The sequence below is a fragment of the Gymnoscopelus microlampas genome (genome assembly GCF_963454915.1).
Source record: "Gymnoscopelus microlampas genome assembly, chromosome: 17".
Lineage (NCBI taxonomy): Eukaryota > Metazoa > Chordata > Actinopteri > Myctophiformes > Myctophidae > Gymnoscopelus > Gymnoscopelus microlampas.
Window position 1 is genome coordinate 29,403,815 of NC_139954.1, and position 107,500 is coordinate 29,511,314.

General features: G+C 43.5%; 5 protein-coding genes across 10 annotated transcripts; 3 read left to right on the top strand and 2 right to left on the bottom strand.

Annotated features, from left to right (window-relative positions):
* Positions 1-1,472: 1,472 nt before the first annotated feature.
* Positions 1,473-2,855, bottom strand: LOC311065207 (gap junction alpha-8 protein-like; the record flags this gene model as incomplete). The annotated part of the gene is made up of 1 exon (XM_084085425.1): positions 1,473-2,855. The coding sequence occupies exon 1, from the start codon at positions 2,844-2,846 to the stop codon at positions 1,473-1,475; it is 1,374 nt and encodes a 457-aa protein (XP_083941551.1). The 5' UTR covers positions 2,847-2,855.
* A 17,553-nt stretch (positions 2,856-20,408) lies between these two features.
* LOC311064507 (gap junction alpha-5 protein-like) lies at positions 20,409-43,623 on the top strand. The gene is made up of 2 exons (XM_084084356.1): positions 20,409-20,622; positions 40,844-43,623. Exon 2 carries the CDS (start codon positions 40,892-40,894, stop codon positions 42,038-42,040), a length of 1,149 nt encoding a protein of 382 aa, XP_083940482.1. The 5' UTR covers positions 20,409-20,622; positions 40,844-40,891; the 3' UTR covers positions 42,041-43,623.
* Positions 43,624-47,758: 4,135 nt separating this feature from the next.
* LOC311064200 (lysophosphatidic acid phosphatase type 6-like) lies at positions 47,759-52,611 on the top strand. The gene is made up of 10 exons (XM_084084020.1): positions 47,759-47,984; positions 48,087-48,215; positions 49,398-49,528; positions 49,695-49,774; positions 49,878-49,965; positions 50,264-50,387; positions 51,403-51,503; positions 51,665-51,757; positions 51,984-52,149; positions 52,362-52,611. Exons 1-10 carry the CDS (start codon positions 47,760-47,762, stop codon positions 52,494-52,496), a joined length of 1,272 nt encoding a protein of 423 aa, XP_083940146.1. The 5' UTR covers position 47,759; the 3' UTR covers positions 52,497-52,611.
* A 5,778-nt stretch (positions 52,612-58,389) lies between these two features.
* Positions 58,390-66,042, top strand: LOC311064050 (lysophosphatidic acid phosphatase type 6-like). Of its 5 annotated transcripts, none has more exons than XM_084083781.1 (12): positions 58,400-58,513; positions 58,909-58,973; positions 59,819-60,050; positions 60,154-60,282; positions 61,824-61,954; positions 62,127-62,206; positions 62,313-62,397; positions 62,765-62,897; positions 64,175-64,275; positions 64,437-64,529; positions 64,777-64,942; positions 65,155-66,042. In XM_084083781.1, exons 2-12 carry the CDS (start codon positions 58,969-58,971, stop codon positions 65,287-65,289), a joined length of 1,290 nt encoding a protein of 429 aa, XP_083939907.1. In that variant the 5' UTR covers positions 58,400-58,513; positions 58,909-58,968; the 3' UTR covers positions 65,290-66,042. The 5 variants fall into 5 exon arrangements, with proteins under 5 accessions (XP_083939908.1, XP_083939907.1, XP_083939906.1 ...); XM_084083780.1 differs by having other exon boundaries at positions 58,401-58,513; positions 62,310-62,397; XM_084083783.1 differs by having other exon boundaries at positions 58,401-58,513; positions 59,824-60,050; positions 62,310-62,397.
* A 797-nt stretch (positions 66,043-66,839) lies between these two features.
* bcl9 (BCL9 transcription coactivator) lies at positions 66,840-101,938 on the bottom strand. Of its 2 annotated transcripts, none has more exons than XM_084084949.1 (10): positions 101,789-101,938; positions 99,664-99,825; positions 87,685-88,160; positions 76,357-76,670; positions 75,323-75,430; positions 74,393-74,582; positions 72,837-72,933; positions 70,563-72,741; positions 69,555-69,827; positions 66,840-69,369 (listed from the first exon to the last, which is right to left on the bottom strand). In XM_084084949.1, the coding sequence occupies exons 3-10, from the start codon at positions 87,975-87,977 to the stop codon at positions 68,318-68,320; spliced, it is 4,506 nt and encodes a 1,501-aa protein (XP_083941075.1). In that variant the 5' UTR covers positions 87,978-88,160; positions 99,664-99,825; positions 101,789-101,938; the 3' UTR covers positions 66,840-68,317. The 2 variants fall into 2 exon arrangements, with proteins under 2 accessions (XP_083941075.1, XP_083941074.1); XM_084084948.1 differs by lacking the exon at positions 101,789-101,938 and adding an exon at positions 101,383-101,715.
* Between the last annotated feature and the right edge of the window lie 5,562 nt (positions 101,939-107,500).

Consider the following 107,500-nt stretch of genomic DNA (forward strand, 5'->3'; position numbering starts at 1 on the left):
CAAACTAAAAGCTCACAACACGGATGCACACGACGGGTTGTGAGCTTGTAGATCAGCTATTTTTCTAAATAAGTGAAAAAATGTATAATATTCATTTAAAACTTCCGCCTATAACGTCATGGACAAAATAGGTTGAAAGGGTATAGAAATTGACTGTATGGGGAAATGAGTGTGCACAAAGTACTGATATAGTAAATTAACAACATAATACATAACCTTTTATATAGTTATATATATTGCAATAATAATGTGTCATCACAAAATCCCAAGGAATACCTGAACTTGTCTCACTGCCACACCAGTGTGCCTCGGCACACCGTTTGGGAACCACTGTTATAGGCTACAAAACATAAGCAGTCTAAAATAAGAGATGTAGAATTACATTGAAAAAGAGACATTCAACATGTGGTCTGTTTTTTTATTTTTCTTCACTACTCAGCTTTAGCTGTACTACCCTGTATATAAACATGAAAAGGAGAGAAATGCTCTAAAACCGATGCAGTTCTCCCTTTGCTTGAAAGAATCCTGTGTAAATCGATGCATAGATGAGGTGATATGAGGGTTAAAAAGGCCTTGCACAGAGTTTGAGCCTCTGGATGTGCAAAAGGTATGCTCTTCTCAACCTGAAAATGGACTTCACTTCATGTCAAAGAGCTGTGTACCTGTATCTGTCCTGGCATTTGGTTGTATGATTTGCCTGTGCGAGAGCCCTCTCACCCGCGCCATTTGCAGCAACAGGCTTGCATTTTCAGTAATGCTTAATTTATATTCCGTCGATCGACAGTGTCGCTCCCTAAAAATATCAGATCTACAATCTTGTACATAAGTTATTTTTAGGCAACTCCATCCTACGACAAAGTATAAATCAGGCTTAAGCCGTTGCCTGAATGGGAATGAAAGTCAGTGCCTAACTACAGTGAGATTACTGATTTGTAGACACACAAGAATATTATAACTCTCTTCCCCCTACCTATTTGAACCCCATGTAAAAATTAGTAATTATCCATTGTAAATGGTTAAAACTCTTTCAATAGAAAAAGATGTTTCTAAAAATGGAACATGGATTTTCATCAAGTAAAAACATTTCCCCTCTGCATATTTATGCTTTCCACATTTTTCTTTTTTTTATATAAGAACACGCTTAATAAAAAAATCTATTCCTCCTCTCTTTAACTGCTACTTTTTTATGATATTCACTTTTCTCACAAACACGCATAGATCTTTTGTCGTTTGCAAAATTGTCGCCCATGTGTCAATAGTAATACGCTATTTGAATCTATCCCTGTGGGTTTTCATTTTGTCATTTTCCCTTGCTTTTTGACCCGCCTATTCAAGAGTATGTGTTGTCTTCAGTTAGGTGTGTGCGTGTGTGTGCAGTATGTGTGTGTGTGTGTGTGTGTGTGCGTGTGTGCTCTCCTATGTTTGACATTTGGTGCATGGGTGTGCAGGTGTACATGCGCTCTCTCACAGGTTCATACGGTGAGATCGTCTGACCTGGCCCTGCTGCTGGCTTTGCTCAACCGGCTCAGCGGTCTCGTGTCTTCTATCGTATCCGTCGCCTCCATCCCTGCCTCCGCGGGAGGCCCCCCCTCCCCGTTCACCACCTCCTCTACCTCAGCATCCTCCTCTGCCACCTCCTCCTCCACCACCTCCTCCGCCCTCTCTGCCTCTGCCTCCACCTCCACCTCAAACTCTGCCGGCTGCTGCGCCACCTCCTCTGCCTCCTCCTCCTCCTCCTCCTCCTCGTCCTCCTCGTCCTCCTGCTCGTCCGCCTCCGCCTCGTGTAGTATCACGCTGCCATGCACCGCTGGCATGCACTCGGTGGTTTGGGCGTAGGAGGGCAGAGTCTCATCATACACCTTAGAGATGTCCCCCATGGGTAGCACCTCCTCTACTTTCTCCTCCAGGCACTGGAAAGGCGGGGACAGTCTACCGGCCTCCATGCCCACCTCGGCCAGGGGGTAGAGGTGGGTCACGGGGGGAGCTTTCTCCTCCTCCAGCAGCCTGTAACCTTTAGCCCGCTGCAGGGAGGGCATGGACAACGGGTGCAGGCTCTTTCCTTGGAGTGGCAGGGGGGCCGTGCCCTCGCCTTGTGCCGGCGCTGGGGCCGGCTTACGGAAGACAAAGCGAATCTTCTTCAGGCCCAGGTGGCTGATCTCCACGAAGTTGAGGAACAGCGAGACGCATGCCACGGCGAGCATGAAAATGATGAAGACCGTCTTCTCGGTGGGGCGAGACACGAAGCAGTCCACCGTGTTGGGGCACGGCCAGCGGCTGCACTTGTACAGCGGCAGGATGCGGAAACCATACAAGAAGTACTGGCCCACCACGAAGCCCACTTCGAACAGCGTCTTGAAGATGATGTGGCAGATGTACGTCCTCAACAGGGTTCCCTCCAGACGGAACTTCTTGCTGCCCTTGGTGCTGGTTTCCTTGGTGGTGCGGACGCTCCCCTGGTCGGGCGCCAGGGGCAGGCGCTCCTCGCTCAGCTCCTGCTGGCGGCTGAGCTCCGCCTCCTCACGCTCCTTGCGCTTCTCCTCCATGTGGACGTGGTGAACGGCATGGCCCACGTACACCAGCGATGGCGTGGACACGAAAATGATCTGCAGCACCCACAGGCGGATGTGGGAGATGGGGAAGGCCTCATCATAGCACACGTTCTCACATCCGGGCTGCTGGGTGTTGCAGACGTAGTCGGACTGCTCGTCGCCCCACACAAACTCCGCTGCAGTGCCCAGGATGAGGATACGGAAGATGAAGAGCACCGTGAGCCACACCCGGCCGATCACCGTCGAGTGCTCATTCACTTCCTCTAAAATATTACCCAGAAAGCTCCAGTCACCCATGATCGGTCCGTAGCACTGCAGAATGAAGGGTGGGGTAGGGTGGGATAGGGAGGGATAGGGAGGGATAGGGAGGGACAGGGAGGGTGGGGTAGGCAGGGCAGACAGAGGGAGGGGAAAACAGAGCAGAAAAAAAAGTAAGGAATGTAGAACCGAAAAAGTTAAACTCGTGTAAATTTCTATCTTTAGCCTTATTTGTATGCTACCACGTGTATTTCTTTCACCAACCCATTGCACTGGGATTTTCCAACATTTTAAAAGTTAAACTTAAAAGCCAGCCATGTCCGATGTCCATTCTCGTTACACGTGGACAAAACTACATTCTCTACATAATCTATCAAAAAGTGTGCAAAGGGCATTTTAATGCAGCCCGATGTGATTTTACTATAACACTGCATGTACTCACATTCTTTAAACAGCAAAGTTTCACATTAACAGAGGCATGGTCGGAAAAATAAAAGCCCTCACTCTAGCCATCTAAACCACTGTCTCACCAGCCACCAAATGCTACACGATGCCTCCTGAATAAGAAGCCTCTAATCAGAAATCAATAAATAAAAAGTTAAGTCCCTTCATCTGTAAGGTTAACGTTATCAAATGGGCAACTTGCCACAGCTGCGGTTCCGGCGAAGTTGAGTCCTGTCCCGTTCTCTTGGCACCCGGCGGGGAAAAGTGAACTTTTTTCTGCCCTCTTTCCCACCTAAAGCCCTGTCCTTGTCGCCCCACTGAGCAGATGTGAATGAATCGGCTCTGATGGTTGGTTTTTAGTTTGCTGCAATATTTAAGCTTGGAGCCAGACAGCCTTTATTTGCCGGGCGACGCGTGGTGACGCAGGAGACAATAGGATCAACAGAGGCAGAGCAGGGATGTATGGGAGCAGGCCTGAGGCTCCCACACCAACATGGACGCTGTAGAGTCAGGGCACAGGGTACACACCAACGCAGCATGCAACTTCCACACACGCAATCATACACATGTACACACAGACAGTACTGTAGGAAAAACAACGGCAGCAGCTGACCAACTGCTGGCCACTGCCCTACCAACCTTTAGAGCACAGGGGCTCCATGTCATACTGTCAGCGCACACACATTATATGAAGGGATGTCAGAGATGAATCTCCATAGACATAAACTCTGGTGTTTGGTGCACAGTAGAATCCTCAGGGTTAATTTAGACCTGAGTGTAAAAATCCATGTCATACGAGTCCATTTTGATGGGTCCATTTGGACAAATTAGCATGAGTATTTTACTGTGTGTAGTGTGTATATTCTTATTCTACATTGTTATTATAGCCACACAGTAAAATCATCTGTGTTAATTTAACTCTGAGAATATAGAAATTGAAGAAAGTGGAATCTTATGCGTCCACCCTTATGGGTCCATTTGTATGGGTTAATTTGTGTCTGTTTTTGCACTCAATTAGCATTGAGGATTTTACTGTGTAGACATTCATAGTATAGCTGACGGTGGGGGGCAGTTCTTAACCACTTAATCCCTATATGCTTAGTTGACCAGGGTCTCCCAGGGGACCATACTTGGTCCCCTCCATTTTTCCCTCTAAATCTCTTTTCCAAAAATAGCTCACAATGCGACGTGTTGTTGTGAGCTTGTAGATCTGCCTGTTTGCTTATGTTTGCCGAATGTTCACTTATGATGACAAACCCGAAATAGGGATGCTAGGTTTCATGTGGTTAACTGACTTTTGTACCAAGTGACGTCTGCCGTGACATTATTGTGACGTTTATCTATCTATTAATTCACAGATTTTTAATTGAAAAGTAAGGTTTCACATTTACACATCTTACAGATTTTATGTACTAAATAATGCAGAAATAACCACCTTCACAAATATAAATACTTGTGTCATTCACTGTCAACGGGATACAGGATGCATCTTCATTTTAATTTAGCATGTAAACCCTTTTCATTAAATGGACAATGGTGTTGTCAAAATAGGCTCACAGTGTCTGTAGAGCCAACAAGGTCTATGAATGTGTGTGCGTGAGTTCGTGTATCATCATATGTGTGTCACCATAGCTGGAATGTGAAGAATTTCAGCTACTGAGTGAAAGGACACACAGGGATGACTCTAATATGGAAGCCAGTCTAACTTTCCAGGCACATGGAAGAGTAAACGTTGTGGTATAAATCTTTTGATCTCTGTATCGTTTCACAGTTGGTTCAACAGAGAGAAAGGCTGACGATGAACTGTGCCTGTGTCCATGACAAACATATAGAATATTACTTACACCAGTGGTTCTCAAAGTGGGGTCCGGGGACCCCCAAAGGTCCTTGAGGGGTGTCCAGGGGGTGTCCAGCTAAATTAGTTAATACAGCATCAAAATCAAAATGCATAGGCTATTTGAAAATAGCCGATCTACAGGCTCACAACGCGCCACGATGCGTTTGTAAGCTTGTAGATCTGCTGTTTTCAAACAATCTCAGCTGGCACAAATTGTTTTCAGATGGAGGTCCAGGGCCAAATACATATTCATTCGGGGTTGACATGAACAGGTTTGAGAACCACTGACTTATACAGTGCTGCAAGGCTGCATTGTACACATTGCACATACACATTAAAAACATACGCATTTAAAAAAAGGGAATGAAACCCTCAGCTGATTTTGTATTTTGTTTTCCTGTAAAAACTACAGAAGGGTAAACACATGTACCAGCTGTGTTGTAAGCAACACAGCTGCAGCTAATACAATTAATAATGGGTGTGTTAGATTTTGGTGTCAGTGTGCAAGCATTGACAACACGCACGCACGCACGCTCGCTCGCTCACTCACTCACTCACTCACTCACTCACTCACTCACACAAACAAACAGACAGAGAGAGAGATACTAACCTGTATACTCATAGAGTGTAGCTGCATAGAGTCTACACAACTACACTGTAAAATACTGAGTCTTAGCCAAATGGACCTTTACAAGCCCTGGAAAGGGAGGGACAGAGTGCCAGCCTCCATGAGAAAGGGCTGGGAACGAGGCTAGCCAGCCTCCATGCCCACCTCGGCTGTATGGGGGATAGAGCAACAGGTCCATTTAACCGCTTAAACCCTTGCATCCCTAGTGTTCACAACACACAGCTTGTGAGCATGTAGATCGGCTAAGTACAGAGCCAACTCAGGTCCAGTAGCAAGTCTAGTAGCAAATCTCAACCTGTGGGCCACGAGGGTATTGTAAGTGGGCCCCCAAATAATTGGCAAATTGATAATATACGTAACTAATATAAAAACAAATATGATACAAAAATGACATGATATTTTTTCTTTAAAACCTTGAAAACTGTATTTTCCCTGTAATACTGATAAATATTAATTTAAATTATACTATGTTGGTTACATCGAGCCAAGCCAGAACACAATTGATCGATTGATTATTGAAATAAAAGACATGCGACCCACCCATCTGACCACTTAACACGTCAGCCGATAGAACCACTGGTCTAGAGGGTTCAAGTGGTTAAAATGACAGAGATGAGAAATATGTGACTGTGAAATAGCATATGCCCACAGAAATGTATCTCTGCCTAGGGGTCAAACTCAACTGGGAAAACAGCTCCACTTCATCCTTATTGTGTCTGTTGTTAGCATTGACCAATTGCAGGGATGCCATCCCTTAAAGGTGCAGTAAGTGATTATTATTTAATGTTTTGGTATTACTAAAATAAGTGTTAAATAGCTCTATATTCCGCCGGAATATTCATTGATAGAGTGTTTAGAGTGTTTTTTTTTGTTTTGTTTTTCACTAACAGGGTCCGTCTTTCTGTCTGTTCCTGTCTCTCCAACTCTTCAGTAAACACTAAACAGAAAATGCATTTTCAGGTTGGGATACCAATTTTATCCAATCAGAAGAGAGGATACATATGGATACAGGATAAACAAGTGAAATTGGAAGTGAGCAGACAACATTTAAACTGGAACTCTATAAAAAAATAAAAATTGGCAACCCACTTGAAAATGTATTCTGTTTACTGCTGGAGATATGGGGAAACCCCTGTTGCTGAACAAACACTACTATAGCAATGATTACTATCAGATATAGAGCTTTAAACTTTTAACCAAAAACATTTAGTTAAACTTTTATTTACCAAAACATATCAGTTACACTACCATTTGAAGTTTATGTACCGGTATGTATGTATGTATGTATGTATGTATGTATGTATGTATGTATGTATGTATGTATGCATGCATGCATGCATGCATGCATGCATGCATGTATGCATGTATGTATGTATGTATTTGCTTATTTATTATTTAGCAACTACTTATTAATAGTAGCTAAATCATCTTACAAATGATTTTGACACGTGTTGTAAGGTGGAGGGAGATGGTGGCTATTACTGTAGCTTTCCTTTGCTGATTGTTGTGTCTCGGTCATATTCAAGGAAACAGGAACTGGAAGCAACAAATGAAAATGAGCTTCCAAGTCATTCGGACACATGATGGCAATGAGTTAAAGATTTATTTGGACTGTTTGTGTCAAAAAAAGGTCAGCAATATTTTTTGACATATGCACATTTTGAAGTGTCATTCATTTAAAGCTTAGACTTTTGACTATATGTTAGTCTTTCCAAATGCATTCTTACAAATACAATATAAGGGAAATGGGATCAGGATGTTGGTAGCAAAATCATGTATGAATTAACAATAATCTTAGGGCTACATAAATTATGTAATGTTAATGTTATGAAAATAACCTTACTGTATGTCTGAAGGGTTATTTCCCTGAACCAACACTTGTGCCTCTAGACATAAACCACTCTGACTGAGGAATGGTTTATTTGAAGAAAGGTTTTTGTTTGTCGGTTATCTAAACTGTTGAAATATTGTGCTCAGAGGAAGCAGGCAATGCAGCGATTTGAAGGAAGGAACAACACAGCACGCAAGTGCAAGGCTGTTTTATGTAACAGAGACAGACAGTATATTTGCAGTTACAGAATTAATTTCCTGTTGTATCATTTTACTGCCGTGGTCCAGAATAACCCCTGTTCTCAAGACAAAGTGATAGTGGGCATAATTGGAAATTAAAACAGATATTTTAAGGAGCTTGTATCAAGATTAATCATATTTCCTTGACATTTTTGATCAATACTATTACGTAATTGAATGTCTACGACAATACTTTGAATGTATTGAAATTAAGGTAACAATTGCCCAACAAACAAAACAATATAACAACATAAAATGTTAAAGTATGTCTCAAACTACATAAGAATGGCCAGAAATACACACACACACACACACACACACACACACACACACACACACACACACACACACACACACACACACACACACACACACACACACACACACACACACACACGCAGGCTCCAAAATATATTTGATAAATTCTCATTTATTTTTTATTTTCCCTTTTAAGATTTTGAAACATACAATGAAGCATATTTTTGCAGTATGGGCAGTGAAAGTCATCCCTACTTTCATGGAGGGTAATAATAACAAATGTGCCCATTAGGTATGCGTTATGGTGGTTAGGTAAGGCCATTTTAGCCATGGCTTTGGTGTGGTTAAATTAATTAATTTTAGTTATGTTCAGCCACAGTTAGTAGGGTTAGGTTTATGCAATGGGTTGGTGAGGTTGAATGAATAAAATGTAGTTATGGTGAGGGTTAAGTTTAGCCATGGGTTTGATGAGGTTAAAGTTAGGGTAATGATCTGGGGAGGGCCTTCATGCATGACCAGCAGGTGCATTCCTTTCATGGAGTACCGCCACTCTGCCCATCTCACTATGCCCCGCCCTTATTGCTGCTCATCCAATAGCATTCCCTCTCCTAAGTGACATCACTGAGCTGGTGAAATAGAAAGCACACCACTTGATCTTTGGTCTCTGATTAGTCTGATGCTGGGTGGGTTGGCCTTGAGACAGGGCACCGATGATCCCACATGTTTTGACAAGTAGATAATAGTCTCATAGCAAAAACCAATGTAAAGCACTACGCCATGTCATATGTCCCCCGATCATTTACTAGTCTCTCTTGATATGGCATCCGGAACAACAGTTTAACTTGCAGCTTAGCTGGCTGATAAGCTATAACTAGCCTCCATATATCCAGGACCAGAAATATCTTCTCATTTGCATATTCTATGAAAAATCCCCAACAAAAAGAACATATATTCCCTTGACTCCAGGCTCTGGAGAATACATGGCTTCAGTCAGTTGTGTTGGAGGATGGAAGCCATGTTCAGATAGGGTTCTGTGGTAGCATCAGGGGTGTATCCACTGAGTTGGGGGACTGGGGGACTCCCTTTAAAGAGCTGTGTGTTGGTATAGCGGACGCTCGCATGCTAAGCCCTACGGTGGGCCCATGAATGGCACCGGGATTTCACACAAAGACATGATGTCATGATGGAGGGTGCGGACTCTATTGAGCACGTGCAGTGAGGCGTGAGGCCAGATTAGAACCCCGAAGCAGGGCACTAACCAGCCGTTAATCAGAACGCTAACACGCTAACAAACATATCGTACGGCGATCTGCCTACGGCGCGATGGCGCCACGCGCTTCCTGCTCGCATGGTCATTGAAAGAGAAAGAGAAGGTGAGAGAGTGATCAAATTTATTATCTCTATGAAGACCTTTAAAGTATAACATAAAAGCTTACAGGAGAATTTGGATGTTTATTTCAACGAATGGACTATTTAACATGACTGACACATGTTCATCTATTTAAGTCCTGTAGCCTAATGTCCTCCTGCTCCCAACTGCCTCAATTGATGGCCCTCACCACTGCTGAGACACCCTTCAGGTTCCAATGCTGATACACGTCTTAAATCCTGCTGCTCTACAGTCAGCATAAATGGCCTGTGTTCACAGTTCAAGAGCTTACATAATAAAATATAATCATCTGTATACATGAATGACTTTAAGCATGGTTTGAATAATTTTATTCATGTCAATGCAAAAAGCTTTTTGCCACAACTCAAAGATGTGAAGTTGTATAAGACAACCTTTATCCCAATGCCACATTTAAGCCTAATAAATGCAAAGCAATTGGTTCAATCCTTTTGCTTAAATGCAAAATGAGATTCAGTATTAGTTTGGCCTAAGCACAAGATGAAAAGGCAGACCATTTAATTTGGGCACTGAAGTCAGAATGATTCCTCGCCCACAGTGCTGACTGTTTCCTTCTCCCAGAAGTCTTGAAAGAATAGACCTACCGTATATGGTATCAACAAACTACAGTGCATGGTTAGGAAAGAAGTACTATCATTTTACTATAAAGTTCTGTTCTGCATTTGAAACAAATATCCTATTTCTTTAATCAGCTGTATTAATTTAGCATCACATCAGTTAACAGTTAACATGGCTTTAAATATAAATTTAGACTGTAAAGATATGACAAAGTTTTAGCATGACTGGTTTATATATACAGTATAAACTGTATATATATATTTTTTTCTTTACTTTTACTTTTTTACTTTACTTTTTATTATTACACTTACCTTCAGGAAGACAAGAAAGACACGGGCAGAGAGAGGATAGACATACAGTATGAGGCAATATGGGGGTCCGACTCGAACCTGTGTCCTCATACTTTATCTTAAATCAGTCAATAAATAAAAGCATTTGCTGACTGTAATCTAATGCAATGTAATATGTCTCACTAAATATTAGTGAGACATATTATAATAATAGTTTTGTCATCATTTTAAACTAAATCCAAGAGACGTCTTTCTCTGGGGTCTGTTTAAAACTGGTAGACCAGTCCACATTATGTAGTTTAAATTAAACTGCAGCACCTACCCTTCTACCTTAACATATCAAAAGCTAAATAAATCAAAGACTGAATGAGGGTAATTAAAATCAAGACTACTAAAAAGATGGGATAAGAAGCTAAATCAAATATTTCATAAATCAGTCGACAACAAAAAATACATTTGTTGAATATGGACTTGTTTTCTCCATCCCTCCCTCACACACATACACACACATACACGCACGCACGCACACACGCACGCACGCACACGCACGCACACACACACGCATGCATGCATGCACACAAATACACACATAACGCACACATAACGCACACAAACACATCACATGATCATCATACCTGAATTGTCATTCTCATACATAGCACTTTTCACATAACACATTTCACATGCACAAAAAGGGGTCAGTTGCAGTGTTTAAAGAGATGGTATCAGCGATGCCCTTCATAGATAGAACATGACCTGAGTACAAAGACACAGACACCTCCATAGCATAAGGCTTATGGTTAAAGACATATATAGCAGTCTTGTTTGTTTGGCGTCTCCATGCCTGTGTACGTGTATATGCCTAGACTGAGCCTGAGTAACAAAGCCTTGTGTTTTCTCTCCCAATGTTTTCTCTTTTTAATGCATGAGTCATCCGTTTTGAGCAACTTTTCTTTCTTTTTCTTTTTTTTCCTCCTTTTTTTAATGGAGTAACAGGTCAATTAGGCCTGTCACAATTATTACATAATCGTCTAATCGCATTTATTTGAAACGAATTGCAACACATTCTCATAATCGTCATAATCGTTTCCATGTTGAAAAAGGTTCAGACATTTTCAAATATTTTCAAAGAATATCGGAAATAGCCGATCCACAAGTTTGTAGGTTCCACTATTTCTTATTTACATCATGTTATTAAATATGTCAGTAATTTCTTTGTATATCTAAATTATTTGTCATATATGCCCTATAGAATTGTTTTTGCCATTAGAAATGTCGTTTTTATTTATACGTCCCAATTTTCGATGCCAAAAACACAATTCAATCATTAACCACAATTCTTTGTATGATATTTAATCATCAAGTGAAATGACATTATCGTGACAGCCCTAACGTCCAGTTGCCACCGGCGCACCAGCAGCCTTCCTTTGTGTATGCAGTCGTGGCTGCACAAGCACTTCCCTCAAGCTGAAGTGTGAACGGTCTCCCGAAGTCATTTCATATTTCCTCTGAGAACCCAAGTGCTTGTATCTTTCCAACGATTGTTAGAGAGATTAAGCTCAATACACAACGAGATCCAACAATCGCTGGGTAAACAACAGTGGTTTGTACACTCTCACCCCCAGCTTCGTTATTAGCCAAGGAAAACGGGTGATAAGAGTTTCAGTCTAGGAGCTTGACTTGGTATTCGAAAGATATGTCTTAAACAAACCAAATTCTATGCCAGCGGAGCAATATTAGCACGTACTGTACACTTACACACACACACACACACACACGCACACACGCACACACGCACACACACACACACACACACACACACACACACTCCGTAAGTGTGTAAAGGCCTCATACTTCACATCTGGTCTTGGGCCATAACATTGTGTTTTGGAGGGCAGAGTTCTTGTCGCCCAGCTGGACTTGGACTCTACCATTGTATTTGGGAGGTCAGCTTTGTTGAATTTGGACCAGCCCTTACAACCATCCTGTGTTGTGCTGGACGCAGATGACAGCCTCATGGGAGCAGGAAGCTTTAAGGCTTGGTAAAGGCACAACCAGGACGACTAATCCCACCTCACCACACCTGCCCCACACGTATACCCCAATGTACCTGGAGTTACTGTACATTACATGTAGACGGCAGATGTGAAACACAGCCACATGTATGTGAGGCATCATTCACTGTCTCACATGCACTCACTCAACACTGAGTCAGTAAGAAGGAAAGGTAGCGATTAAAAATGCAACTGTAATTGTAAATATTTTCACCGGCTATTGTAAGTCCGTTTGTGAGAGAGTTACACACTGTTCGATTGCTGGTTAGATTAGGAAATATTGCGTCATGTTTAAATGGTGAGAGCAGGACTAGACTGTTTAGCCTCACTGCTACCTGCATTTGTGCTCAAGGCTTCCCCTTCCATGTCCTGTTACAACAACCAGCACACACTACCCATGTCTGTGAAAGCAGTAGACACACAGAGATACCCCTAATAGTCTAAGTCCTACAGTATATCTGTGTGTGTGTGTGCGTGCGTGCGTGCGTGCGTGTGTGTCACTTTGACTATGCAAGCACCTCATGGTACCATAGCAACGCTAAGGCATTAAAAACAAGGCTTCAGACATCCCAAAACAAACTGGTCAGGTTACTACTTGGCCTCACACCTACAACTCATCTAACCCCTGCTCATTTTGCTAGGGTGGGATCGCTCAGGGTAGAGGACAGAGTACAGCAACTTGCAACAGGCCTGGTCTTCAAGATACGCAATACTACAGAGACACCCAAGTGCCTGTCAAACTAGTTCAATAATGTTAAAGACACACACAAGCACAACACCAGAGGGAGCTCCACTGATCTCGTTCAACCCAGATTCGGCACAAACAAGGGGTTAAATTCGTTCTACTGCTATGCCACCAAAATGTGGAATGCTACCAACAGTCATCAAAAAGTGTGATTCCTTACCCTCCTTCAAAACCGCTATAAAAGAGCACCTATATCTGCAACGTGTAACTGGTCCCTGTAAAAAAAAAGTCTAAGCTTAACTAAGCTAAAGACTAAGTTTAACACCAGAAATGTGCTTAACACCCTCCACCCCCAACTGCTTACGGTACATATCTTTCTCTTTTTTTCTATTATAGATGATGTTTTGCATAATATTGTATATTATTGTTTGTCTTTAAATGTCTTGTTGAATTGAATACATAGGACCACAATGGAAATAAGCCCTCAGGGCTTTTTGTGTTACCCTTTTAGCACCATTTGTATAATCGTAACTGTAACTTTCTTGCAAACTGTTAATAAAGTATTCAATCAATCAATCAATCAATCAATCAATCAATCAATCAATCAATCAAACAAACAAACCTATCTATGTGTTGCATTTTATAAAGCACGTGCCTTTCTCCAAAGTGCTTTACAATGCGCACCCATTCACACATCGAAGGCAGAAGAAACCATGCTCTTTAGAAGCAATTAGGGGTTCAGGGTCTTGCTCAAGGACATTCATTACTCATCCAGGGAGATCAAACTGGGAACCTTCCAATTCCCAAGCAGTAGCTTTACCTCTTGAGCCACTATGTATCGATCTATCGATCTATCCGTCCGTCTATGTGTGCGTGTGTGATAAGACTGTTGCCAGTGACTGCTAATGTGTTATGATGACTACCTCCATAGTGAAAGAATAGACAGACAGACAGACAGACAGACAGACAGACAGACAGACAGACAGACAGACAGACAGACAGACAGACAGACAGACAGACAGACAGACAGACAGACAGACAGACACACACACACACACACACACACACACACACACACACACACACACACACACACACACACACACACACACACACACACACACACAGTATAGACTACAATGTTTCCTAATTACAGTACACGCACCTACGCACACCACAGTGAAGGCTGGAGCCAGGATGGAGGAGTGACTCACCATGAGTCTGAAATTCTTCAAGGCACTTTTCTCTACAGACTCACAGGACCAAGCCCTGCTTCAACCAGGAAACCATCTAACATGATCACAGCCACACTTGGTCTGGGCCTGAGGGGCAGAAAGGAAAGCAAGTTGGGGGTTGTTCTCAGTCATTACTTGAGGAGGAAGTGGAAGGGCAGTTTCCTCTCTGCGTGGCGCTGGGCAGAATGGGAGGGAGAGAGGAATCGACATGGAATACAATGAGAGGGGGGTAATGGATCGCTGTGAGGGGATGTGGGGTTGAGTGTGACTGTACACAAGAGGCTAGATGACAGAGTTGAAGAGGCAAAGGTTCATAATAAGAGCTTCATCGTCGATAGGAGGAACGGAGACATGAAATTGAGACTCGACACTCCGGTCTGGGAGCCAGCCAGGAGCTGCTATAGTGAACTCATAACCTCGTGAGAAGAAAACAAAACAAAAGCAGGATGAAAGAAATGAGGGATGTTAGATATGGCCGTATTGGGGCGAGCAACGTTGCTGGGAAATGCAGACGGGGGAAGGCTGTGGGTGTGAGTGTCGCACAGAGCAGGGAGAGACAATTGACTGAAGGTAGATGTTTGGAGGAGGGTAACACCCTGTGTGTCCTATCAGAGGAACACATGGCCCACCGCGGGGTGATGTCATCCATCCAGGTCCCCTCAGCCAGCCAGCAGCCCAACACAATGTTATCTGCGGATAGGAGTGTCGAAACACACGGTCAGCCAGCCACCGCCGGTCACACTCAAAAGTTTTCTCACACACTTTCACATGGCGGGTAATAGAAATGATTTATGATTTATTATGCCGGTTCCTGAAATGCGGCTGTCGCTTGAACAATGACCGAGATGAACAGGAAGCAATAAAACATTTCCTAAGAAGATGTGTAAAGGACAGAAAACATACACATGCTCCAAAAACTATTAATCTAGCGCAGGGGTCGGGAACCTTTTTGACATGAAGTGCCAAGTTTTAATTTAGTTGATAGTCAGTGTGCCATAGTTTAATTACGACACCGAATCAAAATGTAATATTTCCATCTGATTTAGATATGTTTTTCTTCTTCCTTAGAAATATTTTCTTTCACATCAGGATGTAATGATTATTAGCAATAACCCACCAGACTCCCTCCACAGTCAGAGTTAGGAGTTTGAATGAATGTAGAATTATGTGCAGGATGTAATTTGTATATAGGTGTGAGGGGACTTAATTTAACTGAAACAAAACTTTTTTTGAATATTTAATTTGAAAAGAAGAAACCTCTCTCTTACACTTATGCCAGTGTGCCAGTGATCACCCTCCTCTGTGCCAATGTGGGCACCGTGCCTAGGTTGCCTAGCCCTGTACCAACCACCTTTTATCCTGTATTCTAAGTTTTGTTTGTCTGTTTGAAAAAGCTGACCACTACGCTAACACAATAACATACATTTTATCTATATGGAAATTATTTAAAACATTTTTTAAAACAAACATCTTAGCCTTTGAAGACCTAAAAAAGGGAGGAGTGTTTGGTTTTGAGCAACTTTTAATGAGCGTTCTGTTGCTTTAGGCTTGTGATTGCGTGTAGCATGATATTTGTCCACCGCACCCGATGAACAATGCCATCTTTCATTCCTAGTTTATTTTTTTAGGGATGTATGGCAGGCAGGCACACATACACACACCTTGTCTGTCGTCAGTCATCATAAGAAAATGAAACACAGAGGAAAGTCTGTGTGTTCACAGAAACACAGACACAAACACAGACACTGACACACAAACACACACACACACACACACACACACACACACACACACACACACACACACACACACACACACACACACACACACACACACACACACACACACACACACACACACACACACACACACACACACACACACACACACACACACACACACACACACACACACACACACTGCATACTGCATACTGCCGAAATTCAGGGTTCCCGGGCTGACCGCAGAGAAAATATAACACTAGAGTCCAAATTTCCTCCTGCTCCCTCTCTATCTTGATAGCCTTGTTCTGAGTAGGGCGGGGAAGGAACCCACAAGGGCCACAGCGCTGCTCTGTTTGTTTTCATTTGACCACACCACTGGTCACTCATCACATAAAACTCAAGAAAACTTATAGAAACTGGTTGAATATAAACACTGGTAGAATAGATTCTCAACAATGACTCATTGTATGAACGAAATGTATAGGGCAGGTTTCCGATCAATAACAAAGCACATTCCTTATCAGTGAAAACTCTTGATATTGAAATGCTAATAAAAATTTGATGCTGACAGCTTTCAAAAATGTCATTCTAAAGCTCAAGCTCAGGCACACAGACATGCATACGCACCCACAAATCAAAACATTCACACACACATACAGTGTAGGCTCACAACCACACTCGGACTGTAGTGAATGTAAGTCCTCGTGCTTTTTACGTCTGAAGGGGAAATGGGGCAAACAAGAGTGCAGACCATCAACCTTGACAGTGATCACAGTATAATACAGACATATACAGTATATGACCAAAATATCATCCATAACATCCATCAGTGTCGCTGCTCCAGGATAACACATTATTTTGATTACTGGGGTCAAAAGTTTAATAATCAAGAATAGCACAGATTTTAAAACAAAATCTGTAGATAGACGCAGCCATCTGATGCGTAATGTATACCGATGCGATGCGTTTCATGACACCGTCATACAACAAAGTATAAGTCAGGCTTAAGGCAACAGATGGAGTGGATTGACAGGACAACTGATTGCATGTCTGAATGTGTGACACACATATGCTCAGTTATGCTTCCAGTAACCCCCCTCACCTGTTCCCTCCTTAAGCTATGTTGGCAATAATGAGCAAACAGCGCATGTAATTGTTTACCGCTCTCATTTAAGGGTTAACAGAAGGCAAATTAATTCCAGAATAACCTCATTCTCTTGCCATTAGGATGTCATTGTGCTTTGAGAAACCTTACATATATTATGCAGTCATATACTGTAACCTTTCAGCAGTTGAAAATCAGGTTGATTTTCTAATGGTATAGCCTAAAGAGAGAAAAATTATTCAGGATCATTTACAATGCAAGTATGGGGAATAATGTACATCCATCTCTGCCTTTGCGATTTCTGTTGTTTCAGTGAGTGCATGTGTGTGCACTTTGCATTTAAAATGCAAAATGGCCTCACTTGCTCATGTCGTTTCACCTTTCAGAGTCTGGCGTGGCATGCTGTAATTCGTTCCAAAACACACATGATCTGACCTGGCCTTCAGTGGATTACTGCGATGAGCTGTGTGTGTGTGTGTGTGTGTGTGTGTGTGTGTGTGTGTGTGTGTGTGTGTGTGTGTGTCCATCAAGCCTGGCTTCCCTCGGACACGACTGAGGCAGGGCTAAAATCGGGTACTGTCACAAGCTGAGTAGTGGGCTAGGTTGGAGGTGGAGGGGGAGGGATTGGGGGGTTTACATTGATGCATTCTGGCAGCGTGGGCTTTTTCTGTCAACTGTTCACGCACGCGTCGCTCTCACACACACACACACACACACACACACACACACACACACACACACACACACACACACACACACACACACACACACACACACACACACACACACACACACACACACACACACACACAGTCCTTTCTCTCTTTCTCTCTCTGTGTCACACACAAAAAATACATCCAGACTTCATCCTGGAACAGTTGTGAGGCTTTAAATGACGAGATTAAGTGAAATTGCAGAACATCACGCCTTCGTTCGTTACCTCCTGGTGTTGTGCACTCCCGAACGTTGTTCCACGTCTAATCCAGTCTGATGTGTAGCACAGTGGAAATGACAGAGTTGACATAACGCTGAGGAAGCCTTGGTAATTAGGAATTAGCTACAGCTTCTCCTTTCCATGTAGCATTCCTTTTAAAACCTGTCATTTGGCAAAAGGAGGCCGGAGAAGATGTTAGAAGTTGTAACATAATTCATAGACTCTTCATGCTGAAATCACTTTCAGGAGATGACTATGAAATAACGAAGGCAGTTTATTTACTGCTTTTGGCAACTGACTTGCATAGAATGTTTGTAAAATGTAGACGTGAAAGACCAGGCAGAATTAATAGGGAAAGCATGTTTGTCACACTGCTCAAAAAGATGAGTTAAGAGAGATCCAGGGGCATTTGGAATACCAGTGGCTGATGGGTGATGTTTACAATACTGTTGTCACATAACATTGACCACACATGGTAGAAGCTCTCAAGGAGGGCCATAGAGAGAGAGAGACACACAGAGAGAGAGGGGGGGGGATCAAAGAGCATGCAGCAGAATGAATTAAAGACAAATGGATAAAGAGATAAGATATAAAGTTCAGGGGACTGCACAGCTGTGATTAGGTTTCAGGGTCACAAGATTTGCCCTTGGCTGGGGGCCTCACAGGGCTTGCTTGAGATCCATATCGTGAACTAGTTTTGCAGCTATTTATATGCACGAAAGCATTCTCCTCACCCTGTTGTCAAAAGCACAGTTGCAGGGGAGAACTGTGCCGTTCAGATTGCAGATTAGGCCATGACATCGGTAAGATATGGCGCATTAACTGATGTACTGCAGTTTATCAATAGAGGCAGCAAAGTGGAAGGCATAAATGACATGCCTAGCAATAATATTTAGACTTTTTACTATTCCATTGAATTAGCTATTCGCTGATGATAAACAGAGTTGGTCCTAACCTAACAATGAATGGAAATGACTGAGGTAAACCTGACCCCGGGAAAAAGTGTTAGTGGGAAAATTGCTGTAAACTTGACCTGTTAAGCCTTTAGGGGATGGAGAATGTGGCATTAGCATTGGTTGGTGTGATGGAAGGAGATGATTGTAAGGAGGACATGGTCAGTTATCCATTTTAAGATCTGTCCATTTCTCTGAGTGTGAAAGTCCTGGTGTCTTTCTCATTTGAGAAAATGTTGAGAAGTTCTCACAAGTTGAGCAGATGCAGAGTCACAAACTGTCATTTCATTGGCATGGTGTGCGTGCGCGTGTGTGTGCGTGCGTGCGTGCGTGCGTCCGTGCGTGCATGTGTGTGTGTGCACAAATTGCACATGTGCACGTGTGTGCCCCCACTACATAATTACAGTTGTTTGAATAACCGCCTTTGCACAACGTTCGCCCCTCAGCAAGGAGGAACCGAACCTGCAAAGCTTACCATTACATAATGCTGTCATGTTATCTACAGGCGTGTGGATGGGAAGCAGGGATCCAGACACTGCATATGGCATAGGAGGAACCAGAGGAAGGGAGAGAGAATGGAGGGGTGGGAGACTCAATAGGTCTTTGAGTTCTTACTCCAGAGACTGTGTGGCATCACAAACCTCACCAGCCAGAGAGGGGCAAGCGTGTGCGAGGTAGGTAGTTCAATCACAACCAAACTACCTCTTGGTCCTGGGACAAGTTGCATTTGTCAGCGTGCTGATTAGATGAAATATTCTTTAACCCATTCAATCCGGGAACGCATCTGTGTGATTTTAGATTTTAGCTATAACCATTATTTAAGCTATTCAAAAATAGCAGATATACAAGTGCCGCGCTACGAGCTTGTAGATCTGCTATTTAAAAAAAAAAAAACATTTGTGCAAATCTTTGAAAACTTAAAAAAAAAAAATTAACTCAAATATTTGCTTCTGGGGGTCCCTGGAACAACATATTTTGATGGGTAAAACCATCATACCCAAAATTACATGCATTTGGCCGCTGACCAAACATAAAAACATATAAATCTACAATAACAGTACTAGCAGCTGACATTAATAACAAAGCTTTCCCACCATAAAGTCCACTCTGCCTACACTGTCACAGTACGAACTGTAGATAGTGTAGACACTGTAGCTGTAGATAGTAAAGACGTGGAACAAGGAGTAAATAAAAGCACTCTGGAAAGTTTACTCAGAGCGGAATTGCCATTGATCCCTGAAAACAATTCCACTTCCCTTCTTGTTGCTGAAGAATTCTTCCCAGAGAAAATAGAGTGCCAGGGATGTAAGGAGAGGGGAGGGGGGAGGAGAGAGGAGAAAGTGAGGGTGGGGGGGGGGGGGGGGGGTAGCTCTCTCGTGATGCCCCCGCTTTTCTTCTCATGCCCCATGTACAGAACAACACTTGGTCCTGGGACGAGACTAAGCTCAGATGCAGGGCAACTGTTGAGATCTCTCTGAAGAGCTCCATCACCATCTGACACTACACAAGGTCTATTGGTCTTTAGAGTGGCTCAACTACATTATCACCACTCAACTGTCCATTGACGTGAGGGAAGGAACAATGCTTTGATCGACCAGACCAGTCTTCTTGGGTATACATCTCCCAGAACAGGTAATCAGACAAATACTCCTCTAGGGGGACACCTCAAATCTGTCAGGTTGTTACCATTTTTAAAGGCAAGAATACTGTGTTGACATATTTAATTAAAAGTCTTGTCGTTCCACCACAGATACATTTCTTGAAATTATGTTATACACTAAAACAAAATTACAATTCAATTTTTTCCAGTGTGACTTTTATTCTAATGTCTCTTGCTAGTTTAATTGCAGGTAACTAGGCAAATGTAATAACTTGTACTTGTGCTGTGGGCATGCAAAAAGCCTCAGCAGCAGCAGATATACGGTGACAGTGAAAAGTGTTGCAGTGTAGTGCAATGAAGTCTGTGTGAGAAAGATGATGTCTCTTTGGAGCTTGAGCAGATTGATTATAGGAGGCCTGGTGTGTGTCAGTGTCTCCTTTGTCCCATAGCAGGTACAGCTGTCACCACATTCTCCCCGTTCTCTCTCTCTCTTCCTTCTCTTTCTCTTTACCTGTTTCATAAACTAATGGCAGAACTAGAGTGTATTATCAACCACTTTAACCCAGTGTCCCTATTCTGAGCCTATCATAATGGGCGAAGAATTGAGGAAAATAGCGAAAAGAGCAGATAAGGTCACAACGCGTTGCAACGTGACACGTTGTCCATCTGCTATATTTTCTATTTGACGCACAGCAAGGTATATAGGGTTTAGGTTTAGGGTTTAGGTTTAGGTTTAGGTTTAGGTTTTAGGTTTAGGTTTAGGTTTAGGTTTAGGTTTTAGGTTTAGGTTTAGGTTTAGGGTTTAGGTTTGAATTAAGCACTGTGTTTTTAAGGTTGAAATAAGAATGAATGCTGATAACATGAACCCGGGATTGCATGGACTCAATTACCAATGTATGCCATCACACTGTAGATCTCCTCATTTTCCCATGTCTGTCCAAATATCACCCAAATAATAATAATTATTATTATAATAACAATAATAATAATTATGTATTGAAGAAGGTTCTCTTTCAGTTACAGTTTCAGACAAAGTTCAAATGAATGTAAATGTGAGAAAACTGAAATTAAGGCAGCCATGATGTGATTTAATGATTGTAATGCATGATGTATGTCATCAGCAAAAAAATAAAAATAAAAAAGAGACTCAATTGTCCAACATTTTTAGTAAACACACCGAGTTATTCAAATGTGAATGAATGCGAATCTGTGTTAGTGCGTTTCTATTTTAGTGTATTCTAGTTTTGCCTGAAGCGACACTTTATTTTAAAAATAGGATATCGAGTTTTGTGTAAATTATTTCATTAATTTCATTGTTCTGAACTCATATCCTTTCATATTTCCAAGGTATGTAGGCCTATTTATGTACATATATAGTTGTGTGAATTTCTCACTTATCATGACAAAAACTCATAGAGCCTTTTTAAATGTATAATAACAAAGTTGACATGTGAAAAATGCTTAGGCCAAGATAATAACACGAATACGATCCAGTTTCCACCCCGGAAATAGCAACGAATCAAGGATTGCAATCTGAAATGTATTTGACAGAAATGTTCCCTCTGTGGTGAACACACCTGGCAGTTGCCTGGCTGCAGGGCTCCAGTTAAATGCCATGCAGTTAAACAATAGCTCATAACAGGACTGTGGGTCTGTGTACAATAGTGGGCAGATGAACATCCAGACAGCCATGTAAGGTAGCAGGCAGCAGATCAGTTCGCTCGCTCCAGCCGGTGTGAGTGATGTATGCCAGCCCGGATCCACCATTGGGCTATAAGTGGTGCCCTGGTGGTCGGGTGACAGGTGACCCCGGTCTTTGTGTGTTTGGGAAGTATATTCGCCACCATCCGACGACAGCCCTGCCCAGAGATGTTGCTATCCTGAGTTTACCCCTGGGCCCCCTACCCCCCTTATAACAGCTATACTTAATCCTGCTCATCCTTGATCTCAGTGCCTAGCACCCATGGGGGTAATGATACTAGAGTCCCTCATATTGCCCTGACATCTGAACAGTTGCTGCATGTGCACGTTTAAAAATACTGGTAACTTCAAGCAGCATATGCCTTGGATTTGCGAAAAGTTATCTGAGGAAAATCTTTCCTTTAATCGCTACATTTCAGCAAGTACAACTCCTAATTTATACTTTCCTGTATGACCGTGTCCCAAGTCAAGGATAACTGAAAAAACGTGATGTGATGCGTAACATTTTTTGATGAAAATCAATAATTCTTCAATTGGAAATCAGTTATTTTTCAGTAGAAAATCAGTTATTTTCAGCGTGAGTGACATACAAAAGTATAAATTGCCTTTTTGGTTTGCGAGGGTAAGTGTGTGTGTGTGTGTGTGTGTGTGTGTGTGTGTGTGTGTGTGTGTGTGTGTGTGTGTGTGTGTGTGTGTGTGCTTGGGCATTGAGGGACAAAAAGTAACATTATTAATTAATCATTATTTTTAGGAATCTGTGTGAGAAAGAGTCTTAGCGTTGACTGTTCATGTGTCCCTTTCCACTACAGTTTAGAATGCGGTGTGGTGGAAAACTGGTTCTGCTGGTGCTTCCACCTCAGCCCTCAGGAGGCTGTCCCAAAATCACTAATCTAAGATATTTAACTACACTGCAGTAATCCAAATTTAGGAGCTCTAATCAGCCTGGAACAATTCAGAGGGTCAGAAAACACCATTTTTGGTGGCCTGCCTTCAGAATCCTGTAAGGCCCACATGACAACTTTGCCCCTTTGTGGTATTCTTTTTTAATCAAATGCAGGGAAACACAAACATGGGGCCTGCAGTCCAAATTTGGCCATCCATGATTTGTCAAGTAGATAGACACTCCGCTAAATGATGGGTGACTCAATGTTTCCCGTACATCCCAGAGAAATGTAATGACATGCTCTACCGATGTGTTGTGCAGATAATGCTTGCAAGGTAAAATACTGTGACCTCAATCTGAGACTACTGGAATATCTGCCTCACTTGCCAGATTGTTTAGCCCTAACTCAACAAAGCCTCTCAGAGATACATAATGATTTGGCACTACTAACAGCACAATGTCATGTATACACTTCTTGATCTGTGGGTGTTTAGTCTAAACATGGCTCCATCAGAGGGGGCCTATAGCAAAGATGTATGCACACCAGGCACCACATAAGTGAACATCTGTTTGCAGGCAGTACATCGTAGCCCTCTATGGGGATAGGGACGGTGCAGTATGTCAAACATGGCTGAGTGCTGAGATGAGTGTATATCAAGGAGAGACTGTGGATGTTTAATTCAACTCTGCCCCCTGTTGTCCCTGCTAAGGGGCTAAGCTGATAGTACAGTATAGGTGATGGTCGTAAATTGACAATGTCTGGTAAGATAACCACCATTCATTCATCATGGTTGTTTGTATTGTATTATTAACTGTGATTAACTTCAATAGAAAAGTCCTCACTATACTGTGTTGTTATGATGAACTAAGTTTGCACATTGTGACGCCTACACGTGTGAAGTATGTTTGGTTAAGAACCTAGAAATACAGCTTTGCAGTTGTGTGCCTCCACCAAGCAGTTGCAGTTTACATCAGTGTCTGCCCAAACTGTATATTTGGTGAAGACTTTGAAGGAATTTAATGAACATGTGAGGTCACTGTAACCTTGACCTTTGACCACCTTCTTCTAAACAGTTCAGCATTCAGTCCAAGTGGACACAATGCCTTCAGCCACGGCTGTCTGCCGCAGAGACCAAAGAATCGTCCAAGATTAACCCAGAGATATCGTGTTCACAAGGTTGGGACGGATAGATGGACGGATGGGCTGACAGATAGACTGACGGACAGACAACCCAAAAACAATTAATCTCTATCCAGGTACGCTGTCCTATCTAAGGCACTCCCGGTAGTGAGTACAGCCATGCAGGCATGGCATCAGATTGTTGTTTTGCTGCCCAGAGAGAACACACAGTATTCGTTCTCGTAGCTCCGCTCCGGGGCAAATCACTAGATACCAGTCATAGAGTAGGAACACTGGAATGCTGTTTAGTTGCCATATTGTCTGCCTGTCTTGAGTGTCTTCACCCTAATGTGTCTGTGGTCTGGCTTCTATTCAGACCAGGACATATCAATGTCTGTGCATGCAGATTCGGTTGAAGTCCATTCCCAGTAATGACTGTCAACAGACGCACAGGGTTTAGTATGGCACTCACAGCAAAGACGTCAGTTCCTCTCTTCAATTCGTCTCTCAGCTCAACTCAACCCCCCATAAACCTAGTAAGCCTACTCTTTCTCTCCAGGGTACCATAAAAACACTCCAATACTTCATCAAGCCTAACATGAAGCAACACACGCACCATTCCTGTACTGTGATCAATGTCACAGGGAAATAATTTGGTGGTGTGCAATGCCCTATTTGTGCAGCCCTCAGTTCTGATTCGTCTCATAATCAGGTTGTCCATTACTTTGCCACAGATATTATAAACAAATGTGACAGCCATGATGGTGCACAGGCAAACCAGAGAGCTCAGTGTGGGGTACAGAGTATCACAGTAAATCCCTGGTTATTACCCATCTTCCAGAGAACCACTAGGAGCACCAGGTAACATAGACAACTATGGTATAATGTGCAGTTACGGCAGTTAAGGCCAGTACGCTCCTTCCAATGTCAAAAAAACGTCTGGTTCGGACATGGCTTTCCGAACTATAGTTCGAAGAGTCAGGACATCTGGGGGTGCACGCGTTCTGATGAAACGTTCTGAGACCGGCCATCAGAAGTTCAGAATGACGTAAATTTGTAGTTATATCACCTCCCTTTCTGAACAATGTTTGGACGTTGGAAGAAGCATATACAGTATAGGCCTTTACACTTCACTGGAACTCCTCCACTGTGGAATGGGTCTCTCTCTCTCTCTCTCTCTCTCTCTCTCTCTCTCTCTCTCTCTCTCTCTCTCTCTCTCTCTCTCTCTCTCTCTCTCTCTCTCTCTCTCTCTCTCTCTCTCTCTCTCTCTCTCTCTCTCTCTCTCTCTCTCTCTCTCTCTCTCTCTCTCTCTCTCTCTCTCTCTCTCTCTCTCTCCCCCCTCAAATAAAATCTTCCCATATTATTCAGCTGTACAACAATGCACTTTTGTTATGTCACTTTGATTTCTAGCTCAGAGCTCAGAGCATGAGCCTGCAGTTCTATAAAGGCAGAGTTCCTTTTAATACAGCTGTTCCCTCTTGTCCTTCGGAAATCATATTGTTTGAAATTGCTTCCTCTGAGAGCAGGAAAAGGGAAGTTGAAGAAGGAGACAGAGACTGCAGGTTCTCCAAGTTCACCCCAACCGGTTCAGATTCCATTCTGTCTGCCTCTCTAGGACTACAAAAGATTCCCACCATTGCCACTGTGTGTGTGTGTGTGTGTGTGTGTGTGTGTGTGTGTGTGTGTGTGTGTGTGTGTGCGCGTGCGTGCGTGCGTGCGTGCGTGCGTGCGTGTACTACTGTACTTTACTTACAGGTACATGCAACACAGTATATGTATGTATGTATGTATGTATGTATGTATGTATGTATAGTATGTATGTATGTATGTATGTATGTATGTATGTATATTTATTTATATATCCTTTTTATCCTATTAAAATCTGCTAATGGGCCAGCAGACGACCATGGCCCGTCACTATGTCACAGACGTAACCCATCCACTATGATTCAGACATAACCATGCCCATATATGGGCATATACTGATGACATCAGGGATCTCCATATATGGGCATATCGGTCGGATCGGCGGTGCAGCGTAGGTAGGGCCGTGAAGCAGCCCGAACCTCTAGTTTATGTATATTACAGGAGTTGAAAAAGTCTCCTTTGAGATATATACACACAGTATATATTATGGAACTTTAGCCACAACATGGGATATTGTACTTTGCTGGGTCAGGCTGGACATAAACAGGTGAGGAAAGCCTGTTGTCAGTATTCACTGATAAGAGCAAGGCTGTTTCAGTCATGTTCACCTCCTGCTATTGTGATAACCTTACTCCCTTCCTTTGCCCTGGCCCTAAGCCTGCCTTTCATGGTGAAGGCTGTGGAGTTGCCTGAGTCGGTACTGTACATAGGGTGCCTTCCATGGACAGCCCAATGGCACAATCATGAACTAATGATATAAACAGGCTAGCTCTTAAACTCACTAGTAGATGGAACAAAGAGCGTTGTTTCAAAAACCTTCCTGTGTTAAGTGTCAGTGTGGCACGGCATGAACAGAGGTTGAACATTTCCTTTCTCATGGGTTCTCATGGTGTTTTTTTTCTTTCGCCACAGTTAGAATAAAGTCTTTAAATAGTGTCATACATAGTCTAGATGGAAAGTGGGGTCCAGGCACATAGGGTGGTCTTTCTTCATCCTGAAGTGTGTATTTTAAGATTCTGCCAGGTAACAGGCTGAACTAATGTCCCATGGGCTTCATTTTTAACCCTATGTTAACACTTATCCTACCCAAACCCAAAAAGGGAAAGATAGCAAATATTTGGAAGCATACAATATAAAAATTAACACAATTTCCGTACAATTTGGACTCATGGAATGTGTTAAAATTTGCACAGGCAAACCAGAGAGCTCAGTGTGGGGTACAGAGTATCACTGTAAATCCCTGGTTATTACCCATCTTCTAGAGAACCACTAGGAGCACCAGGCAACATAGACAACTATGGTATAATGTGCAGTTACGGCAGTTAAGGCCAGGACATGCTCCTTCCAACGTCAAAAAAACGTCTGGTTAGGACATGGCTTTCCGAACTATAGTTCGAAGAGTCAGGACATCTGGGGGTGCACGAGTTCTGATAAACCCAAACCCAAAAAGGGAAAGATAGCAAATATTTGGAAGCATACAACATATAAATTAACACAATTTCTGTACAATTTGGACTCATGGAATTCGTTAAAATTGGTATCATTAAGATTCAACCATATCTTGACTCTATTAGGCTACAGGACAAAAAACAGCACCACAAAAACTGAGCTGAAAATGTTCATATGATATATTTCTGTTTTTACCAAATTTTACCAACTGCATGCCATGTACCAGACTGAAATAGTGTCCCACAGGGTTCATTTTTAAGTAACCCTATGTTACACCCAAAAAGGGAAATATAGCAAATGTCTGGAAGTATACAACATACAAACAAACACATATTCCATACAATTTGGACTCGAGGAATTCATTATAATTGGTATTATTAAGTCATATCTTGACTCCATTTTAGGGCAAAAATGAAAAAAACTGAGCTAACGATGTTCAGATTACATCTCATCTACATTTGTCTTTTTACTAAATACTTGTTGATAGTTTTCTTGGCGACAATTTTCTCATAATCCTTGCTCGGGGACATTTTGACACATAGAGAGAGCCCGCCTGGGAAGCCTAAGGTTCTAAATGTCCCTGAGCAAGACACCCCTAACTTAACCACTAACAGTTAGGGCCTAACTGCTCCTCCCTCCACGTTCCCCCGCGAGATGAAAAAAGGTCAAAAACAAAAAGGTATGGAATGCCTCTGTGGAAATGTTTAAGAACCACTTACAAACATTACTGTTTAAACACACATTTGTGGAATGTCTTAGATTTTTTGTGTTTTTGTTGTTTTTAAGCCGGTGGAGGCGGAAATGCCGTTCCACAGGTCTTGAGGGTGTATTAAAGGACACAAAGCCTAGGGTCCCTCACAGAGAGAGAGAGAGAGAGAGAGAGAGAGAGAGAGAGAGAGAGAAACATGTACTTCCAAGTCATAATCATGGCCATTTCACAGTGGGGGGTGACGAGAGGCAGATAAGAACCAGAGTCATCATCAGCCAGGCATTGCCAAGCACTATACTGCAGAATATATAGAAGAAAATGACTTCCGCAGGGAAACGACAATGACAACTGATAAAGCACAGCAGCTCGTGGATTACACTCAGATGTGGGATGGTAAGATAATATAACATGTATATGTACACTGTAAAGTCCTGAGAGTTTAACTGTATGCGTTTGTACAGTATATATGTATGTATGTGTGACAGGGTCAAAGCAGGGGGGTGAAACCAAATTGTAACATTTTTTATTGATGATGAAAAACCTGTATTACGCACTTAAAAACATCATTCTCTTAACTATATTTCTGCACTGCATGTTTTATGGTTGACAATGTATTTCCCCCCGGTCCCCGAGCCACTTGACATTGGACTCCCCTATAGGCTGTGTGACATTGGCCTTGTGACAGCGGACGGCCAATGTCCCCAGGTCACGCTGGTGGCAGAGCGAATGAGGGCGGAGTAGGGTGTGGCCCACCTTATTCAAAAGTGAGCGCGAGCCACTTGGACAGCAGAGAGACAGGCATACAGGGCAGTGTGGAAGTGACAGCCAGAAGGGACGGTTGTGCACAGGAGGAGCAGACATACCACGGAGCAGAGGTGGGGAATACAGTGATCGCGGCACGTACCAAGCCACCAGCAGCGGACGGTGAGCAGACGGCGCAGTAGCAGCAGAGACGGGGAGGACAGACAGACGAACCAAGGAACGGAGGAGAGGTCCAGTGGCGATAACGTTGCGCGCTTCACACCCTCAAAGCCAGACGTACAGTCTGGCGGGCGAGTAAGTGTCCTTCTATGCAACGTTACCTTTATAAACCCACGGTCCTAAACCTCATATGTGAAATATACCTGAACAGATGAACTGGTTCTAGTTTCTATGATTGCAGGCAATACGCACGAAGACAAGAAGAGACAGTGATTCCTGGCCTAAACCCCCGCTCCAGTTAAACCCCATATAAGGACATTCCCACCTTTTGCATTGAACCGTGATGAGTATATGACATATAGCAATTGAATTGGCACTTGGCACTTTACTGCTTCAGTAATAGTTGGCACTTTAACGCTAAATTCATTATTTATTTGCTATAGTTTGCACAAGCCCTGTCTGTTTTTAGTGTTTGGTGATTGTCTGTATTCCTGTATTTTAGTTAGTTAGTGGGCGCATTAGGAGGTTGAGGTTTTAGAATTAGTGTTATATTTTGTTTATGCTTTTCAATATTTTATGGCTTATAGACGCCACTGTATTAGCTTAATAAAATAGATTACCTTTTTATACAAACCTGTTTCCGTCCAGCTTTCTCCAAGGGATATGTGTTGAAGTGTTGTTCTCATTTAAAAGTATTGTACTTACCTGGGTAAACTCGAACCTGTGAATAGCCTAAGAAAGAGTGTTACAGAGGACCCTACCTCTTAAATAAAAAGGTGGCGTAGTCTTGCAGTACCTAACAAACAGTATTATTCTCACAGTAATTACGCACCCCGCACTTTACCGTGCAACTGATATTTTATTGTTGTGAGTTTAATGTGTATTGTTATTTATTTATTATTGAGACAAAGTAAAGAGTGTCAGCATTTCTAAAAAGAAGTGGCAAGTTACATGTGACAACCTGGCCACCGTCACATATTTGGCGTAGCGCGGCAGGACTGGGTAGAGAACAACACAAAATCCCTAAGAGAAACTGTATTGAAATTTTGCTGTTTTGCTGCTTTTTGTTTTGTTTTGTTTGGTTGAATCAAGAAAGTAATGATGATGATGCCAGTGTATCCAGGGGCACCGTGGCTACCTAAGTTTTCGGGCATAGAAGGTGAGGAGAAATACAGGGAATGGAGAGAACAGATTAAAGGATTATTGGGCACTCAGGATTTAACAGAGGAGAAAAAAGTTGCTTTTGTAGTACAGACCCTTACTGAGGAAGCTAAGCGACAAATTAGTGTAATTGACAAGGAAGATCGCAATACAGTGGCCAAAGTCTTTAAATGTTTAGACACGTTGTATAAAACATCTGTTTCTGCTTCCCAAGCTCGTGCCTTGTTCTATGGCTGTGCGCAACGCGCAGGCGAAAGTGTGCAGGCTTATATTTTGAGGCTTAGAGAGTTGTTCTGCGGGCTGCGGCGGCTCGACCCAGACACCGCTCCCTCCGATGCCATTCTGCGAGAGCAGTTACTTGTAGGACTGTCTGAAGGCCCTCTGGGTCAAGCCTTAAGAATATATGCCCGTCGAAACCCCACAGAAGACTTCGCCGCCCTAAAAAATGAGGCCTTCCTACTAGACACTGAACATAGAAGAGAAGGGACTGCTGAAATCTTGTGCCATGCTGTTAAACCTGTCTCTATCCCAACACCCTCACAGGAATCTGAATGGAGAGAGAAACTGAAACAGGAGATTATGGAAGACGTCAAATCGCAAATGCAGGGGTTTACGCAGGAGCTCATGAAAGAGATCAGACCGCTCCTTCGACCCAACACCACCGATACACGACCTCGCGGTTCGCCTCCATCTGAACGACGCCGGGAGCCGTACCAACGCAACGAGTGGGATGAGGGAGGTAGGCCGATCTGTAGGAGCTGTAGGCAGTCTGGGCACATTGCTCGCTTTTGTAAATCTGACCCCAATCATTTAAACTAGTACGCCCTGTCGCCGAGGTCCGGGAGACAGGGGTGCAGCGCGCACTCGCCAGATCAAGGGCTAATGAAGTGTTTATTGGGGACTGTCCGACTATTGGGATCACTATGGGAGGAGTCCACTTAAGGGGGTTACTGGATACTGGGTCACAAGTCACATTAATGCAGCAAAGCTTATTTGAGGAAAAATTCTCACACCTAACGTTGGGAAATGGGCCCCTTGTTTTTAAATTACGCGCCGCTTATGGTCTTGACTTACCGTACACTGGCTATGCCATATTGGACCTAGAGCTGGAGGGAATGAAGATCCCAGGGAGAGGAGTTGTAATCGTGAAAGATGAACATTGTACTCAACCGCTGATTATTGGGATGAATGTCGTGAACGCTGTATGGCATGCCCTCTTTAAATGGCCTGGGAGGCCTGTGTTTCCATGTCAGCAGGGAAGGACGCTGTGGAAGGACGCATTCGCCACCTGTAGGAGGGTGGAGGCAGTGACGAACGAAGATGGGTCCATCGGTTATGTGTGGCCGGTCGGCCGGCGGAAGATTCGAATCCCCGCGCAGAGTGAAGTGATGATCTGGGGCCGCGCTTGGAGAGGACCAAATGGAGCGGACTACGAGGCCTTGATGGAAGCCTTGCCGGATGGAAAAGATTTGGGAGTGGCCCGTGCCCTCGTCACGGTGCGCCACGGACGTGTTCCCATACGAGTGTGCAACCCACACGCATATAGTCTGGTCCTGGACCGCCACCAGAAGCTGGGGAGGCTGTACCCGGTGGAAGAAGCGGATGTCCGAGGCGGCAGGGACCTGAGCCTGTCCCTGGGGACCGACGGAGAGGTGGAAGTGGCCGTAATCAGTGTGGAAGATGATGGACCACTGAAGACCCTGCCCGAAGAGATGGAAGTGTTGACGGAGCGTGATGACCTGCCGGAGGCGCAGAAGAGAGAGTTACACGAGATGTTGTGTCGGTGGAAGAAGGTGTTCGCCATCCATGACGAGGATTTCGGACGGACGGACGTCGTGCAACACCAGATACCGACCGGAGACGCGGCACCCATACGAGAGCGACACCGGCCGTTGCCGCCCTCCATGTACCGGGAGATGAAGACCCTCCTGAATGAGATGCTGGAGAAGGGAGTCATCAAGGAGAGTTGCAGTCCGTGGGCGGCACCTATCGTACTGGTCAAGAAGAAAGATGGCAGCTGGAGGTTCTGCGTCGACTACAGGAAACTTAACGCCGTGACGCACAAGGACGCCTTCCCCCTACCCAGGATAGAAGAGACGCTCACCAGCCTGACGAAGGCGCAATGGTTCTCCACGTTAGACCTGGCCAGCGGGTATTGGCAAGTAGGAATGGATCCCCGGGACCGGGAGAAGACCGCCTTTACGACCCCGCTGGGCCTGTTCGAGTTTCAACGCATGCCGTTCGGGCTTTGTAATGCGCCCGCGACGTTCCAGAGGCTGATGCAGCAGTGTCTGAGTGGTCAGGTGACAGAATCCTTGCTGGTATATCTTGATGACATTATAGTATATTCACCTGACTTCTCCTCTCATCTACAGCACCTCGAGCTCGTCTTCCAACGCCTGTGGAGACATGGACTGAAGCTGCGGTTAGACAAATGCAAACTTCTGCGGAGGGAAGTGCAATTTCTGGGCCATGTCGTGGACAAAGAGGGAGTGCGGCCCGATCCGGAGAAAGTGGTGGCAGTGCGGGACTGGACACCACCCTCAACGGTCCGCGAGGTCCGCGCGTTTCTAGGTCTAGCGGGTTACTATAGGCGTTTCGTGTCCTCTTTTGCTGCTATAGCACGACCCTTAAACAACTTATTGATAGGAATCCCAAATGACGTAAAATCCCACCAGTGTAAAGTCGAGTGGACTTCGGAGTGCCAGCGGGCGTTTGATGCGTTAAAGAGTGCCCTCACACAAGCCCCGGTGTTAGCGTATGCGGATTATACACAGCCTTTTGTGGTTTACACTGATGCGAGTGGCCGTGGGTTGGGAGCGGTTCTAGCCCAGGTCCAAGACGGTCACGAACGTGTAATAGCTTATGCAAGCCGCAGTCTCCACCCGACCGAGCAGAATGACGCAAATTATAGCTCGTTCAAATTGGAGCTTTTGGCCCTTAAATGGGCCGTGACCGAGAAGTTTAAAGATTATCTCACTGGCGCTCGATTCACAATATTCACGGACAATAACCCTGTTGCGCATCTCCAAACGGCTAGATTGGGAGCTGTGGAACAACGGTGGGCTGCTCAACTTGCGTCGTTTACTTTCGACATCAAGTATCGACCGGGCAAAAACAACGCCAACGCTGATGCCCTATCGCGGTTCCCAGTGCAGCCTGTAGATGTGGCGGCTGTACAATCGACGCCAGCAGCCCGGGAGGATGAGTGGAGAGAGACGCAGGATCGGGATCCAGATGTGCAGGTGGTGAAGAGGTGCGTGGAACGGGGGAGAGCCCCTAATATGGTGGAGAGGAAGAATTGGACTCGGGGAGCGCGGCAACTGTTACGCCAGTGGAACAAACTGATTATACGAAATCATGTGTTATATAGGAAGGTGACCGATCCTTATACCAAAGAACAATACTCACAGATCATTTGTCCAGGTTCACGCAGAGAGGAGGTATGGAGAGGAATCCACACAGCCGCGGCGCATGCTGGGTTGGAGAGGACCTTGGCCCAGCTGCGACGTCGGTTCTATTGGCCAGGCATGGAGGGAGCGGTGCGTCAGTTACAACAGGGTTGTGTCGCCTGCAGCCTGCAGAGGAACAGGTCAGAGCCTCGGGCCCCCTTACAACCCTTTGAAGTCTCATATCCACTAGAAGTAATAGCCATTGATTTCCTCACATTAGGTAGGCCTGCTGATGCGTGGCAAAACATTCTGGTAGCTACTGACTTATTCACCCGTTATAGTTGGGCTATTGCCACCCGAGACCAGACTGCGCACACCACTGTCCGTGCGTTATGGACGCATATTATCCAGCCGTTCGGCTGTCCGGCCCGGTTCCACTCAGATCGAGGCCCCAACTTCGAGTCCGAGTTAATGCACCATTTATGTCAGACTTATGGTATTGCAAAAAGTCGCACCACTCCGTACCACCCGGCTGGGAACGGTGGAGTGGAACGATTTAATCAGACATTACTGAACATGTTGCGATCACTAGACACTGATAAACAAGGAAGATGGAATGAGCACTTACCCGAGTTAGTTCATGCTTATAACAACACGATCCATAGTGCTACGGGTTATGCCCCCGCCTACTTAATGTTTGGCCGACATTTGAGGCGCCCTATAGATGTCCAGTTAGGAGTGCAGTCAGCGCAAGAGCGCATGGGAGTGGGTGGCTGGGTACAGGACCACCAACAGAGAATGGCGACAGCTTATAGGACCGCAGGGGAGAGGATGGGAGAAACGGCCAAGAGGAGAAAGCAGGTTTATGACCGTAGGGCCGGTATTACACCCCTATTACCAGGAGAGAGAGTGTGGATTCGAAATAGGAAGAGAGATGGCCAGGGGAAATTGAGTACGTGGTGGGACCCCGAGCCTTACGCAGTGATGGAACAGGTGGGAGCTACGGGGTTGGTGTACCGAGTCAGACCCGAGAAGGGGGGGCGAGAAAAGACCATACATAGAAATGCGTTGAAAGTGTGTGTAGCCCCCAGGTCGCCCCACGAGGACCCCCCAGCTGTAGTGCAGCCCGAGCAGGTAGAAGCAACAACGCCGCAGTATTATGGGTTTCTCTCCGTCCCGAGAGCACCAGATGAGCCACGGCGCTCGGGAAGAGCAAATATAGGCCAGCCACCCCAGAGGTATGGACATGATTAGGGACAGTTGCAGGGACTGGCAACGGAAAAGTGGGGGGGGATGTGACAGGGTCAAAGCAGGGGGGTGAAACCAAATTGTAACATTTTTTATTGATGATGAAAAACCTGTATTACGCACTTAAAAACATCATTCTCTTAACTATATTTCTGCACTGCATGTTTTATGGTTGACAATGTATTTCCCCCCGGTCCCCGAGCCACTTGACATTGGACTCCCCTATAGGCTGTGTGACATTGGCCTTGTGACAGCGGACGGCCAATGTCCCCAGGTCACGCTGGTGGCAGAGCGAATGAGGGCGGAGTAGGGTGTGGCCCACCTTATTCAAAAGTGAGCGCGAGCCACTTGGACAGCAGAGAGACAGGCATACAGGGCAGTGTGGAAGTGACAGCCAGAAGGGACGGTTGTGCACAGGAGGAGCAGACATACCACGGAGCAGAGGTGGGGAATACAGTGATCGCGGCACGTACCAAGCCACCAGCAGCGGACGGTGAGCAGACGGCGCAGTAGCAGCAGAGACGGGGAGGACAGACAGACGAACCAAGGAACGGAGGAGAGGTCCAGTGGCGATAACGTTGCGCGCTTCACACCCTCAAAGCCAGACGTACAGTCTGGCGGGCGAGTAAGTGTCCTTCTATGCAACGTTACCTTTATAAACCCACGGTCCTAAACCTCATATGTGAAATATACCTGAACAGATGAACTGGTTCTAGTTTCTATGATTGCAGGCAATACGCACGAAGACAAGAAGAGACAGTGATTCCTGGCCTAAACCCCCGCTCCAGTTAAACCCCATATAAGGACATTCCCACCTTTTGCATTGAACCGTGATGAGTATATGACATATAGCAATTGAATTGGCACTTGGCACTTTACTGCTTCAGTAATAGTTGGCACTTTAACGCTAAATTCATTATTTATTTGCTATAGTTTGCACAAGCCCTGTCTGTTTTTAGTGTTTGGTGATTGTCTGTATTCCTGTATTTTAGTTAGTTAGTGGGCGCATTAGGAGGTTGAGGTTTTAGAATTAGTGTTATATTTTGTTTATGCTTTTCAATATTTTATGGCTTATAGACGCCACTGTATTAGCTTAATAAAATAGATTACCTTTTTATACAAACCTGTTTCCGTCCAGCTTTCTCCAAGGGATATGTGTTGAAGTGTTGTTCTCATTTAAAAGTATTGTACTTACCTGGGTAAACTCGAACCTGTGAATAGCCTAAGAAAGAGTGTTACAGAGGACCCTACCTCTTAAATAAAAAGGTGGCGTAGTCTTGCAGTACCTAACAAACAGTATTATTCTCACAGTAATTACGCACCCCGCACTTTACCGTGCAACTGATATTTTATTGTTGTGAGTTTAATGTGTATTGTTATTTATTTATTATTGAGACAAAGTAAAGAGTGTCAGCATTTCTAAAAAGAAGTGGCAAGTTACATGTGACAACCTGGCCACCGTCACATATTTATATATGTATGTATGTATGTATGTATGTATGTATGTATGTATGTATGTATGTATGTATGTATGTATGTATGTATGTATGTATGTATGTATGTACTGTATGTATGTATGTATGTATGTCATTACACACACATATTTATATATATATATATATATATATATATATATATATAAATAAATGTGTGTGTGTGTGTGTGTGTGTGTGTGTGTGTGTGTGTGTGTGTGTGTGTGTGTGTGTGTGTGTGTGTGTGTGTGTGCGTCCTACTATAACTACTGCTGTCAATACACATTAGTTCTTGATCTTTGTGCAATGTTTTGCACCCTATAAGTAGGCCTATACACCCTTTTATTGATTTTATTCACACACACACACACACACAGACACACGCACACGCACGCGCACACACACACACACACACACACACACACACACACACACACACACACACACACACACACACACACACACACACACACACACACACACACACACACACACACACACACACACACACACACACACACACACACACACACACACACACACATTCCTGTCCACAAATATTCTCTATACTACTGTAATATATTTCCATATGTTAGAATTAATATAGGACTGCAGGTCTGCTTTGGGCTGCAGACAGAAGAGTGGATTCAGACCATTTGTGGGCTCCAGCTTGGCTGTGTGGGGGTGACAATTAACATGGGCTACTGTTGTTCAAGAGGAAGCCTAGCCTGGCTATAGGTGTGAAGGGGGATTTACATATTCTAAGAGACTTCACTCCCTTCCTCCAGGCACTTGCAAATCAAATCAGCCAATGTTCAAAGGACTTCAAAGCATGATCAACAGGTGGAGGCTTGACCCCCACCCCACATAAACCGTTTGCATTGTAATGAGTGTGAGCGACATTGTACTGTATAAGAGTGACTGTAAGTGACTAGTTAGTTAGTACTGTTGTCCCACGACGTGAGGCTGCAGGGAGCTTCGCCTCCCTGGCTCCTTCTGAAAGCTGTTTGTACTCTGTGCTATGAAATAAACTGGAAGAAGTAACCTCACTGCTGGAGTGATGTCTCATCCATTCTTCACCATCCATTCACATCTCTGGAACATCAAACTATCTTTACAATATGGCGTTGTTGACAACTTCAATAGTGCAGTAAACCTGTGGCTTTAAATATACCACATATGGTTTTGTCGGCAGTCGCGTTGGTTTGGTTATATGGGGACGCCAATCTCCGGAAATACTGAGCCAGGCGTCGAAAGGACATGCGCGGGTGGTGGAAGTCTTTGCCTTGCGGTGGATGGAAGGATCAAGCTATCTTCCTGCGACGTGGGGGGACCACTGCAAGAGGGACATCGGCACGACATGACGACAACTTTTCGAGGATCTACGGGGAGAGGCCCTCATCATGACCAGATCTAGGATGGCTGTTAGCCTACGACTCATCTGGCTGCACAACTTATCTTCTTCGGTCGCTAAAGGAGCGCGCTGCGGTGCTGACGGCAGAGCGGGGAACCTGTGGATCGACGGGGTTCTCTCGTGGCGGGTAATGTTGTGAGGATGGACGGGAGACAGCGGGTGCCAGCAGAACGTAGAACCGGCGACGCTTATTTGTCTTGATTTTCTCGAAGTATTCAGTACAATTGCAAGCCAGTTAATAGTGAATATATTCTAATATATTTGCAAGATATTAAGTACAAGAAATTGACTGAGGATTTACAGGAAAGAAGATACTTAGCCTGGTTATGAGGGGTTCTTCATAGGGAGTGTGTTAACATTTCCTACGGTCGCAAGTAGAGCGTGCTGTTGTAAGATGCAGCTATCTGTTGGACAATCTGGACACTGCACTGGGAAACGCGGATGGGGCAAGAAGATGACATTGAGGGAGACTACAGAGAGACATTATCGAGCGGGACAATGAGCATACGGGACCTGAGGTTATATTTTTGTGATAATGGTGGGTTTAAACTGTGGAGCGAGGGCTGCCATGGAGCGAGTGTTTGTGAGGAAGTTGTTTCACTCTCTGGTCTCTGGGGTTAAATGTGGATTTTTTTATTTTCGTTGAGTGCTGAGAACCGGGCGACTCCCGTGAGGTACATGCGGGCGATTCCCGTGAGATGTGTATGAGGGCGATTCCCTTATGTTTTATGTGTAACATTTTTCCCAGAGTTTGAAGGACTAACAGGGGGATCCTGCACGCTAATTGGAATCAAGGAATGAGTTTTCTGTCTATTTGTAAATCACCTTGTCACTGTACTATGTAATCTTGGTTCTTGTATGTGCATTGTTCTGTATTGGATGTTGTTTGCTATTTAGTATTCCTGAATGGTTTATTTTTGTCCTGGTTGTGTTCCAGGCGGTTGTCATGGGGGGCGGTTCTTTGTGTTTCTTTGGAAATATACGTTTTTGCGGAAGACGTTTTAATGTCTCCCGTGGGGGGTCTGTAATATATTTCCATATGTTAGAATTAATATAGGACTGCAGGTCTGCTTTGGGCTGCAGACAGAAGAGTGGATTCAGACCATTTGTGGGCTCCAGCTTGGCTGTGTGGGGGTGACAATTAACATGGGCTACTGTTGTTCAAGAGGAAGCCTAGCCTGGCTATAGGTGTGAAGGGGGATTTACATATTCTAAGAGACTTCACTCCCTTCCTCCAGGCACTTGCAAATCAAATCAGCCAATGTTCAAAGGACTTCAAAGCATGATCAACAGGTGGAGGCTTGACCCCCACCCCACATAAACCGTTTGCATTGTAATGAGTGTGAGCGACATTGTACTGTATAAGAGTGACTGTAAGTGACTAGTTAGTTAGTACTGTTGTCCCACGACGTGAGGCTGCAGGGAGCTTCGGCTCCCTGGCTCCTTCTGAAAGCTGTTTGTACTCTGTGCTATGAAATAAACTGGAAGAAGTAACCTCACTGCTGGAGTGATGTCTCATCCATTCTTCACCATCCATTCACATCTCTGGAACATCAAACTATCTTTACAATATGGCGTTGTTGACAACTTCAATAGTGCAGTAAACCTGTGGCTTTAAATATACCACACTACATTAACTTAACTGATGGTGTGTAGAATGTGGATAGCTTCCTTTTTTAATATACAAGAAGATTATTTGCTATAACCTTGCCAAGTAGCAGCAATAAATTCAGATGTGTGACGTGCTGGAAAAAGCTGTCAGGCAAAAGACTGTTGTCATCGTCTGTTTTTGGTCACTAATTGCAGAGTAAAAGCTAACAGCAGGTGGACATGTACATGGATGGAGGTCTGTGTCTCATGGTCTCTATTTTGAACTCGGATGGGTTTGTTTAACCCTTCGATGATGGGGTCATTTATGAGCCCCATAAAGCCGTGTGGCCAGCTGCCTTGTAGGGTCATTTGTTGCTGAGACACATCAGGCTGTCATGTTTGGGTGAAACCCAAACTCTCACTAATATCAGGGTCAAAGCATGCATACACACACACACACACACACACACACAGATACACGCACATATATGCACGCACGCACTCTCTCTCACACGTACACACACACACACACACACACACACACGTGTGTGATAGGACTGTTTCTGTTGACTGCTAATGTGTTATGATGACTACCTCCATAGTGAAAGAATGGACACACAGACAGACAGACAGACAGACAGACAGACAGACGCATGCACACGCGCACGCACGCACGCACGCACGCACGCACACACACACACACACACACACACACACACACACACACACACACACACACACACACACACACACACACACACACACACACACACACACACACACACACACACACACACACACACACAGAGCTGATGGTCCTAGACAGAGTCTTTCAAATCGATCCAATCCGAATCATGGGCTGTATGCAGTCAAATCCTGCCTGTCAATTTAACTGAGTGTTTACTATGTATAGGAAGGCAATGTGTGGTAAGAGTGGACGTCATGGCTTTTATCCAATTAGCCACTGCAGTCATGTGCTGTGGGCAAGATGGAGACTGTGCAGTCCTGTCCAGGTCACAGCATCCCATCAAAAGGACAGCATCTCCTAGCCTCGACCTGCCCCATGGCCCATTGCCCTGTCTGTGACTGTCACACATAGTTTGGCATGAAGCTTTCAGGGATATGAATAAATAACATACATTTATACAAACAACCTCGCTATTTACTTTTGCATGAACCCAGAGCTCACTCTCTCTCTCCTCTCTCTCTCTCTCTCTCTCTCTCTCTCTCTATCTTTCTCTCGTGGGAAAAGAGTTGTTCTCATGCCATAGTGTCCATTCCTCAAGCAATTCACAGGGGGAGAAGCTATTTATACACACACACGATGCCACCCACACATAGACACCCACACAAACAGGTCACTGTATCACCACGACAACAGTTGATCAACCGCTGCGACTGTCTATCATGACTCATGTTTCTCTTTTCCGTCTGCTCTCCTCCCCACTTTCTGGATCCCCCTCTCCTCTCGCTCCTTCCTCTTGACAACCCCTCCCCGACCCCCAACCCCCACCTCCTCCCTCCACCTCCTGTCCCGGTGTCTCAGGTGTTCCTGAGTCCAGTGAGCCAAGAGGAAAAAAAGAAAAAAACAGATATGGGCGACTGGAGCCTCCTGGGAAACTTCCTAGAGGAGGTCCAGGAACACTCCACCTCGGTGGGGAAGGTGTGGCTCACCGTCCTCTTCATCTTCCGCATCCTGGTGCTGGGCACCGCCGCAGAGTCCTCCTGGGGCGACGAGCAGAGCGACTTCCTGTGTGACACGCAGCAGCCCGGGTGCACCAACGTGTGCTACGACCGCGCCTTCCCCATCGCCCACATCCGCTACTGGGTGCTGCAGATCGTCTTCGTCTCCACACCCTCGCTCATCTACATGGGCCACGCCATGCACACGGTGCGCGCCGAGGAGAAGCGCAAGAGGAAGGAGAAGGAGGAGAGGGACGCGGAGGAGGAGGAGGAGACGGGGGGATGCGCAAAGGGGGAGAAGGAGTACCTGCAGCAGAAGGAGAGCGGGCACGAGCCAGCATCCGATGCGACCGTCCGCCCTCGCCTGAAGGGGGCGCTGAAACAGACTTATATCCTGAGCATCCTGATCCGCACCGTGATGGAGGTGACATTCATTGTGGTGCAGTACCTGATCTACGGGGTGTTCCTCACTTCGCTGTACCTCTGCAATGCCTGGCCCTGCCCCAACCCCGTCAACTGCTACATGTCACGGCCCACAGAGAAGAACGTCTTCATCGTTTTCATGCTGGTGGTGGCCGGGGTGTCTCTGCTGCTCTCGGTGGTGGAGCTCTACCACCTGGCCTATAGGAGGGCTAGGAAGTGCATACGCAAAAAGGCCATGCAAAAGAACAGCCAGAGGGCTGCGGCCGTGTCCACGGCCCCGGAACCCGACAGCCTGTCCCGGCACACCGCTTCCTGCACCCCCCCTCCGGACTTCAGCCAGTGCCTCAGATCACCATCCTCCATGAACCCCTTGACCATGGCATCTCACCCTTTCAACAACAGGATGGCCCTCCAACAGAACTCCGTTAACCTGGCCACCGAGCGCCACCACAGCCACGACCACATGGAGGATGAGGCAGACTTCCTGAGGATGAGCTACAACCACGTGCCGACGGATGTGCCCAACAGCTGCTCCTCGCCATCCTTGCTGCACTCCGGATTCCTGAAGGACAAGCGACGCTTGAGCAAGACCAGCGGCAGCAGCAGCCGTGTTCGTCCAGATGACCTGGCTTGCTAGAACCCCAACGAGAGAGAGGCTGAGCAGGTGTGAGAAGGAGAGAGTTGAACCTTTGGATCCGAAGAGAGATTAACACTGCAGCTGATGAGGGCGAGCTCTGAATGTTCATTCTGAGTGAAGGGATCAGTCAGTGGGAACAGGCTAACTATGCAAATGTGGGTGCTATGCAAGATTGGTGTGGCATGGAACACAGAACGGCGACCATAGAGGAGAGTCTAAATGTCCTAAAGTGAAACAAACTAGCCCTACGTTTTATGAACAAAACTATACTCAACCTTGAATAAAAGACATGTTCCGTAAACTGTAGATGGAAAAAGAAAAATCAGAACAGGGTAAAAAAAAAGAAAGAAAAAAAGGTCATATTTGACAATTGCACAATATTATGTTTTTGATATGGAAGTCTAGAGAGAGAGAGAGAGAGAGAGAGAGAGAGAGAGAGAGAGAGAGAGAGAGAGAGAGAGAGAGAGAGAGAGAGAGAGAGAGAGAGAGAGAGAGAGAGATGAATAAGGCCACCTTCAACTGTCATGAAGTTTTAGACTGACATTGTGACATGCATCTCTGCAATGCAATAATTATTCAGACTGTGGCTCTAAATGGCACAAGCAACTGTTTTGCCTCCCAGCAAAAGTAACATGGAATAAACTGTGAATCTTGCCATTCCATGAACTGGATGTTTACTGATGTGCAATGAATTATAATAATCAAGTGAACGTGCCTTAAAGAATAGTGTAAAAAAAAACTTTTTTTTATTTTTTACATAGACTGTAAATGTTAAGACAACATGATAACAGTAAATTCACTTCCTTGCACTGTAACTCTCAGGTTGCAGAATATTTAAAACACGGGTGCGGATTGCAGTATATCTATACATGTTGAATACAGGTATATGGGTCAATTGAATAGGCCTACATCTTATTTGTAAGGTGTTAACACTTCCTTACTAAAATGACTGTGGACAAAATATCATCTTCAAAACAATTGATTAAAATGTATGAGTATAATTCTCATTAGTCATCACATGTGTCAGGGGCGTTTGTATGAAAGAATCATCATTTTATTGAATGTATTCTGAAAGTAGTAACCTACCGGGTTGACAAAATTCAAAGGTTTGAGGGTTCTGCCAATGAGCTGGTTGCCACGGGTTTCAGCCACTAGGTGGAGACATTTCATTTCTTCTCCTCGAAAACCTACAGTGTAATGTTAATAGAAATATCAAATACAATGTTTTAGTGGATGTTTTCCATTAATGTTATTAATGCATAGACTTATTTCAAAGTTAGGAGGTTGGGTCATAACTTCACTTTGTGAAAAGCACTTATTTTGTAATGTGTGCATGTGTGTGTGTGTGTGTGTGTGTGTGTGTGTGTGTGTGTGTGTGTGTGTGTGTGTGTGTGTGTGTGTGTGTGTGTGTGTGTGTGTGTGTGTGTGCGTGCGTGCGTGCGTGCGTGCGTGCGTGTGTGTGCATGCGTCCTACAACTACTGCTGTCAATATACATTAGTTCTGGATCTTTGTGCACCCTATAAGTAGGCCTATACACCCTTTGTCATAACACTTATCACAAATCAATAAATTATCAAAAGTTGACTTTTTCTTGTCATTCTTTCTCCAAAGCTGTGTGAATGCCTCAGTAATATTTCAGTCAATTGCCAGTTTGCCTCACTGCCATGCCTTCATTGGCCTTTATTTCACAGGCCTAAATAGTAAAATGTTTAGCTACAGATAGAACACGATCTTGACTCTATACCTCTCGCTTCAGTCCCCTCATTCAAACAGTTACATTTACTAACAGGGACCTTTTCATAAAACATCCATATAAACTATGGTTTGAAGTACGTAAAAAGACTGGAAAGACTGATATATATATATATATATATATATATATATATATATATATATATATATATATATATATATATATATATATATATATATATATATATATATATACTGTATATCAATTTATGATCTTACTCCTTTTCACCCTCTGTTGCCTAAAGCTCTAAGAGATGGAATTACTCAAATATGTTTTAGGAAGGGTATTAAGACATTTGGGGACTTGTACGGGTGAGGTTTTAAAACCATTTGAAGATCTTAAAGCTAAATATGATCTCGATAACAGACACTTCTTCAAATGTATACAAATCAGACACTATATTTCAACAAAACAAGGGGGAAACCTTCAATCTATTTAAAAAAATCACACCCTGTGTGAAGGTAGCGGCGCCTTTGATACATTTTGTCATCGATATGTGTTTATAATGTGTTTATAGCCATGTGTCACGTGAAGCTTGTTGACGCACCTGACCAATCAGAGCGTTGACGGGTCTGACCAATCAGAGCGTTGACGGGTCTGACCAATCAGAGCGTTGACGGGTCTGACCAATCAGAGCGTTGACGGTGAACACGGACAAAGTCAGGTATAGAGCAGGATCCGCTCTATACCTAAAGGTATAGAGCGGCTAGCGCCGCTAAAAACTGTAAATAGTATACTTAGTAACAAAAACGGCATTAAAGGGTTAGTATCACATACATACACTGGCATTAACCACCTCTTGGAAAAGGAGGAGCTTAAGGTAAAGAACAAATAGGAAACTGATCTAGACCACCATTTCGACTCAAGAGGAATGGACTGAACTGTGTGGAAAAAGTACAACACGTCTCTTTTAGCAATAAACACATTCTGACTCAGTTCAACCTCCTACACAGAGTTTATTTCACTCCAGAGAGAATGCATGGAATAGACCACAACAGATCTCAATACTGCCCAAGGTGGGCACCGGAGGGGGGTTCTGGGGGCACTGTTCAGGATAATAAAAACAACTGTCCCACATGAACCTATAGGCTTATTCTCCTAGGCGACACATCATTGTTGCCAGGCTACACAAATAATATAATAAGACTTGTAAAAAATAGCCTTAGCAACAGCCAACAAATGTATAGCCCTCAGGTGGAAGGACGAACTCCCACCACCAACCTCTTTGTGGTTTAGGGAACTAACATCTTGCATTCCTAGTGAAAGAATAATGTATAACCTCAAAGGATTTTGAGGGAATTTGGATGTGGGTAATGTGATTGTTTATGGGTGTATGAATGTGTGAGTGGGTTTAGGTAGGCATATGGCTGTGCGTGTCTGAGTATATATGTTTGTATCCACATTTAAGCACGTGTCGATGTGTGCTTGCAGGTACACATACATGGGCATGTAGGGGTGTGGGTATGCTTAGGGGTATCTGTTGTCACTATTAATTTGCTACTGTATTTATTTTTGTATTTTTAATTATTTATTAATTTAAGAGTTGTGTTGTGTGTGGAATAAGGATCAGGCAGGTGGAAGGAGGTGACACAATGTTTGCACTGCTCCTTTTCCATAACTGAGAGCAGCACAGTATCCAAATAGGAGGATGTTGAAAAACGAGTACAGAACATTTCATAAACTGATTCAATGAGAATAGCTGCAGAAGGCAACTGGGCTTTTGCTATCTAGAAGACAGAGCAAGCCAGGTATAGCCTACTTTTGACTGTATTTATGAACAATTAGTCAAATACTGGATTTTTGTCGTTTTGTGTGTAGCACACTGGTCACTGGTCAATAACAAAAAATGTAAGTAAGTGACTGATTTGACGTATTTATATCATTGTGTTTTTTATTTATTTCAATGTCGATTTCATTTATTTCATGTGGTATTTATTATTGAATCTTTGGACCTATGCACTTCCATAGACGTACGTGTCCAGGTGATTTCTAAATAATAGTGAACTTGATCTCTGATGTGATAAAGCTTCAAGAAGAAGCCTACTATAGTTTCCATGATAAAGTGTGAATGATGGCTGTATTTTCTATTTGTCAATAAGACTGGGGAGCTTTGACATGCTTTGAACATTATTAAAACATGTAAAGCCTAACATTATTTCCAGTGGTGTAAAGTAACTAAGTACTGTGGTATATTCAGGACTAAAAGTAGTTATTAAACATGAGAATATTACTACCAGTTTATTTTGTTATAACACATTAGTTTAATAATAATGAACCAGGTTAAAGAAATTGATGTCTCACTCAAAATCTACTGTGCCAGCAAAGAGGGACTGAGTTTGCCTAACAAAAGACTAATCAGTCCTCACATTTACATTGAAAGGTGTGATGAGTACATCACCTCGTGAAGCTTCAAGGACTGAAACACTTTGATAAGGAAAAAAGATGGTGGTCACCAATGTAAATAGCACAAATCATGTGTTCCTCTCTTTTACTGATTCCCCAGGTAAGCAAGACAGTTGCTGCAAGCCAAAAAGCAAGTTTGTAAGGAACATAGATAAGATAAATAAAGTTGAGTTGCGGTATTTTTCCCTGACTGTGAAAAACCAAAGGTCACCAGGCTTAAGCATTTGGCTAATGTAAATTGGCTAATGTAAATGAGTCTAATCATTTGTTTGCAACTTTTTCTAAGTAGACTCAGGATGAGAAATAGTAAACTTATATGATATTTTGAAATAAAACCCAAAACCTGTTGAATATACATAAGAAACATTGTACCAAGGATTTCTACATTCTAGTATAAATAATTCACGTGGATAAATGTTTATTTACACGAAAGCTCTAAAATGAACCTGTATTTTAAATAAGACTGTATGAGTGTAACTTTGGTTTGCAAATTGCAATGATTTAATTAAATACTTTTTGGTCTTATTTTAATGTGTGTGAAATATTGAATGTGGATAATTGAACAAAGATTTGTTTAACTAATGAAATCAAGTAACAAATGTACTGGTTATGATACATGCTTAAAAACTGAATACTGTTGCGCCTGAATACTAATTTGTCACACATTGGCAGCTGCTTCAGCAGGAAGTCAGAGCTTCTGTGATTGGACGATTGTTCTGTCACTGAAAGGCGGGTGTTAAGACCACGCCCCGGAGACAGTAATGTGTAGAGTATATACGCACTAACAGTAGAAAGAAACAGAGCGAGTACAACATTGACCCTTGTATTTGTTGGCCATTTTGACAATAAAACTGATTGTTGAAACGACTTCTCCGGACTCCTCAAATTTGTGATTATTCCCACCAAGAGGCATCTCTTCTTCCGTCTTTTAAACGGCCTTATACACCACAGAAAAACTTGGCGAGCCAGCTATTCTCTTTGCTGCTAAAGGACACGGGACATTCTAAGAGATTTTGCATTGAAGGTATGTGTAAATAGTGCTTTTAAATTAAAAGCAAAACTTAACATTAAAAGTTTTAATGTTAAGTTTCGTCCGTGTTTAAAGCGGTAAGTTAAAAAGAACCTCAGTGGTTTGGCCTTTTTGGTTCCGGCGGAAGTGAATATTGTCTCCGGGTGGTTTAAAGTAAAAATAGCCTGATCCACATGCTTACAATGTGTCACAAAGTGACGCGTTATAAGCTTGTTATTTAAACTTTAAACTTGCTATTTCTGCTTTTTTATATTTGAAAATGTGTGAACATTTTTCAACATGGAAACGATTATGACGATTATGCAAAAACAATTGCGATTATCTCAAATAATTAGACGATTATGTAATAATTGTGACAGGCCTATGGGGTAAGCACTATAGCTTGGCCAGAAGCATTAATAGTAGTAGTAGTAGTAGTAGTAGTAGTAGTAGTAAGATGATGATGGTGTTGGTATATAAAACATATACCATAGTAAACCACGTTTGTAAATACCAGGCATATAAAAATGTGTCTCTTACTTTCAGCACAGCAATGAGGCATCTTTGGACCAAGGCTAGCGTTTTAGGTTCCCTATCAGCATCCATGGCATTTGGTTCACTACTGTGGACACAGAAGAATCCTGAACAAGATGAGATGGCCTCCGGTGGGTGTCCTGTCCACACAAATGCCTACTCCCCCTATGAACTCAAACTGGTCCAAGTCCTGTTCCGACACGGGGCCAGAACACCGCTGAAATCCATACCCAATGTGATGGAGGTGAGGCTTGCTGGTTGACAAGGAGACCTGTAGCAGTACTAGGATGGCATTAATTCATTAAATCAAACTATATCATTAATTCTCATGTGTCTGTCATCAAAGGCCCAGTGGGTGCCAACCCTCGTGGAGCCTCCAGTGCACACTCAGATCAAGTACGTGGTGACAGACCTGCAAGGAGGCCCCCAGCCACCAGTTCCTGTAAAAGACAGCTACGGCAGCGAAAAACTCACTGTAAGTAGGTGTGGGTTGTGTGAGTATGTATTAAGGCCTGATTATACTTTGCGCATCCGTGTAGCCACGAGAGTCCATGGACACGACGTGGTACTGTGCAAATTACAATTTAGTGTCTGCAGAATCGCATGCATTCAAGGGTAGAACGACACAGGCTGCAAGTCAACAAACACGAGGCATAATCGGACCATAATGACGGCTTCTTCCAGACAACTGGCGTATGGACGTAATGGATTTGTGCCATGTCAAGAGGCCATTCTGAGAAGTGGTCTACTGTCCTAGTTTTACTATATCTTGTGTCAATTACTAATTTGCATTCCTGTTATACTCCGAAGACCTCAGTGCTAATATATTCCTTCAGAAAAGCTTCAAGGAGTCTTTTTTTTCTTCAGGTTTTTATTCTATTCTGCTTGCATACCTTTTAATTAAACCTGCCAATCAACATCACTTAAATTTCAAATCCTTTTCTTGTGACAGAATATAATGCAGCCAGTAGTGACAGAACTCCTCAACCTCTCCTCAAGCAGAGCATCCATTTATCAATTCTAGCACATTCATCGTACTTAAGTTGTCGGCACATAAGTTTATGCGTGGTCACAAAATCCGGGAGGCATGCAGATATCTATGCGGACATGAGCTGGTGACAAAATGTACATCATGCAGACCCTCAAGGCTAAAATGCAGATGTGGAAAGATATGGCCTAATCTTAAAACACAACGTGATACAATCATGCTAAAAGTGAACGTTCCAGCAGATAGTGCACTAAAGCAGACCTGTCTCAAAATATGTAGAGAATTTGAATTTTTTATCAAAACACAATGGGCAAACAATACTATGGTAAATAAACATTTAAATGTCTATTTGTTAATAACTACTCTAGAAATAAATGTGTAAAGCTTGAAGGTAATGATTGCACATTACATAACATAATAGTGCAGAGAGAGAGAGGCTGTGTAGACCTTCCCACAACATGTACTTACTTGTGCTATGTAAGTCTTATGCCTGATTAATACTAATGTTGCACACCGGTGTCGTGTACTGAAAATAGCAGATCTACGTCACGCTGCGACGTGTTGTGAGCTTGTAGATCGGCTATTTTCAATGTGCGACACCAGTGCACAACTAAGCATAAATCTGGCTTTTGCATAACTGATCACTGATCCAAATTGTCATCCTTGCAGGGTGGCGCATTCCCTGGTCAGCTAACTGCAGTGGGCATGCAGCAGCTTTATGATTTGGGGAGAAGGCTGAAGAGGCGATACATTGAGGAAACTCCATTCCTTAGCACCACCTTTAGCTCAGAAGAAGTCTAGTAAGTGTATCATTACATTTAGCAACGTGCAATAACTTTTTCTTCATCATACTACTTTGATACATTGGGATTGTGGGTAAAGTGCAGAAGATATTGTCCTGAATGTGTTCTACTATTCAAGTCAAGTTGGCTGCCTTCCATGACCTACTTTTCTTTCTCCTTCTAGTGTGCGCTCCACTAACGTTTTGAGAACCATTGAATCTGCCAAATGTCTGGTAGCAGGTCTGTTCGAGCAGAAACAGAATGGTAGGATAAAAGTCCATAATGTACATCATACCCTCTACGTGATTGAGGCTCTCGCCTCCTGTCCTGATTTCTAATATTCTTTCTGTTCTCCCTCCACCTGAAGAAGTTGTTCCCATAGTAACAGCAGAGGCAACAGCTGAAATCCTCTACCCTAACTACCATAGATGCAAACTACTCAAACTCCTAGGAGGGTAAGCAGAATTTACTACACACAGAACTACTGCAATCACAGCCAGAATATCCAATGCCCTAACCAAACAAAGATTATGTTGCGCAAAATGTATTAGTGCTGTTAAAATGACTGATGGTTTATCATTGCCTATCCTCTCCAACTGTGTGTGTGTGTGTGTGTGTGTGTGTGTGTGTGTGTGTGTGTGTGTGTGTGTGTGTGTGTGTGTGTGTGTGTGTGTGTGTGTGTGTGTGTGTGTGTGTGTGTGTGTGTGTGTGTGTGTGTGTGTGTACGTCTGTCTGTCTATGTTCTTTGTGCAGTTACCGCCGGGGCACTCTACCGGACATTGCGGCCGACCTGCAGAATATCCAAGGTGCACTGGGCATTGCCCCTCACCAGCGCATCAGCTTCTCTCTCATTAGGGATGACTTGGTCGCTAGAGAGGTGACATGATCTTCTTGATACATTACACTTAACTTAGGCCCGGCCAGATGAAGTAATAATGTGCTAAGAGGTAGGGCTGCACGATTATGGCCAAAATAATAATTCCGATTATTTTGATCAATATTGAGATCTCGAATATTACGCACGATTAATATTATTATTATTATTAAGATATGACACATTTTCCTGTGACAAATTAGTGACACTGATAGTTGAGTGACAAAATATTGTTATTACACATAAACATAAGACTGCTTTCACATTCATGTTGTGCTACTACTTTTTTTTAATCAAAATGAAATGGTTCCTCCTTATTCACCTACTGTAAATTCTGTGCATCTCAGAATGAATACCACACCAAATTAAATTGTGAATGTATACGGAAATCTTCCACATTCTAAGTCCTAAACAGGAATCAATTAAAGAGGCGGTGCCATGGTTTTGCACTTTTTCTGTTTATCATGTGTCTATGAGGTTGATAGAACTTCATTAAGCCCCCTGGTGGTGTTTTTATGGTGTTTTATGTCTTCTCTTTCTGTACACTTTTTTGAATCACAGAAAATCACAGCACCCCGTCTTTAAGTAATCCCCGCAATCGAATCCCCTCCTACCTTCACGGGACGCAAAGGCAGGAACTCAACTTAGGGAGCACTTGACTAGCAGTGAAGTGTTGGGTAGCCGGAACGCTTGCCCCAAAACACACTCGCCCCCATTTTCTATAATGGTCGCGGGATTTGACCAGGGGCGAGCGTGTTTTGGGGCGAGCGTTCTTGTATCCTATTCAAGCGTTCTAAGCACACATTAAAAATGGCTATAATCGTACCATCGTGTTAAATAAATCGTGGGAAGCCAAAATCGTGATCCCGATTAAAATTCGATTAATTGTGCAGCCCTACTAAGAGGTTAATCACTTACGGTCAAGCTCTGCAAGATGTTTCAGATGAACTGTGTGTTTCAAAAGCCAAGTACCGTGTTCAGTCATTTCTGACATTACTGCATCTGACCGCATCAACAGACACATGGCCTGCCTTTACCTCCAGTATTGGATACATGGAGGAACACAGTGGAACAGAGGGCAGTGGACATGATCTGCCACATCTACGAACCCAGCAAGAGGTTAGAGTGTTACAGGCAGGAGAGATGGGGCTCTTCAAATGGGCAGACTCAAGGGTTATCAGTAACCCTAATCCTACAGATCACAATGATAGCCAACCACTTCACCATATTGGATTTCTGCAAAACTGTTTCTCATTCTGTTTGTGTATGGTTAGTTTCAGGGAAAGCTTGCAGCTATGTGTGGGACCACTCCTGCACACAATGATGGGCAACATTGAGGAGACACTACAGGGCACCTCATCAGAGCCAAACAGGTTAGAGAACCAACAAATGAACAGATTATAATGAAAATCAGTCATTGAATTGAGTAATCAGCTTTATGCATAGTCTTTCAAGCCAGACAACTATTCCACAATCTTCAAACCAACTATGAAAATATGTCTACAATTGTTTTAGTTGTCAAAAATGTCAAATAATCATTTCAGCCCTACAGAGAACGCACACTGTGTTAATCAGTTATTTTCCTGTTTCCTCACCTAGGAAATTGTTCTTGTATTCTACACATGATACGACTCTGATGCCCTGTCTAATGGCTATGGGGATTTTTGACAAGAGATGGTCACCATATGGTGCCGATATCACCGTTGAGCTACACCAGCACCGGCAGACAAAAGAGGCCTTCGTCAAAGTGTCCTACATCGGCCAGGTAAGAATGAGATTGCACTTGCAGTCGCAACATACACAGAAATATCCTCTTTGTTAATTTAACTATGAGTACAAATGTAACGGGTCCATTTGGTTACATATGTACACTCTTTTAGTTACAAATGGATAAATTAACAAGAGTATTTAATAGGGTGACATGCCCAATTTTGTCCTTCCTGCAGATAATGGTCTGTACTGTCTTTGTCTCTGTAGGACCAGCTGCTACCAGGTTGTAGTGGAGTCTACTGCCCCCTGCAGGAGTTCAAACAGGCCCTCTCAGCCTACTCCGTGAACTCTGAACTTTACCAGACACTTTGCAACAGCACAGAGGGCCTCACTCAACCCTGATCCCTTCACCTCCAAACACAGCTCTGCGCCATTATAGTTTACGTGCTCTTTCTCTCCATCCAGCAAAATGTGTCAGTGATCATACCTCAATGTCAAAACGCACAAGAGGCCCATTTGAGAGGAATCTGAATTATACTGTTTTTGTTCAATTTAATTACCACCAAGATAGTTGGTGCATTGTTAATCAACCAAATTATACATTGGGTATAGTTGCTTATTCCCAGATATCTTTATAGCAAATCAGTTTGGTTTCATGACAAAGTCCCATGACTACAGCTCAATTCATTATCTGTTCAAAAGGAACATCTTATGTTTCTTTTTCCAATTTAAGAATACTGCCGACCACTGACAGAAATAACCCCATGATTGACAGAGGGGTGGCATCATCATCTACATACATTTAAAATATTGTAACACAAGACAATTCAAATCGTCCCGTCGCACCAGTCATGAGTTAAACTGTACAAAATGTTCATAAACAGAGTACCAAATGTGTAATATACTAGTAAATGTCTTTTCATAATCATTTATAGAACCTTTACAAAGGGAATTTATCTATGCCTTGTGAGTGAACTGTTGGTGCCTTCTTTTGGGGATACAATATAAGCATGCATAGTGTGTGTGGCAAAATATCAGGAGTTTTAGTTTTCAGTGTGTTTTGGATTGGTGAGGAGAAATAAATATTAGTTGTCAATGTTCTATCCCTTTCCCATCTACACACTGCATCACATTGGTGGGCTGCGGAAAGTTTAGAAAGCTGCCTAACAATGACATCGATGGGGATGCCAAGCTAATAGAAACTACTACAGCCTTTCTCTTCCTTTAAAGTTATCATGCTGAACTAAAAGCCATTGTTGTTACATTCATAAAAAAACTTGTTTGAAATGACCAAACCTACCTACCGATGATGTCACTGGTAGGCAGGTTTCTGAACGTCCACAGGCCTCCTCAGACGCTGAATAGACAGAAATAGTGCCATATTATAAAGAGTATTTGTGACTAGTGAGGACCAATTGTATGAAGACAGGTTGAGTATGCTTTCTTTCCATTTGGTTTAGCTCTTTTGTTGAATTCTGGTGAACTTGGGAAATCCTATTCCTGCTGGTACTTGGGAGTTGAATGATGGTAGTAAATGTGTCAGTCTCTGCTATTTTATCCATTTGTAACCGAGTATACAAATAACTATATGGACCCTTGCAACTTCCTATAGTCTAGTCACATTTGTACTCAAGTTAAATCTGACTGTAGCTGGTTTGACATGCAGAACGAAAGACAGCATATGGACTACACAGCTTCAAACATGAAGAGCCAAGAGCCAGAGAGAGAGAGAGAGAGAGATATGAATAAGGCCACCTTCAACTGTCAGTTTTAGACTGACATTGTGACATGCATCTCTGCAATGCAATAATTATTCAGACTGTGGTTCTAAATGGCACAAGCAACTGTTTTTGCCTCCCAGCAAAAGTAACATGGAATAAACTGTGAATCTTGCCATTCCATGGACTGGATGTTTACTGACTATGTGCAATGAATTATAATAATCAAGTGAACGTGCCTTAAAGAATAGTGTAAAAAAAAAACTTCCTTGCACTGTAACTCTCAGGTTGCAGAATATTTAAAACATGGGTGCGGATTGCAGTATATCTATACATGTTGAATACAGGTATATGAGTCAATTGAATAGGCCTACATCTTATTTGTAAGGTGTCAACACTTCCTTACTAAAAATGACTGTGGACAAAATATCATCTTCAAAACAATTGATTAAAATGTATGAGTATAATTCTCATTAGTCATCACATGTGTCAGGGGCGTTTGTATGAAAGAATCATAATTGTATTGAATGTATTCTGAAAGTAGTAACCTACCTGGTTGACAGAATTCAAAGGTTTGAGGGTTCTGAACTTCTGCCAATGAGCTGGTTGCCACGGGTTTCAGCCACCATTTATTCTCCTCGAAAACCTACAGTGTAACGTTAATAGAAATATCAAATACAATGTTTTAGTGGATGTTTTGCATTAATGTTTGCGAACGCGGAAGTGGAGCCTACTATGAAACTCTGCTCGGCTTGTGGCTCTGTCTGTGTGTGTGCAGTATGTGTGCACTGCCTGCACTGCCTGTGTGCAACCGACAGAGTGCGCCAGAGTGCAGCTACAGTCAAAAAACACACACACACACACACACACACACACACACACACACACACACACACACACACACACACACACACACACACAGTCCGTAAATACACAATATTTTCGAGCTGCGTTCGCTTCCAGCGTTCGCGCGTCTTACTTGTATAAATGCATAGACTTATTTCAAAGTTAGGAGCTTGGGTCATAACTTCACTTTGTGAAAAGCACTGCTTTTGTAATGTGTGTGCGTGTGTGTGTGTGTGTGTGTGTGTGTGTGTGTGTGTGTGTGTGTGTGTGTGTGTGTGTGTGTGTGTGTGTGTGTGTGTGTGTGAGTGAGTGTGTGCATGCACCCTATAACTACTGCTGTACATTAGTTCTGGATCTCTGTGCACCCTATAAGTAGGCCTATACACCCTTTGTCATAACACTTATCACAAATCAATACATTATCAAGAGTTGACTTGTTCTTGTCATTCTTTCTCCAAAGCTGTGTGAATGCCTCAAGAATATTTTACTCAATTGCCAGTTTGCCTCACTGCCATGCCTTCATTGGCCTTTATTTCATAGGCCTAATAGTAAAAATGTTTAGCTACAAATAGAACACGATCTTGACTCTATACCTCTCGCTTCAGTCCCCTAGCTCATTCAAACAGATACTAACAGTGAACCTTTTTATAAAACCTACATATAAACTATGGTTTGAAGTATGTAAAAAGACTGGAAAGACATGGAAATAATAATAATAATAATAATAATAATAATAATAATTATATATATATATATATATATATATATATATATACACACATATATATATATACACACACACACACACACACACACACACACACACACACACACACACACACACACACACACACACACACACACACACACACACACACACACACACACACACACACACACACATTGTATATCAATGTATGATCTTACTCCTATTCACCCTCTGTTGCCTAAAGCTCTAAGAGATGGAATTACTCAAATATGTTTTAGGAAGGGTACTAAGACATTTGGGGACTTGTACGGGTGGGCTTTTAAAACCATTTGAAGATCTTAAAGCTAAATATGATCTCGATAACAGACACTTCAAATTTATACAAATCAGACACTATATTTCAACAGAACAAGGGGGAAACCTTCAATCTATTAAAAAAAAAATTAAATAGTATACTGAGTAACAAAAACATTGATACTAACCATTAAAGGGTTAGTATCACATACACACACTGGCATTAACCACCTCTTGGAAAAGGAGGAGCTTAAGGTAAAGAACAAATGGGAAACTGATCTAGACCACCATTCTGATCTAGACCACCATTTCGACTCAGAGGAATGGGCTGAACTGTGTGAAAAAGTACAACACGTCTCTTTTAGCAATAAACACATTCTGACTCAGTTCAACCTCCTACACAGAGTTTATTTCACTCCAGAGAGAATGCATAGAATAATAGACCACAACAGATCTCAATACCGCCCAACACTGGAAGGGGGTTCTGGGGGCACTGTCCAGGATAATAAAAACAACTGTCCCACATGAACCTAGGCTTATTCTCCTAGGCGACACATCATTGTTGCCAGGCTACACAAATAATATAATAAGACTTGTAAAAAATAGCCATAGCAACAGCCAACAAATGTATAGCCCTCAGGTGGAAGGACGAACTCCCACCACCAACCTCTTTGTGGTTTAGGGAACTAACATCTTGCATTCCTAGTGAAAGAATAATGTATAACCTCAAACAGAGGTCTGAGGATTTTGAGGGAATTTGGATGTGGGTAATGTGATTGTTTATGGGTGTATGAATGTGTGAGTGGGTTTAGGCAGGCATATGGCTGTGCGTGTCTGAGTATATATGTTTGTATCCACATTTAAGCATGCACGTGTGGATATGTGTTTGTAGTTACACATACATGGGCATGTACGGGTGTGGGTATGCTTACGGGTATCTGTTGTCACTATTCATTTGCTACTGTATTTATTTTGTATTTTTATTTATTTATAATTTAAAAAATAATAATTATAATTATTAATGTGTTGAAATTATGTTTTCATCTGTCTATCCTGTGCTGCAAAAAGCTCAATAAACATTTACAAAATAAAATGTTTGGTGCAGTGACAGTCAGTAGAGTAGTGTGGATTAAATGTGGGTTATGGTGTTAAGAACCTTCTGGAATAACGATCAGGCAGGTGGAAGGAGGTGACACAATGTTTGCACTGGAAGAGTAAAGGCTACTTTTCCATAACTGAGAGCAGCACAGTATCCAAATAGGAGGATGTTGAAAAACGAGTACAGAACATTTCATAAACTGATTCAATGAGAATAGCTGAAGAAGGCAACTGGGATTTTGCTATCTAGAAGACAGAGCAAGCCAGGTATAGCCTACTTTTTACTACATTTATGAACAATTAATCAAATACTGGATTTTTGTCGTTTTGTGTGTAGCACACTGGTCACTGGTCAATAACAAATAATCGAAGTAAGTGACTGATTTGATGTATTTATATCATTGTGTTTTTTATTTATTTCAATGTCGATTTAATTTATTTCATTGTGGTATTTATTATTGCATTTTTGACCTATGGACTTCCATAGACGTACGTGTCCAGGTGATTTCTAAATATTAGTGAACTTGATCTCTGATGTGTAAAGCTTCAAGAAGAAGCCTACTACAGCTTCAATGATAAAGTGTGAATGATGGCTGTATTTTCTATTTGTCAATAAGACTGGGGAGCTTTAACATGCTTTGAACATAATTAAAACATGTAAAGCCTATAGCATTATTTCCAGTGGTGTAAAGTAACTAAGTACATTTACTCAAGTACTGTACTTGAGTAAGTACAATTTTGAGGTATTTTTTACTTTACTGGGGTATTTCCAATTTTCAGTACTTACTTCTACTCCACTACATTTCAGAGGCAAATTAAATACTTTTACTCCACGAGTAATTTGTAGAGTTTTATTATTATCACAAAACATACATTAACCGCTTAAGTGATATTTTTTGGTTAAAACAAAAAGTATTTTGTTAAAAGGTTTAAATACTATATTCTGATAGTAATCATTGCTATAGAGTGTTTTTTCAGTAACAGATGTCTCCCTGTCTCTCCAGCTCTTTAATAAACAGAAAATACATTTTTCGGTAGGTGTCAAAATCTCAGCCAATCAGGAGAAAGTACCCATTTTTAAGCTTAATTTGAATAGTGTTCCAGTTCCAATTTTGCCTGCTCATTTCTTAGTGTCATCACTTCCAATTTCACTTGTTTAATCTGTATCCTGATTGAGTTCCCTGTCCTGGTTGGATACAATTGGAAATGAAACTGAAACTGAAACGAAAATGCATTTTCTGTTTAATAAAGAGGTGGAGAGACAAGGAGACACCTAATAGGCCTACTGAACAAACACTCTATAGCAATGAGTACTATCAGAATATAGAGCTATTTAACACTTATTTTAACCAAAGTAAATCACTTACCCTACCTTTAAACCTCGGCTATTTTAAAAATATTTTTAATACATTTTGAATACGGGACTTTTACTTGTAACAAAGTATTTCTACATTGCAGTATTTATTGTAGTACTTTTCCACCACTGATTATTATTTCTGACTGTAGTGACTCACGTGCAGTTATGTACACAAGCCTTCGGTCCAGGAAGAGTAGTTGCGCAGGAGGAAACATTGGGAAATGTAGTTTTTGGTGCGCGTTTATTTCCTTCGATTCGACGGAACAGTCTTTTTAAAAACACTACATTCTCCATTAGGCTCTTTGCCATAAGCCGGCGTCTGCTACAGTTGATTGGGAATGTCAAGTTGCATCAACATTTATTAAAAAAGCCATCATCATCGCCCCCTACTCAGAAAGTAAGTATTTATGGCATACTAGAACACTTAATAATAATACTAATAGCTGCTGATCAAACCTTAAAGAAACCAGGTTGAAATACATGTTTACTGTGAGGTGAACTGTAGCTGGTGTTGGGCTAGCAATTCCGGCATGGCTAGCATTAGCTTACGCTGCCCATACATTTACATTAACACCATTCACTCTGTTGTTGCTTATTTATTGGCTAAACGTTGTACAGTGTTAACGTTCTTACATATTAATTAATATGAATACACTGCGTTAACATCACTTCCACACGGTTGTTGTTGTTGTTCCTGAACATCTAGCTCAAAGTTTATATCATTCTCAGCTTTCAGATATAATATTATTAATGTAATAATAATAATTGTAATAATAATAATCATAATCATAGGAATACTAGGAATTGGATCATCTGACGACATAATACGGCAGCAGAGCATGGGATGATGTGATGATGTAAGTTATAAATGGTGGATTATGCAACTGGAGGCTATTAGTGCTTTGCTCAAGGGTATAGGCTACTTGGTTCTAGCACATCTTCACATGTGACAACATGAGCAGTCTGCTTATCAGGTAATCAAGGAGTCACATTAAAAGGGTTCATTTTTTGTTACATTCACACTTTTTCATTTTACTGTGGTGGTTCTACTATAGCTCCAGAAACTATTGCACTCTGTTATTACTATGGGGTAATAGGGCTGTCACCATTACAAATTAAAGTTGACGATTCATTGTCACTCAAATAATTGCGATTAACGATTTAACTGTGTTTGGCATTGAACATTGGAACATATGAATAAATTGTAATTTCTGTTTGCCTTTTAGGCTTCGTAATACAAAATGGCACAGGGCAGATAGGACAAATAACTTAAATATACAAAGAAATGTTCGACATTTAATAATTGTGTACATGTAAAAATAGCAATAGCTGATCCAAGCTTACAACGCGTCATGAAGTGACGCGTTGTAAGCTTGCAGATCTGCTATTTCTGCTTTTTTATTTTTGAAAATGTGTTTTTCAACATGGATTATGCAAAAACTATTGCGATCATCTCAAATAATTAGACGATTATGTAATAATTGTGACAGGCCTATGGGGTAAGCAGTATAGCTTATTGGTACTGTAGATACTTTATTGTTCCTGGAGAAAATTCCAGAAGTATTAATAGTAGTAGTAGTAGTAGTAGTAGTAGTAGTAGTAGTAGTAGTAGTAGTAGTAAGATGATGATGGTGTTGGTAGTCATAGTAAACCACGTTTGTAAATACCACCAGGCATATAAAAATGTGTCTCTTACTTTCAGCACAGCAATGAGGCATCTTTGGACCAAGGCTAGCGTTTTAGGTTCCTTATCAGCATCCATGGCATTTGGTTCACTACTGTGGACACAGAAGAATCCTGAACAAGATGAGATGGCCTCCGGTGGGTGTCCTGTCCACACAAATGCCTACTCCCCCTATGAACTCAAACTGGTCCAAGTCCTGTTCCGACACGGGGCCAGAACACCGCTGAAATCCATACCCGACGTGATGGAGGTGAGGCTCGCTGGTTGACAAGGAGACCTGTAGCAGGACTAGGATGGCATTAATTCATTAAATCAAATGATATCATTCATTCTCATGTGTCTTGTCATCAAAGGCCCAGTGGGTGCCGACCCTCCTGGAGCCTCCAGTACACACTCAGATCAAGTACGTGGTGACAGACCTGCAAGGAGGCCCCCAGCCACCAGCTCCTGTAGAAGACAGCTACCGCAGCAACACACTCACTGTAAGTAGGTGTGGGTTGTGTGAGTAGGTATTAATCCATTAAGACTGGGAACGCATACTGTGTCATTTTCGATGTTTAGCTATAACCATTATTTTATACTTTGGGCTATTCAAAAATAGCAGATATACAAGCCGCGACCCCCATCTCAAAATATTTTGCTCTAGGGACCCCCACCAGAAGCAAAAATTTGAGATACAAATGTTCGCTTTAAATATATATATATATATATATATATATATATATATATATTCAAAAGATTTGCACACATTTTCACGATTTTTCAGAAATAGCAGATCTACAAGCTCATAGCGCGGCACTCGGTGCCGTGCTATGAGCCTGTATATCTGCTATTTTTGAATAGCCAAAGAAATCTAAAATGACACAGATGCTTTCCCCGATTGAATGGGTTAAGGTCTGATTATACTTTGCGCATCCGTGTAGCCGCGAGGGTCCATGGACACGACGTGGTACTGGACAAACTACAATTTGGTGTCTGCAGAATTGCATGCATTCAAGGGTAGAACGACACAGGCTGCAAGTCAATAAACACGAGGCATAATCTGACCATAATGACCAGCTTCTTCCAGACAACTGGCGTATGGACGTAATGGATTTGTGCCATGTCAAGAGGCCATTCTGAGAAGTGGTCTACTGTCCTAGTTTCACTATATCTTGTGTCAATTACTAATTTGCATTCCTGTTATACTCCCAAGACCTCAGTGCTAATATATTCCTTCAGAAAAGCTTCAAGGAGTCTTTTTTTTTTAGCTTTTTATTCTATTCTGCTTGCATACCTTTTAATTAAACCTGCCAATCAACATCACTTGAATGTCAAGTCCTTTTCTCGTCAAAGAATATAATGCAGCCAGTAGTGACAGAACTCCTCAACCTCTCCTCAAGCAGAGCATCCATTCATCGTACTTAAGTTGTCGGCACATACAGTAAGTTTATGCGTGGTCACAACATCCGGGAGGTATGCAGATATCTATGCGGACATGAGCTGGTGACAAAATGTACATCATGCAGACCCTCATGGCTAAAATGCAGACGTGGAAAGACATGGCCTGCTCTTAAAACACACTGTGATGCAATCATGCTAAAAAGCGAACGTTCCGGGCCGGCAGATATTGCGCTAAAGCCTATCTCAAAATATGTAGAGATAGAATTTGTAACATATCAAAACACAGTGGGAAAACACTAGTATGGTAAATAAACATTTAAATGTTCTATTTGTTAAGAACTGCTCTAGAAATAAATGTGTAAAGCTTGAAGGTAATAATTGCACATTACATAACATAATAAATGTGCAGAGAGAGAGGCTGTGTGGACCTTCCCACAACATGTACTTACTTGTGCTATATAAGCCTGATTTATACTAACGTTGCACGCTGGTGTCGCGTACTGAAAAAAGCAGATCTACAGTACATCACGCTGCGATGTGTTGTAGATCGGCTATTTTTAATGCGCGACACCAGTGCACAACTAAGCATAAATCTGGCTTTTGCATAACTGATCACTGATCCAAATTGTCATCCTTGCAGGGTGGCACATTCCCTGGTCAGCTAACTGCAGTGGGCATGCAGCAGCTTTATGATTTGGGGAGAAGGCTGAAGAGGCGATACATTGAGGAAACTCCGTTCCTTAGCCCCACCTTTAGCCCAGAAGAAGTCTAGTAAGAATGCGTGTATCGTAACATTTAGCAACGTGCAATGACTTTTTCTTCATCATACTACTTTGATACATTGGGATTGTGGGTAAAGTGCAGAAGATATCGTCCTGAATGTGTTCTACTATTCAAGTCAAGTTGGCTGCCTTCCATGACCTACTTTTCTTTCTCCTTCTAGTGTGCGCTCCACTAACATTGTGAGAACCATTGAATCTGCCAAATGTCTGGTAGCAGGTCTGTTCGAGCAGAAACAGAATGGTAGGATAAAAGTCCATAATGTACATCATACCCTCTACATGATTGAGGCTCTCTCCTCCTGTCCTGATGTCTGATATTCTCTCTGTTCTCCCTCCACCTGAAGAAGTTGTTCCCATAGTAACAACAGAGGCAACAGCTGAAATCCTCTACCCTAACTACCATGGATGCAAACTACTCAAACTCCTAGGAGGGTAAGCAGAATTTAATACACACAGAACTACTGCAATCACAGCCAGAATATCTAATGCCCTAACCAAACAAAGATGTTGTGCAAAATGTATTAGTGCTGTTAAAATGACTGATGGTTTATCATTGCCTATCCTCTCTAACTCTAAGTGTGTGTGTGTGTGTGTGTGTGTGTGTGTGTGTGTGTGTGTGTGTGTGTGTGTGTGTGTGTGTGTGTGTGTGTGTGTGTGTGTGTGTGTGTGTGTGTGTGTGTGTGTGTGTGTGTGTGTGTGTGTGTGTGTGTGTGTGTGTGTGTGTGTGTGTGTGTGTGTGTGTGTGTGCGCGTGCGTGTGTGTACGTGTACATGTGCGTGTGTATGTGTTCTCTGTGCAGTCACCGCTGGGCAGAATCCTCCACTCTACCGGACATTGCGGCCGACCTGCAGAATATCCAAGGTGCACTGGGCATTGCCCCTCACCAGCGCATCGACTTCATTCTCATTAGGGATGACTTGGTCGCTAGAGAGGTGATATGATCTTCTTGATACATTTCACTTAACTTAGGCCCGGCCAGATGAAGTAATATTGTGCGCTAAGAGGTAGGGCTGCACGATTATGGCCAAAATAATAATTCCGATTATTTTGATCAATATTGAGACCTCGATTATTCCGCACGATTAAGATATGACAAATTTTCCTGTGACAAATTAGTGACAGTGATAGTTGAATGATAGTTGATGTTGTTATTGCACTGTCACATAAACATAAGACTGCTTTCACATTCATTTTGTAGTACTACCTTTTGAATGACTTTTTTTTTTACATTTTTGAATCAAAATTCTTTAGTTCCAGTAGGTGAATAAGGAGTTCCTCCTTATTCACCTACTGTAAATTCTGTGCATCTCAGAATGAATACCACACTAAATTAAATCAACAGAGCACTGCTTTCGCTTTTATATTGTGCCACATTCCTGCTAATTAACACATCTTTGCAGACTTAAATAGGCATACTGTTTGTATTTACATCTCCAAGTGCATCTCCAATAAGCAAAATATAAAGTCTTTCACTCCATTCATTGTACCTTCGTGGTGGGGGTGAATAAAACTATTGAACCTCACTAGTTATGGCGGTGATCCGACCATTTTAACTGATTGTATTCGTTGTATGACGGTGTCGTGCGCCGAAAATAGATGATCTACGAGCTCACAGTGTGTCGCTTGTAGATCTGTTCATTTTGGTGCGCAACACCGCCATTCAATGAAGTTTAAATACATGTAAGCATTAGCCAGAGAGAGACAGCAGAGTGAACGGATGGAAAACAGCACAGCTTCCAGTCAGTCCTTCCGCATTCACGTTGATGAATACTAACACATTACTATGAATGTGTACGGGAATCTTCCACATTCTAAGTCCTAAACATGCGGGAATCAATTAAGTAATCCCCGCAATCGAATCTCCTCCACTTCCAGGAGCTCAACTTAGGGAGCACTTGACTAGCAGTGAAGTGTTGGGTAACCGAAACGCTCGCCCCAGCGTGTTGGCGTTCTTGTAGCCTATTCAAGCGTTCTATGCGCACCGTGAAGCACACATTAAAAATGGCAATAATCGCACCATTGTGTTAAATTAATTGTGGGAAGCCAAAATCGTGATCCCGATTAAAATTCGATTAATTGTGCAGCCCTACTAAGAGGTTAATCACTTACGGTCAAGCTCTGCAAGATGTTTCAGATGAACTGTGTGTTTCAAAAGCCAAGTACCGTGTTCAGTCATTTCTGACATTACTGCATCTGACCGTATCAACAGACACATGGCCTGCCTTTCCCTCCAGTATTGGATACATGGAGGAACACAGTGGAACAGAGGGCAGTGGACATGATCTGCCACATCTACGAACCCAGCAAGAGGTTAGAGTGTTACAGGCAGGGGAGATGGGGCTCTTCAAATGGGCAGACTCAAGGGTTATCAGTAACCCTACTCCTACAGATCACAATGATAGCCAACCGCTTCACCATATTGGATTTCTGCAAAACTGTTTCTCATTCTGTTTGTGTATGGTTTGTTTCAGGGAAAGCTTGCAGCTATGTGTGGGACCACTCCTGCACACAATGATGGGCAACATTGAGGAGACACTACAGGGCACCTCATCAGAGCCAAACAGGTTAGAGAACCAAGTCTCAGAGAGACAACAAATGAACTGATCATAATGAAAATCAGTCATTGAATTGAGTAATCAGCTTTATGCATAGTCTTTCAAGCCAGACAACAATTCCACAATCTTCTATGACTAACTAACTATGAAAATATGTCTACAATTGTTTTAGTTGTCAAAAATGTCAAATAATCATTTCAGCCCTACAGAGAACGCACACTGTGTTAATCAGTTATTTTCCTGTTTCCTCACCCAGGAAACTGTTCTTGTATTCTGCACATGATACGACTCTGATGCCCTGTCTAATGGCTATGGGGATTTTTGACAAGAGATGGCCACCATATGGTGCCGATATCACCGTTGAGCTACACCAGCACCGGCAGACAAAAGAGGCCTTCGTCAAAGTGTCCTACATCGGCCAGGTAAGAATGAGATTGCACTTGCAGTCGCAACATACACAGAAATATCCTCTTTGTTAATTTAACTATGTGTACAAATGTAACGGGTCCATTTGGTTACATATGTACACTCTTTTAGTTACAAATGGATAAATTAACAAGAGTATTTAATAGGGTGACATGCCCAATTTTGTCCTTCCTGCAGATAATGGTCTGTACTGTCTTTGTCTCTGTAGGACCAGCTGCTACCAGGTTGTAGTGGAGTCTACTGCCCCCTGCAGGAGTTCAAACAGGCCCTCTCAGCCTACTCCCTGAACTCTGAACTTTACCAGACACTTTGCAACAGCACAGAGGGCCTCACTCAACCCTGATCCCTTCACCTCCAAACACAGCTCTGCCCATGGCACGCACCGTCTATTATAAGCCGCCATTATAGTTTACGTGCTCTTTCTCTCCATCCAGCAAAATGTGTCAGTGATCATACCTCAATGTCAAAACGCACAAGAGGCCTCTTTCTTGGGCACACAAGTCCTGGAACCCAGTCCATTTGAGAGGAATCTGAATTATACTGTTTTTGTTCAATTTAATCACCACCAAGATAGTTGGTGCATTGTTAATCAACCAAATTATACATTGGGTAGAGTTGGTTTTACCAAGATATCTTCATAGCAAATCAGTTTGGTTTCATGGCCAAGTCCAATGACTACAGCTCAATTCATTATCTGTTCAAAAGGAACATCTTACATGTTTCTTTTTCCAATTTAAGAATGCTGCCGACCACTGACAGAAATAACCCCATGATTTACAGAGGGGTGGCATCATCATCTACATACATTTAAAATATTGTAACACAAGACAATTCAATCGTCCCGTCACACCAGTCATGAGTTAAACTGTACAAAATGTTCATAAACAGAGTACCAAATGTGTAATATACTAGTAAATGTCTTTTCATAATCATTTATAGAACCTTTACAAAGGGAATTTCTCTATGCCTTGTGAGTGAACTGTTGGTGCCTTCTTTTGGGGATTCAATATAAGCATGCATAGTGTGGCAAAATATCAGGAGTTCTAGTTTTCAGTGTGTTTTGGATTGGTGAGGAGAAATAAATATTAGTTGTCAATGTTCTGTCCCTTTCTATTGACAGGTGAAAATCTGTCACCCATTTTTAACCATATCTTTATGTCATTGGTCCTCACTAATGCTCATAAGATGGAGATGGCACAATTTCCATCTACACACTGCATCTCATTGGTGGGCTGCGGAAAGTTTAGGAAGCTGCCCAACAATGACATCGATGGGGATGCCAAGCGAATAGAAACTACTACAGCCTTTCTCTTCCTTGAAAGTTAGCGTGCTGAACTAAAAGCCATTGTTGTTACATTCATTAAAAAAACATGTTTTAAGTCTTGTTTGAAATGACCAAACCTACCTACCGATGATGTCACTGGTAGGCAGTTTTCTGAACGGTCCGCAGGCCTCCTCAGACGCTGAATAGACAGAAATAGTGCCATATTATAAAGAGTATTTGTGACTAGTGAGGACCAATTGTATGAAGACAGGTTGAGTATGCTTTCTTTCCGTTTGGTTTAGCTCTTTTGTTGAATTCTGGTGAACTTGGGAAATCCTATTCCTGCTGGTACTTGGGAGTTGAATGATGGAAGTAAATGTGTCAGTCTCTGCTATTTTTCCATTTGTAACCGAGTATACAAATAACTATATGGACCCTTGCAACTTGCTATAGTCTAACGGGTTCATATGGTCACATTTGTACTCAAGTTAAATTTTACTGTAGCTGGTTTGACATGCAGAACGAAAGACAGCATATGGACCACACAGCTTCAAACATGAATAGCCAAGAGCCACACACACACACACACAGCACTGACAACATGTATATACCAAAACAATATCTTTTATTTGTTGTCCATCACCACAGCCCTGGTAGGCTAAACTGCACCAAAGCCAATGGAGAAACACATGACAAGCTTATACAATAGAGAAAAGAGAGGAAGTCAACTGGATGGTACGCAGTAAATGTTTACATTTCTGTGTCTCACTGTGGACACCTGACCTGCCTTACTAATGTTAACCAGATCTAACTAGCTCTAGCTCTATAATACCAGACATACCTGCTGTGGCATTCAGCCAATCCTGTCCCATTCTGCTGACCACCTTTGGGGGATTATTGCTGTGGGAATGATTATTACCCAGAGTCAACAAGAGAAACAAAAAAAACAGAAACACAACAGGAACAAGAAGCAGAACAACACACATAGCACATACGTATCTGGGTATAGCGGTATATTATTCACGCTGGCAAAAGTTGAGTCCTGACAGCTTCGGAGCACTCGGACAAATCGCACCCACACAGTACAATCCTCAGCGATCATTTAAAGACTTAACTTTTTTTGCCAATTAACACTGAAGGATTTATCTAAAATGAACTTTAAATGATCTTTGTGCTGCAGAGCTTTCAGGAGACTCATGCTTTTAAGTGTTGTTCTCAATGGTAAAATGGAGAAAGAAGACGCTTTCGGCAGACGGTCCATGTTTGTGCTTTTTTAATAATACTATTATCTTAATGAGGTCATAGTTTGGTTTGTTATACACTGGAGTTACAAAGGAAATTAAAATAGACTAAAATTCGAATAGCCCACCAATGGTAAACAGTACAGTATTTTTAGGGGGCATTCCTCCCCCAATGAAAGTTGGGTTAAGAGGAGCTGAGAGGTCACTGATAGAATGCCTATACATACATACATACATACATTCCACACACACAGTCTTTCTGTTACACACGCACACACGCTCACTCACCCACACAGGTATATACTGTACAGAAACAGTCAAAACAATGGAGCGAGAGACAAGATGGAGTTCCACTAAAGTCTTCACAAAGCACAAATTGTCTTTTTATTCCTTTCTCTTGTTCCTTTCATGACAAATTTGATTTTTTTTGTTTTTGTTTTTTGAAAAAAGTAGACATATACTGTAGCATCTCCACGCTGACTTTTAGTTCGGTTGATTCCTCTTTGATGTTGTAGTCATCTTTATAGTCAGATAATCAAAAAAAAACACAAGGAACAGTTTTGCGAAACTGATGCACAACAATCCCATACATTCTGAAGTTTATGAGTCAAAATGAAATGTTCTTGTGGCAAAAGTACTCCACTCTGGGCCTGTCCAAGTCTCCATTGGAATAGATCCCACAGGACATTACTGGGTCACCGGTTTTGCTTTGCACGTTTCATTTCCGGGTACATCCTGTCTCTTATGTTGTACTTCCTTTATTTGAGTCCATTTAAATTGTCGCACAATGTCCACACCGCGTGATCCGCGCCACCCAGCCATGTGTATCGTCATGAGAACATTCTAGATACAAGGTTTGTGTTGGATTAGAACATTCCAGGGCCCGGGCTGAACCCCATGTCCATGTCCATGCCACGTGGCCTCATTTGACCCCCCATCATCATCGTCTGCTGTGGGGGGCCACCCATGCCCTGCAGCGACATCATCATGTTAGGTGAACCTCCGGGGCCGGGGTGGGCCATTTGTCTCCCCTGCATCATCCCTCCCGGCCCCCCAGGTGACATCATCCGGTGCTGGGGTCCCATCATGCCTTGGCCCATGAATCCTGGTGGCCGCATGGAATTGTGCCCGGGGTTTCCCATGGGCATGTCTTGGGGGCCCATTCCCCCACCGGGACCTCCCGGCATTCCCCCCATCCCCTGCATGGGCATACCCATCCTGGGGGGCCCATCGCCCATCATGCCCTGCATGGAGAAACCAGAGGGGTGTGGCGGTTTTCCCCCAGGGTTGTCTCCTCCCCCTCGGGGGAAGTAGGACAGAGTCTGGCTGGGCTTCTCTGATGGGATTATTCTGGAAAGGTCAAACTCAGGAATACCGGATGCTCCAGGCCGCATCACCTCATGTAGGTCTGCGTCACTGAAGCCGCCCTGCATGCTGTTGAACTCCGGCCCACCAGAGGGGTTGGGCTTGCACATGCCCCCATCACCCCCACCGTGGGGCATGTTTCCCATCCGGCCCCCCATGGGCCCTCCTTCTCCCTGGAAGCCCATGGGATGTCCAGGGAAGCCTTGGGGACCGGGACCATTGTGAGGAGAGAAGGGGCCTTGTTGGGGATGGGATGGGGACTGTGTAAGGGGATAGCCCTGGCCTCGGTGAGGATAGCCCATGCGTCCCTGGGACATCATCTGAGGGTTTGCCATCCCCGGGTCTTGGTTGGGGCCGGGCATCATCATGCCATGCGGCATCATGCCTGGACCCATGTTTGGGGCATTAGGAGACGGCATCTGAGGGGGCATGCCGTGGGAGAGGGGCTGTGAACCCATGGGAGTCATGCCCAGTGGGCTGAGGGCAGGCATGGGACCAGCGTTGCCAGGTCCCATCATACGTGGATTGCCTGGGTGGTGGTTCATTCCCATACCTGCAGGTGGGAACACAAAGAAGAAAAAGGTGATTGATATTCACTTCAAAGAACACCACAGTTGGGCTTTGTTTATCTGAATGATGCAAACATGGCTATGAAAAGATCAAAAGGAGAATAGTATGAATACACCCCTAGGTCGCTCCAGATGAAAACATCAACATAGACGCCAATAGCCCACTCACCATTGTTGTTCATGGAAGGCAGGTTGGGGGAGCGTGCTGGGGGCGAGTCATCATCAGAACTGGCCACGGTTTTTATGGCATCATGGTAGAGTGGGGTGGAGCTGGGCATGGCAAACTTGGACATGCGTGACATCATGATGGAGAGGGGGTTCTGGGATAGCGTTGGCTCAGGGGGGATGGTGTACGGGCTGCCGGACGGGACGTTGCCTGGGTGGGACATGTTGCCAGACGGAGCCCCTGATGAGGGAGGGGCAGAGGGAGGGCCGTTGCCACCTGGAGGAGGCAGGACAGAGAAACATGAGCTATGACATCCAACACAAACTCAACATTTCTCTTTTAAATGAAACTCCTTGTCTGAAAGGTCCACATTGTGTGGCAATACTAGAAAAAGGCAGTGTATTTTCACATGCATGCATGGTAGTGAATGGAATCAATTACCGCAGCAAACTACACCACACTGCTTTTGAATTAAACTGCATTACCACAAGGGGGTGCCACTGGTCTACAATGTATTTTTTTCACAGACATGTTCCCCTGAATGAGTGATACATTTGATTAATGAAGGACTTCTCTATAATTTCACAGGGTAAGTCATCATGAGATAGGCTGGGATAATTGATTGTGCCATAACTAACCATTGAGAATGTCACTGAAACATTATTCAACCGTAACCTGGGTCTACACACTGAAACATCAATGGTATAGCATACTATAAACTAAATAGATTTTCTAAAATGCACCAAAATAAAGATAAGAAATTCAAGAAAGTGGGGGCGCCCGCTGGCCTAGTGGTCCAGGCGCATACCACATATAGGCCTCTAATGCCTCTCTAAGCTAATGATCCCGAAGACCTTTGCTGCGTGTCACTCCCCATCTCTCTCCCTGTTTCCTGTCTATGTTCACTGTAATACTATCAATACTATCAATAAAGGCAGAAAAGACCCCAAAAATATCACCAAAAAAATAAAATAAAGAGTAGCAAATAATGTACAGCAACAAAAAGTGTACCTTGCTCCATGTTGCCCATCATATTTGGCGAGGTGATACTGAGGGGTGGCTTACCACCCTGAGGTGGAACACCAGGACTTTGCATGGGTGGTTTTGGAGACGAGGCCCATCCTGGAGAAGGGTTAGGAAGAGAAGGAGACCTCATGTGAACTGGGGAGGCGCCTGCAGAACCCATCATTGAGTGGGGGGACTTCATTGGCCCTGAAGTAGGAGGAGCCGGTTGGGCGTTGGGGCCTGTGGGTCCGGTGAGCATGCCAGCTAGCTGGGAAGGGGTCTGAGGGGACTTGAGATTACCAGAAGGGGAGCCCATCATGGGAGACTGCACCTGCCTCAGAGGTGGTGATTTGAGTGGGTTAACGCTGGGAGAGTTGCCTCCACCTGCCTGGACATTCAGATCTGCTGGTTTGCGGCCTCTCTGTCCTTGTGAAGGGCCAGAAGCAGGGGGGAGGTGGTTAAGACGGCCATTACCTCCTGTGGGAGTAGATCGGTGTTCTGGGCCAAACGCTGGATCCCCATGTGGACCCCTCATTCCTCCAGGGCCCCCAGGGAAGGGCCGTCCAGGACCCATAGGGAAGTCTCCGGGCTGGCCCTGCTCAGGGAAGGGAGGCCCCTGCATAGGCCTGCCCTGGGGCCCCATGCTCTCCATTGGAGGTCCCCCTCCTTGCCTCATTCTCATTATTTCATCTGGACTCATATTCATGGGTCCGTCTCGTAGCTTGGAAGGGTGCATGTGGGGGCCAGGCCCAGGCCCCGGCCCCATGCCAAACTCTGGGCCCATTTCTCTGCCCCCCATTCCCTGCAGCCTGGAGGAAGGGCTCATAGGGCCATCGCCGGGCATCCTGGGAAACATGCCCATGCCGTTTCCAGGTTCCATGCCACCTCTTTGGTGGCCCATCATCCTTTGCATATCCATCATCATTCCAGGAGGGAGGCCCTTCTCGCCACCCATTCCCTGGTGGAACATGGCCTCCTGAACAGACTGAGGGTTCGGGAAGCGTTCACCTCGACCCCCTGGACCTGCAAACATGCCACCTGGTCCCCCAGGAAAGCCTCGGCCATCTCCCATCCTCTGGGGCATGTCATCAGGCCAACCCATTCCGGGCCTAGGGGGTCCCTCCATTTCAGGGTTCATCATGCCAGAGAAGCCAGGCATCCTCTGCATGTGTGGGGGCATGCCTCTGGGGCCAGGGCCCATGGCCATGCGCTCCTGGTAGTGCTCCGGTGGGCCTCCTGGTCCGCCCCACATCTCTCCTGGGCCCATCTGATAAGGAGGAGGGGGCCCTCGCATCATGCCCCGTGGACCATGGGGGTGCATCATCATGTCAGGAGGAAGTGGACGATGTTGCATTTCCTGTTTCCTCTTCTTCTCTTCGTAAAACTCCTGCTGCAGCTTCAGCCATGCCACTTGTTCTGGGGTCATCTGGTCACCTTCTCCACAGCCCCCAGGACCTCCCATATGTGGGCCCATTTCATCCTGTGGGAAGGGGGGCATGTCTCTAGGACCGTGCGGAGGACCGAAGGGCGGCCCTTGAGGTCGTGGACCTCCAGGACCGCCTGGTGGCCCAAGACTCTGAGACTGGGCCATCATTGCCTGGAGGGGCCCTTGCTCAGGCCTGCGGGGTCCACCTTCAGGACCTCCGTCGTGGGGTCCTCCATGGGACTGTGGGGGCCCCGGTACTGGGGCATCGCGGTCGTCAGGGAAGAGCATGCGCTGGATGTCTCGTAGAGTCTGGAGGGAGCGCTGACGATGCTCCAGCTGTTCTTGGGAAAGGCCCTCCGTGTTGGCCTCCATGTTCAATAGCTCCTGGGCCAGCTGCTGCTGCTGCTGCTGCTGGGGCGTCAGTCCTGCCCCTCCAGGGCCCCCACCCTGCCCTGCCTCACCTGCCTGCGGAGGGTTGAGGCCTGCCTCGGGTTGGCTGACAGGTGCCTGGTCACCTGGGGCTGTCGCATTACTGGGGCTACTGCCGGGGAGGTTTTTCGTTTCCATGCCCGCTGAGGAGGACCCTTCTTGGGGGAGGACACCAGACTGGGCCCCTTGGTTGGAAGGCTGGGGCGGGGTGGGCTCGGTCATGCCAGGTAAGGACGGCTTGGATCCAGGCTGGTGGTTCTGATCTTGAGGGTGGGACGGGGTCTGCTGGGAGGGCTTGGAGTCATTTCGGAGGGCCGTCGCTGGATTATTCTATAAGAGGGATAAGAGGATTTTAAGTAACGAGATATCCTATTCTTTTGCAAAAGACTGTGCACAGTAGGTCAGAAGGGCGTGTATGTCTTTACCAGGACGAGGTGTGCCTTGTCCTTGCTGTTGGAGATGTTCTTCATGTGGAAGGTGATGATGTTTTCTGTATGGCCCGTTAGAACTGCATCAGCTGCCCTGAGGACAAGAAGTCAGAATGTCAAATATTAGTCACCAGCAGGACAGTGTGTGTGTGTGTGTGTGTGTGTGTGTGTGTGTGTGTGTGTGTGTGTGTGTGTGTGTGTGTGTGTGTGTGTGTGTGTGTGTATCACAGTGAGCCAGAGAATCAGTAGATGGAGGAAATTCCAAGGTCAACAGACTAAACAAACAGTTTCACACACATGTATCCACACTTGTGTGACACACACACCTACCACTTAACATCCACAGCTTTGATCTCTTATTCCCAACAGAGAGGAGTGTTAATATGAGCCAACTGTATTCTCGCACAGTTAAAAATACACATGCTTGTGCACACAAACACACAATGGATTTATATAACTGGAGAGATTTGGGTAGGTGGAGAGAAGCACACACACACAATCAACAGCAACAAACCAGTATTGAACACAACTGCCATTGACGACAGGGATTCAGAGGTACTTAAAGGCCAATTGTGTGTGTGTGTGTGTGTGTGTGTGTGTGTGTGTGTGTGTGTGTGTGTGTGTGTGTGTGTGTGTGTGTGTGTGTGTGTGTGTGTGTGTGTGTGTGTGTGTGTGTGTGTGTGTGTGTGTGTGTATGCTTTGAGATGGCTGTTTAATTATCCTGTATAAATAAAACTCTAAATAATCGAAGTACTTACAAAATGAGCTTTCCTCCAGAGAGAACGCACACACCACAATAAGCCATGAAGCCTCATTTATACTCTGTAGTACAAGATGCGACGTGTTGTTAGCTTGAAAACTGGTTCTTTTTGGCAAGTGACACCATCGCGCAAAGGAGTTGAAAGTAGGGTTTAAAGTAGGGCCGGGCATGTCACTGGCAAAAACGTATATCAAAATCGATATTTAGAACTAATAACCGACTTCTGATTAACCACATCCTTGTACAATGGCAGCATACAAGAATAGCGGAAATAGCGGATGTAGCTTGTAGTAGGCTTGTAGATGGGCTATATGCACTTATTTTTGACATAATTGTTCATTAATTGTAATCGAGGCAAATTGTTTGTCTTGTGTTTTTTGTTTTCTGTATTTGTTTGTCAGTTTGGTTTTCCTTTATGGCACTATAAAAGTGCCAGTTATAAGTTTTAAAAAAAGATCGCTTTGATGGGTCAATGACTGTATGAATGATTATCTGCAGGAAAAATAAATAAATTGTAATCGAGGCATATGTTTGAGAAAATCTGGATATTGATTTGAAGTCATATCGCCCAGCCCTAAAATTAAGCTCAAGTGTCTACCATATTCCATGACCACGGAGGAGTATGACCATGTCGCAGTGATGGAACACTCAAATTCAGGCTAGCGAGGGCGCTTCTCGCACACAACAGTGTGCGAACAGTACTGTAAAAAGTGCTAATCACAGGCTAACGAACAAATGATATTCCAACCCAAACTCCTTAAGGCACACATTTGCCGTGGCTGAGCATCCTTACTTGTTGGCCATCTCTGTTGTGAAGACATAGACAAGTTTTGAGTTTCTTTCTTTCTGGCCGCCAGAAGGTTCCGTCGCCGAGCCTTGGCCTCCCAGTGCATTGTGGGAAGGTGTAGAAGAGCGACTAAGGCCAGCGTTGGAGGTAGGATGAGAGATGGAGTCCTGGGGCTTCACATCGCTGGAGGTGCAGTCTACAGGGAGACGGAAAGGAAGCCATGGTGTTAGGAGGACCCAACAGAGACTTATTGGTAGTGTATTTCTGAGGCTGTCATCAACTATCACACGTCTATGTTCGTTTACATCTACTTGTGCATGTGCATGCAAACACACACACGTGCTCGCATACATATACACAGTGGTGGAAAAAGTACTTGCATATTTTTAAGATATTCTTTGGGGGCTTTTATGCCTTGATTTGGACAGGACAGTAGGCTGACAGGAAATGGGGAGAGATGGGGGGGGAGACATACAGCAAAGGTCGCCGACTCGCCGGGAACGGGAGTCGAACCCGCGACACGCGCGACACGCTGTCAAGCTGGATTACCAGCATATGTGGTATGCGCCTGGACCGCTAGGCCAGCAGACGCCCCAATACTTGCATATTTTACTTAAGTAAAAGTATCAATACTGCAATGAAGATATACTTTGTTATAAGTAGAAGTCCCGTATTCAAAATGTACAAAAGTATCGGCATCAAAATATACTTACCAAAAATAAAAGTACTCATTGTGCAGAATGTCCCATTTCACAATTATCAAAATGTATACAAAGCCTTTAGTGGAGTAAAAAGTATAATATTTGCCTCTGAGATGTAGTGGAGTAGAAGTAAAAGTACAGACAAATGGAAATACTCCAGTAAAGTAAAAGTACCTCAAAATTGCACTTAAGTACAGTACTGCACACACACACAGTTACACTGAACTGAACTTACTGAAGAATCCTTTGTCATCCTCATCACTCTCTCCTCCAGAGCACCAGTCAGCACCACTGTAGGGCTGCCTCCTCTCCGCCACACACATCCTCTTCACCCTGCTATTGTCTGCACACACACAGCAATACACACAAACATTGATTGGTTTCAATTGTGCCAGTGTTTCCAAAAGACGATGAAGTTTTGTCTTCTGAGAGTGAATTGTGTCTTATTCTGCATTTTTCAGGAAAAACAAAAAAAATTGCCTGTGCATATCAGACAAATCTAGTGCAAAAATAACATGCTTGCCAACGCCCCAAAGTTGAGAATTGTATTCATTCTGACACATCAATCACTTAAATGGGTAATCTATCTTCTTCTACTTTGGCACTGAAATGCATCCTGCACAGCTTCCCACGTGTCCTTCCCCCTCATTCGGTCTAAATAAATATTGAACAACATTCAGTTGCTTAGTTTGCAAGTTCACCAAAGCAGAATTATTTGATTCCCATGTGTGCGGGCCACACATTGCATAGTTCTCAGTTTTTACTGAGAGGAGATTGCACATACTTGCTGGCCCTCAAAAGCCAAAACAGGGTAAGACAGGTACGGCTGTCACGATTACAAATTTAAGTTGACGATTAATTGTCACTCAAAGAATTGCGATTAACGATTTAATTGTGTGCTTGGCATTGAATATTGGAACATTATGAAGCCTTTTAGGCTTCGTAATCAAAAATTTGCACAGGGCAGATATGACAAATAACTGAAATATGCAAAGAAATTTACATATTTAATAATTCTATGCATGTAAGAATTGCAGAAATAGGTGATCTACAAGCTTACGACGCGTGGTAAGCTTGTAGAGCCACTTCAGCTTTTTTAATATTTGAAAATGTGTGACAAAATTTCAACATGGAAACGATTATGACGAGTATGAAAACATAATTGCGATTATCTCAAACAATTGTGATTAGACGAGTATGTAATAACTGTGACAGGCCTAAGCATAGGTGGTAATGGTGAGTACAATATGTGCCAGATAGGACACTCACCTTTCTCGTCACTCGTGGGTGTGCCAGTCTCTGGCTGTTCATACGATTCAACAGAAGTGCTCCTTTCCCGCTTGACTTTGACCTTGGAGCCTGGGCCAGAGGTCAGACCCTGGCCATTCTTCAGCCCCATGCCACCTGACACACCCTGAGCCCCTTTGGCGCCCAGAGTCTTGGGGTCACAGGGCGAGGGCTGCGATTGGCTGCCGGCACTCCCTGGCTTCCCCTGATTGGGCAATTTAGAGTCCATCTGGGCAGCGGTGGAAGGAGACATGACTGGAGGAGAGCGTACCATGACCTCCGTCTTGGGCTTAGGGCTGCCAGGTAGGAGGAAAGAGAACAAAACAAGCACAGTTATATATACTTTCCATTTATGGAATGACAAAATAAATAATGCCTTATTAAAAGAGCGCATACATTTATAGTCTTATTTATAAATATACACTGTTATACTAACCGTAGACTTAATTTAAAAAGTGCCATGGACTCAAAGAAAAGCATAAAAATGCCCCGTTTGTGACAACCCACTGCATCTATAGCCACCCTTACAGCTGGCATTAAAATGTCTTGTATCCAGAGTATATCTAGATGTAATTTAAACATTTATAACTGGTATTAACTGGTGTGTGTAGTATCCAGACTGTATCTAGATTGATCTGATTTCAACGTTTACATCTGGCATTAATATGAATCTCTATTGAATCTAATGAGGCCCAGTCCCAATCCGCAATTTGTGCGTGAGCATGAAAGGAGCCCCCCGCCACACACACACACACACACACACACACACACACACACACACACACACACACACACACACACACACACACACACACACACACACACACACACACACACACACACACACACACACACACACACACACACTCTGTGTCTGTGTCTGTTTCCTAAACAATTAGCACAATATGTAAAATGAGGATTTTTAGGCATTAGTACGTTCTAAACCCATGTTATTACTGCTGTTCTACATACAGGCAATCAGTGACCAGAAATTACAGATTGAGGCTTTAACCTTTGCTTTTGTAAAATATATGAAACCATTAGGCTTTTATGGAAGATGCCTCTGAAAATGTCTTCTATTACTAGTTTGACCAATTCAAATACTCTTTCATCTTAAAATAAAATATCTATTATTAGAGTAGGGCTTGGCTTTACAGCCACATGGTGCAGAGCAGCAGTGTTAAAGATACACGGCAAGAGAAAGACGTGCCTCTATGAAATCCAACGGCCTGAAATCAGTAGTGGCGACTGAGAACATTAATCCATAAGTAACGCGAAAGACCTGACATCGAAGACAATTTATGCTATAACTAGGCTAGGTTTGAACTTAAGAGTGAGTTGGTGCAACCGGCCCCAGGTCACTTGTAACATAACCCGCCCATGAAGACTAACATTATACATTTTTATATGGTATCTATTTAGCCTATTGGAGTTTTATATTTAGCCTACTGTTTGCATGTTGTCAGTCGCACTGCAACAAGCATTACCGCCAACTGATGGATCGATAAGACAGACCCTTATTGATCGTGAGAGAAATTCAGTTGTCATAGCAGCACCGCAGTAGGGATGAAACATACATACATACATACATACATACATACATACATACAGGTAAGTGTAGAACAAGTACAGATTTATGTAGTAAGAGTAATACTAATTCAAATAGGAAAACAATATAAAAAGACGGTATAAAAGATCACTTAACATCCAAGCTGGACCTCTGCACCAACTGTAGGCTGGTCAGGTATGCATAAGCCATCAGTAGATATAAATAGAGGTATAGTAGGTATCGTGTGCATTCTATTACCAATAAAAAGGGCATATAAATAAACCTTAAGACTGACCTGGCTGTCTACTCTGCACGTGGGACTCACCAGGTTAGCACAACATGTAGCTGCATTTACACTTGTGATCATTCACAATGCATCCTGTCTCAGGGTGCATTTACACTAAAAGTGTTCATTGACAATGAAAGGAGAGGAGTTCAATGGGTCCATGTTACATTAGTTAGGTCATTGGTTCTCAAAGTGGGGGTTCAAGGGGGTCCCCAGCAAAAGTAGTTAATATAGCATCACAATCATTTTAACCACTTTATCCATTTATACGATGACTATTCAAAAATAGCAGATCTACAAGCTTGTGCATCTGCTATTTTTTAAACGTATCAAAAATGTTTGGAAACTTTACCTAAATATTCTCTTCTAGGGGTCCCTGGCACAAAACATTTTTAGATGGGGGTCTGTGGCCAAATACATATCAATTTGGGGGTCCTTGACTTGGAAAAAGTTTGAGAACTACCGAGTTCTAGTCTCTGAACGTCTCATGAAGCATGAAGTTGGGAGTGAGAATGTGGATGTGGCGCACAGCGCTTACCACACAAAATTAACAACGTTGTCGGGCAGAAACCTCTTCTCTCCACATTGTAACTTTGCGTGTTTTTTTGTAAATGAATGTCCTACTACAGCGTCACACAAAAGTATCAAAAATAGCAGATCTGCTACTTTTGCCGTTTTCCCGAAAAATTTAATTTCTGAAAAGTTTGACACATGGAGGTGTCCACCCGACAGAGACGATAAGTAAGCTCTGCCTACATAGTTAAATATATATTTATTTTTTTGGGGATATAACGTTTGAAAGATAATTCTTCACAGTTCAAAGCAAAGAAACCAGTCAAAAAACCTGAATGACTTAATTGCTGCTGGATCATGTAACTTCCTTTAATCTCTACTGCATGCCATGGCATGCTGCTTATGTGTCTCTGTAATGGACGGTGGCGACTCGGTGGCCTATTAACACATTCAATCAGGGAACGCATCTGTGTCATTTTAGATCTTAGCTATAACCATTATTTTATACTTTGGCTATTCAAAAATAGCAGATATACACGCTCATTTTGCAAATCTTTGCTTCTGGAGGTCCTTGCCTGGAACAAAATATTTTCTCATAGCGCGATGCCGTGCTATGAGCTTGTATATCTGCTATTTTTGAATAGCCAAATAAATCTAAAATGACAGATCCGTTCCCAGATTGAATGGGTTAACATGAGCATTTGTCGGTGGCACTTGTAGTTCTTATGTTTAATAAAACTACAACAAGTTAACCTCTCGGAGCGTATGTGACATGTGTGTTTTGCATGTATCAGACAGCGCGTGTGAGCGCGCATCAGAGAATGTGTGCACTGGATGCATCAAAGAAAGCGCGCGTCAGAGAGATTAAATTGATTTGATGTCGGGTCTCGGGAAGGGCTCTGGCAAATAAATTGCAGACCCTTGTTGGGTCGGGGCCGGGCTGGGCTCGAACATCACAGGGCCAGGGCCGGGCTGGAGTTTTGGGCCCGTGCAGAGCTCTAATTTACATTTCTATGGCGTCAGATGCCATCCATCCAAACGCTGTCTGATCACCTGAGATGCATATTAATGCCAGGTGTAAAGAGGGCCATATTTGTTGTGACAAACACAAAGCAGAGTTTTGATGGAGCATTTCAGGTAAAGAGGCCAGAGCCTGGGGTTTGGGGGTAGTGAGTGCCCCACCACCGAGGTAGGGGGGAGTGAGTCAGGCAGCTGGCTAACCATAGGCAAGCCCATGCACCCCCCCCCCCCCCCCCCCCCCCGCCCCCCTTCATTACCAGCATTTCTCTACCTCACGCAGCCTTCTTCTACACTATTCTGTAAAAAAAAAAAAACGGTGGGGGGGTGGGGAGAAAATGAAAACCAGAGAAGAATGACTCATGTTCTTCTCTCAATGTCGGCTGTCGCATTCTCTCTCTCCATCCCCCCAGAAACAATGCTCCACTCCCGCCTTGACATCCATCAGTTTGTCTGGATGTCTGTGTACAAGAGGACATGGACACTTGGGACTATGTCGAGTTTTCGAGGAAAACCTCCTCCTGCACAGATTACTAAAAAGCAGCAGACCGACAGCAGTAGACGTGGGGCCACTGACAGTGGACTGCTGTTTACTGGCTATAAAAGCAGTTCAGTTGAGGCAAACAGGACACATCCACAGAACTCCCCAAACCACACCCTAATCTCTCTCTCTTTCTTTGACACACACTTCCTTGTGTATGCACAACTAGAATGAGGTGCATGCCAACATGTCCACAGAGCACAACCACAGCCTAACACATGTGACACGAGCATACAGTATGTGGATGTGCGCTGACATACACACGCACCCACACATTCGTGCGTGCGTGGGTGCGTGCACACAAACACACACACAAATACACACGCGTGCACAACACACACGCACAAGGAAAAGAAGGCAAGACCAGGATTTGGCAGTCCAGGCATTCATTTCCAGAGACTCCAGAGCCATGAGTCAGCAGGGAGAACATCCAAACACCAGTGTACTCCCTGACCCCAGGACAGCCCGGGAACACACAGCAGCACCTTCCAACTGGAAGCGTTAATTGCAGTAGCTGATCTTAGATCTGTGCCCCACCTGACCCAACACTTGCACAGTAAGCAGCGTGGCTGAGGCCAGAGTGACATGGCTCCATGCCCACTATACAGCTCACTGTCTGTATTACATTTCACTACTGGCCGGCCACACACATGCATACGCACGTACACAAACAGAACACTTAACTACAACCCTTGCTGCAGGTAGCATCCACATGCCCAAAGGTAACAGAGTAGGTTCCAACCAGCTAAGCACATGGCCGTTTAGATAGGAACAGAGAATCACATAATTCAATCGTTTATTGCCGTAAAAAAAAATTATATATATATATATATATATATATATATATATATATATATATATATATATATTGTGAAATTGTCCTCCATGGGGGCTATTCGCTTTTGGCAAGTTGCATATCCGGTCTAGAGAAAAACAGCGGACACGGAAACAGTCTGGCATGAGTGTATGGAATTGACCAGATCAAGTTGTGGAGTAGGCAGGCTCTGGCAAGGTTTACATTCTAAATAGAAACCAGGCTTCCAAGGCCGACACACCATTACGACATTATCCTCCACAAACAGTTATATCAGATTTGTAGAAATACTATAGATTCAATACTAAAGGTTTGTGATCCGTCCCCTCAACAATGTGTCCACTACGCTACCAACGCATCAGTTACCATCCAGCCCTATTCGATGAACTCCAGGTAAAATTAACCAACATTAGAATAAGTTAGATCTACTTAGCGTTAACGTAGCAAGTAACAAATGTTGACGTTTATCTAAATGTTCGTTACGTTATGATACTGTGTGTTGGCTGCAGCAATTTTAAGCTTCATCATGGCTAACATGGGTTTCAGAGTCAGTACGATGCGATACGGCGATGCGTTTTTTTTTCCAATCGAACCCAGTTCGATTTGTGCGTCTTTTCGCATGCGGTAAAAACTGATTGACTAATCGCACCCTGTCTGCAAAGGCCTTCACACTCCTAAAATAGCTGATCTACAAGCAACTCATTGTGAGCTTGTAGATCGGCACACAGCTAAGTATAAAACAGGCATTACAACGCCATCAAGGCCTGCCAAAATATATTTTAGTCAACTAAATCAACTGTAGATCAACTGTAGATTAAATACAGAGGCACTACACTATGGGACAAGTACTCTACTGGTATACAACTTTCTTCACTTAATTTATATAAGAACACATCCATTATTACACATTCCCTGATAACTTTTGCTTGGTTTCTTTTTTTCTATTCCCCGTTTGCTTGGTTGCTCTATGGATTTGACATCCTGTAAACTCTGATATGTCAACTATGTTGGCTAATTATTATCAGTAATCTAGTCATGGATAATCAGGTATTTACATTTTGTAGATTTTCATTTCTCATCATGTTATTTGTAAATTATAATTCTAAAAATATTATTTTGTTGTTTACAAATAATGTTCAATTCATGTTTTTATACATACATAGAGTCCTTGTATGAACGCTTTGGGCTTCTTGCCTCCTCCTGGCAATTTTCTTTTATATTTGTATACTGTTTTTGTATTGTTTTGTGCAAAATAAATCAAATCAAAATCAGTTGAATAAAACTACACCAAAAAATATAACTAAAACTAAATTGAATTTTATTCAAAAGCTATGACTAAAGGTACATCAAATTTGCACTAGTTAACATTACATTACAAATCTTTTCCAACATTCTTTAGAGAGATATAATTCATTAGGAATGGCTCAGTGAAAAGAAAATAACACATAAGAGCTGATGATTACAGCTAAACAATAAAAATCTCAGATTGTGATTAGCACCTGGGTGTTGGTTGGCAAGAGTCTGAATCTATCACACAATGTTACAACACTATTAACTATTTGAACACTATAATAATGACAAAGGTTAAAGTTAAGAAGAAGCAACCTTAACTATCATTAGGTTGGAGGCATTGGAATGGTATGCGCAGTGGTTTATGGGACAAGTAGGTCATTCACTCCTTCACACTATGTACACAGTCTTGTACATTCACCTTCTTTCACGTTTTCCAATTATTTACTTGACCCGAATCAAATGTTTTATGGTCATGATTCATAATGTAGCCGATTCATAATGTAGCTGGTTGGCTTTATTCCAGGTAGCCTACTATATAATAAGGAAACCTCTGTCATCAAAACCTGTCTGTTCTGCACAGTTCTCAGTGGCTTAAGAAATTGATCTGAACTTGCACACAGGCATTGGCCATTAGCAAATGCACAACACAATGCCTGTTTTTCACTTTCCCAAAATGTAAGCCGTTTATTAGTGTTTTTGTCTAAACACCGGAGATTCAGAGTTTGGCCTATGGGATCATCTGTCGTCATGGTTACAGTGCTGCAAGCTACGGGATGATCAAACTGCGCATGTGTGGAGTTAGTTACTGCTGCGAGTGCCGACCACGGCCACTGCCACACAGGGAACGCCACAACACACACACTCTGCAAACTTATAAAGGACTTTACAGCCTGTGTCTACACACAAAGCGTTTCATGAGCATAAGGGCGCTTTGGAGATCATCTTCATAGCACTAGCACGCAGATTCACACGTGCAATGTTCAAATCCAGGTCCTCACTAATGCTCATTATATTATGATAACATTTTTGTCTACCCCGTCTGTATCAGGAGGGCTGTGGACAGTTCAGAAACCCGTCTGTCAGTGACATCATCGATGGCAAATCCAAGCTAATGGAAACTGCAGGCTTTCTATTCCTGGAAAGGGTTAGCATGCTTTAATGGAAGCCATTATTCTGCGTTAATAAAAATAAAAGAAATTTAATCTTGTTTGAAAAACAAAAACCTGCCTAATGATGATGGTAGGTGGGTTTCTTTAGTGTCCACAGCCCTCCTATGAAACATACAATTTTTCATGAGCATTAGTGAGGACCAATTATATGAAGATAGATTGAAAATGGGTTAAGTCGTCCTTTAATGGGAAATTCACTTCCAACGATCGGAATAAGTGTTTACATGCCGATATTTCCCCGGTGATCTGAATATCAAAAGGTTTATACCACCCCTCTCAGACAGAAATTCCTTCCCGATCAGACCGGAATATTCTCTTCCAATGTACTTGTTTACATGAGGCATTTTTATTCTGATTGAGCTGTCATTCTGAATATAAGTAGAATAGGGTCCATGTAAACGCAGTCACTGTTGAGCTCCATTAGACTGACTTGACAGAAACCATCCCGTAACGAGGAAGTGACAGTTTGCATTCCTGGGAACAACCAATATAATATCCATGTCTATCAACAGATCCTGTCAAGCTGTCCTTGAGCAAGACACAAGACCCCGACCCACCATAACCTGTAAGCTGCTCTCCGTTAAAATTGACAATTCAAATTAAGCAATAATACAAGAGTGCTATACCGTGAGGTATATTGGCACTGGTGGTGTGCCAAATAATATCAGCACAACAGTGCTACAGCTGCCGGTGGCCGTTGCTAGATTACAGGTATTGGAAACAAGGTGGATGCGTTCAAAGTGATCAGCAGTCATCAGAATTACAGACCTGCCAACATTGGAAAAATATTTTGAGTACCACACTTGTGCGCTTTTGCTGCGTTTCTGCACATGCAATCGCTCGCACCGTTCTACTACCACCATTGAAGTAAACACACATCCATGCTGGATTCCTCTGCGAGAAAGTAGCCAATAGAGAGGAAGCTATCCATCTAGCTATGGGATGGTAGCTCGGCAGTAGCCAATGAATCCAGCACAAGCCGCTATCCGTCCCGCTAATGGAAAGGCATCTATGGATGGCAAACAGCTGCTGCACGTAGGACACAGCACCGTACAGAGCCAGAGATAGCGAGTGATAGAGAGAGATATAAGCACAGTGAACGTCACGTCATCAGCTTGTAATTTTGCGTTACTTAAGAGGGACACATCGGACCCACGTACTTTGATGGAAAATGCGGGCCTGCTACGCAAAGTGCGTACATGTTGGCAGTTCTGGAAATAGTGGTTCACTGATCAATCGGTCGGCTGATTATTCAGACCAGAATCAAGCATTTTGAGATAATATGCATTAACCGTCGATGCCTGCACTCATGAGGCCGATAAACAAAATAATTCTGCAGATACATCTGCAGGCAGCCTCGTCGGTGTGTGGAATGTTAGTGCTCCCCCTTGTGTCAATTTTACCATTCTACAATAACGATACTTCAAAACTGTGAACTTGAACTTAGAATGGGCAGACCTAAGTTGGTGCTGTGGAACAGAACCAACTGTTTTCCTGGAAACATTGGGAAAATGTTTTCAGTACCACATTGGGCGTTTCTGCACATGGCACTTTGCTTGAACACGGTCATTTCTCACTAGCCTCCATATCATGAAGTTATTCAACAATAAAAACAACTTTTTATGATGATCATAAATATTGTAATACCATTATCAATAACGAAATAACGATATGTTATATGCAGCCCTATTGCACATGTATGCCTGTTGCCTACATTTATGTACAAGATAAGTACAGTCAGTACTGTTCACCTACTCAGAACTGACACACACACACACACACACACACACACACACACACACACACACACACACACACACACACACACACACACACACACACACACACACACACACACACACACACACACACACACACACACACACACACACACACACACACACACACACACACACACACACTAAGCTAGTGAGTCATGCCTTGGTAATAAGGGTTTCCATTTGTTATTGTGGCCTGGTATTATTATATAGTATAATATAACATACGCGTCACAGAGGGGTCGGCCTGGCCGTTTTTGACATTTTGAAGTCAACTAACTTTGCTCAGGAAGCTCTCAGAAGGCTCCCCTTTCCTGGCCTTTTCTTAATATTCCATGCAAACATGGAATATTTTCTTTTATCAGAAATATTTCTAAAAACGAAATATGGCACCTCGATACAATGTTGATAATCCTTCTGTGCGGATGTATTGGTAGGGCTTCATTTACTCATTCAACCTAGTGGCTTTGGTGGAACTGTTATCATTTATGTTCAGTGTCTGATGTTAACAGCCACCATAGCAATAAGCCCCCACCTACAGTATTACAACATGTTAACACCTACATGACCACTTATTTGTTATGGACATATCATATAATATATAATACAGCTAGTATTTACATTTTCTTTAATTGGATTCCCTTAAATTGACAAAAACTTATGTCAGTTTGCCAATACATAGACATTGCTCTGAAAATGCATAGCATTTGATGACCGCACAAAGCACATAATTCTTTTGCAGAGGCATGGCCATCTCTCATTATGACTTTCAAGAAGTGCCTTTTGTTTTCAGGTGTGGGGGTCAGTGTTGCTAGAGAAGCAACCGGGTTTATGAAAACAAGCCCAAAAGAAGCGACTAGGCCAAATGAGCACACTATTTGAAAATAGCCGACAAATAATCACATCGCAGACCGTTCCCTCTCCCAAGAAACACACCCATGTCGGATTGTAGGACACACTGCCTTCCGCAAGGAAGTAGCCAATCGAGAGGAAGCTATCCGCCCCGCGTATGGGACAATAGCTTGGAAGTAGTCAATCGAGTACAAGCTATCCATCCCACATATGGGACAGTCACGGCACACAGCAGTGACAGCGGCGCATAGAGGGAAAGCAGAGGGAAGAGTGAGAGGGAACGAGTAAAAGAGAGAGATAAACGCAGTTGGACATTAAGTCATCACCTTTTAATTTGGCACACTTTAGAGGGACAAATCGTACCCGCCTACTTTGATGTGAAAACGCGAGTCTGCTACGCAGAATATGTACATGTTGGCAGGAAACGGTAAGACTTCAATTCCTAGCTTTCAAACCTCAATATATTGAATTGGCCACTCTTAATATCATACAATGTTTACTGTCGGTATAATTAGATTACGTCTTCTGTTAGTGACAAAATGCCAATAACATTAGCTGGGAATTGCAAATCGCTAGAAAGCGAGCTAGCAAGCTAGCAGCTAAACTAGCTTACAGGGCTCAAAAGACTATTTTATGGGCGTCCCCCAGCCCACATACCAACTCCCGACGAGCCGGGGTCATAAAACATTTATCAGATTTGTCATTTGGGATGGCTGTGGGACAGTTAGCAAGTGAGTCTGTGGTCTGCTGTTGTTAAGCACATTACGTGAACATTTTCTTCATCATTGGCAATAACGTGATGCATGATCATGCAAGTGCAAAGTTAGCCAGCAGTAGAATAACATTAACCCATTAAAACCGGGAACGCATCTGTGTAACCATTATTTTATACTTTGGCTATTCAAAAATAGCAGATATACAAGCTCATAGCGCAGCACTCGGTGCCGTGCTATGAGCTTGTAGATCTGCTATTTTTGAAAAAACGTGAAAACTTGTGCAAATCTTTGAATATACATATTTTTAAAGCAAACATTTTTAATTCAAATCTTTGTTTCTGGGGGGTCCCTGGAACAAAATATTTTCAGATGGAGGGGGGGGGTCGGCGCCCAAATACATATCATTTTGGGGGTCCTTTAAAGGTTTGAGAACCACTGATATAGCAACATAAGTTTTCCAGAAAACAAAAGAAGACATTTTGTAGAATCCGAACCTCAGGCCTTAATGGGTTAATAGCCAACTAGCAGAACTATTCTCAAGTGGGCAAAGACAGCAGCACTTGCTGTCAGCTGATGCAGAGGATGAAGACAGGACTGATGATAAAGCTCTCCTCTCATCTGAAGTCAACTATCTGCATTATATACTGTACAGTGTCAGCCATCAGCTGCCCAGTTCTGTACAAATCGACATATTGGTCGACCACCAATTAGAATGCCTCTCGGCCAATCACAACGTGAGGTTGTAATCTGACTGTGGTGGAATAACGTAAAACAAAACTCACCTCTGTGTGTTGGTGGATGGGGAGTTCTTCAGTCTGGTGGAGTGCATTGATGGAGCTCCCAGTACCACAGAGCAGGGTGGAGTGATGAGCTGGTGTGGGCTGCCCGTGTGCGGGAGCGGCGCTTTGGCTCGTACGTTCCTGGAGCCCGCGCCAGTAACGGGGTTCCCGATATTCCCAAGGTTGGCCCGTCCGTCCTTGGCCTCGTCTCGTTCCTTCTTCCCTCGCTCCTTCTTGTTGAAGTGTGTCGCTGCTGTTCCTGCCGCCGCTGGCCTCTCCTCTTGGACCTCCAACATTCTCTCTATGTCCTTGTCTGTGTGTGTGGGTGTGTGTGCAAGTGTGTGTGTGTGTGTGTGAGAGAGAGAGAGAATGTGTAGGTAAGTGAAAAAAATAAGAGCAATAGGAAAGGAGTCTTTTTTGTTTGATCGGTGCGTTATTGGTGAAGCTTCCCCAAGGGGCTTTCAAAGCCCTTGGGCACACTGTTGAGAGGAGAGAAGAGACAGAGAAAAAACATCCGTTAATATAAACAAAGCTCACAAGCCATGTGTCCAAACAGTAGAGTCTGGTCGTGGTGTCCCTCAATGTAAAATACAGAGTGTTCATTTATTGTAACTCTTTGAGGGTGTACAAAACTGAACTGTAAGTGTTAATTTAATGCCTCAAGAGTTAAATAAATACTCTGGATTTTGCAGTGCAGCTGGGTAATTATTTTTAGTATCAAAACTATGTGAAGAAACGTACAAGGAAGCATAGCAATCTTGAACCAAGCTTTGTGTATACAGTATGTGTGTGCACATGCATGTGTGTACAGTGTGCAGTTTAGTTAAAAATTATCAAAACTACATTGAAGAAGCATTAAGAGGAAGTATTGCAATCTTGTGTGTGTGTGTGTGTGTGTGTGTGTGTGTGTGTGTGTGTGTGTGTGTGTGTGTGTGTGTGTGTGTGTGTGTGTGTGTGTGTGTGTGTGTGTGTGTGTGTGTGTGTGTGTGTGTGTGTGTGTGCGCACACACACACAGCATGCTCCCCTGGTAATTGCATGAGAATCCTGTCTGAGAGAGCAGCGCAAGTCAGTCAGATTTATATTGTCATCCTGAAAATATTTAGGAGCGCCTCCAAAACGCTCCAACATTGTAACTGGCTCCAGAGTTCCCCTGGGAGGGGGGGGGTTGCATGGGCTGCTGGGAACCAGACGAATACACACAAACTCTAACTATGATAGCAATGGCAGTAGTGGAGCTCATCTCTCACTGGTCTAGGAGTGTTTCCCAAAGAACGTTTTTCAAAAGAATTTCACAAATTTCCCAAAAGACAATAAGTAAGTGAAAATAGCAAGTTAGTACCTAAAATGGCCAGTGCACAAGCTCAAAACGCATTGCAGTGTGACTTGTGAGCCTGTAGATTGGCTAGTTACTATTATTAAATAGGACTCAAGTGGTTAATTCATAGTGTATTTTGTGTGTTAGTGTATTAAATGCGACTTCTGCATTGTCTTTCATTTCTCTCCTCTCTCTGCCCTTTGTTTCATGTCTCTCTACACTCTCCTATCTGAAATAAAGTTAAAAACTTCCAAAATAATAACTACGAAAAGGTACAGAGCATGTATGAGCATGCTTTGCGGTCCAATTTGCCATTTAAGGGGCGCCCCGGTAGCCCACCTGGTAGAGCACATACCCCATGTTGTCGCTGTCGGGATGAAAACTTGTCATTGGTTAAATATTTATAAAACCCACAGACAGACTTAACCACAACCACATTCAACCAGGTGTCCCTTGTTTTGGGCATGTCATCACAGGTGGAAAAAACTAAATCAATTTTTCAAAAATGTTTCAAAAACAGCAGATGCACAAGCTCCTAAGTCACACTTGAATGCGTTTTGAGCTTGTGCACTGCCACAAACTGCAGTTTAGGTACTTCTGCACAACATTGTCATACAACTATGTTATGAAATATAAACAGGGCATTCATTTACCATTTTAATACTGTTCAGTTACATGCATGTGTCAACGAAATAAATGGAAAACACTGAACATGAACGTGAATAGATTTTTGGGGACAGTTTCAGAGTGTTGCCTTTTGGCTACTCATCCAGATTCAACTGCAGAATAAAGGAAGGAGAACAAAGGGGGAAAGGGGAAGAGATGTGAAAGGTAGAAAAAAATACATCAGGGTGAGGTGCTGGGCTGGATAACTAGTCCTGAAGAGGATCCACTTAAGTCAAAATGATGATACCAGTAAAACAACTGAATAAACTTCTTAGTGAGGAAGCTCTAAAACTAATTTATACTTTGTCGTATGGCTCCCCAAAAAGATGAGATTTTTGCCATTACGCTTTTTTACTCAAGATGGAAGAATACTGGCAAAGACCACCAGAGACCAGACACAACGATGAAGAGGATACACAGATCATGACCAAACACAGATGAAGACCATACAAAATGAAGAAGTACCAAACAGAAATTATTATGCCTACACAATCCCATGTGAAATATACTTGGCTACTAGTTAAAGCAGCTCTCATGTTTCAGTATCAGCTACATAGTCCATTTAGGTCCAAGTTAACTAGCCTTTATGCCCTGAAGGGGTGTCAGCCAAATCTATACCACCCCAGCATATACAAACTCATGTATTTTGTGCATGTGAGCACACATACAAACAGTGGGACCTGTCAATCACCCACTCCCTCCAATCACCCACTAACAAGACACTAATTAGGGAGCTTGCTGACATGGCTGTCACAAAACACACACACACACACACACACACACACACACACACACACACACACACACACACACACACACACACACACACACACACACACACACACACACACACACACACACACACACACACACACACACACACACACACACACACACACACACAGCTAATCACAGAGAGTTCTCCCTCTCTCTCCACCTCCATTAAAAGAACCAGAGCTGTCTATCATAACAAACACTAGGAGCTGTAGCTCGCCCAAGTTAATGGGAAGGCCGCATAATGAGCCGCTAAAAATGAGTATTTTGCCTGTGATATAAATATGGGTCTCCACATGAAACGAGGGCGGAAAATAGTTCAATTCAATTAGATTTGGGTTTTCCGACACGGGTGGTACTGGGAGGGAGCACTTCGCCTCATGCTTATGTAACAGTCATGGCAGCCTGCAGAGAACAGAACCTTCACTGGGTTCTACGTCACCCGAAAGCCTTCTAAAGAGACTCTTATGGGGGAGATGGAGGCTTTAAGCCAGTGGAGTGTCTTAGGAGCCTTTTAGAGGTGTGGGATCATCAGGAGAGAAACCCTGACCTTGCTGCCAAGATACTTTGCTAGCTTGAAACTTCCACCTCCCAATACGACACAACACTGCAAGACAAACCTCGGCTTGACAAAAAAAAAAAAAAACAGATGCCAGCGTACACGCGCACGCACACGCACACACACACACACACACACACACACACTCTCCTCCCTGCTCTTAGCCCTGCTGTTGGCTGTAAAGGGCCTGCTGATGTTTCAGCCTTATTTATGCAAATCCCATTTTGCAGCTCAGCCACAACAGAGTATAGCTCTCCCTCTCTCTCTCACTCGCTCGCTCCCCCGCTCACTCTCCGTCTGCTCGGCCTCCATCTCGAGAAATTCTTTTTAACCCACTATTTGTGTAGCGCAATATCGAAAAACACTATTTTCCATCTCCGCTCTGTGTTTTTCTGCAAGACAATGCCCAGACACACAGCCGGCTGCGAGGCACCGCATGGTCTATGCAACATGGGAGCTCTCACAAACAGAAGGGCCTTTCTATCTCCTTACACAAACACACAAGTTGCATGTACCAATTCAAATCTAATTACGCATATAAAGTCTCTGTCCAACCGCTCAACATTAGGACACAACTGCGCTGGGTGGTCATAGAAACATGTCCTAAAAGTATCTGTTTTGTTTCTAAAAATGACACACTGAAGTATATATTAACATTTACTGTAACCTGAAAAAAGTGCATTTATCATCATAGACCATATATATATACATATAAATTTAATAAAACTAATCAGAACACAATCAAGAGTCAGAAACTGTTCATTGCCAAGTATCTTTTCACATACAAGGAATGGAAGGAATTTGACTGGGTGCAGTTCTCTCTGACACATCAAATTAAAACATAAAAAGTAAATATGTGTGCAGTACAAAGGTAAAAATAGTATATATGGTAGCCTAGGATTACAAAGGTAAAAATATGATATATGGTAGCCTAGGATTGATAAGAACTGACTGATAAATACACAAAAATACAGCTTCATCATTTCATGAGTTGGTCAAATACTTCTGGACAGCAATTTTACAGCAGCATCATGGACTGATGTTATCAGTCGGACTACTATTTTCTAGCCTCATGTTTAATTTATACTTCATTGTGCGAGAATAGCCGATCTACAAACTCAACTAGGTATACATCAGGTGTACATTTAAGGCGCAGTAGTCCCCAAACTTGACCCTTTCCAATATTTTCAATACCTTTGTATTTATTCATTATTAACCAACAATGTATATCTAACTTTATTGTCTTTATACTTACATAATAATGTTCAAGTAACCGATTAAACATTTATCCCTTATTAACCAACAATGTATATAACACTGTCTTTTTACATACTGGGGATATTTGATATTATTTGACTGCACCTCGTTGAGACTGATGAGACAGGGGTTATGACATGGGGTCAAATTAGTTAGGTCTAGAATTGCTGGTCTACCTTAAGTCAGTCCACCTTAAAGACAAGTTAGCTCATTTCATTAGCTTGTTAACTCCGTGACATCTTCTCTGTGAAAATATGTTGGTTTTAACCACAAAACGAGACCATAGATATCACAAAGGCAATTTGGAAGCTTTGCAAGATAAGCACTGGTGAAGGAAACAATAGATGTGCATTTAGTCACTGACAAACGAAACTGTACACCGTCTCCCTTTCTCTCGTTCTCTCTCTCTCTCACACACACACACACACACACACACACACACACACACACACACACACACACACACACACACACACACACACACACACACACACACACACACACACACACACACACACACACACACACACACACACACACACACACACACACACACACACACACACACAGTTCAAAAGAACGGACGGATTTGACTGGGGTTGTTCACACGCACAGTGCGCTGATGACTCGTCATTGATTCTGAATAGACCAAGGTGTTACCCGATTTGAAAAAGGTAGGCTATGATGTCTGTTTGCAACTTCCCAATGCAGCTAGAGCCAGTCATAACAGTGGGAGAGAGGGGCACAAAGCCTAAAATCATTTTCATGAGGCAGGGTGTTGCTCCGCAAACCCCTTGGGGGTCAATTAACTGCACTACCAATTGTGATTAACCTGATCCTCATATCAATGACTCTCGGTCTGAAACTGAGTGCACACAGTATTGGCTGGGGATTGGCTGACGGGGTATGGCACACCTGCATACTCACCTGTTGAAGTTGACTTCCTGAGCGTGGTGGCCAAATATGCCACACCCTGCAGAGAGCTCTCATGACACGCACACTCACTCACACACACACACACAGAACGCCTGGAATGCCAAGTAGTGCTAAAGATAGAGCAGTGACGCCACAGATGAGGCGTTTTGACATATACATCTACCGTAGCAAGAACCAACACACACACACACACACACACACAAACTAGGCTAGTATGACTAGGCTCTCTTGTTCCTCCTGAAAGCGAGCCATGTCAAATATTTACAGTGAACTTTTAAACTGTTCCGCATTCTACAAACTCCTATTACTCCCAGTGTACAACAGCAACATCCCTATCTCACACACACTCACACTTTTTCTCTTGCGGCCCAGCCCAGCTGAGTTTAACAGGTCTTTCGAGCACTGGTCTTTATCCCTCCTCTCTCTCTCACTCTCTCTCTCCCACCACCCCCTCACGTCGCTCACTCCCAGCTTCCTCTCCACTCTTCTCCCGGTCCAGCATTTCCAGTCCTCACCCACCCCCCACCTCCCCCGATTCTTCAGCTCCTCTGTTTGGCAGACGATAGCTTCCATCCCCGGGGAGGTGACATGTGTGTAATGTCACGTTTTGTCACATCATGTCGCGGTGACAGAGCCCCTCTCTGTGTCCGTCATGATGATGGAGGTGGCAATGAAAGCGGGAGAAAGGGACAGGAGTGTGATACCGACATACCCATGGGAGAGAAGGGAAAGAGAGAGAGGAAACCCATTACACAAGTCACTCTCTTCTCACTGTGTGTGTCTGGGTGGGTGGGTGTCTCTGTCATGGACATTTGTGTGTGTGTGTGTGCGTGCCGTGCACACACAAAACACACACGGGCACAAACGTACACATAGCTGACTCACTAGTGACACATCTGCTGGCGTAGCCTGGGCACGGTGCCACGCGTGGCGGCCAGCCCTGGCAGCAGGACTGGCACTCAGCAGTCCGGCTTGCTCTGATCTCTGTCTCACACACGCTGCACCCTTCCATTCTCCAGACCATCTCCCTCTGCCTGCCCTCTGTCCCTGTCTAAGTGGGTGCATCTCGCTAACACGCATTCAATACTCTCGCCTCTACGGCACAAAGAGGCTTTTTTTTTTAGAACCCCCCTAAAAACAAACATACAACAATCTCTCTGCCTAACAGATGCAATAACTGCGGTTTGTCGTGGGCACGCATGTGCATAGACACACACAAAGAGATGGGGCAGATTATGCTTAGAGAATTATAATTCTTTCCACAGCCGGCTGCTACTCAGTAAAATCCTCAGTGTTTATTTATCCCTTCGTAACTCTGAGAGTGTACAAATGTAACCGAATGGACCCGTAAATATCCATTTGGTTACATTTGTACACTCCCAGAGTTAAATGAACAGTGAACACTGAGGATTTTGCCATGTATCATGCAGTGAGCAGTAGATCTGTTGTTCAAGTGACTACTGTTGTAACAGAAACACAGCTCTTCTCAACACACACCCCTCACTCTCCTCCCTTCCCTTCCCTGACCGGGTTCTCTGGTCCGTGACTCCCTCCCTCGATCCCTACGGTCGCTCCCACACTCTGGGCACATTCCTCCCTTGCTCATGCTGTGAGGACGTCTCCCTGTGGCTAAAAGCATTGTGGGAAATCCCAACGGTCGGCCCGTTCAGAGGCTCTGCGGACCATTGAGGTAAAGTGGAAAAGGGGGTGTTTCACTCCTCGCACAAAAAAAACCCATGAACCGATTGCCTCTATTGACACAAAGTACAAAATCTCCTAAAAGACGACAAAATATTTCAGTCAATGAAGCAGTGTTTGAATCGATGGTCTTTACAAAACCATGCTGTGCAAGGCCTCCATCAGAGCACAACAAAATAATTTGCCTCTCGAGTGCTGAGAACACAAACAAAGACAGAAGTCTGACATCTTGAACACAAACCTTTTTCCCCCCATTTCCCCAATTATTTCTTATTCAAAGCACAACTGATGATGAGAGGAACAATTTGCCACAGAGGACCACAGTGAAGACCACTTGACAAACTCATTTGAGTTAGTTAAACTAAAGAGTTAAACTAACACTCAGGATTTTACTGTGTGCTGGCTGTACCGAAACTAAAAGTCACTAAACCAAAATAACATCTTAAATGAAAATACACTTACAAGCACCCGTCTCTTCTCCTCTGCTCTATCGTAGGACCAAAATTAGCACCCTGGAGGAACATGAGCCAGAGTCTGTCCCTGAATTACCCCAGTTTACACTGGTGTGTCATTCCCGTGGAATTTTAAACACACTGGCAACGACCTGCCCAATTAAATATACGGGCAGAAAGAGACGCACGCACATGCAACTACTCGTACCAACACACACATACAAACAAATACCCACATCCACCATTGGTTTAATGGCTGACCAAAGCGCTCGTCTCTCTTCTGGTATAATGTTCTTATAGAACAGTGAATGTTCCACAACAACAACAACACATCATCGCACCCCTGTTATTTCCCCATTGTTCTTATGTTAAGTACCTGGTGTCCATATTTCATGTCATTATATATTGAAAAATATATACATCGAAAAAAAGCTAAAATAGCAGATCTACAAGCTAGCTCACAACAGACAATGTGACACGTTGTGAGCGTGGACTTATTAGTAAGTATATAAAATAGGGCTTAAGTGGTTAAGCATATTGTAGCCTAATTCGATGAAAAGCAATAACATTCATTGACCACATGAGTCAGGTATGTTTAAAACAAGCTTAAAACAACTCAGGATGAATTGGTAGTACATTGGAGAATGAGGCGTGTTTGCCGTCAGGAAGTATTTGGGAGAACTTGTCAGGATAGCAACACAAATTTGATCATTTTGTACAGAAAAAAATCTATTCACTTGTGGGCAATATTACCATGTAATAGCAATAATAATAGAAAGACTGCCTCTGAAGCTTCTGGGGAAATTTTACTTGAAATGTCTATTTTGTAGTTTAGGCCTCAGACTTGCTAATTTTTACAGAAATCCGAATTATAGCTCCATTTTGTCAATCCTGACTAAAGGGCTCCTACGAAACTTCAGGTGAAAAACAAAAGCCTGCAGTCTCACCATAGTTTGCATATGCCCAATACACCATGGATCCTTATTACATCACAAATTCGGAGAACTTATACAAGGCCCCAAAACCTACACATTAGCAACTTACAAATAGCAGGATAACTACTCAACACAATGGCATTAAGATGATGCCTCTGGCTTTCAGAACAAGCCTTTTATCATTTCCACTGTCAAACTTCACACTCTGCAACCAAAGCCTTGGTGAGGTCACACCCCGCCCACACCCACTGAAAGGTATTATTGTTGGAATAAATTCACAACTGTCTTATTTCAAATACAAACCATTTCAAATACAAACCAGGTCTTTTGACTTGAGTTGCATGTGATGTGGTGGTAGAGTAAAGAGCTAAATGTATACGTTTAATGCCATGAATCCCCACCTGTTACTCACTGCCAAGAATTATTTGGCAAAAGAGAAAAACAAAAGAAAAACATTTAACAGACAGTTCATCCCGACACAAGTGAACAAAGCGATGAGCCAAATCAGCTCACTGTACAAAAATTAAAAATAAACTCTTCTAGGACAAGTGTGTATTTCGGCCTGTGACACCTAAAACAAGTCTTTAGGATGCGGTCAACACAGTATAGACCCGTAATGGTCAATTCTTTCACTCTCATGAGTTAAATTATCACTGAGGATTTTACTATGCAAGCTTGAGACATTGTGGCAAAACAGTGCATTATAGTAAGCTAATGGGTAGCTGCTGGTTGGGAAGGTCATGAGCTTGGCTGGTGACTTTAACATGGCCAGTTGAGGTGACTGGGGTCAACGTAGCCAGTGGGTTCCAGAAGGAGAGCAGACCCATTTGAAAGGACCCATTTCGGGCCAGCAGGAGCAGTCCGCCTCTTCCAAAACTGTCAATCATATTGGAGAAACATGAAAGCAGAGTGACAGGTACACTCTAACTCAGCCAGACACATCCCAAAAGGATTGTACTTGTGCACAAGCCCACCCACTCACTGCTCACTCACAAATACAAAACCCTCACACACACACCAAGACATGCCACTAATCTCAAGAACAACGGGATGTTTAACAATGCCCTTTGATTGTGCCTTAATTTTGCAGCCAAACGACGTGGTCTGCAGACTGGCAACAGAATGTCTGAGGTTTTAAGGGGAACCCCAGGCTTTTGTATGATTCATGTGAAAGACAAGAGAGCTGCCCATCTCCACCACTAGAGGTGAAAATATGCAGTATCACTACTCAATAAATCCATAGTGGCAGCTATACGTTGTTTATTCTAGCTCTTGTCTGCCATGACAGCTTCAAACTCATATTCCCTGATAAAGGTGTCGTGGGGTTTAAATTGCATTCTACATAAACTGAGGAATGGTGTTGTCTATTGTCAAGTCTTAGTGCCAATCGGGTCCTAATGAAATGCCTTTTAAATTAGTACATTTTGCGAAAATGATCGATGTTTTATTTACTTTTTAACCTTGTTTTTGAAAGAGTTGTTATAATGTTGCATTCACCAATTCCTTAAATGTATTTTCTGTCTTTCTGCAGGGAATTTGTAATATAACCTTAGAGCATGTTTTGCCTTTTATTTATTTTCAATTGAACACTGTTTGGCAAAACATTGCAGCGAGTTTACAATTTGGGAGGACAATGCTTCTAAATGGCAAACAAGAAATCTGGGAGTAACTAGAAACTTCTCTCTTTGCTTTAGTGGCAGGTTTCTTATCCGCAGTAATTAGTATTTGACCATTCTTGCATATGTTGCACATTTGACAAGATTTAGCCAAGAAGTCATTTAAGAAAGATAACATGTGGTACAGATTCTAGTGTATGCAAACTCATCATTGGGAATATAAGCACTGAAACCAAATGGCCCCCAACTTCCCAACAACCTGCGTGACACTTTGAAGGCTGTACACTTGGCACATAAGGTCTAAATAATTTCACAACAAACATTCAACAATGAATTGCTCTTGACATCGCAACCGAAATGTAGGCGTTGCCTGGATGTTTTAGTAGGAAACATTGTAGGTGGGAATATGAACCAGTCCATCCCCATCTGTAATTATCAAAAGCTTACAAACCTACGCTTTACACTTGAAAAGATAAAGTCACAGAAGGACTACTTTATACTTTGTCAAAACAGCACAAGCAACGTATTTTCAACTGAAGAAATTGTTGACGCAGTTTTGCCATGTGACACTGACATGGTCGTTTGACAAAGTAGAATTGTGCCTTCAGCATCTCTGTCAACTGCAAGATAGACACACATGGTGTCATCTGTGTCTGGGGAGGCGGGTCCCCCCCTGTCGCCCCACATTGAGGCAAAGGGACACACACCACTTCTCAAATTCATCCTACCATGTCACACACAACGTAAGCCCTGCGATTTTAATTAGAAAACCCATGAAGCAAACAAATGCAAGGAAACAAGGGAGGCCAATCCACGGAGAAGAAAATAAATCCCCTGCCGCTTCACATCAATATCCACTTCCCCTCCGTGCTTCACCTCACTGTGGTTTTTGGTTAACACTCTTTGGATTAGATAGCAGACAAATAAACACTGTGGATAGTGTTCCCTGGCAGTTCACCCTGACCGGCCTGATGTCCTCAGCATGTACAAATCTAAGGATGAGACCAAACATGGCCCTGATGGGCCAAAGTAACGCAGTCCAGGGTCCTCGCCATGGGCCGCTTCCATAAGCATCAACTGGGGTCATGTTACAGGGCAACCCCCGTACAATTCAGGGCCTCCCTCTCATAAGAATGCAGCTATATATGTAGGCACCCCTATAGCTAAAAGTCAAAGATATAGAGATAGATTTTAAGTGCGGACAGTGCCTTATTTGTTCCCCTCTGAATTATAGCAGTGTTATCAAGTTGTGGCAAGGCTATGTCTATGAGGCCAGGGCAGAAGTTCTTCCTGCCATGGTCAATATTGTAAAACAAAACAAGTTGGCCATTAGGACAATGACAAACAAAAAATGCTTTAACACAAAATAAGACTATATTGAACATCTTGACAATGACATATAACAGTGTATGGGCATTTTAGACATGTAGGAAGAATAGACAGCACTAAATCTGGAGAAATGCAATAAACATGAACATATTTTGTGCTCGTTGTTGCACTTTACTTTGGGCTAAAAATGACATAGTACTGCAACACTGTAATTACTCCAGCAATTTTTGGCATTTCTACATTGATGCTTGCAGATAAGTAAAGAAAGTGAGTTGCTTTACTTATCTGCAACGAGCAAAGGGGGGGGTGTAGAACTCTCGCTTTCTTTGTTTGTGGTGTGCGCGCGTGTGTGTGTGTGAGTGTGAGAGAGAGAGAGAGAGAAGATGAGAGAGAGGGGTATGCATGAAACAGTGTGAGAAAGTGTAAGACAGTGAGCCGGGTTACCTCAGAAGCCCCCCTGCCCTTTCAGCAGGGCCTCATATGGAGAACCAGGCCTCAGGTCCCCTGGGCACTGATGTCTGCTCTCCTCTCCTCCCAGTCAGCCACGGAGGCTGCGCACTGAACCTGGTCAACTCACGACACCCTACAGCCACAAATCATTCACACCTGGAAGAGAGGGAGAGAGAGAGAGAACTGTGTTCAACCGGTGATTCGCAAACAAGCAGGAGGCAGGGAAAAGCACTCACTGCCTCATGTTGACAAGGCCAGCATGTAGCAAACACATAACCAGCGTATTTAGCCGGTGCAAAGCTCAGATCCTTTGGGGCCGCAGTAACAGCATATAGTCATTTTTTTCCTTTACCCCAACATCGATTTATGCCTCAGTTATCAACACGTGTACACACAAGGGACTATGGGACAGGGTATGATATAATATCTAGGGTTTTCGTGATTCCTCATGTCCTGGACAGCTTGCACCAAACACCAACTTGCTGGCATACAGCAGTAGGGTCAGTAAACAGACATTTTCAGTGCATTTCACAGACTTAACGGTCATTTTAGAATGGAGAGATGAGTGATAACCTAATGTCAAACCCTGAGGAAGACTGTATTGTCAAAACGTTGGTGGTACCTTTTAATACACTTTTGCATTGTGGCTAAGAGCTGTGCGGCCTCATCCTTGTCAACATGATAACCTAATGTCAACACAAACATGTTAAATTACAATATCTTCATAGGTCTATGTCCATTAAGTTAACGAACCCCAAGCTACTTCAAATGCATAGAGGGGGTGGGAACAGTTGAAATGTATGGTGTGTGGGCTAATTGTGATAATAGATAAATATTTATTGGATTTTTGATCAGAGTCCTTGGAAAGCCTTGTCTCAAGAAAACAAATTGCTTAGGCCTCTTGGTTAACTAAACCCCTTGGAAGTTGGAACTAATTCTCTGAAAGTACAATTTACACTGCAATGCAATACCTTTAAAACTGTTTTTCTCATTCAGAACTTTAGGTCTAACTTCAATGGCAAAGCCTTGGGCTGGACATGTTCAATGCTCTCTTTTATATGGCCTTGGTAAGGCCACTCAGCACAAAACTGAACAAGATACGCAAGCAGGGCTCCACAAGAAGAAGACAGGCAGTAAAAGTGTTTCCATACGTATTTACAAAGCTAACCGTTGTTAGAATAAACACAACAACCAGTGCACAGAATCCCCCTGAAATCTCAGCGCCTCACTGGACAACGCTTGGCGGACAAAGTATTCCATGGCGCTTCAAACTCCAGGAACTTTTTTTTTTCTCCTAAAAGAAGTTGTTCCTGTTTCGCCAGAGAGCTGAATGGGGGGAAGGGAGGACATTCATGGAGCCTCGGCCAGCAGCGCAAACAAAGTCTTCCCCGAGAGGGAGGCACTCTCACGGGCGGCTGAGACCAAGAACGACGACGTTGTCGGACCAGCGCAAAGCACACAAATACAACATAATGAGATACAATTTTTAGGCTTTGTCTAATAAAAATGGCCCCTCCCTCCGCCAAATGCTGTGCCTTTTCAAGTTCTGTTGGCTCTGTTGGTAACAATGTAACAATTAAATCGCCACCGAAATTTCGCTCGGTTAGATGAGAGGCTGGCCGACACACAATCAGCCAGCCGAGGCCTTAATAATCTGGCTGCGCGTTTTAGAAATAATATTAAATGCGTTTCTAGTGAAAAGAAATACAATACCAATGGCCCCCGATTATCTTGAAGAATGTAGAACATGCATGCTGCATTGTATCCCTTTTTTCATTTTCAACGAAGCACGGGTTGGTCCTTCTCTCTGGTTATAATGGGTTAAAAAACCAATATTGCTCCGCGCGTTTCACACCATTCCGCAAAAAACATTGTGAATAATAATCCACTGTTGTAGCGCGGAAAAAAATCAACCATTGTGGCTGAAAACGGGGCTCGGTGTCTACAGTCTGCCAGGCCAGACACGATGGGGTTTAGTAGCCCAGCCTTCCTTCGGGGACAGAGGCAGTAGAAGAACGGATACCGGAGTGAGATGAGATGTTCCCCGGGAGGAGGACCCGCGTGTACCGCTGCCAGGAGCAGAGCAGGGAGGCGACACTTTCTCCCCAAAAAAACTTACCTGGAATGTTTTTCGTAAATGCCCGTTTTTTTCCTCAATGGCAGAGGATCTGTGTAACTGTGCACTTATCAGATCACAACATTATCACGGCTAACATTATAAAATAGAAATATGTCTCCCCCCTTCGCCCGAGCTTTTCCAGTGGTCCTACTCCATTACATCCAGTCAAGATTTCCTGTCGTCTCCCCCCCGCCCGTTCCGGCGTGTTGGTTTAGCCCGAATTCTAAGTAGCAATTCTAGGTCAGGTCTGTCTGTGTGCCAGTGAGAATGTTACTGTCGGACAGGAGAGAGAGAGAGACAGGTCTCTGTGTGTGTGCCAGTGAGAATCTTACTGTCGGACAATAGAGAGAGAGACAGGTCTGTGTGTGCCAGTGAGAATGTTACTGTTACTGTCGGACAGGAGAGAGAGAGACAGGTCTGTGTGTGTGTACCAGTGAGAATGTTACTGTCGGACAGGAGAGAGAGAGACAGGTCTGTGTGTGTGCCAGTGAGAATGTTACTGTTACTGTCAGACAGGAGAGAGCTCGAGAGACAGGTCTGTGTGCCAGTGAGAGACAGGAGAGAGAGAGAAAGACACTAATGTCCCCACAATAAAATGGTAAACATGATTCCCAAATAGTGGGGTGGGACCCATCTTTGGGTCACAGACCAATAGTTATGGGTAAGTATTTCATAAATAAAATGTAAAAATCTAATAATTGCCATAAATAAAGGAAAACTACATTCAAGAAGTAGTGAAAATAGCGGATCACGGCGCAAAGCGACACATTGTGAGCTTGTATATCTGCTCTTTTCACTAGTTTGGGTCCTGGGCAAATGTCTAATTTCTCTTTTGGGTCTTGAGCTATTAAGTTTAGGAACCACTGCGATAAAGGGAAATATACAAGAAAATAAACAAATAAATTAGATAAATGAAAATGGGAAACTTGTACCTATATAGTCTCCATTTCTCACCTGTTGGCCACACACACACACGCACGCACGCACAAACACGCACATGCAGGTTTCTCTTACATTTAATTGTTATGCACCCCTGTGGGTATATATAGGGCAGTATGATTTAAACACAAATTAATTCAATCCCCAGTTCACCATTATCAGCCTACACATTTGAGTTAGATTTGAAATGTATCTTAATAAATTATTGAGAAGGACCACTCTGGCATTGCATGTTCTTAATGTCTCACTCTTCCTCTGAGGCTCTTGTCAGTCCCCATCTCTGATAAGTGTGTGTGCATGTTTGTGTGCATATATACAGATGTGCGTATGTGTGTGCATTCATATGTGGGAGTGGGAGCCATTAGTTTCTTGCTGAAATTATTCATGAATAATTGCTAAATCAGCGTGAACCCATATAGCTACATAGCTATTATTGCCAATACACTGTCAGGTTTGTGTGTGTGTGTGTGTGTGTGTGTGTGTGTGTGTGTGTGTGTGTGTGTGTGTGAGAGAGAGAGGGGGGTATTGAGAAATTTATATTTATATAGAGTAAATGTGTCACATGCAAGTCACATGTATGCATGCAAAGTTTTGCATGTAAAGAAAAACCTCCATCCTTTTCTTTCCGTCTGTGTTTTTGCAGAGCACATGGAATGTTCTTCCCATTACTCACACAGGGTTTGTTCATTTGCATGCTTCTCCTCTGCATCAAACTTGCCATGGCCCCAGGCCTCTCAGATCATCTGTTGCATGGGAGCCTTTAAAGTCATAGTGGGATGACATAGACACAAAATCTCTGCATGAGTGCTGCATTTTTGTGACTTTTGACAAGCAGACCAGGGTAATGTTGGACATGTTTGTGCATGCTAGCACAGATCAGTGACAGACCACAAAGCTCTCTCTCTCTCTCTCTCTCTCTCTCTCTCTCTCTCTCTCTCTCTCTCTCTCTCTCTCTCTCTCTCTCTCTCTCTCTCTCAGTCTCTCTCCTGTGTGTGTGTGTGTGTGTGTGTGTGTGTGTGTGTGTGTGTGTGTGTGTGTGTGTGTGTGTGTGTGTGTGTGTGTGTGTGTGTGTATGTGTGTGTGTGTGTGTGTGTGTGTGTGTGTGTGTGTGTGTGTGTGTGTGTGTGTGTGTGTGTGTGTGTGTGTGTGTGTGTGTGTGTGTGTGCCTGTGTGATAAAGCCCACTGTGGACTGGCACTATTCCCAGACTGGGTTGCATTAGACATGCACACTAGCAGAGTTCTTCAGGACAACGTTCTACCTCTCCAGCATTGTGACTCTCTGGCATCATGACTAGCTGGCTGAGGACACATTGGAAATGGCAAAAACGACGAACGATTCCCCTTATACATTATATAAGCAATTGGAAAACCCTATAATGAAATGTCAATGTGAAAATGAGAGCTTCTTTTTTTGAATGTGCGTGAGTGCATGTGTGTTGGTTGTTTGGAGCAAAACAAGACAGTGTTCATGTCCGTGTGTGTGCATTGCCATCTGTCTGCCTTTTCTAGTTCTGTCTATTGGTCTGCCCGTCTGTTTGTCTATATCTTCTGCTTGCTGCTTCCGTCCGTCCGTCCGTCCGTCCGTCCGTCCGTCCGTCCGTCCGTCCGTCCATCTGTCTGTTTGTCTCTGCCTGTTGCTCTGTTCACACGTCTGTCTGTGTGGGAGTGCACATCCGTTTGTGTGTGCACGTGTGCTTAAATCGGGACACCGACATGGACTGTCCGCTTATCATTAATACCATCTGCCTTATTTAAAATTAAATAAGCACACTTATGCTGCTGGGGAGCTACACTGTAGACACAGAAGAAGGAGGAACAGTACACTCTAACACTCAGTATTTTACAGTGACGTTTTTAATTAGGGAGGACTGGGGCCTGGGGAACGCATCGCTGCCGTGCTGTGTTCCTGTATAATCATCTGGCAATTTAGTCATCTATGTCATGACATGTCATCTATACTCAAATATAAATAAAGATTTACCCACACTACCCAGGATGTTTCTGTGTAGAATAGAAGAGTCTCTAAGGTCTTTCCATCTGCATGTCATGGACTTACTTGAATGATTCTTGCTATGTTGCTTACTTGTTATCCTAGTTACTTTGTGTTACGTATCCTTGCTCTCCCAGCAGCCAAATGCCTTGATTACTTGTTATGGTACTTCTTTCCTTTGTGAGGCACTGTGGATAAGCGTCTGCTAAACAGCTGCATTCACTATCCAACATTTCAGTACTGTGTGTGTGTATGCCGACTAAAGTAAGCATTTTCACTGTTCACACACTGTGTCGCAAGCCTTAGACCGGTGGAGGTGGTGGGTGCGTAGGGGTGGGGGTGATTTTGAGAGTTCCTTTTGGCCTACAGTAGGGAGGCAAGTGATTGGACTTGTTTAGTGAGTTCATTAACAGGTTGTGTGACCGTGCTGAGAAGCAGGCCAGGCTTGGCAGGGTTATCAAAATACTGAGACAGTGAGCTCACTCACACAGCGATGAGGTCACTTACCGGAGCTCGGCAGTCTGACCAATCATCAGTCAGCCTATTATCATGGTATGCAGTGTTGCTATGAGTAACAGAGACAAGCACTGCCTCACAGATCATCAGTGATGGCTCATGCAATGGATGCTATACCACCTGGGGTAGTCTATTCTATTCAATATGTTTCTATTCTTGCATGCTCCTGTGTTCAGGCATTGATAGACATTCCCCTCACACACTCAAACTCTTCGTCTTGTTACCTTAAGGATGCCTTTGTCGTCATGACAACCTAGTGGACCTGCAGCACAAAGTGAGATTTTTCACCATGAGTAAACATTAACGTATTGTAGGGAAGACATCATATATTTCCCACAAGTAGAGATATTAGTTTCCCTTTCATCTCGCATCTCAATTTCTTTTCTCCAGCCTCTACCTCCTTGTTTACAGTCCCCCCCCCAACACACACACACACACACACACACACACACACACACACACACACACACACACACGCATATCCCCCCAGCAGTGTTTTCTGCCTCTTCAATGGCAGGTGAGTGTAAACACGCTGGAGGAATGAAACAATGTTAATTAACTGATCATTAACGAGTCGAGGCAGGCCCCTGAGATCCAAGCAGCCGCCCACCCACCAGTGTTTCACCATTCCACTAACTGGACCGTTAATGGCTAATCAGAGACGGGCGTGATTAGATCACCTCCTAACGAGCGGGATTTATGATTGCGCGAGTCTATTATGTTTATAAAGTGGGAAGGCATTGCGGCGGCGATGGGAAGCGAGCTCGGGGTCTCTGCCGGGCCGAGGTGCAGCTGACGTGGCTGACGTGAGTCAACTGTGTAGCCTACTGTACCTGCCTGGTAATGCTGCCTAATGAGATGAAATCTCATTCTCCACCCCAACACACACACACACACACATGCACATGCACATGCACATGCACATGCACATGCACATGCACATGCACATGCACATGCACATGCACATGCACATGCACATGCACACGCACGCACGCGCACGCACGCACACGCACACGCACAGACACAGACACAGACGCACACACACAGATGCACGATCTCGGCGCCGCCACCACCACCAACAACCACAATCCCTTCCTCTCTCCCTCTCCTCCTTCTGTCTATTGCAGAAAATGTGAGGATCTACAAGTTCTCGACGTGTCACGTCCGCAACACGCTGTGAGCTTGTAGATCTGCTATTTTCGGCGTGCGACACCATCCTACAGTAGAGTATAAACGGGGCTTATGAATGCACACTGAGAGGAAACGACAGATGCACACATTCCACAGCCCATATTCCCCCTCACTCTATCTTGTTGCCATGGGAACCAAAGCAGACGGGAGACAGGTTCATATCGTCCTCCCTCAGGTCTCCAGTCACTGCCTCCTCCTCCTCCTTCTTCTTCTTCTACTTATTCTTTTTCTTCTCTTCTACCCCTCCCATCTCTCTGTCTCTCTGTCTCTGTCTCTGTCTCTGTCTCTGTCTCTGTCTCTGTCTCTGTCTCTGTCTCTGTCTCTGTCCCTGTCTCTGTCTCTGTCTCTGTCTCTGTCTCTGTCTCTGTCTCTGTCTCTGTCTCTCTTTCTCTCTCTGTCAGAGCTGGCTGCTCCTGTGTGGGCCACTGATACTCGCTGATTAAAGGAAGTTATAATTTGATTTTCTCAGCAGGCGCCGTTTAATAGAGCAGTTTAACTAAAGCTGTGCCATCCCCAGGGCTTATAGAAGGAGAGAGAGAGAGAGAGAGAGAGAGAGAGAGAGAGAGAGAGAGAGAGAGTGAGAGAGGGATGTAGAGACAGAGAGAGGGAGGTAGGGAGGGTGAGGGAGTCATACTAATCCCAAACACTGAGCAATCACCCACCACTAAATTCTCCCACTCGCTCTCTCTTGTTCTAATTCTGTTTGCCTATTTTACCATCTCTCTATCACTCTCTCTCTTGCTCTCTCGCTCTCTATTGCCGTACCTCTCTCTCTCTCTCTTTTTCTCACTCCCTACCGTCCTCCCTCTCTCTCTCTCTCTCTCTCTCTCTCTCTCTCTCTCTCTCTCTCCCTCTCTCTCTTGCTCTTCCTCCGCCTGTTAATCTGTGCTCCCCCCTCTCCTCCTTCCCGCCTCCCTCATTCCTTGCTCCCTCCCTCCTTCAGTAAGGCAAACATGGGAGGGCTGGCTTCTCTCTGCGTACAGGCTGGCTGTATTACTGGCCCATTGTGATAATAGCGTTTAATTATCCTCTCAGCTAAAATCAGCTCCATCGCTCTGCTTCTCTTCCCCTACAC

Coding starts and splice junctions, on each gene's coding strand:
- LOC311064507 (XM_084084356.1), top strand. CDS start 40,892: ATGGGCGACTGGAGCCTCCTGGGAAACTTCCTAGAGGAGGTCCAGGAA.
- LOC311064200 (XM_084084020.1), top strand. CDS start 47,760: ATGAGGCATCTTTGGACCAAGGCTAGCGTTTTAGGTTCCCTATCAGCA. Junction 48,216..49,397: donor ACGGCAGCGAAAAACTCACT/GTAAGTAGGTGT, acceptor TCATCCTTGCAG/GGTGGCGCATTCCCTGGTCA. Junction 50,388..51,402: donor ATGACTTGGTCGCTAGAGAG/GTGACATGATCT, acceptor CCGCATCAACAG/ACACATGGCCTGCCTTTACC.
- LOC311064050 (XM_084083780.1), top strand. Junction 62,398..62,764: donor CTACTCAAACTCCTAGGAGG/GTAAGCAGAATT, acceptor TTCTCTGTGCAG/TCACCGCTGGGCAGAATCCT. Junction 64,530..64,776: donor ACCTCATCAGAGCCAAACAG/GTTAGAGAACCA, acceptor TTCCTCACCCAG/GAAACTGTTCTTGTATTCTG.
- bcl9 (XM_084084949.1), bottom strand. CDS start 87,977: ATGTTGGAGGTCCAAGAGGAGAGGCCAGCGGCGGCAGGAACAGCAGCG. Junction 72,934..74,392: donor ACAACAGAGATGGCCAACAA/GTAAGGATGCTC, acceptor TCTTGTCCTCAG/GGCAGCTGATGCAGTTCTAA. Junction 69,370..69,554: donor GCCTTCCATGAACAACAATG/GTGAGTGGGCTA, acceptor TCCCACCTGCAG/GTATGGGAATGAACCACCAC.